At 43.2% G+C, this 121,522-nt stretch overlaps 1 protein-coding gene and 1 long non-coding RNA gene across 4 annotated transcripts; one reads left to right on the top strand and one right to left on the bottom strand.

Moving 5' to 3' along the window:
* Window positions 1–19,909: 19,909 nt before the first annotated feature.
* On the bottom strand, window positions 19,910–35,542 carry LOC142742098 (inhibitor of apoptosis protein-like). 3 transcript variants are annotated; one of them, XM_075851530.1, is made up of 9 exons: window positions 35,452–35,542; window positions 26,704–28,888; window positions 26,268–26,367; window positions 25,298–25,376; window positions 24,607–24,655; window positions 23,117–23,356; window positions 21,842–22,096; window positions 21,614–21,655; window positions 19,910–20,440 (listed from the first exon to the last, which is right to left on the bottom strand). In XM_075851530.1, exons 2-9 carry the CDS (start codon window positions 27,914–27,916, stop codon window positions 20,247–20,249), a joined length of 2,172 nt encoding a protein of 723 aa, XP_075707645.1. In that variant the 5' UTR covers window positions 27,917–28,888; window positions 35,452–35,542; the 3' UTR covers window positions 19,910–20,246. The 3 variants fall into 3 exon arrangements, with proteins under 3 accessions (XP_075707645.1, XP_075707644.1, XP_075707646.1); XM_075851529.1 differs by lacking the exon at window positions 35,452–35,542 and adding an exon at window positions 35,052–35,369; XM_075851531.1 differs by lacking the exons at window positions 21,614–21,655; window positions 35,452–35,542 and adding an exon at window positions 35,052–35,375.
* On the top strand, window positions 33,692–115,921 carry LOC142742099 (uncharacterized). The gene is made up of 6 exons (XR_012881303.1): window positions 33,692–33,763; window positions 35,838–35,904; window positions 85,734–85,868; window positions 95,230–95,417; window positions 109,099–109,171; window positions 115,037–115,921. It is a non-coding gene; the product is annotated as an uncharacterized LOC142742099 (long non-coding RNA).
* The last annotated feature ends 5,601 nt before the right edge of the window (window positions 115,922–121,522 follow it).

Here is a 121,522-nt window from a genome sequence, read left to right as displayed (position 1 = left end):
CTATGCTATACTGGTTTATTTTTGGCCCTTCTCACTTACTGCATCACTAACAGAATCACAGGAGGAACAGCCCCAAGCAGAGTTATCAGAAAAGATGCTCCAAAATTGTTATTTCATGGGGAATACAAATGTTTACTAAAATAGACAGATCAGATGTAATAATCTGGTTCCTGCAATGCCCAGGGAAAGAATCCACTGAGTGCAATGTTTCATCTATTTCACCCCCCTTCCCACGGCTTTGGTTGTGGTCAAGGTACTCGGCTGGCCTCAGGTCTTCAATGTCCCAGCTGGTCTAGGTGATTAATTAGCAGGAGTAAAACCAAGCACATAGGAAATAGTTGGTGGCAAGCGCTTTTTTTTATATGCGGCCAGCTGCTCTAGTAAATGCACCTCAGAGTTCGCATTCAGGACACCACTGATGTGCCTGATGAAGGTCGATTAAAACCGAAATGTTGCACGCACATATCCACTGGCATAAAAAAAAAAATAACTCACTCCAAATTGCCGATTACTCTTTATACTGTTCTACTGGATTGGGCCCCTACTCGTGCTCCCAATTACACCGAGTGCTGTCTGAACCACTACAGATAGTTGATGGCACAGTCGCTGTGAGCAACAATAAACATAACCGGCTTTAAAACGTTCCGGCAAGAGTATGGCAAAGCCATGAAAACAGTAGTGTTCTCAGGCAGTCCTGGAGTCAGACAATGGGAGTCAGACAGATATAGATGCAGTTTCAGTGGTAAAGCGTAAATGTAGTCAATAATGCCAAGAGTCGGTTATCAGTGGTCATGCAGAGTTGGGTATGCAGTACTGTAGAGTGTACTTTAAGAGGGTAGTCAGGCCTGCCATGGATTCGGTAATGGTTATCTTAGAGAGCCGGGTGTGCTCCTATGGATGCCCCAGTTAAAGTGGAAAACTGCATAATAAAAAAAAATATATATAGAGATAGATAGAATATATATATCTCTATCAATTGTGAATTTCCCCCAGAGGTTTTTCATGATTACTTGGAGGACATCTTATGTAAAAAATGATATATACTTACAAAATTAAGTAAAAAAAAATATATCAAATAAATACAAAACAGAAAACGAAACAAAAATGTTAAGGCCTTATGCACACGAACGTGCTTTTACGACCGCAATTTCCCTGAAAATCCACGGGAGAATTGCGGCCCCATTCATTCCTATGGGGCCATGCACACGACTGTGGTTTTCACGGTCCGTGCATGGCCCCGGAGCCCGGACCGCAGAAAGAACGGGCAAGCCTTATTACGGCCTTGTTCTGCGGTCCAGGCTCACTGAAAATCACGGCCGTGCACATGGCTACGGTCGTGTGCATGAGGCCTAAGAGGTTAATACGTTGTGTAACTATTGAACTCTCAACTATTTCACATAGTGATAAGTAAATGTTTTTCTTAAAATTATATCTGTAGATAGAGCAAAAGTCCTTCGTATGACAGGCTGCTTATTCCCAGTGGTCTGACACATTCTTCACTTTCAGCATTTGACCCAATTGCAGAAGAAGAAGTCTTCAGGCTCCTCTCCTTCTCGGCCTATTGCCTGCATTAGTGATCCCTATCAGTTTCTCGCCCCCGACTGCCACTAATCATCCAACTAAAATATAACCTATTACTTCTGGAATCCTTCCCTCCTCTTTTAACCCCTTGGCGACATGTCACATAACTGAATGTTTTTCCCTAAAGTAATGTTCAAAAAATAAAAGTTAACATGACTGCTATCGCCGCGTCCGTAAAAGTCCGAACTATTAGAATATAACGTTATTTAGCCAACTCGGTTAACGGCGTTAAAAAAAAAATAATAATTAGAACGCCCAAATTGCTGTTTTTGGGTCACCTTATCTCCCCCCAAAAAATGTAATAAAGTGCTAAAAAAAAGTCGCATGTACCCCAAAATGGTATGAATAACATCTACAGCTGACCCTGCAAAAAATAAGCCAATTCTAAACCGATAGATGTGGTGACAAAAAACTATTTTTTTTTAACAAATAGGTTTTTATAAAAGTGGTAAAACATGAAAAGGACTATATCAATTTGGCATCTCCATAATAGTTTCGAGTAGAATAAAGTTAACGTGTCTATTTTTTTACCGGTAGATGTACGTTGTAAATATGAAATCCAAAAAAGAAAGGGGGAATCAAAGGGTTTTTTTTTCCCCATTGCACCCCACAAATAATTTTTTTTTCAGTATCCCAGTACATTATATGGCAGTTTAAATGATGACGTGAAAAACTAGCCCACATACGGCTATGTCAACGGAAAAATAAAAAAGCTATGATACTTGGAACACTTTATATCTGAAATATATCAAAGGAAGAAGCGCCTCATGGTGCGGAATCCCAAAACAATGCTGAACAGAAATGCAAGTGTAAGAATTATCCTGCAGTGTCCAGGCACAACGCTGTTGAAAGGCATACAATGGATGAAGTTGCTGCTGCTTCCTAGCCAATGTATTAGGTCTGATGAAGGTGCCAGTCCGGCGTCGAAACGCGTTACCTTAATAAATACTCCTTAAATACTTAATTTAATTTCTCTCCACCTCCGGATGGAGTAGCGCTTCTTGACTTCCTCTAATATATGTATTTCATATATATATGAAAAAAAAATTTGCACTTATCTATGGTTTTTGGAAGGCAGAGAGGAAAAACGAGAATGAAAATCCAAAAAGTGGCTGCGTCTCCAAGTGGTTAAACATGCTGTTATAAGCCCATTACTGTAAAAACCATCTCTTATCCTGCGCTGCTAACTACCGAGCTGTCTCTAGTCTACCCTTCATCTCTAAACTCCTGGAACGCTTGGTCTACCATCGCCTAATCTTTTATCTCTCTGCTAACTCTCTTCTGGACCTCTTAGACCGGGTTCCCATGTAGCGTAAACGCTGCAAAAAATTTGCAGCGTTTTCAACAGCAGCAAAGTGAATGTGATTTGAACAAATCTCATCCAAACGCTGCGGAAAAAATAAGCTGTGAAAATGTTCAAAAATTGACCAGCAGAAATCTCGCTATGTCAATTTATGATGCAGAATCCTGCAACAAATAGCAAATGCGTTTTTGCAGCGGAAACACCACAAAAATCACAAATCTAAAAAAAATCCTGCAGGTTGTAGGTCGCACATGCTGCATGCTCATACGCAGTGTATCCGACCTGTGGGTACATCGGTTTACAATCTGGTTTCCACACTATAGAAACTGCTCTTACTAAAGCCACATTTACCGTTTTGGCCTACATTTAATGTTTATGTCGGGAACTTTTCCCAGTGTATACATCAAACGTAGGCTAAAAAAACTTGATGTGAACAGGGCCTTATTCTCACCCAGAAAGCTCTTCATAGTGTTGCATCTCCTTCTATCGTCCCTCTCATCTTTGTCTGCCATCCTACCCATGCTCTACATCACTCTCCCGTCTCCAAGATTTTTCTCGTGCTGCACCAGTTCTCTCGAATTCGCTACCCCAGACAATCAGAATAATTCCTAACTTCTAGGATTAAGCGTGCCCTAAAAACACATCTTTTTATACAGGACTGTCACATTTTATAAATTGACTCCTTTCCTTTTATCACTATTATTCCTCCGCACCTGACCCCCTGATTCAGCAGTATCCCCCAAACTCCTCGCACCCTAATGCACTTCATGTCCGTCATACACGGATACCGGCTGGTGACCGGCTCATGGAGCTTTATGTTACTACCCCATTTGTATAAAAGATAGCCGGACCATTGTACAGAACAAGCACGTTTTACATTTTATGTCCTCATAGATTGTAAGCTCTTGTGATCAGGGTCCTTACTCCTCTTGTTTGAATTGTGAATTCGTTTTGTCACTATGTAATGTCTGATATGGTCTGTACATGTTCCCTCTGTAAAGTGCGGCCGAATATTTTGGCGCTATATAAAGATTATTATTGATAGTAAAGCCTAGCAAGAAACAAGCAACAGATTTGACACATGACACATTTGAAAATCTACAATATAGCCTAAAATTTGCACAAAAAATGTGTGCGTGTGGGCCCAGCCTAAGGTCAATGTCCCATATTACGTCTGTATTATCTGTGCTTCGTCATTAACCATTTCACTGCCAGGGGTTTTGGGACAATTTTCACACTTTACATATACACAAAACCAAAAAGATAAATTTAAAAAAAATCATCATATACTCCCATACCCATGTTTTTTCTAACATGGCACATTGGTAAAATGCCACCTAGCACTTAACGTTACACAGAACTAGAAAGCAAAACTTTTCATCCTGCTCCCCAATGTCTAACAAGTGCTGCCCCCCAAATATTGCACCTATGGCTTTGATCCTTGTATCATTTGAAAGCTAAGATTCTGGGTGCATCTCAGAATCTCGCCCTTATATTCTAGTCAGGACAAGCATTTAAAGTCAGGAAATAATAAATATGACATTGGCAGTCAAGGGGTTACGATCTCATGATACTCTCAATTCCGGTTATTCCAGTCCTTTTCCCCAAAGGGGCCATTCAGCACCCGCCTTATAGCTTTACGGTCAATAAAACCATGAGAAACACAAACATCATTTGCTTACATAATAAGGAAAATCTGAATGTATTCATGACCAAATCCTGGATTTGTGTTTGATTTTTGGTAACATTGACCCCTTAAAGACATGGCCAAATTTGGAATTGAGGACAGAACAGTTGTTTTATTTTTTCCTCTTTGCAGCCCGGCACTCAGAACTTTTTTTTTTTTTTTTTAATGTAGCTGTATGAGACATTATTTTTCGCGGCGTGGGTTGTACTTTATGTAGGTGTTATATATTTTTTTGGTACATTTAGATTATGGTTTCATTTATATACATTTTTTATTTTGTCAAAAATGAAGAAAAAAAGCAGTTTTATATATTTTCTTACAGCATACACCAATCATCATAAATGACACTATATTTGTTATGTAGGTCGTGACAATACCAAATATGTGTATATTGTTTTGTGTTTTGGGAATATATGTAATAAAGTTTATTGAGTGTTTAAAAATTTGCATTTGTGTGTTTTCTTTTACTTATTTTTTTTATTTAACATTACATTTTTTTATTCCTAAGGGGGATTTTTAATTTTGATTTTCTAACTTTAATGTACTGGCATATACCTACAGTATTTTTAAGTAGATTAGCCTGTGTACTGATAGTACACAGGCAGTTGTTAGGACATACCTAAGCAGGCCCTACCAACAGGAAATATGGTAAGACAGCTCTGGGGTCCTTTAATGGACCCTGGTCTGTCTGCCCATAGAAGGTATGTCCCTCGATCACATCAGTGGGATTCCTTGTGACGCGATCAAACGGGGGTCCCTCTTCTCATTTGCCCTTTGAAGGCATTCAAGGTGATAACGGCGACGACAAGAGGTTTCTCCAGCCTGCACCATACACCTGTAAAAAGACAGCGTTCTAGCCTACGCCCCCTAACAGTAGATGTAAAAATTGGTGGTGTTAGGGGTTTATGAGACTTTAGAAAAACATTGCATCGTTGTGATATAAACAGCACTACTCCTCTCTATAGACAGAAGTGGTGCTGTTTCTGGAAAGAAGCAGCCATCTTTTTTGCAATTTCACACACAACCACATTAATTTAACCCCTTAGTGACCACCAATACGCATTTTCACTGCGGTCACTAAGTGGCATTAGGCTGGGCCATCGCCTTTTCACGGCGGCCCAGTCTAAGCCTTGCAAGGGTGTCCCGTGCGGGCTGGAGCCGCGGCTCGGCTGTCTAATGACAGCCGGCATGCTGCTCCAACGACCACGATCGAAGTTTACTTAGATCGCGGCCATTTAACCCTTTAAATGCCGCGGGCAATAGCGACCGCGGAATTTAACTTGTTTACAGAGGGAGAGAGCTCACTCTCTCACCCATCGGCGGCCAGCAAATACAATCGCGGACCTCCGATGGCGTGCCATGACAGCCGGGGGGCCTGATAAAAGCCCTGCACTGGGGGTATGCAAGGTCTGCACTGGGCATATGCCTATTAGGACATGCCAGGAGCACGTCCTAATTAATTGCCTGTCAGATTTACACTGACAGGCAAAAATGCTCTGGTATACGAAGTATACCAAACCATTATAGGAGCGACCTAAAGTTCACATAGTAAAGTCCCCTAGTGGGACTAATGAAATAAGTAAGTAATGTGAAATAAAAATGATCAATAAAAATGGCAGTAAAAAATAAATAAAACCAATTTTTCCATAAAAAGTAATTTTATTTAGTAAAAGTGTGAAAAAAAAGTAAATAAAAGTACACATATATGGTATCGCCGCGACCATAATGAAGCAAACAATAAAGTCAATATGTAATTTAAACCGCAAGGTGAACACCGTAAAAAAAAATGCAAAAACCAATGGCGAAATTGCTATTTTTTTTCATTGCCCCCCCAAAAAGTCATAATAAAAGTTAATCAATAAGTCCCATGTACCCCAAAACAGTACTAATCAAAACTACGTCTCGTCCCGCAAAAAATAAACCCAAAAAATCACTACATTGATGGAAAAATAAAAAAATTACGTTTCTTGGAAAGCAACGATGCAAAAACAAATAATTTTAGTAGAAAGTGTCTTTATGGTGCAAAAGTCATAAAACATAAAAAACCTCTACATATGTGGTATCGTCGTAATCGTACCGACCCATAGAATAAAGGTAACATGTTACACTGTGAACGGCAATTTAAAACGCATAGAACAATGGCGGAATTTCAGGGTTTTTTTCTATGTCCCCGAAAAAAAGTTAATCATAAAGTGATATGTACGACAAAATGGTGCCATTAAAAAGTACAAATTAACCCGCAAAAAACAAGTCCTCATACAGCTATGTTGACAGAAAAATAAAAAAGTTATAGTTCTTTGAATGCGACTAAAGAAAAACAAAAAAAATAGCTTGGTCATTAGGGCCTAAAATAGGCTGGTCACTAAGGGGTTAAAATAAACCTATTTTGCTGACACGTTGTCTCTGCAGGTATTTGGCCTTATTGCACTGGCTGACCATGATTGGTCCTGTTGCCAACAGTGACAGCTTTCACGGGACTGTCCCATGGATTGCATCTTAACAGGGAGTTTATACTAATTTGTTTAAAAAGGGATTTGTTTTTGGTCATTTAGGGACATTTCTTGGCGGAACAGGGCAGGACTTAAAATGTCCCACAATTTGGAATTCAAACGCAGGTAAGTTTACAGGAACAAGGTCCCAATAATCATCTGATCATGACTCCTAAAGTTTTGCTCTTTTTACCAACTCTAGCCAAAGAAAATAATGTAGAACAGCCTGGTCATAGTAAACCAATACATTCCTATAAAGCTAGAGAGTTTACTGGACTGTGTTCAAACCAAAAGTGAAAACCCCCCTCGAAATATTTAACCTTGTCCCAGAAATATCCCCGTATTACAGAGATACTGAAAGTATTTTATATTGGTCAAAACAGTTATTAGAACTCATGGGGTTTCCCAAATAGTCAGACTCGTGGGGTTTCCCAAATAGTCAGACACATAGGAATACATCGCTCACTTTCTGTTTCAGTGGAAGACAAAGCAACTTTTCACTTTCTAAGTGTTCTTTGTGGAAAAAAAGAAAAATCATTGGTGGACAATACAAGGCATTGATTCCATGGTCAGTGGACTGAAGGATGTGATGGAGTATAAGGCTACGTTCACATTGCCTTTGGACTTTACATTTGGCGCATATGCTGGGGAAACGTTGGGTAATGGGACTCCTAGAATACGCCAACTTTGAACATAGCCTAAACCGCAATGTTAAAAAGTGTGTCTTATACTATATGAAGAGATTACAGGAGAATAATACTGTATGGACATAAGTATTGGGACACCTGTACATTACACCCACAGGAGCTTTTATGACATCCCATTCTAAATCCATAGGTATTAATATGAAGTTGGTTCCGCCTTTGCAGCTAAAACATCTTCCACTCTTTTGGGAAGGCTTCCTACAAGATTTTGTAGTGTCTTTGGTCATTTTTGCCTATTCACCCAGAAGATCATTTGTGAGGTCAGACACTGTTGGAGGAGAGGGCCTGGCTCACAATCTAAGTTCTTGTTCACCCCAAAGGTGTTGGATGGGGTTGAGGTCAGGGTTCTATGTGGCCAGTCAAGTTCTTTCACACGACTCCCCCAATCAACCATGTCTTTATGGACCTTGAGCACTGGGGCACAGTCATGCTGGAACATAAATGTCCGAACCCAAACTGTTCCCACAAAGTTGGAAGCAACAATTGTCCAAAACTGTATTGGTATGCTGAAGCATTAAAATTTTCCTTCACTGGAATAAAGGGGCCTAGGCCAACCCCTGGAAAACAACACCATAGTATTATCCTTCCTCCACCAAACGTTACAGTTAGCACAATGTAGTCAGGCAGGTAACGTTCTCCTTGTATTCACCAAACCCAGACTAGTCAATCAGACTGCCCCAGCCATGCCTTTCCGGACCCGGCTCAATGGATTCCGGAGCCGCCGTACAGCCTCTTCCACTCCCGGATCATCGGTCTTTCCTACCCCGTCCGGTACCGCTTTTCTGGCTCATTGTTCTTTTCCGCCCCTTCCGGTATTGCTTCATGTGACGTGCAATGATTGTGAATGGGGCTCGCTGTAACAAAGATGGGATTGATGCGTACTGCGATGTGGGCAAGTTCATGCACGTAGAATGATTGTGATTGCTGCTTTTGTTCATTGACCAAAAACATGCCCTGACATGTTTGGGACGTGTCCGAACATGTTTTCTGAAATTATAAGTAGCAATGTGACAAAGCCAACCTACAGCCAATTGTATCACAAAACTAATGTCAAAACACAGTTTCTAAAAGGTAACGGTTATGAGATGCGTGAAATGTGGGAATGTGACTGGGATAGTATGTTAGAGACGGACAAAGACGTATACGTTTTTCTTTTTAAAAAAAAAAGTCTCCCGCTGCCTATGAACCCCTGTGATGCTCTTTATGGTGGCCGTACCAACACCATTAAATTATACCACAAAACTGCACCTGGCAAGCGAATACACTACTATGATTTCACCAGCTTGTACCCCTATGTCAACAAAACGAAGCAGTACCCCGTCGGCCATCCAGTTATCATTTATGATCATTTTAAGCCTTTTGACGTCTACATTGGCCTTCCTAGAGCAAAAGATTGTCCGCCGCAGGGTTTATATTTTCCGGTCCTGCCTGTTAAAATGAATAATAAACTCCAATTCAACTTGTGCTGTACTTGCACCACTAATGAACTGACAATCCTGTGCAATCACACGGTTGTTGAGCGGTCACTGACAGGTAATTGGTGTACTATTGAAATACGAAAGGTTACACGCTTTGCTAAATTTTTGAAATTTGGCACTCTGAAGCATCGACAACTAAGTTGTTTGAAGCTTACATTAACCCCTTCCTGACATTTGACGTATCCATACGCCAAAGTCGGTTAGGGGAAGTATAGAGCGGGTTCACAGAGCGAACCCGCTCCATACGATGTCGGTGTCGGCTGTTTGTTACAGCCGACACTTCAGAGTAACGAGCCCGGCATCGTACCCAAGCGCGATCCCGCTCGTTTAACTCGTTAAATGCTGAGGTCAATAGCGACCGCAGGATTTAAATTGTTATAAAGAGGGGAGCGACCCCCTCTAACAGCTCATCGCGCACTCCCCCCCCCCCCCCCCCCGGAACACAATCGCCTCTGGCAGGGTTTAATAGATGCCTGTCAGAATCACGATATACTGCAATACATTAGTCTTGCTGTATATCGTGCAAGCGATCTAACGATCGCTGGTTGAAGTCCCCTAGGGGGACAAGTAAAAAAAAAAACCTTTTCACATATTCCCCCTAGAGCATAGTACATTTTTTTATAAATAAACATAATTGGTATCGCCGCGTCCGTAAAACTCTGAACTATTACAATATATCATTATTTAACCCGCACGACGTAAAAAAAATAAAATGTAAACGGCAGATTCTCTATTTTTGGGCCACCTAATCTCCCACAAAAAAATGAAATAAAAAGTGATCAAACCGTCGCATTTACACCAAAATGGTATTATTAAGAACTATAGATTATCTCGCAAAAAATAAGCCCTCACACCACTTAGGCCTCATGCACACGACCGTATTTTTTCCCACCCGTAAATACTGGCGTAAATACGGGTCCGGTGTCACACGTATTCCACCCGTTTTGCACCAGTATTTACGAACCCGTGCCCGTAAATATGGGTCCGGTGTCACCCGTATTCCACCCGTATTTACGGGCACGTTTTTGGCGGCAAAATAGCACTGCACTAATCGGCAGCCCCTTCTCTCTATCAGTGCAGGATAGAGAGAAGGGACAGCCTTTTCTGTAATAAAAGTTAAAGAAATTCATACTTACCCGGCCGTTGTCTTGGTGACGCGTCCCTCTCTTCACATCCAGCCCGACATCTCTGGATGACGCGGCAGTCCATGTGACCGCTGCAGCCTGTGATTGACCTGTGATTGGCTGCAGCGGTCACATGGCCTGAAACGTCATCCAGGACGTCGGGCCGGATGTTGAGAGGGACGCGTCACCAAGGCAATGGGCGGGAGACCGGACTGGAGGAAGCAGGCAGTTGTCGGTAAGTATGAAAGTCTTTTATTTTTATTTTTTACAGGTTTATACTGATCGGTAGTCACTGTCCAGGGTGCTGAAAGAGTTACTGCCGATCAGTTAACTCTTTCAGCTCCCTGGACAGTGACTATTTACTGACGTCGCTTAGCAACGCTGCCGTAATGACGGGTGCACACATGTAGCCACCCGTCATTACGAGAGCTCCATAGACTTCTATGGACTGTCCGTGCCGTTATTACGGCCTGAAATAGGACATGTTCTATCTTTTTCAACGGCACGGGCACCTTCCCGTGAGAAAACGGGAAGGCACCCGTCGCCAATAGAAGTCTATGAGCCCGTTATTACGGGTCGTAATTACGACCCGTAATAACGGGAGTTTTTACGGTCGTGTGCATGAGGCCTTAATCGATGGAAAAATTAAAAAGTTGTGGCTCTCGGAATTTGGCGACACAAAATACATTTTCTTTTTTACACTTAGGTTTTTACTTGTAAAAGTAGTAAAATATAGAAAAAAACTATATATATTTGGAATCGCCGTAATCGTATTGACCCACAGAATAAAGTTAACATGTTGTTTTAATTGCACAGTGAATTCCGTAAAAACGGCGCGCAAAAAAACATTGCTTAATCGGTTTTTTTTTCATTTTCTACCCCACAAATAATTTTTCCCCGTTTCCTAGTACATTATATGGCAAAATAAATGATGCTACGAAAAACGACAACTTGTCCCGCAAAAATCAAGCCCCCATAGGACTATATCGACGGAAAAATAAAGACGTTATGGCTTTTGGAAGGTGGGGAGGAAAAAACGAAAATGAAAATCTGAAAAAGGGCTGCGGCGGGAAGGGGTTAAAGTGCATCTCAGGGATAAATGGGGCTTCAGGTTATCCCTCATGGTGTACAGATGACGCAAAAAAAGAACAATACATTAATGCATTCAAATTAAAGCAGGGCATTAGGCTGCGTAAAGAAAAAATAGGGGTTTATCCGGCCAAAAGACATTGCTAAACTTTTTGTGGGGAAAATATGGTTAGGTTGCTAATTTACAAAACACGATTATTGTGACAAATCCTGATGTGCTTTTTGCCTACACATTTTTGCAACAATATGAGGTGTCTTCTTTGGATTTTTTAGATGATGAGACAGCCATGAACAGTTGGAAGAACGCAAAAGCGCGTCCTAGCTTGGCGCGTAATACAAATGTTTTTTTCGCTTACTTTACAACCGCTTATGCTCACCTGGAGTTGGTTGTACAATGTTTTGGACTCTGCAAGAGAGATGTTGTTATGCCTTCACTTGCCTGCCTCCCGCAGATCTTCCTCTTCCTATAGTATAAACCCACGCTAGTATAGACCCAAGCTCAGTACATAAATGCAGCCCCAGAACCAAGTTCAGTACATATATACAGAACCAAGCCCAGTACATAAATACAGCACTAGAACCCAGCTCAGTACATATATACAGGACCAGATCCAACTTTAGTATATAAATACAGCACCAGGACCAAGCACAGCACATAAATACATGACCAGATCCAAGCTTAGTACATGAATACAGCAACAAGGACCAAGCTCAATACATATATACAGAACCAAGCTCATAACAAATACAGTACCAGAACCAAACTCTGTAAATAAATACAGCACCAGAACAAGGCTTAGCACATAAATACAGAACCAGAACCAAGTTCAGTACATAAATACAGGGCCAGAACCAAGCTCAGTAACAGTATCATTTGCAAATTCAGTGTAACCCCTGTTGTATAGGTTTGTATGGTGTAAAACTATAGCTCCCAGCATGGCCAGAACAATGGTAAGAATATGCTGGGAGTTTCTATTTCACAAAAGAAAATCATACCACCCGTCAACTCGCAGCAGATCATACAGTGACTACAGTACTGATTAGAACATTACAGTGAGTGACTCAAAGGTGACGTCTTCTCAGATTCGAATCATTCTTTTTCTCTTTTCTCCTCTATCCGGTCCAGACCTCTATGATGACTTCTCCCAGCCACGGCCCATTAATGCAGTTTGCCGCTCAGATGTCTTCAGCTCTCATTGTGCCACACACTACTCCCCTAAATATAATAGCGCCATACACTGCACCTCTAATTATAATAGCACCATACACTGTGTGCCTGATTATAATAGCGCTATACACCTTGTGTCTCTCTCACACACACACACACACAGTGCCCCCTGTAGATAGTGCCCATCATAGAGCCCCCTGTAGATAGTGCCCCTTATAGAACTTCCTGTAGAAAGTGCCCCACATAGAGCACCTTGTAAATAGTGCCCCCTATTGAGCCAAAGTCCCCTGTAGATAGTGCCCCTACACCTGTATAGATAGTGCCCCCCATAGAGCCTACTGTAGATACTGCTCCCCATAGACACAGTGCCCTATATAGATCCCCTTTAGATAGTGGCCACACGTACAGCCCCCTGTAGATAGAGCCACTCACTGTTAACTGGAAAATAAAACTTCACATACTCGCCTGATCTCGTGCCGTCCTCTAGCAACGCAGGCCTAGTCTCCTCTGACCAAGTGTGCGGGAGCTGAGCGATGCAAGGGCAAGGAACTAATGTTCCTTACTCTGCCATTCAGCGCCTTTCAATGACTCAAGCAGCGAGATGACATAATTATGCAAGGAACATCCTTGTCGTGCCATTCTGTGCCTTTCAATGACGCAAGTGGAGCGATGAGGTCGGCGCACCACTTTCGTCATTGAAAGTCGCTGAATGGCAGGGCAAGGAACTAATTTTCCTTGCCCTACCAGCGCTAGTGATGTTTAATTGCATCTGCATCCTATAAACGCAGATACAATTATAGTGCAGTTGGGCCCCCTTTGCAATCTTGGGCCCATAGCTCTTGCCCAAATTGCCTGTGGCAATGGAACTGAATAAAACACCTGAATTCAATAAAGATGTGTCCCAATACTTTTGCCCATATAGCATATCTTGATTGTGCAGCATGGCTTCTGATGTCATTATATGATGATTCCAGTTTATTATCTTATTTTTACTTATTCCGTCTTGAAGTAAGAGAAGCATTCAGCTTGGTGAAAAACATGATCTATTGAAGTGTATACTTTGGATACCAGGATGTAAACTTTTCTACCTTATAGTTAGGCGCATACCCAGATCAGCTAGAGGGGCTGGGAGTGACTCAATAAGGTGCTGGTAGGATGTCTCAGGTATCTGGAGCCGCTGACTGTAGTGCATCTCACATTTGCTGGAGGGTGCGTGGGGGAGGATCCATAGAGTGAACAAGACCATCGAGGTCCCACAGATGCTCAATTTGGCTCAAGTCTGGCGAATTATGGGGCCAGGGTAGTACTTGGAAGTCTTGGTCGTGCTCTTCCGACAACTGTCGGACATTTCTAATTGTGTGACACATCGCATTTTCTCGCTGGAAGATTCCATCTGCCCCAGGGTAAACAAACAACATGCATGTGTGGACGTGATCTGCAACGTTGGATTCATACATAAATCAGTTCAGAGTGTCTTCCACATAGATGAGTGGCCCAGAGAATTGCATGAAAAAACTCTCTAGACCATAACACTGCCGCCACCAGCATGTGTTCTTCCAGCAATGGTTACAGGGTGTTTGTTTTCTGATGTTTCTCGCCTGACACGCCAACATCCATCCGCTCAAAAAACGTGACTCATCAAAGGCAACCCTTTCCAATCATCGTGGTCCAATTCTGATATGTTCGTGCAAATTGAAGCCTTTTTTTCCAATGCACCTTTGTTGGCATAGGAACAGTGACCATCTGTCTCCTTCGGAGCCTCATACGCAGTTCGGCAAACTGTTGTTTTAGAGACATACATCTGATAGTCCCCTGCTTGATTTTCACGTTGAGCTGCTCCACTCTAGCGTGTCGTTCGGCCCTCGCACACCTTTGTAGCGGATGTTCACCCCTCACACCAATGGCCCGTGGTACTCCGCAGTTTCCACATCGGTTATTCCCAATGGTACCATTTCTACACTCCCGATACACTTTCACCACAGCAGCGTGCGAACAGTTCACAAACTGCGCTGTTTGAGAAATACTGCCACCCTTGGCCCGAAAGCCGACGTCGAAAGTAGGAGGTGGTCAGAATGTGACTCGACTGTGTATATTCATGTAGATTAAGCAAACTTGGTCTATGGGATTGAAGATTGCACAATTGATAGAAATTCTCTTTCAAGCAGCATGGGACTTTAACCCCTTGAGGACCAAGCTAATTTGGGAAAATCTACATTCTTTCAAAGAAAATGTAGGTTTAGCTAATTTTTTCTCATTTCCACAAGGACTAAAGGAGAAAAAGCACCGCAACATTTGTAAAGCAATTTCTTCCGAGTAAAACAATTCCCCACATGTGGTCATAAACGGCTGTTTGGAGACACGGCAGGGCTTTGAAGGGAAAGAGCGCCATTTGGCTTTTGGAGCTCAAATTTAGCAGGAATGGTTTGCGGAGGCCATGCCACATTTGTAAAACACCTGAGGGGGACAAAACAGTGGAAACCCCCAAGTTTATTGCAGAAATTATTGGAAGCCGTGAAAATGAAAATCTACATTCTTTCACAGAAAATGTAGGTTTAACTAATTTTTTCTCATTTCCACAAGGACTGAAGGAGAAATAGCAGCACAACATTTGTAAAGCAATTTCTCCCGAGTAAAACAACACCCCACGTGTGGTCATAAACGGCTGTTTGGACACACAGCAGGGCTTAGAAGAGGTCTTGTGGTGCCAAAACAGTGGAAACCCCCAAAAGTGACCCCATTTTTTTTTTAAACTACACCCCTCAGGGAATTTATCTAGGGGTATAGTTAGCATTTTGACCCAGCAGATTGTTTGCTAATTTTATTTGAATTAATCTATGAAAATCTACTTTTTTTGTGGAAAAATATAGAATTTTCTAATTTTTGCAAGGGATAAAGGAGAAAAAGCACCCCAATATTTGTAAAGCAATTTCTCCTAAATACGGAAATATGTGGTAATAAACTGCTGTTTGGACCCACGGAAGAGCTCAGAAGAGAAGGAGCACCATTTGGATTTTGGAGCGCAGATTTTACTGGAATGGTTTTTGGTGCCATGTCGCCTTTGCAATGCACTGGAGGGACCTAAACAGTGGGAAACCCCCCAAAAGTGACCCCATTTTGGAAATTACACCCTGAAGGAATTTTTCTAGTGGTATAGTTAGCATTTTGACCAACAGGTTTTTTAATGAATTTATTAGAATTAGTCTGTTAAGATGAAAATCTACTTATTTTCAGAAGAAACATAGAATTGTCTAATTATTACAAGGAATAAAAGGAGAAAAAGCACCCCAACATTTGTAATGCAATTTCTCCTGATTACGGGAATACCCCATATGTGGCTCCGGATGGAAAGAGCGCCATTTGAATTTTGCAGCGCAGATTTTGCTGAATTGGTTTCTAGGGGCCATGACGCATTTGCAGAGCCCCTGAAGAACCAGTACAGTAGAAAGTACCCAGGTGTGATTCCATTTTGGAGACTATACCACTCAAAGAATTAAATTAGAGGTGTAGTGAGCATTTTCATCCCTCAGGCGTTTTATAGATTTTATTAGAATTGAGACGTGAAAATTTTTTTTTTTCCAATAATATGTAGTTTTAGCTCATCATTTTTTATTTCCACAAGGAATACAGGAGAAAAGACACCCCAAAATGTGTTGCACAATTTCTCCTGAGTAAGGAAATACCCCATATGTGGTTGTAAACTGTTATTTGGATACACGGCAAGGTTCTAAAGGGAAAAAGCGCAATTTTGTTTTTGGATTGGAAATGACAAAATTGTCTTTTGACGCCATGTAGCATTGCGCTGAGGTACCAGTACAGTGAAAACCCCAAGAAGTTACACCATTTGGGAAACTACACCCCTTTAAGGAATTTTATCATAAGATGTACTGAGTATGTTGACCCCACAAGTTTTGCAGAAATTAGTACACGATAGATGTTGCAGATCGAAAATTGCCATTTTCCCCACAGATATGCTATTTCAGTACCCAATGTGTTGTGCCCAGCTTGTACCACTGAAGACACACCCACCCCATAAATTGTTACGTGGGTTCTCCAGAGTACAGCAATACCCCATATGTGTTCATAAACTGCTGTTTGGGCACACTGCCAGGCCCAGAAGGAGCGCCATTTGGCTTTTGTAGAGATTTTGCTTGGTAGTAGTTTTGTTTAGTGTTTTACCCGGCATTTCAGTTTATAATGAGGGGGCATATGTAAGCTGTGCGGAGTACATCAGGGTATATGTAAGCTGTGCGGAGTACATCAGGGTATATGTAAGCTGTGCGGAGTACATCAGGGTATATGTAAGCTGTGCGGCGTACATCAGGCTACATGTAAGCTGGGCGAAGTACATAAGGGTATATGCAAGCTGGGCGGAGTACATGAGGGTATATGTAAGCTGTGCGGAGTACATCAGGGTATATGTAAGCTGGGCGGAGTACATCAGGGTATATGTAAACTGGGCGGAGTACATCAGGGTATATGTAAGCTGGGCGGAGTACATCAGGGTATATGTAAGCTGGGCGGAGAACATCAGGTCATAATAGGATGATGTAATAATGGGGTAAATGAATAAAATTAATTATCCATGGATAGTGCCGTACGCTTTGAACCAATCCTTTATGCACAGGCCAGTGTTTTAGGGGCAGGAGTCGCACTTCTAAAGGGTGTCCGTGGGATTGTACAAAATATCTGCACTCTTGTACTGACTAATCTTTGACGTCTTCACTAGCCGCATATGTAGCACAGACCCCAAAATGTCATAGTTTCCGCTGCATTTACAGGGTCTACCAGTGGGGGCTGCAAATGATAAAGTGGGGTTTTAAGTGAAGAACTGCTGCACATATAAATTAGTCTGGGCCATCGTTTTGCATTATTGCTTTCCTAGAGTCATAGCTTTGTATGTTTCCGTCGACGAGCTGTGTGAGTGCATGATTGAGGAGACCAAGAGACAGAAATTCTCAGACACTTTTTCATTTTTTTTTTATAACTTTTTAACAGCGTTCTCTGTGCAGTATAAACAACATGTTTACTTCATTCTGCGGTTTGATACAATTATGACAATACCAAATTTATATGGTTTTTAAATCTTTTACACAATAAAAACACTTTACTAAATAAAAGATTCTAGTGTCCCCATATCCTGCGAGACATAACTTTTTTTATTTTTTGTTGACGGAGCGAAGTTGAAGTTGTTTTTTACGTCACAAACTGTAGTTTTTATTGGTACTATTTTGGGGTAATTGTGACTTTCTTTTTTCATTTTTTTGGTAACAACGTGACCAAAAAAGGAATTTCTGCCATTGTTTTTTACGGTGTTCACCGTGCGGGATAAATAATGTGATATTTTTATAGTTCAGACCAATATGAACACAGCGATAACTATTATGTAATTTAAAAAAAAAAAAAATCATTTTAAAGGTCTATCACAGAAACCGGTTGATTGTTTTTATTACATAGAATTTGTATTTATCGAAAACTTTTTTTTTTTACACTTACTTGGGGACTTGTACAGGGGATCAGGAGATCGGATCTTCAATACCCACTGCACTACTTATGTATTTTACAACTGACAGTCAGTCTATTAGGTCCTGCATTTGGCAGGACCTTATAGCCTTCCATACCTAGCCGACCAGGAAGGTTGTTGCTAGGCTTCCTGGTTGCCATAGCAACCATCGGCAACCCACAATTTTTTGCAGGGGGCCCAACGGGGTGCAGTGGCAGCCTACTCCTACTGCTTCAATCCCTTACATGACTGTGATAACTGGATCGCCGCCGTTGCAGTGGGATGACGGATGTATTACAGCCAACACCCGCAGAAGATGAAGCACGCACAGCTCCTGTGCCCACTTCATCGTAACGGCGTTACCATACGCCCATTTGCGGGAAGGAGTTAATTTAAAAAAAATATTTTTTTTCACTTGTAGGTCTTTCTCTGATCTCCTCTCCAATCACACAGAAATGAGATCAGAGATGGCAACAGCTTTCTCCTGTAGACTGTGATTAGTCAGTCTTTGAAGACTGACCAATCACCGGTATGCGGGCATGCTAAATGGTCCCCAGCCCGGTAACAAGGACAAGAGGCTGTCTACCGTCGCTGCGTTATCACTATGTGATCTCACATCGTGACCATTTATGCCTGCTCTGCAATAGTACGGTGCAGGTCTGCTTCAATAAGTGGCATGAGCCATACTATTGCGGAGCAGGTCCACAACAGGTTAAACACTCTTATGAGGATGTTGCTGCCCGGATTTAATAAAAATTATCATGCTGTACAAATGGGGCTTTGGGGGTGAAGTTTGACAACCTCTTTAATTTTATTTTTTTTATCACGTGCCAACGGCAAGGCTCCAGATAAAGGTATTTGAAGACTCTTTTTAGACCAATGGAGGCAAATGTCAAGGCCAACCTTTCTCTGAATTACTTTCCATCAATCAGCTCCCGCCGATTAATATCTGGATCCAAGTGAGTCAAGGTGAGGGAACGGAAGGTGAGGCTATTTCATGGATGACATTTTCACAAAGCTTTTGTCACCAAATTAGACATACATTTTTAATATTCATTATATACTGGAAGCTTTTATGGTTGATATTTAAAGAACTTTCCCTAAAATGACATTACTTTTCTCTTCACATTTTTGTTTTTCTGCATTATTTCCATCCACACCCTTTGTGGATTCCGTCTCTTTCTTAATATTCCCCTTTGGTCTTTAGCAAATACAAATGATACATTCACCATCTGTATGTAGCTGATCAGAATTTGTCAGTCTGTTCACGGGCGCCCCGATGCCTATTGTACATGACCACGTCTGTTTTAATGAAGCAAGACTTCCATGGAGACATTGTTATAGTCTATATTTAAAAACATAAGTACACATTTTGGAAAGTGTAACATTTTCACCCCTCTCGTTCAAAAGGAGTGAAATCCACGGTAGCAATCGCAACAGAAAATGTACACGCTGCAGATTTGAAAGTCCACACCGCCAAGCAATTTGTGTGTGGAAATTTTCTGCAGCTTATGAATGGGATTTGTCAGACCTCTATCCACTTTGCTGCTACTGTAATACGCTTTCGAATTTCCCCTCCGCAAAACCAGACAGAAAATCCACAGCAAACCTGCCACGTGTATACATATCATTATGAGGGTATTCCACATCAGAAGGTGTGTATTTATAGACTACTCTTACATTCTGAGTAAAAGTATAAAAAGGTTTAACGTTTCAAAAAAAACAATTCTAACAGTGTTAAGGCGGAGGGGTCATCTTTCTTTTCAAAAACATTCATGAGCCAAACTAGTTTCTCAGAGCAATGACTTTATAAATGTACTCATACAAAGTTCCTTTGAAGAGGATCAGTCATAAACCTACGCTGCCCTATTTAAACTAATAAACAACTTTTGTAAATGGGGACGAGTGAGTAAACGTGGTGACAATCACATGGTATATTTACAGACATGCGTAAGATCATTTGATGCCGGACTTCAGCCGAGTCATGTTGCATAATTCAAGAAAACCCTACTTTCAAAGACAAACTCACATTACACATAAACTAGTCACAGCTATGAAGAACACAGACTTGCCAGTTGTAGGACATGTTCAAGAGTACTATATGCAATCCATACCATCTTATTTTATGAAAGGAAGGTGCGAACTGTGCCTTTAATTATGCCTCTGCAAATTGGGCATTTCCGGAGAGATGGTGCACAGTCCTTACAAACCACTAAATGGCCACAAGGGATAAACACAATAGAAACTTCCTGGTCCATACAAATTTTACAAGTTCGTTCTTCCTGTAACCTTCTCAACTGCTCCTCCATTGGTAGATCTAGAAAACAAAATGCAGAGATTAAAAATAATAATTATATATACACACACATTATATATTTATTAGAGATATAGATATACATCTCTATCTCTCTCACACACAGGATTAAAGATGCAAAATAATTTTATGGACTATTGAAGACCGTGCACCACATAGTACTTGAATGAAAAACTGCAGGGTTCCTGTCCCAGTAGACTATAGATATTTGAAACCGTATGCAGGCAGGCCTATTTTCAAAAACGACATAACTACCAAAATACAACCGATACATGTAAATTCGCCCTTAGGCCCCATGCACACAAACGTAAAACGCCCGTAATCACGGCCCATAGACTTCTATTGGCCACGGGTACCTCCCTGTATGCTTACGGGAAGGTGCCCGTGCTATTGAAAATTATAGACCATGTCCTATTTCAGGCCGTAATTACGGCACGGGCAGGCCCATAGAAATCTATGGGGCTCCCATAATTACAGATGACTACGTGTGTGCACCCGTAATTACGGGAGCGTCTCTAGGCGACGTCAGGAGGTAGTCACTGTCCAGGATGCTGAAAGAGTTAAACGATCGGCAGTAACTTTCAGCACCCTGGACAGCGACTACTGATCACAATATAGATCAACGTGTGTAAAAAAAATAAATATAGAAGTTCATGCTTACCTAGTACTCCCTGCTTCTTCCTCCAGTCCGGCCTCCCGGGATGTTGTTTCAGCCCATGTGACCGCTGCAGCCAATCACAAACTGCAGGGATCACATGGACTGCCGCGTCATCCAGGGAGTTCGGACTGGATGTCAAGAGGGTCACGTCACCAAGACAACGGCCGGGTAAGTATGAATTTCTTTTACTTTTACTACGGAAAGGGCTGTCCCTTCTCTCTATCCTGCACTGATAGAGAGAAGGGGCTGCCGATTAGTGCAGTGCAATTTTGCAGCGAAAACATGCCCGTAAACACGGGTGGAATACGGGTGACAACGGACCCGTATTTACGGGCACGGGTTCGTAAATACTGGTCAAATACGTGTTACCAAGGACCCGTATTTACGGGAGGAAAAAAATATGTTCGTGTGCATGAGGCCTAAAAGATCAGTGGAAAATCTATCACCGTATGAATCAAATACTTGAAGCTCTAGCATTTAAGCCAAAATATGGAGGACATTAAATAAAAACTATTTACCTGAATAGCCATCTGACGTTTGACATTTCAATGACTGTTCAACTAAAATTAGGGGAGAAAAAAAAAAAAAAAAAAAAAAAAAAGCTGTATATTGATCACCACATAAGCGTCAAATATAAGAAATGCTGTAACTTTGTATTACTAAATCTTAAGGTTAAAAAAATAAAAATAATATTGGGAGAGGGGGTTCATCTGACAGCATTTTTATATTATAGTATTTCAACTTACGGAGTAACTCTCTGTGAAGACCTGGATCGTGCTTATTAAGACTGTTTTTAAATTCTTCAATTGCATTTAGTCCTTTTATTAAAACAGTTTCAATCAGTTCTTGAGCTTGTAAAGCAACCGGCATTTTCTGCTTTAGGGCATCATATTCAGTAGAGGAAAGGACCTCTGAGGTGAACAGGTCTTCTATAATTGGAAGGCAATTTGTCATGCGTTGAGACAAGGTAAGTCGACTTTTTCTGATTAACGTGATCTCATCTAAAAGATTAAAATAAAAAAAATATATATTTTTTTCAATTACAATGTGAAGAGTAAAAGTTGTTACACAAAGATCGCTATGGAACCAGCTTTGGAAAATTTGCTCTCCAAAAGCCAGTTTGCGCACCATTCATTGCTCCACCTTGTGCCCAGCGTGTATGAAACACACACATATTGGGTATCGTTAAAGACGGCAGAAGTTGCCAAATATGTATTTAGGTGTGTTTGCCCGGTGGCATGCACCAGGTGTGTAAAAAAAAAACACAACTAAAATTACATCTGCACATTTTTTTTATTTCCCTTTTACATTTTTTAAAAAGTAAAAATATATCTATTTTTTTTTTTATACAATTAGGAAGCCTAATAGGTTATGAGAAGAGTAATAGAAGGACAATTTGCACATGGCTAAAACTTGAAAATGGGCCGGGTCAGGAAGGGGGGGGGGGGGGGGTAAAGCCTCTGGTCAGAAAGTGGTTAGTGACTTCTATACTTTTACATTATGTAGTCTGGTCTACCCCTTATTTTTCGTTGCTGCCATCTCCATGACATTTTTCCTCAAGATACACCATCAATAGATGATGGGTCGGGGTCCGACCCCAACCCATCAGCTATTGATGGTCTATCCTCAGGATAGGAAATTAATTTTTATTGCCTGGAATACCCCTTTAAAAGGTATATTCACACATTTGTGGTCATAACACTTTTTTTGGCAGTTTTCACATATGTTAAATGACCGCAATAAGTGAATATACCCTTATATAGGAGCATAGTGGTGTTCACGTGTCAACTGACATCCAACACTGGTAAAGAATGCATCATAGGTCAAATCAACATACAAAAGGTATTTATATATCAAAGTTTTCCAAGCCCCATCATCAGTGGGGTTTTAGTACTATACTGCAGGGGGGGTATTCAGCGTTGTGATGGGAGTCACATAGCATTTTTGCGACAGAGTTGGAAATCTAAAGTAGCAACAACCAGACAGTGACGTCCTCATCATGAGAACGTGGGCTGCATTACCAGATGAACTCTGCTCCATCTGTCGGTCTCTCTCCTCTTCGGTCTGTTCTTTTTGAGCACATAATAAGTCATTTACCAGATCTTCTGTTTCCTTGTAATTTTCTCCAGATGTCAACATTTTACTCATTACAGTTTCTTTAACCAGTCTTCGATTAAATCCCATCTGCAGTACATTTTGAACTAGGGCAGTGTTCATGTAAAGGTCATCATCCTGGTTGTTTTCATTGCCCAACCGAATAACTGGTAGAACAAAAAGAAAACACAATAAATAGAGTAATCAAATATTCGAGCTTTGCTTTTTTTTTTATTTTTTAGTTAGTCATTTGTGTTCTAGAAACTTGTTTGATACATAGGAATGGAGTTATTTCTACAGCACGTGCATGAAGATGTACAGACCAGCCTGAGGATTGTGAACAGGGCAGTTATTTTAATTACAACAGAATCTACTTAAGTGCATCATGTTACCAGGATACAGGACTGTTCACATTCTACAGTAAGCAGGACAATACAGACTAAACAAGAATGCAAAATATGGAACTCATTTTGCTTCCGGACAGTTTGTTCCGTGGTGGCAGCTCGCTCAGGCAAGATTACCACCAACCATTCTTTATTCAGTTGTGAAGAGTTTTAATTTGATAGAAAAATCATCAGTTACCAAAATGCTTTTTAGGTCTATGGACCAATCTTTTAAGCAACACTAATTATAGCCCCAAAAAATTATCTTGATATTTCCTGCCCTAATCGCCTTTGAAAATTCTTCAGACTAAGGCCTCATGCACACGACCGTAAAAACACCAGTTATTGCGTAATTACGACCTGCAATAACGGGCTCGTAGACTTCTGTTACCCACAGGTACCTTCCCGTTTTCTCACGGGAAGGTGCCCGTGCCGTTAAAAAAAAATAGAACATGTTCTATTTTACGGGCCGTGCTGCTATACTTTATAATGACAGCACGGCTCGCAAAAGCGGCCGGCTGCCCGCGGCCGGCCGTGCCCGCCCGTGCTCGTAATTACGAGCACGGTCGTGTGCCTAACAGTGTGCCAGTCAGGGGAACCATCTACAGAAAGGAAAACTGAAACCATAGCTTTCCGATGTCATTATCATTGATTTCAATGGTAACGCTTCCATTGCTAATGGCTTCAGTTTGTCTCCGTTCTGTAAGGTTTCCTTTTTTTGAAGGAATCAATAGCGCAGTAGACTACACCAAATTTATTTATTTTAAAAATGGAACCAAACGCTGATGTGAACACACCAAGATGAAATATTAGGGTCATCTTCTCAAGTTGAAAAGCAAAGCATTAGGGAAGATTTAGTTTAATATGGCCTTTAGCAAGTGACCAACTTCCGATAGTTGGGTCTCAAAAAATAAATTAGAGTCAAAATGGCAGGTTAAAAACAGTTAGAGAACTCATGACTTGCCTGATTACGCACACAATGGTTTCTACAGTTTTTATTAAATTCTTTGGAAGGATGCCTTAAATATACTCACTAGGTGGATACTGAGCTTCATGGTTTTGAGTCTCTGAAGAGGACAGAAGCTGTAAAGGGGGAAAAAATTATAATTGTATTATACAATTGAGCATGAAAAACACGGCAGATCTACTGTCTAAGGACCGATCTAGTGGATGCGCCATAAGAAAAACGACATTGTGGTCACAGTATCCAGCAGCTTCACTTCTAAGGGTATGTGCACGCGACCAATTTTCAGGCGTAATGGAGGCGTATTACACCTCGAATCACGCCTGAAAAGACGGCTCCAATACGTCTGCAAACACCTGCCCATTGCTTGCAATGGGTCTTACGATGTTCTGTGCAGACGAGCTGTCATTTTACGCGTCGCTGTCAAAAGACGGCTCGTAAAATTAGGGCCACGTCAAAGAAGTGCAGGACACTTCTTGGGACGTAATTGACTCCAATGAAAACCAGCTCCAATTACGTCCGATTAAGACGCCACGAAAAACACGTGCACTTGTAAAAATGTCTGAAATTCAGGAGCGGTTTTCTCCTGATAACAGCTTCGTAATTTCAGACGTTTTTGGCGTTGTCGTGTGCACATACCCTTACTATCAATACACTAGGTTTACATCAGTCTGGATTCAATTTTCACATCACAAAAGTGGGAGTCTGAATTCTGCGAAAATGGAAACGTTCAAAGGTTTATGAAGTAAACTTCATTTTACCTGATCTAGAAGATGCGGATATCTGTCTTGAATATCAGTGACAAAACTCTGACCTTTCACATGCAGTAAGTATTCACATCTAAAAGGAAAGAAAATAAAGTTGAACCAATTGCAATTCATAAACTAAAAAAAAACAATAATAATATAGGCACCTGCAAAATCAAGTTTCCCTCAAGACAGTGGAAAATGTTGCACTGATTAAAACAGGAGACTCCGCTCTCTTGGGCCTGGGCTACACAATAACCTCAGGATAAGTAGGAAGCAGCTTTAGGGTAGGTTTAGACGCTTAGCAAAAAACGTCTGAAAATACGGAGCAGTTTTCAATGGAAAAGCGCTCCTGAGTTTCAGCCGTTTAAGCAAACTCGCGTTTTTTACAGCACTTTTTGGAGCAGTTTTTCTATAGTCCATGAAAAACGGATCCAAAAACGGCTCAATAAGTGACATGCACTTCTTTTGAAAGAACGGCAGCGTAAAAAACGCCCCGTCGGAACAGAATGCCATTTCTCCCATTGAAATCAATGGACAGATTCTAAGAGGCGTTCGGCTTACGATTTTTCGGCCGTTAACTCCCCGAAAATAAGCTGTGTGAACATACCCTTAATCTAATTAAAAACAGCTTTGGATAGAAGCGCGCGACCAATGTGGAGGCAAATCTGCTGTGGCTGCAATGCAATCATATCTGGCTGTTTATGAAACTGGGGAGGACCCCACATCCTTTTTTGTCAATTATTTGAAAAGATAAAACAACGCGAGTTTCCCTCCCACATTTACAGCAGCTGCAAGTCAGGTTGCTTTGCCTGCATCACCTTGCTGTAATTCTGGGAAGTGCTCCCTCTGGTGGCAAAGATAGGAATATGTAAAATTGTTTCATTTTGAATACTTCCCACCTTGTGGAAAAAAAAAAAAAATACACCGCTTACTAAATTTGCGACACATTCCATTTCAATAGTTATTTTAAAGGAAGGCATACCTGGGAAACCACTTTGCATGTTCAACCCATGGATCATCTCCAGATTCCCAGCACCTCAAACCACCATCACAACAAAAGCATTTGACATCATCATTCCGTCCTACAAGAAACAGTCTATTTAAATTTCTATAAATATATACACCAATATAATATAACGCTATGCATTGCTCTAATGCATCTAAAATACAAAATTAAGCAACTTTGTATATATCCTATGCAGACCTGTGTTTCTATGGTTAGAGACTACAAACCTGGTGTAATCCTATAGTCACAGTAAGTAAATTAGCAAGAAGGGTAATGATGCAGGAGAGTATGACTGTGGGATTACAGTTTGTAGACTGCAGAGACACAAAGGTCTGCATAGGAGCTGTAGACAAAAACTAAAAATAAAAGCTAGAGCAGGTGTACATACTATTTAGCACTGCACAATACATACCAACATAGTAAAAACCAGCTTCTGACAATTTTTTCGGGGTCACAGGGATCCTAGCAGGCCAGTTTACAAAAGTTTTCAGTCTTGACGAGGTGGTCTGCATGCTGACATTGGAAACGCTGCACCGCAAGGAGGGTCTTACAACGTTGCTCACAAATGGACAACTTGGAAAATGTCTGCGGTGCTCGGACATGGCATTATCTTTCGGTTCCCAATTATTCAATTTTCCATCGCAAGCAAAACAAGCAACCTTATCTCCAGGACCAAGGTAGTAAAATCCAGCTTTAGAGAGCTCAGTAGGAGTGAGAAAAGTTAGAGGCCAATTTGCATAAGTGCCCAGTCTAGCTTCCTCAGTGTACATAGAAGAGTTGCTGTCAGTACCTCTTTGGTGGGACAAGTCTTCAACTGCCCTTGATGAAACTAAATCATTAGGAATACTTTGAAAAGATGCCATGATGTACCCAGTTTCTTCTTCACAAGAGGCCGAATGTGTCGGATTACTTAAAGTAGGAGCAGAAAATGCAGAATACATAGAGGCTCCGAGATTTAACGATGATACATTCTGAATGAAACTACAGCTTGGATAGAGCATTTTGTGTTTTTCAATTGCATTGTCTCCTTTCTTCCAGTTATCAAGCATCAGGCCGCAGTTGAAACACTTCACCTTATCGTCTGTGCCAATGTAATAAAAGCCTGCCTTAGCAAGACTTCGCTCAGATACAGGTATATTTACTGGAAATTTGGAGAAAGTGGAAAATCGGTACAGTTCACATGAAAGCTCCATGGTAATCACATTCTTACTCGAAGTAGACTTCAGCAGATTAGCCAAAAATGGGCTACTGTTTAAATCTTGCATTTTATTAGTGGAAGGGAAAAAAAGGTCGGGGAAGTCTCTCTGGGAGACAGTTACGCACATAGTCAGGCGCATGAACAGAAAACCTAATAGGAAGCAACTAAAAGGTGTCAACTTATCTGCCATAGAAATGGAAAAGCCATTCCGCCAAACTCTTAGGGTATGTTCACACAATGAGAGGCATTTACGTGTGAAAAGACAGACTGTTAACAGCTGCCTCGTTTCACACGTAAATGCTCCTCCTCGCATTTTGCGAGCCGTCTGAGACGCCCGTAATCTTGAGCTGTGCTTCATTGAGTTCAATGAAGAATGGCTCAAATTACGTGGCAAAGTGCCCTGCACTTCTTTGCCGAGGCAGTCCATTTACGCGTCGTCGTTTGACCGCTGTCAAACGACGACGCGTAAATTACAGGTCGTCTGCACAGTACGTTGGCAAACCCATTCAAATGAATTGGAAGATGTTTGCCAACGTATTGTAGTCCTATTTTCAGATGTAAAACGAGGCATAATACGCCTCGTTTACGTCTGAAAATAGGTTGTGTGAACCCAGCCTTATAGCAAATCTTTTTCTTTACATCTGCAATTAAAAAAAGTGAAGCCACTCTCCTTATGGCTCATTCAGACGAGCGTAAAACTCACTGCACGTCTTGTATTGGTGCGTTTTTCAAACACCTATCGCCCATTGAAGTCAATGGGTGCGTAAAAACTACACACCGCACACGGATGTACATCCGTGTGCAGTGAGTGATTTGCGCATCAATTCAAATTAAAAAAATGATGTGCTTTGCGAGGGCGTAAATAACGCATGCCACTCGCAAATCACACTGATGCAGAACGGTCCAGATTCACGCGCATAAATCTAATACGCACATGTAAATGTAGCCTTATATGTCATGTTCCTGTAGGGAACATCTCCCGATATGGGCTCATCTTCTGACATCAAATCCATCCTGCATTAGCAAACCCATTTCTGTAGAAGCAGATCTGGTGATGTAGGTCATTCCTAAATGATAAAACCTGACCTGGCGTGCAGCCAATATAGCAATGCGTTAAAAAGCATCTATGACAAAGCATCAGCTAAATAAGATAGAAATATAATAATTTAGGGTGGAAAATAACGTGTCAATTTTACAGCACTAGATTTCTTGAAATATGAAAAAGTCATAACTGATAAATGGCTATTCATTGATAAATGTGCAAAAAACTGCCTCCCAGAGTGACTTCCCCTCCTTTGTTAGGGCCTTTAGCCTTGCATGATATTTGTTCTGAACACAGCGTAAAATAAAAAAATCGACGGTGCTCAATAACTGAATTTAAACTGTAGAGCTTCACAATCTGCAAAAGAAAAAGAAAAGAAAAATTGCTAAAGCATGTTTTGACAAGCAAGACTTTTTTCACAGGAGAAATACTTAAAGGGAATGTGTTGCCAGAAAAACATGTTTGTTTTTTTTTTCATTAAACAATTAGTGTGTAGGTGATTAAACATTGTTCAAATTTTTTTTATTTTTTTCACGAGTCAGGAAATATTATAAATTAGATTCTAATTTATAATATTTCCCATTGCTGGTCACTAGATGGAGCTATTCCCAAAATTGCAGCATTGCAAAATTGGGTAAAAAGCCCTCGCTCTAGTGAGCTCTCAGCATCCCCCCCTCCTTTATCCTGGCTAGTGCCGGGATAAACGAGGGGTTTGAACCGTCTAACCTCCTACACTGTGTGTCGCCATTTTTTGAGCTAACACACAGTGTAGTAGGTTTACATACAGTAGTAAACGTACACAAACACGAACATACATTGAAATCTCTTACCTGCTCCTGCCGCCGCGGCTCCCTCCGGCCCGTCCGCTCCGTCTGCTGCCGCTGGTCCAAGTGCACAAGTCCGGAAGCCGCGACCGGAAGTAGTAATCTTACTGTCCGGCCGTGACTTCCGGTCCACAGGAAAATGGCGCCGGACGGCGCCAATTTCAAATTGGACTGTGTGGGAGCGGCGCATGCGCAGTTCCCACACAGACGGCGTACACAGAAGTGGATGGGACGGGAGCCGTTCGCAGTCCCTATGGGACTGTGGCTGCCGTATTCCATGTCTGTATGTGTCGTTAATCGACACATACAGAAATGGAACAAAAAATGGCAGCCCCCATAGGGAAGAAAAAGTGTAAAAATAAGAAAAAGTAAAACACAAACACACAAATAAATATAAACGTTTTTAATAAAGCACTAACATCTTTAACATATGAAAAAAAAAATGTGTGATGACACTGTTCCTTTAAGTAAAAGGGAGCACGTCATCTACAATAGGCTGTCCTCACGGTCATTCAAAACGAGATTACGCTTGCTGTGCTTCTGTAAATCTCACACAAACGTTACCGAAGTGTCAGGATTCTGACTAGACATCCCGTCCTTTCTGGTAGTGATGTCTATTCACTGTCAGGACACTTCAGTAATGTTGGTGTCTGCGGATGTGGCTGCACATAGTGATCTAGCAAGATCGCTATCTACAGTGTAAATGAATGGGGAGAAGTGCATGACGCTGATTGGTCAGCGTCATACACTTCTCTCCACAACGCCCACTTGGTCAAAAGTAAAACACGCCCAGTTGTCTATTAAGAAAGTAATTAGCATAAGGCTAAAATAGGTCGTAACTGAATGAAAAATGATCGTTTTTTTAAATAAAAACCACTGCTGTTATCTACATTACAGCGCCGATCACATCATATACAATATAGGCAACTTATAATGTGGTGACAGACTCTTTAACAAGGTTAGATGATCACATTTAACAATTTATTTTTATTTTATTTTATTTTTTTATCAATTCCACACATACGAAGTAGGAGCCCAAAAAATAAATAATTTTAATTTGGCCATGCAGCAAAAAGAAAGCACCCTAAAGCAGTGGGGAAATTTACTAAACAAAACGAGTACATTGTGTGGTCCAAATGTATTATCATTTAGCATTTTACACATACGTTTACAGATTTGAAAAGGATCTAGAAAATTAAAGCAGTTAAAGGGGTTGTCTGGAACGCTGTAAATTTGTTAGAGGGGGTGTATACATGAAATGTGGCACAGCAATGGGGTTCATGGATCGAGACGCCAGGAATGGCACCTCAGTCGCTACTTAGAACAAGGCCTCCATGCATGCTGATAGGCTAGGGAATGGTGAGGGCCCCATGCACACAACCATAAAAATAGTCCGTAATTGCAGACCCATTCCCTTCTACGGTCCACGGACACCTTCCCGTTTATTTATGGGATGGTGTCCGGGCCGTAGAAGTGTACTGCAAAAGATAGGACATGTCCCATCTTGTTTTTTTACGGACCGTGCTCCCATACTTTGTATGGGACATGCAATAAATGTCAGATAGATGCGGGCCCCACCTATCTCTAGAACGGGGCCCCCTAAACCCAGTTCTACCTTTCGCAGTTCCCGTTGCCACTTGTTTTTTCCACCCATGTAATCAGAAAACATAGAATTGAATGGCAGTCATGGAAACAGCATAGTTGACGTGCTACGCTGTTTCCGGTCACTGCTCACACTGTAAATCGCCGACAGCAGCAGCGGCAGTTCACAGTATTACAACCTTCGCCCATTGAAGCGAGTTGTGTCAGCAATTCAGTGTGAGCAGTAAGGGAAATGAAGGCAAAGCAGCTGATCAGCATAGGTCCCGGCAGTCGGATTCCGACCGATCAAATTTCGATGGGCTATCCGGAGGATAGGCCATCAATTTTTAGGAACTCGACAACACCTTTAAATAATACATTCCTTTTTACATATTAAGAGGGAAGCTTATTAAAGGGAATGTGTTGTTAGCAAAAAATGTATTATTTTTTTTAGTTAAACAATTAGTGTATAGGTGATTAAACATTGTTCTAATTTTTTTTATTTTTTTCACGAGTCAGGAAATATTATAAATTAGATTCTAATTTATAATATTTCCCATTGCTGGTCACTAGATGGAGCAATTCCCAAAATTGCAGCATTGCATGTGGTAAAGCAACCACATTGCTTTATGCTGCAAAATTGGGAAATAAAATCCCTCGCTCTAGTGAGCTCTCAGAATCCCCCCCCCCCCTCCTTTATCCTGGCTAGTGCCGGGAGAAACGAGGGGATTGAATGGTCTAACCTCCTACACTGTGTGTCGCCATTATTTGAGCTAACACACAGTGTAGAAGGTTAACATACAGTAGTAAACACAAACATACATAGAAATCACTTACCTGCTCCAGTCGCCGCCGCTCCCTCCGCTCCGTCTGCTGCCGCTGCTCCAAGTGCACAAGTCCGGAAGCCGCGACCGGAAGTAGTAATCTTACTGTCCGGCCGCGACTTCCGATCTACAGGAAAATGGTGCCGGACGGCGCTCAGTTCAACTTGGACTGTGTGGGAGCGGCGCATGCGCCATTCCCACACAGACGGCGTACACCATAGTGGATGGAACGGGCCCGATTCGCATTCACTATGGGACTGTAGCTGCCGTATTCCATGTCTGTATGTGTCGTTAATCGACACATACAGAAATGGGAAAAAAATGGCAGCCCCCATAGGGAAGAAAAAGTAAAAAAATAAAAAAAAGTAACACACAAATAAATACAAAAGTTTTTTTATAAAACACTAACATCAAACTGATATAGAAATTTTTTTTGGGGCGACACTATTCCTTTATCAGTGAACAAACTGTATGCACCAAGCTCCCTCTAGTGGTGGCTTCAGGCAGCCAGAATTTAATAATATAATACTACAGCTGTGTAGGGTTATTTGGAGTTCTGCACCAGTAAAACATTTTAAAAGACGAGCAAAATTTTTGGGATGTTTAGATTTAAAAAAAAAAAATGGTGTTCATTCACTTAAAGTTGCTGCTCCTTTACAAGCCAAAGCGGAGAGCCAGTAACACTCTGAGGGACCCGGCCTGTCCATTTATTGGACCGTCGGCCATTTTTGAATGGCCAGCATATAATGTATACGTATGTACATATAACCAGTCGGAGCTTCTCGGTGTGATAATAATAATTGATCTCCAGGGGTGTCTTTAGGTGTACCTCAGTTATACTCTGCTGCCTGAACTGATATCGGGTGTGGGACGGTCCTGCACACGCTGGGCAGTACAGTTGCTGTGGCACAGTCTGCCTATTAAAAAGTCAAGGCACCTGAACGACAATTCTAATTAACAGGATACCCTCCAGGCGTCATGCGGGTTCCACGGCAACCGTACCGCCCAGTGTGTAGCATTTAGTCTCCACACCTAATGTCAGTACAAGCAGAGGGACACTTTAAGGGGGTTTTCCAGGCATAAGAAAATAACGGCCTATCCTCAGGATACCCCCCATCAGCTGTTTTAAAGGGGCCGTGACGCTCACATAAACGCTGCTTCCCGTTCATTACGGTCACTGCGAATCACCATTCACTTCAATGGAAGAAAGCTGTAATACTATGAACTGCCACAGTAGGAGTGAAGGGGTAGTCGTGCCCTTCAAAACAGCTGTGAGCCAAACCCTCACCAAAATTTCCTATGACTGGACAAACCCTTTAGGCCCTGTTCACACGGAGTTTTTTGACACGTTTTTGACGCGGAAAACGCGTCGGAAAACGCGCCAAAAACGACCCAAAATGACTCCCATTGATTTCAATGGGAGACGGAGGCGTTTTTTTACCGCGAGTAAAAAAAACGCCTCGCGGCAAAAAGGGACATGACCCTTCTTGATGCGGTTTCCGCGTCCAAAACCGCATTGAAAGCAATGGGGACACGTCAAAAAACACCTCGAACTAGTGAGGTTTTTTCTGACGAGTATATTGCCGAGAGTTTTGGAGGAGTTTCTTGCAGTCTCCTGCTGCTAGTCCAGCCCAGAAAGGGGCTGTCATTTCCTGTCTGCTCGTGGAGGCTGAAAAACATCGTGGACAGAACTCAGGGATACAGAAAACCGAAGTCCTGCATCCAAATACAAGTAAGTGCACTTGCTCCTATGTTCCATACATGCTATACATGTATGGAGCTGTGCATTTTTTTTTTTAGAATTTTTTTTTTTATTTTTTTTTCTGATTTTTTTTTTAGATTTTTTTTTTCAATTTTTTTATTTTTAATTTTTTAATTTTGTTATGCAGTTGTTCATGTATGTCATCTCTTTTTTATTTTTTTTTAACATTTCAGGAACAGAAATGACGACAGCAGAGGTGTACCACCGAATGGACATTGATGTTGGGAAATTGATTCAAGAAGTAAGTATACTTTTTTTTTTTTAATGTGGGCCTGTTCACATCAGCGTGGTTTCCGCTGAGGGGTTCCGTCGGTGCTTTCACTCAGGGGAACCCCTCAACGGAAAGGCAAGTGTGAAGTGGTGACAGATCCGTTGCTAATGGTTTCTGTTTGTCCCCGTTGTGCAAAGGGTTCTGTCGTTTCGACTGAACCAATACCGCAGTGTAGGGAATCCCATTAGCAACGGATCCATCAGCATTGAAGTCAATGATGATGCAAACAGAAAACAATGTTTTTTTTAATGTGGGCCTGTTCACATCAGCGTGGTTTCTGCTCAGGGGTTCCGTCGGTGCTTTCAGTCAGGGGAACCCCTCAACGGAAAGGCAAGTGTGAAGTAAGTTCCGTTTGCATCACCATTCATTTCAATGGTGACAGATCCGTTGACAGAAGGCTGTCAGGCTGGGTTCACACGACCATGTTACGTCTGTAATGTACGGAACGTATTTCAGCCGGAAGACCCGGACCGAAGACAGTGCAGGGAGCCGGGCTCCTAGCATTATAGTGATGTACGACACTAGGAGTCCCTGCCTCGCTGCAGGACAACTGTCCCGTACTGTAATCATGATTACAGTACGGGACAGTAGTTCCACGCAGAGGCAGGGACTCCTAGTGTCGTACATCACTATGATGCTAGGAGCCCGGCTCCCTGCACTGTCTTCGGTCCGGGTCTTCCGGCCGAAATACGTTCCGTACATTATGGACGTAACATGGTTGTGTGAACCCAGCCTCATGCGTGTGAAAACCTCGGCAAAAACAGCCTGAAAAACCGCCTGGAAAACCGCCTCAAAAACCACGTCAAAAACCACATCAAACATGAAAACCTCCAGGGTCAGTTTTTACAGGAGGAATTTTCCTCCTGCAAAAAACTCCGTGTGAACAGGGCCTTAGGAGTAGTTCACCAAGTGTTATCTGACGCCGATTCCGCCAAAGAAACCGCGACTGAACCAGCGCCAAGAAACGCCCCAAAACACACCCCATTGATTTTAACGTAAATCAATGAGAAACAGCTCCAAAAACAGCATGCACTTTTTCGGAGGCGTTTGTTAATCCTGTCGTTTTTCAAAACAGCTGAGTACAAAAAACACCCTGTCCGAACAAAACGCAATTTTTCCCTTTGACATCAACGGGCAGATGTTTGGAGGCATCCTGCTTCCCAGCTCTCGGCCAAAAATAAGCTGTGTGAACATGCCCGAAGAGTGAGTGAAAAAAATAATAATATATATATATATATAAACCAGACAACGAACTTACCCGCAATAACGGCGGCCAGCTCCCCCAAACCCGGGTGCGCAGTTACATGTCCGGAACATGGCGGTTGAGAGACACTCTCGGTATTTTATACTCCTGTTTTCATTTAAACAAAAAAAGCCTGCCCACTAGTTCCGGCTTCCTGAGAAACCTCCGCCCACTCCACATCAGCGTTGGTTTTCTGCCATGGTTTCCTATGTAAGGGCGTAGTGTGTTGTGTGATCCTTCAGCACAGTATTTCTATGGCTTTTATTAGAGCGGAGCTGTGCCGCACCACACTATATAGGAAACCAGAGTCTGGCGTCAGAGCCGCTGCCATGCTGAACGCAGTTCTTATTAGGAGCTTCATACAGCAGAGCGACATACAAGGAATGCATCCGCTCATAGGACACGTATTACTGACCTGCCGAATATAGTCCTGTGACTCCCGGGAACCGGCTACAGTTCACCGCTACAATGTCTGACTTTTCTCCTTCAGCTCTCTCACACCTAACACCGCGCAGCCATTTTATGCGGCGCTCCAGTGTCTGGCTGCTACGTATCTTCTCTTTCCCGCTGATCGGCCCTTCCGTTCTTTTACGTGTAATCACGGCGCCGTTTTAATCTTTTTTTGCCTCCTTCACCGGGAAGCAACATGAAGGTCGGGTAATATCGGTCTCTCCCGCCAACTTACCTCACAGCACGAAATGGCCGTTGGATTAGTCCACTTCATCATTATGCGGGGGTGTGATGCGATCGTTAACATTGTATTTTCATTTCGGTATTATTAATTTCTATTTTTTTATCTAGATACTACGGTTCTTTATCTGTTTCGAAACTGGTAACGTGTGTGCCATCTTCTGAGAGACGTTGAACGGTAAATACAGGGGAAAGTCCCGACATGACTGGAAATCCCCTGTTTTTAAATGTAACACAAGACGTTTACCTCAGGAATTTGAAATGCAGTTTGTTTGGGGGTTCTTTTTGCTACCAAAAAAAAGGCCTCGTTCACAGTTTATTGCGGGCATTAGAAATGTTAAAGAGGCTCTGTCACCAGATTTTGCAACCCCTATCTGCTATTGCAGCAGATAGGCGCTGCAATGTAGATTACAGTAACGTTTTTATTTTTAAAAAACGAGCATTTTTGGCCAAGTTATGACCATTTTTGTAGTTATGCAAATGAGGCTTGCAAAAGTCCAAGTGGGCGTGTTTACAGTAAAAGTCCAAGTGGGCGTGTATTAGGTGCGTACATCGGGGCGTTTTTACTACTTTTACTAGCTGGGCGTTCTGATGAGAAGTATCATCCTCTTCTCTTCAGAACGCCCAGCTTCTGGCAGTGCAGACCTGTGACGTCACTTCCCCAGGTCCTGCATCGTGTCGGCACCAGAGGCTACAGTTGATTCTGCAGCAGCATCGGCGTTTGCAGGTAAGTCGATATAGCTACTTACCTGCAAACGCCGGTGCTGCTGCAGAATCAACTGTAGCCTCTGGTGCCGATGTGGCCGACACGATGCAGGACCTGGGGCAGGAAGTGAGTGACGTCACAGCGTGATCTCTCGAGAACACGCTGTGTCTGCACTGCCATTAGCTGGGCGTTGTGAAGAGAAGTGGATGATACTTCTCGTCAGAACGCCCAGCTAGTAAAAGTAGTAAAAACGCCCCGATGTACGCACATAATACACGCCCACTTGGACTTTTACTTTAAACACGCCCACTTGGACTTTTGCAAGCCTCATTTGCATAACTACAAAAATGGTCATAACTTGGCCAAAAATGCTCGTTTTTTAAAAATAAAAACGTTACTGTAATCTACATTGCAGCGCCGATCTGCTGCAATAGCAGATAGGGGTTGCAAAATCTGGTGACAGAGCCTCTTTAAAGGGAATGTGTCGCTAGAAGTTTTTTATTTTTTTTTCAGTTAAACTATTATTTGAGTGATTACACATTGTTTTAATTTTTTTCAAAAGTCTGGAAATATTATAAATTAGATTCTAATTTATAACATTTCCATGTGCTGGCCACTAGAGGGAGCAGTTCCCAAAATTGCAGCATGGTCACTGTGGTAAAGCAACCGCTTTGATGTATGCTGCAAATTTGGGGTAGACACACTCTCTCTAGTGTCCTCACACAATCCCCCCTCCCTTATTCTGGCTAGTGCCAGGAGAAGGAGGGGTTTGAATGTGTTCAAACCTCCTCCACTGTGTTCTGCCATTTTCTGAGCTGCACAGTGTAGGAGGATTAGATACAGGGCTCAGCAGACAGTATCACACGAACATAATGCACACATCACATACACGAACGTAAATTACCTGCTCCTGCCGTCTACACTCCTTCTCTTCCCTGTGCCTTCGCTTCGTTGAACATATGGCCTGAAGCCGTCATCTTACTGTCCAGCAGCGGCTTCCGGTCCACATGAAAATGGCGTCGGATTTCGCTCTACGAACGAGCTTCGTTTTGGTCTATGTGGGAGCGGCGCATCCCGTTCGCATTCTCTATGGGGATGTATATGCCGTATTCCATCTCTGTATGTGTCATTAATCAACACATACAGATATGGGGAAAAAAATGGCAGCCCCCATAGACAAGTAAAAGTCAGAAAACATTAAAAAGTAAAACATGAGAGCACAATTACTTTTTTTTTTTGTTGAAAGCCCGAGCTGTGCTTTCTATCACCCAGGTGCAAAAAAAAGGGCAGGGGTGCCACACAAAAAGTGCACAAGGATGCGGTCTATCACAGCCCTTCTCTTAAAAGAGAGAGGCCCCGCATAACAATTTCCTGACCCTCCAAGCCTTAGGCCAAGAGGATCGATAATCCCCCCCCCCCCCCCCCCTTGCCGAAGCTTAGGGAGACCCAACAATACTCCAGGGCTTCTACCTGGGCTGCCACCCCAGTGTCCACCTTGGAGCCTGCGTCTACTTGCACCTCCCTTTCGAAGAAGGGAGGCCGGGTTGCAGGGGAAAAAGGAACAAGAAGGCCACACATTTTCCCCCCTAGACCTTGGAAGGGTCCCAAAAGGGCACTGCATCCGAAATCCTGTGACAAACACACAGTGAAAAAACAAAATTAAATAAGTGGATGTGCGCTGTGATACAGCCTGGACATCCGCCAGGTATAAAAATTCCTCATCTCCCAGCCAGAAGGCCGGGAGAATAAAGGTGTGTACTCATATAGTGTGAAAGGGAGTGCGTGCAAATGTGCCTACACTCCGTGGGATCCCACCCTCTGAGTTAGGGCACCCCAGGGTCACCAGCCCTGGGGCACATAGCAACTCGGGCTTCCTCGATCCGGCGTTCGCCTGGTCACCTACAAATGGTACCTTTAAACCAAATGCGTACACCAGAGCGATGACCGTTGTGGTTCCCTGCCCTCACCTTGGCGTTCTGTCATCCCCCTACGATAACCGCTGTACCACCGGCAGGGATGATTACTAACCTCAGCTTGAACAGGTACTACACTTCATCTTAGCCAAAAGGCCGAGAAGCACAATGAAATACAATTTTTGAAAATATTATATTAAAAGCAATATGATAAAAAAAATTCATGACACCTTCCCTTTTAACCCCTTCAGGACTGAGCCTGTTTTGGCCTTCAGGACGAAGCCGATTTTTCAAATCTGACATGTGTCCCTTTATGTGGTAATAACTCCGGAATGCTTTTGCCTATCCAAGTGATTCTGAGATTGTTTTCTCGTGACATATTGTACTTTATGTTAGGGAAAAAATTTGGTCGATAAATTCAATATTTATTTGTAAATAACACCAAGATTTGAAGAAAATTTGCAAAAATTTGCATTTTTCTAAATTTAAATGTATCTGCTTGTAAAATAGATCGTAATACCACACAAAATAGTCACTAGTTAACATTTCCCATATGTCTACTTTAGCATCGTTTTTTGAACATACTTTTATTTTTCTAGGACGTTACGAGGCTTAGAACTTTAGCAGCGATTTCTCATATTTTCAAGAAAATTTAAAAAGGCGATTTTTACAAGAACCAGTTCAGTTCTGAAGTGGCTTTGAGGGCCTTATATATTAGAAACTCCCCATAAATCACCCCATTTTGAAAACTGCACCCCTCAAAGTATTCAAAACAGCATTCAGAAAGTGTTTTAACCCTTTAGGCGTTTCACAGGAATTAAAGCAAAGTAGAGGTGAAAGTTACAAATTTCATTTTTTGTTTTACAAAATTCATTTGTAATAAAAAAAAATCTATACCACAGAAGGTTTTACTCGAGAAATGTAGCTTATTATTTATTGCCCAGATTCTGCAGTTTTTAGAAATATCCCACATGTGGCCCTTAGTGCGCTAATTTACTGAAATACAGGCCTCAGAAGCAAAGGAGCACCTAGTGGATTTTGGGGCCGCCTTTTTTTTAGCATATATTTTAGGTACCATGTCAGGTTTGAAGAGGTCTTGTGGGGCCAAAACAATAAAAAAAAACAAAAGTGACCTCATTTTGGAAGCTAAATTTATTTGAATTCGTATGTGAAGATGAAAATCTACTTTTTTTCTGAAAAAATGTAGAAATTTTTTATTTTTTCAAGGAATAAAAGAGAAAAAACACCCCAACATATGTAAAGCAATTTCTCCCGATTATAGCAATACTCCATATGTGGTAATAAACTGCTGTTTGGACCCACAGGAGGACTCAGAAGGGAAGGAGCACCATTTGGATTTCGAAATTCTGATTTTGCTGGAATAGTTTTCAGTGCCATGTCGCGTTTGAAATGCACTGGAGGGAACAAAATAGTGGAAACCCCCGGAAAGTGACCCCATTTTGGAAACTACACTCATCAAGGAATTTTTCTAGGGGTAAAGTTAGCATTTTGACCCCACAGTTGTTTTGCTGAATTCATTGGAATTATTCTGTAGAGGTAAAAATCTACTTTTTTTCTGAAAAAAGGTAGCCATTTTTAATTTTTACAAGGAATAAAGGAGAAAAAGCACCCCAACATTTGTAAAACAATTTCTTCCGATTACGGAAATATGCCATATGTAGTAATAAACTGCTGTTTGTACCCACAGCAGGTCTTAGAAGGGAAGGAGCGCTATTTGTCTTTTGGAGCTCACATTTAGCTGAAATGGTTTTTGGGTGCCATGTCGCATTTGCAAAGCCCCTGAGAGGCCAAAACAGCAGAAGCCCCCCAAAAGTGGAAATTACACCACTTAAAGAATCTATCTAGGGATATAGTGGGCATTTAGACCCCACAAGTCTTTTGCAGGATTTATTAGAATTAGGCCGTGAAAATTAATATTGACATTTCTTCCACTAAAATGTTGCATTTTTTCAATTTCACAAAGGATAAAGGGGGAAAAAGCTGCCCAACATTTGTAAAGCAATTTCTCCCGAGTACGGCAATACCCCACATGAGGTCATAAATGTTTTTTAATTATAAAGTAATTAACCCTTTCTGGACTGATCCATTTTTTCTTTTCCTTTTTAGTTTTTTCCTCCCCGCGTTCCAAGAGCCACAACTTTTTTATTTTTCAGTCAATAGAGCGGTATGAGGGCTTATTTATTGAGGGACGAGCGGTCGTTTTTATTGGTACCACTTTTTGGTACATACAACTTTTTGAGCACTTTTTATTACATTTTTAGGTAGAGCCAAGGTGACCAAAAAACAGCGATTTTGCCGTTTTAAATTCTTTATTTTTCACGTGAGAAGCTCCATACATCACCCCCAACACTATGTTATGCCCAGTTTGTGCCACTGAAGACAAATACCTCATAAAATATGAACCGGGTTCTCCTGGGTATGGCGATGCCATATCAGTGGACGTAGACTGGTGTTTGGGCACTCTGCAGGGCTCAGAAGGGAGGGAGCGGCATTTGGCTTTTGGGGCGCAGATGTAGCTTGGTAGTAGTTCTGTTTGGGGTTTTAATGGTGTTTCAGTTTATAATGTGGGGGCATATGTTATCTGTGCGGGGTACATCAGGGTATATGTTATCTGTGCGGGGTACATCAGAGTATATGTTATCTGTGCGGGGTACATCAGGGTATAATAAGAGGGTATAATAATGCAGTAAATAAATAATAATCCGCAGATATGTGGCCGGTGTCGCACTGATAAATGGCGCCCGATCTTATCTGCTTTTGGAACGCTCTGCACATTTTGTATCGCTATATTCTGAGAGCCAGAACTGTTTTATTTTTTCTCCACCGGAGCCGTGTGAGGGCTTATTCTTTGCGGGACAATCTGTTGTTTTCATTGGTACCATTTTGGGGTACCAGAAATTTTTTTGATTACGTTTTATTCCATTTTTTGGCAAGCCGGGTGACCAAAAACCATCAATTCTGACAATGTTTTTTATTCTTTTTTTTTATGGCGTTCACCCTGGGCTATAAATGACCATATTTTATACTGCGGGTCGGTACGATTACGGCGATACCATATGTATATCATTTTTTTATGTTTTGCAGCGTTTGTGCAATAAAATAACTTATTTATAAAATAAATTATTTTTTGTCACCATATTCTGAGAGCGATAACTTTTTTATTTTTCCGTCAAAAACGCGGTGTAAGGGCTTGTTTTTTGTGGGACGGGTTGTAGTTTGTATTGGTACCATTTTGGCGTACATGCGACTTTTTGATCACTTTTTATTGTATATTTTGGGAGGGTTGGCAACCAAAAAATTGTGATTCGGGCACTGTTTTTCGTTTATTTTTTTCGCGGTGTTCACCGTGCGGGAAAAATAATATTACAATTTTATAGTTGGGGTCGTTACGAACGCAGCGATACCAAATATGTGTACTTTTTATAACGGGTTAATTTTTTTCCTATAATAAAAGACTTATTATAGGAAAAAAAGCATTCTTTGTTTATGTCACTTATAACTTTTATTTTTACACTTTTTAAAAACATTTTTATTATCTTTTTTTTACTTTTCTTACTTGTCCCACTAGGGGACACTTAGACTTGCAGCTTTGATCGCTGCTGGAACACATTACACTACACACGGAGTGAAATGTGTTCTAACTGTCATTGTGACGTAACTGTCACACTGACAGGAAGCATCGGAGGACCGGCCGGAGGCTGCTCCTCCGAGGCTTCCGTACATGGCAACCCGGAGGTCATTGTCTGGCCTCTGGTTGCCGTGAGAAGGATCGCCAGCCCCCGCAAATGCATGTGGGGGGCTGCCGATCCGCTGTAAACCTCTTCAATGTGGTGATCGCAATCGACCACCGCATCGAAGGGGTTAATTGCCGATCCGCTGTAAACCTCTTCAATGTGGTGATCGCAATCGACAACCGCATCGAAGGGGTTAATTGCCGATTTCAGCAGCGACAGGCCGCTGATCGGCAATGGGGAGTGCAGGGCAGACACCCTGCACAGTTAACCGCCGCTGCGGTGTAGCGCCGCGCGGCGGTTAACTGTCAAAGCACTGACGTTCGTGCACGTCAAGGTGCGCGAAGTTACTGCACACATTGACGTGCATTAACGTCAAGGTGCGGGAAGGGGTTAAAGGGTTTGTCCACTACCGGAGAACTAATGACCTAGCCACCTGATAGGTCATCAGTAAATGATCAGTGCTGGTCCAGTATCCCGCACTGATCAGCTGCTCCGGCAGGTACCGGATGTGACCGGAGCATCTGCTTCTGCCATGGATGTCCGGTGCTCGGAGGCAGCTGACGAGTGTCGGGACGGCTTATCTGTATGAAAAACCGCCCCATGCCAGACGACCCCATGACTACTGAGCTTAGGAGGTCTCTGGTGTCCGGTAATTCACGACCTCTTTAAGGAATTTTGAGGCAGATCTTGAACTGCCTGAACTTTTTTTTTCCGCCCATGGCCTTGAATCTAATGCAAGGGTCAGGGGGAAAAAAAGCTCAGAAATGAGTGCCGTGCGCAGTTGTTTTTTGTTTTTTTTGCCTCCCATTTATTTTAAGGCTATGTTCACACGGGGTATTTTGCCGAGTTTTTTGACGCGGAAACCGCGTCGCAAAACTCGGCAAAAACGGCCCGAGAACGCCTCCCATTGATTTCAATGGGAGGCGTCGGCGTCTTTTTCCCGCGAGCAGTAAAACTGCCTCGCGGGAAAAAGAAGCGACATGCCCTATCTTCGGGCGCTTCCGCCTCTGACCTCCCATTGACTTCAATGGGAGGCAGGAGAAAGCGTATATCTCGCTGTTTTATGCCCGCGGCGCTCAATGGCCGCGGGCGAAAAACGGCGCGAAAATCGCCGCTAAAATCGGCGTGCAGGGAGAGGAATATCTGCCTCAAAGTTCCAAACGGAATTTTGAGGCAGATATTCCTCCCCCAAAATACTCCGTGTGAACATAGCCTAAGGGGAGGTCAGAGGCTGAAACCAGGTTAAGAAATAACACGCCACTTTTTTTTTTCCTCCGCGAGCGGCCAATATCCGCCCTGGAAAAATGTACTCTGCCTCCCATTGAAATACAACGGGGGGTAATTTGAGCCCTTTTTTGGCGCTGTTTCTGTGTCAAAATGAGTGCCAAAAAACTCCTTGTGAAGTAACCCTTTGGGTCCGCTAACGCAGTGTTTTTTTGATGCGGAAATCCGTGCCAAAAAATGCCCCAAATCACTCCTCATTGATTTCAATGGGAGGAAGAGGTGGTTTGGTTTTTTCCCCCGGGTGGACTTTGGCCGCTCACTAAAAAAAAAAAATGGCATTCTCTTTCTTTGATCGGTTTCTGCCTCTGACCTATTGAAATTCATGGGAGGTAGAAAAATCCCTGTGGCGCTCGTTTGGAGCATGTCTTTGCATTAGATTCAACAGCCGCAGGCAAAAAAAAAATACAGCACAAGGGCTGATTCAGTCGTCCGTGGCTTTTTTTCGCACGCAAAACACGCTGCGTTTTGCCTGCGCAAAAGCCTTACCTGCTCCGTAAGGCAACATCATATGATGCGCGGCTGCATGGTTTTCTCGCAGCCGCCATCATTATGACACGCCATTTGGATGTTTGTAAACAGAAAAGCACGTAGTGCTTTTCTGTTTACATTCATCCTTTTGACAGCTGTTGCGCGAATCAGGCAGTTCGCACGGAAGTTCTTCCATGCGTCCTGCGTGGTTTTCACGCACCCATTGACTTCAATGGGTGCGTGATGCGCGAAATACGCGGAGATATTGATCGTGCCGCGGTTTTTACGCAGCGGACAAACGCTGTGCAAAAAGCACGGACTGTCTGCACTGGCCCATAGACTTCTATTGGTCCATGCGTGCCGCGTGAAAACCACGCGGCCTGCACGGACGCAATTCACGGTCGTCTGAATCAGCCCTTAAAAAGACACTGGCGATTAAAAAACTGTTTCAAAAAGGGAATTTTGAACCAGATTTGTTCTACCTGTCAAAAAACTTAGTGTGAACTATACCCTCACATTTATCTTTTTTACCTGCCTCCTGCAAGATAGGGCACAACACTTATAACACCTTTTTTTTAATTATTTTTGCCCTGAGGAAAAATGCCGGTTTTTCCTAGGGGAAACAATAGAGGAATTTTTGTAATATTTTTTTGGCGCTGATTTTTACGCAGTTTAGGGCTTGCTCACACGTAACGGATTTGCTGCAGAAAATGTCTTAAGCATATTCACCAACTAGCAGATCATCCACTACGTAAAATCCGCACCATTTCATGTGTTTTTTACTGTGTTTTTTGCTGCGGTACATCAAAAAACACGGGAATTCAGTCCACATTCTGCAACAAGAATTGACGTGCTGCGGAACTACAATTACGCACCGCAGGTGAATTTCAGGACAGAATTTTTCTGCAGCGTCCGGATGACGTTTGTTCAATCGTACACTCTTTGCCTCTACTGTATTCTACTGCGTATTTTCCGTCCGCAATTCTGGATGATAAATACGCAATTCCGATACGTGTGCACAAGCCCTTATGCATCAAAAACACGCTGTGAGAACGGGGCCAGTTTTTGATCTTCAGGACCACGCAGAATATTTGGATTTTCCATCTTGCCATTTAAGAAATTACAATTTTTTTTTATTATGTTTTGCATATTAATTTATATATATATTTTTTTTTTCTTGAATTATGAGGGACAAGCATGCTTTGTCTTTTCCTTTATCGCTATTAATCGCTCACCAACAACAAACATATATTTGTAGTACAAGTTGTGACGTTTATGAGGATACCTGTATTCCCTCAGTGCATGGGGACCTTTATCTGGTCTCAATCGTGACGCCAGCCCCAGCGCTCATGACTACAATGGGGTCTTCCCTGTTGTAACGCACTGGGATCGCAGGCTTGACTGGCACTGAGGGAGTTAACTGCCGGGATCAGAGTGCGCCAGTTACATCAGGTCCTTTACGTACTCTTATTTTGTCAAGGTGTGGAAAGGGGGTGACTAACTGTTATTTTCTATGATGTGGCTCTGCATTGCTTCAGTTCTTCATCTTTGAACATGTTATGCAACTATAATCCACGTTACATTTGAGTCACTATGTAAATACATGTTAAGCTCTGCTCACACCAAATCTTTCCTTTAGGGGGAGTTCACACTTGAGTTTTTGACACAGAAACAGCGCCGCTAAACGCGCCAAAAAACGGCCAAAAATGCCTCCTATTGATTTCAATGGGAGGTGGAGGCGTTTTTTCCTCGCGAGACAAAGAATGAACATGCCCTATCTTCGGGTGTTTATGCCTCTGCCTCTGACCTCCCCATTGACATCAATGGGAGGCAGAGAAAGCGTATTTCGCGGCATTTTAGGCCCGCGGCGAAAATCAGCGTGCAGGCAGAGGAAAATTGCGTCAAAATTCCAAACGGAATTTTGAGGCAGATTTTCCTCCTGCAAAAAACTCTGTGTGAACCCAGCCTAAGGTTTGTCATAAATGCTAGGTAAATCTCCCCACTTATGCCAAACGTAAAGGGCCTGTACCTTAGCATATGTCATACAGAGGTGTACGTCATACTAGGCCCCCACCTGGCGCATAAAATGGCTATGGACGCTTTTTTGAGGATGTTATTTATTTGTGATAAATAGATGAGTCAATGTGTTTAGTGTTACGCCCCATTCTCATCGCGTTTGTGCTATCCGCCGAGCGTATCATTTTTTAATTAAAAACGTGGACCTTTGAAAACTTATACAAACGTGTATAATTTTCTGTTCTCGTCTGTTTTTTATAGCGTGTACGTTTAGCATATACTCCTACATCGGTTTACGATTGTCCGTTTTTTTTACTTAAACAAAGTATACGGTTTTTTTTGTTTTTTTTAAAGTGAACACTGATCAACTGGTGGATTTACTGTATGTAAACAGTTACACACGTATAGCATTACATTTGCATACGTCGTCCATTGAGATCAATGCAAAAAAAGCTACGTCGCGTATACCTTTTTTTTTTTAAAGTACAGAATAGCGTAGCAGACTACACTTTTCAGTGCTTTAAAAAACAATATCCCACCATTAACCCCTTAGTGACCAACAATACGCCTTTTCACGTTCGTCACTAAGGGGCCTTAGGCTAGGCTGACGCCTTTTCACGTGAGCCTAGTCTAAGTCCTGCACGGGTCTCCCGTGCAGGCTTGAGCCGGGGCTCAGCTGTCTGTTGACAGCTGAGATCCTGCTCTAAATGCCGCCGTCAATAGCGACAGCGGCATTTAACTTGTTTACAGAGGGAGTGAGCTCCCTCTGTCACCCATCGGCGGCCCGCAAATGCAATCGCGGGTCTCCAATGGGTTGTCATGGCAGCCGGGGGCTTGATAAAAGCCCCCAGGTCTGCCCTGGACATATGCCTGTTAGGGTATGTGCACACACACTAATTACGTCCGTAATTGCCGGACGTATTTCGGCCGCAAGTATCGGACCGAACACAGTGCAGGGAGCCGGGCTCCTAGCATCATAGTTATGTACGATGCTGGGAGTCCCTGCCTCGCTGCAGGACAACTGTCCCGTACTGAAAACATGATTACAGTACGGGACAGTTGTCCTGCGAGAGGCAGGGACTCCTAGCATCGTACATAAGTATGATGCTAGGAGCCCGGCTCCCTGCACTGTGTTCGGTCCGGTACTTGCGGCCGAAATACGTCCGTCAATTACGGACGTAATTAGTGTGTGTGCACATACCCTTAGGAGGCGCTGACAGGCAATCATGCTCTGGTATACGAAGTATACCAGAGCATTATAGCAGCGATCTGAAGATCGCACAGTAAAGTCCCCTAGTGGGACTAATGAAATAAATAATAAATGTGAAATAAAGATTATTAATAAAAATTACAGTAAAAAAATAAATCCATTTTTTTCCATAAAAAGTGGTTTTATTTAGTAAAAGTGTAAAAAATAAATAAAAGTACACATATATGGTATCGCCGCGACCGTAATGACTCCATTAATAAAGTTAATATGTAATTTAAACCGCAAGGTGAACACCGTAAAAAAAAAACGCAAAAAACAATGGCGAAATTGCAATTTTTTTCCATTGCCCCCAAAAAAAGTCATAATAAAAATGAATCAATAAGTCCCATGCACCCCAAAACAGTACCAATCAAAACTACGTCTCGTCCCGCAGAAAACAAGCCTAAACAAGCCTAAATTGATGGAAAAATAAAAAAGTTACGGCTCTTGGAAAGCGACGATGCAAAAACAAATAATTTTAGTTCAAAAGTGTTTTTATTGTGCAAAAGTCGTAAAACATAAAAAACCTCTACATATGTGGTATCGCCGTAATCGTACCGACCCATAGAATAAAGGTAACATGTTATTTACGCCGCACAGTGAACAGCGTCAATTTAAAAACGCATAGAACAATGGCGGAATTTCAGTTTTTTTTTATAATCCCCCCCACCAAAAAAAGTTAATAAAAAAATTATATGTACCCTAAAATGGTGCTATTAAAAAGTACAACTAATCCCGTAAAAAACAAGTCCTCATACAGCTATGTAGACGAAAAAAATAAAAAAGTTATAGTTCTTTGAATGCGACTATAGAAAAACGAATAAAATAGCTTGGTCATTAGGGCCTAAAATGGCCTGGTCACTAAGGGGTTAAACCATGACAAACATAGACCAAACGGATGCTATTTCGGTCTACGTTGGACCTATTAGGGTATGTACACACGGCAAACATGTAAAATACGGAGCTGTTCTCAAGGTTTTTAGCAGTCTTTTAATCAAACTAGTGTTTTTTTGCAGCGTTTTTTTAAGGCTGTTTTTCTGTTGTCCATAAAAAACGGCTCAAGAAGTGACATGCACTTCTTTTTACGCGCCTTTTTTTTAAAAATGTGGCGGAAAATAATGTCTCGTCGGAACAGAACTCTGTATTTCCCATTGAAATCAGTGAAAACACTGTGTGAACATACCCTCATGAAAAACAGCCTCTGATTTTCAGCCGTTTTTTATGCGTCATCCGTTTTTTTGATGCGTTTCTTACGCCCGTTTTTGGAGCTGTTTTTCTATTCAGACAATTAAAAACGGCACAAGAAGTGACATGCACTTCTTTTTTTACGGGGAGTTTTTTAAACGCCGTTTTTACAAACGGCCGCGTAAAAAAACGCCCCCTGGGAACGAAACACTGTTTTTCCCAGTGAAATCAATGGGCAGATGTTTGGAGGCGTTCAGCCCCTGTATTTTCAACTATTTTTTGAGGCGTTTATGGCTCGAAAAACTGCATCAAATAGGCCGTGTGAACATACCCTTAAAGTCTATGTATACGCCGAGCTATACGTTTCAATACTTTTTTAGTGTTTAAAAACGTATACGCTCGGCGGATAGCACAAACGCCATGTGAATGGGGCCTAACTTTGTAATTCATCTTTATCAAAGAAATAATTTTACTTTCGGAGATACAGCTGTTCTGTATTCTCTTTACGAAACAGCTGTAGCCCTCATTTTACACTGAATCCGTCAGTCTTGCAGACCTGACGAGTTCAGTGTCGGCGGGTTCTGCGTGTCTGACACGCAGGATCCACCGGTAATCGAAAAAAAAGTCTCGCTGCAAAAATTCTGTATATCACGGACCAAACACGCTCGTGTGTGGGAGGCCTAATTGGCAGTATAAATAAAATTTCAACTGTGTTCTGCGAATTAATAAAATTACAGCAATACCAAATATATATAATTTTTTCATATTTTTACAAAATAAAAACAATTTGTTAAAATAATAGTTTACCACCATATTCTGAGACCCACTACCATTACTAACGTTATATTGTAATAGGATCGTTATGGATGCGGCGATACATGTATATTTTTGTAGTTTTTTTTTTTCCCCATTTAAAAAGAAAAAAAGTTATTCACCCCTTAACGACATCCGATATACAGGTACGTCTGATGTACGCTACTCAAAGATTGCAAAGGTTTAGTAGCTGAGCCTGCACCATACGCAGCGGGTGTCGGCTGTTTAAAACAGATGAAACCCACCTGCAATGGCTGGGATCAGAGATAACTTCGATCCCAGTTTTTCAACCCCTTAGATGCCGCGGTCAATAGCGACCAGAGCATCTGAACGGTTAGGAGAAATCACGGGGTGCCGATAGGTCGCCATTGCAGCTGGAGGCCTATTGATGCCACCCAGGTTTGCCATCAGTACCCTACTATTAAGCCTTGCTAGAGGCCAGGCTTAAAAGTGGGGAACATATAAAGGCAATACATAAGTATTGCAGTGTATGGCATGAGCGATCTAACAATCGCATGGTAAAGTCTCTTAAAGGAACTAAAACAAATAGGTAAAAAATTATTCATGTTTTTTATAATATAAAAAAATTAAAACAACTAAAAGTGAAAAAAAACACCTTTTTTAATTTTTCCCAAAAAATAATGTAGGCAATAAAAAAGTTAACCTATTTGGTACCGCCGCATCCGTAAAATTCAGAATTGGTAAAATATCACATTATTTAACCCGCCAGGAGAACACAATAAGAAATACAATTCCAACGCTTACCTTTTTTGATCACCTCGCTTACCCCCAAAAATAAATTAAAAACGGATAAAAAGTTGTATGCAACCCAATATGGTACTAATAAAAACGACAGCTCTCGCCACAAAAAAAAGCCCTCTGACCGCTCTATTGACAGAAAAATTGAGTTATGACTCTCCGAATATGGCGCCACCAATTTTTTTTTATAACATAGTTTTATTCTTTGTAAAAAGTAGTACAGCATAAACTAATAAAAAAAAAAAGAATATACATTTATACACATTAAAAGGAGTGATGGTCGCGAGCCACATTCCAAATATGGAGAAACAAGTAGCGGAAGTGAAGAAAGTGGTACCAGTGATATTTCATGTTTTAAATTGTACAAACAGAAGAAAATATGTATTATACCAATCGAATTGGCACGGTTAAAAGGTTAGGAAGGGGGCGTGGCTTAGGCATGGCGGTGTGAGGACGCGTGCGACTGCAGCTCCGGACTCACTCCGCCGAAAATCGCCCGATAGGGCATACTCGCCAGCCGCCTGAACCAGTATGACAAGGGGGAAACACCGTCGGCACCTCCCGGACACATCGAGCACCCCGTCCATCGGCCGGTTCCTCCGGTCCAAGCAAGAAGGCACCCCACAGCGGTCCTCCTCGTCCCCTCCAGTAGGCCGCAACCAGCCTTCTCCGTCGCCGCGGGGACACACCCCGCCTTTTTCCCCCTCGTGCCAGCCACAGCTCGGCGCCTGCACTAGAGACCCTGGAGGAGAGATGCAGCCGGCAGACAGAGGTCAGTGTGGGGCAGAAAGCACAGGGCCACCTCCACCGGCCCAGACAGTGGCAATCCCCGTCCTCCACATTCATCACCAGCCAGTTACCAGACACGAGGCCCCTAACTTGCCACAGAGGGGCAGGGTACACGAGGCGCCGCCACCACCACCAGCCCAGAGGCCGTCAATCGTGCCAGACAGCCAGCAGAGCCAGGGGCTGCCGGTCATTTTCCGAGAGACCCCCTCCCCACCCCGCCAATGCACACGGGATCACCACGCAGGCCTGCCCCTGGGCCCCCCGCCCTCCATGGAACGGACCCTGGCAGAACTATCGGAGATGGTCAGGGTATTGCCCACTAAAACTGACTTGGACCTCCGCCTCGCATGACTAGAGGAGAAACACGACAGGGCCATCGGGGAGGTCACGCAAGATATACGTGCCCTGGCCGCGAGAGTAGACACTTTAGAGCACCAGCACTCCGTTGACTCCCTGGACATATCGGTCCTTTCCCAGTCCTTGGCTACCCAAGCTACGCAACTCCGAGACCTCTCCCTACACTTGGATGATGTTGAGAACAGGGGGCGGCGTAACAACTTGAAACTGAGGGATTTGTCTGAGTCTGTACCCCCCGATGGACTATACGATGCTGTGACCCACATTTTCAACAAGCTCCTGGAGCGCCCGCAGGATATGCCCATAGAGATGGACAGAGTTCACAGACTGGCAAGTCCCCGGAATGGAGACGGCAACCGACCCAGGGATGTTATATGTAGAGTGCATTTCTACAAGCAGAAAGAGGAGATTGCCCGAAGAGCCTGGGAAAAAGGGGCTGTACCGTTCAACGGAACCAACATCACAGTCCTGCCAGATGTATCCAGATTGACACTCTCCATGCGCAGAATTGTCCGCCCATTATTGGAAGCAACAAAGGCAGCAGGCGCAACATACACGGGACACCCCTTCCACATCATCCTCCGCAAGCAGGGAATGTCATTCGCAGTCCGCTCCCCTGACGACCTGGAGGAAGCATTCCGGTTCTTGGAGACCTCACCAGTGCGGTTACCAGACTGGACCGAACCGCCGGCACCATTCGCTCCCAGAGGAGGCCCGTACCCGGATTATGGGTCCCGTCAGCCGAATCGACCTGGAGCGGAGCCACCCGAACCTCGGAACGTCGACCTCCACGTAGAGGCCGAGGGTCAGGGCCCGTTGACCTCCATCCCCCTGGACGACACTCGCCGCAGAGGGACTGAATGTTCGCTGACGCCTTTTATGTGGACATTTTCCTGTACTGCTTTTCGCCTTTTCCTTCTCTCTTTTTCCCATAGGGTTCCTGGAGGACTGTCAGGAATGCATTGCTGGAACTGCCATATAGCTAGTTGAGCTGCTGTGGGTCTGGGGGGGGGGCGGGATGGTTCACACCTGTTGGGGGATGTTTTAAGTAATTCAGCTGCTCTACCTGTTTCACCTGCCTAATCTGTGTCATCACGTAGGGGAAGGTGGATACTGGGAATGTTAACTGTTGATAGGGTGAGTCCGGGGCTTCGAGGCACTTTAGTTAATTGAATTATCTAGTTAACACTTTACTTGCTGACACGTTGTTACCGCACTCCGGTCTTTCCTCGTTCCCTATTAGGGTTCCGTGTAGCTGTGTCGTGTTTGAAGGTTTTCTGCGGGCGACACAGCTCACGTTGAGTAGTGGAGAGGTATTGTACTCCGACTTTAGAGAGCTTGCTTTGAATACACTCATTATTTTTCTTCTTTCTCTTTTTCTTCTTCTTTCCCTCCCCTTCCCCCTCTGTCCATCCCGAAAAACTCTGCTACCATGTCTGACATTACCGTTGTCTCCCTAAATGCACAGGGTTTGAATGTTCCGGAAAAGAGGTCCTCCATTCTCCGTCTTCTGTGGAAAAGAAAAGTGCACGTGGCCTTTCTGTAGGAAACTCACTTCCGGGCAGACTGCATCCCGAAGCTCACAGACGCCAACTACCCCGATGGGTATCATAGTGCATCATCTGACTCCAAGACCAAGGGAGTCTCCATCCTGGTCTCCCGTTCCCTTCACTGGGAACACGTGGATACCTGCGCAGATGAAGCGGGACAGTACCTTTTTGTGAAGGGTAAGTTGGATAATGCACTGTACACACTGGCCTCATACTATCTCCCTAACTCTGGTCAGGTCGCCTACCTGGACAGAGTTTTGAGGGCTCTAGATGGCTTCCTGGAAGGCACCCTAGTCATGGGGGGATCTAAATGTCACCCTAGACCCCGTCTTAGACACATCACGAGGGCACTCCTCCCTACCCAGGGCAGCGCATCGTCGTATACGACGATTGCTGCATGAACATCAACTTGTTGACGCGTGGCGGGTTATGCATCCCTCAGTCAAGGACTACATGTACTACTCGGCACCACACAATTCCTACTCTAGGTTGGATTACTTTTTCCTGCGTCATGCACATCTCCCTAGCTTTACATCATCCTCAATAGATGACATAACGATATCTGACCATGCCCTTATTACCCTCACCTTAGCTCGTCCAATGGCCCATCCTCACTCCTGGCAGTGGCGACTGAACGAGTCGCTCCTACAGGATACGACAGTGGTCTCCGAAGTACGCCGAGACCTGGTGGAGTATTTTGATAAAAACGACACACCGGGGATGGATCCGTTTTGTATATGGGAGGCGCATAAATGTGTGGTGCGCGGTTTCCTTATACGAATGGGAGCCAAACTCAAGAAGGAGCGGACAGCCCACCTTAGAGACCTATTGTCCCGCATACATAGACTGGAACAGTCCCATAAGGTATCACAGGACCAGTTATTATGGGCAGAATTGGGGCAATTGAGGGAGCAGGTACGTTCATTCTGTCTTGCCAAGTCGAAGGCCACCCTAGTTAAACATAGAAGACATTTTTACGAATTCAGTAATAAACCCAGTAGGACCTTGGCCCGTGCCCTCCGCTCACGTACATACGTCCCGCACATCCTAGACACATATAATAAACGACTGCAACTCCCACATGACATTTCAGAGACCTTCCATGCCTATTATCACTCTCTCTATAACCTCCCAAAGGCACCCTCCTCACAAGATGGCGGTAGTCAACTGGAGAAGATCGAGGAGTATCTTCGATCCTCCGGGATGAAATCCATCCCAATGGACGATATTAGAGGCCCCCATCTCCCCAGAGGAGTTGTCATGGGCACTGAAAGACTCGCCCACGGGGAAGGCCCCGGGACCGGATGGCCTGTCCCTGCCGTACTATAAGACTTACTCAGACGTGCTCACACCTCATTTCATCCGGGCCTTTCATTCGCTTACCGAGGGGGGCTCCATTCCTGGGGATACGTTGAGGGCACACATCACGGTTATACCCAAGGAAGGGAAGGACCCATCCCTATGCAAGAGTTATCGTCCTATTTCTCTATTGGATGTAGATCTGAAACTCTTTGCGAAGATTCTGGCATATCGGCTGTCTCCGCTCCTTCAAACCGTGATACATACTGACCAAGTGGCTTTTATGCCCTTACGGGAAGCGAGGGATAACACCACGCGAGCAATTAACATAATGTACCAGGCGGCAGTCTCGTCACTCCCCATTTGTTTTTTGTCAACGGACGCGGAAAAGGCATTCAACATGGTCAGTTGGGACTTTATGTTGGCCACTTTACAACATATAGGAATAGGGACTCATATGATGTCCTGAATCTCTGGTCTCTACTCCTCCCCGTCAGCTCAGGTCAAAGTTAATGGGCACCTCTCATCCTCCTTTAGGATTACCAACGGTCAGGAGGCAGGGTTCAAGATTCTGCCCCGTTGGTACAGGGTGCCTTCCAGATTGCATGCAATGATCCCGGCGGCTTCGCCATTATGCTGGAGATGTGGGGACCATGTGGGTACAATCATGCATATTTTCTGGGACTGCCCACTCCTGACTAGGTTCTGGTCCGAGGTGTGGCGCATTTCCTCAAAATTTACGGATTTTCCCCTCCCGCGATCCCCGGGCCTCTTCCTGCTTCATTTGTGTGAGGTCCCCCTGTCCTCGTATAGACGCTCGGTAGTTCGACACCTGGTGAACGCAGCCAGGCCGGGTGTTCCTGCACTGTAGAGACAGTCCTGTCCTCCGACAGTGGGCATGTGGTTCGGCAAGATCCAGGAGATCAAAAGAATGGAGGACCTCATGGAATCAATGAAGGGGACCCATGCCTCCTTCCTAAAAACATGGCGTGAATGGATTAGTTTCCAAACAACCGAGGAATATAAGACCATCATGGCCTCGTGAATCCCCACCTAGATCCGGTGTGTCAGGTCAGTTCCCCCCCCCCCTTCTTTTTTTTTTTTTTCTTTCTTTTCTCACTATTTATCCTCTCCCTCTTACTGTCTCTGCTTTTCTCTCCTCCTTTTCATGTTCTCACGCTCGCTTATGGAATACCATGCACGGCTGCGGGTTCAGGGTGCATATTGGAGATTCCTTAATCATTTGTTTCCAGCGACGTGGTACTCTCAGGTGACCCCATGCACTTATGTGAGGCTGATAACTGACCTGTGATCTGTTGAATGTTTTGCACTGCCATTTTCGCACTATGTTGTGTATACTTTGAACGTTTTGTGATACAAAATAACAAAATAAAAATAAAAGAATTAAAAAAAAAAAAAAGGTTAGGAAATGTCTTCAATTTAGTAAATTTGTAAATCTTATTGTAGCCAATGCATATGGTCATAACTCAGGTATCCTATCGCGCGCCACACAATTGGAGGTCACGAGCCACATGTGTCTCCCGAGCCACTGGTTCGGAACCACTGATGTAGAACACTTGTAACTACCTGTTCTAATCTTCTATTGGATGCCTTTGAGGTTCACTTCACACTTCAGGCATAAAAAAATGCATTTTAAAACGCCAGCGTCAATAAAATGTAATATGAGTTTTTTTTTATTGTGATTTTAGTGGCGTTTTAGCTGGTGGTTTTTATTTGGTGTCTTTTGTACATGTGTTTTTTCAGGGTTTTTTGTTGAAGTCCTATAGAGAAGCCTATGGTAAAAAAAATATGCCTGAAAAAATAAGAGAGCATGCTGCGTTTGGAAAAAAAAGGCCACTGATACAGATTTAAAAAAAAAAAAGGCCACTAAAACGCCACAAACAAATACGCAGTGTTTGTAGTGCATTTTAAATTTTACTACAGATTTTAATGTAACATCTGACTGCAAAAAAAAAAAACAACCCGCTGAATAATTCTGTGTATAAAGTCAGTCTAAAGGGGTAGTGCAGGATTAGAAAAACATATGTATATGTCCTTCGTGTAAAGAATATTTTTATTATAATGAACAGCTCATTACTGGACATAGTCCTGATAACTGTACTGTAACTAATGAGCCGTGCACCTATGTGTCCATCATATAACCAAACAGATAAGCAATGAAGCTTTTTATTGAATGACAGCAAGCAGAGATCTTGAAGACCGTGAGAAATTGATATAGTAAGTATATTGGAAAGTTGTCAAACTTATGATTATACAAAGAATGAGTTTTATTGCTGAAACCGAAATACCTCTTTAAAGCAAACTTACAGAACCCCCCCCCCCCCCTTACTCTTTTCCATCTATATATGTGTTGTAATTACCCGATAATGTTTTCCTACTGGTGGTTTACTGGTCTTTAGTACACATCATTCTGTCTTTTCTGTAATAAAAAAAAATCAGCTCTTCATGCCCTGACTTCCTGGTGAGCTTGTGATGGGCTTGTGCTTAAAGAGACTCTGTCACCACATTATAAGTGCCCTGTCTCCTATATAAGGAGATTGGCGCTGTCATGTAGGTGACAGTAATGCTTTTTATTTAAAAAAACAATCTTTTTTCACAAAGTTAGGAGCGATTTAAGTTTATGCTAATGAGCTTTCTTAATGCCCAAGTGGGCGTACTTTTACTTTCGACCAAGTGGGCGTTGTACAGAGGAGTGCATGACGCTGACCAATCAGCATCATGCACTCCTCTCCATTCATTTACACTGCACTAGCGATATAGTTATATCACTATGCGCAGCCTCATACACAAACCCTAACATTACTACAGTGTCCTGATAATGAATACACATGACCATCCAGCCTGGACGTCATGTGTACTCAGAATCCTGACACTTCTGAATCTTTTTTTGTGAGATTCCGGCAAGTGAAACCAAATCTCGTTTAGCTCCGAGATCTCGCGAGATTTCGTATCCGTTGCTGGAATCTCACAAAAAAGAGTCAGAAGTGTCAGGATTCTGAGTACACATGACATCCAGGCTGGATGGTCATGTGTATTCACTATCAGGACACTGTAGTAATGTTAGGGCTTGTGTATGTGGCTGCACATAGTGATATAACTATATCGCTAGTGCAGTGTAAATGAATGGAGAGGAGTGCATGATGCCGATTGGTCAGCGTCATGCACTCCTCTGTACAACGCCCACTTGGTCGAAAGTAAAAATACGCCCACTTGGGCATTAAGAAAGCTCATTAGCATAAACCAAAATCGCTCCTAACGTTGTGAAAATAGATCGTTTTTTTAAATAAAAAGCATTACTGTCACCTACATTACAGCGCCGATCTCCTTATATAGGAGACAGGGCACTTATAATGTGGTGACAGAGTCTCTTTAAACACAGCAGCCAATCTGAAAAAGCAGAGCTGCAGTGGGGAGGGAGAGAGCAGCAGCCTGAGCCAATGATGAGAGAGGAGGTGAGTTTCTATTTTCCAGTAGGCACTGTAGCTAAACTGTAGTCACAGATCACTACTCTTGACTATTAGAGCTGAGCTAAAAAGCAGCAAGCACCAAGGAAAATAAATAGCAGATTAGCCACATCTATAGATACTGCCTTATGCCTCGTGCAACCGACCGTGTGTGCCGGCCGAGTCCCGTCTGTGATCTGTGGAAAGAGAGGACATGCCTATATTTCAACGGATCGGAAAGTCGTGTCCGTTTTCACACACCCGATTCACCTGCTAAAGTGAATTGGTCCGTGAAAACTATTGGGTGTCACTCGGATGCCGTGACAAAAGGCCCGAGTGGCACTCGGTCGTGGCAACTGCATTTATATATATAATTTTTGAGCTCTCAACTGGACATCCACTTTAAATAATTTAGTGTGGAAGTTGTCAAACGACGACGCGTAAAAATACAGCCTCGTCAAAAGAAGTGCAGGACACTTCTTTCAGACGTAATTTGAGCCGTTCTTCATTGAACTCCATGAAGCACAGCTCAAAATTTACGGCTGTCAGAGAAGCCACGCAAAATGCGAGGAGGAGCATTTACGTCTGAAACGAGGCAGCTGTTTTCTCCTGAAAACAGTCTGTCTTTTCAGACGTAAATAACAGCTAGCGTGTGCACATACCCTGACTCTTTAAGTAATAGCAGGGATCCTGTACGGGTCCCCTCTCTACACATACACTAATATGTAATATAACTGTTGCCTTTAAAGGAAACCTGTCACCAGCATTTCACCCATTAAATCAGTAACACCTGGTGGAAGTGGGTAAAAAAATAATTTTTATGTAACCTATAATTATCTTCTTAGTAGGCTCTGTACCTTTAGGCCTCATGCGCACTTCCGTCGGCCGTTGTACGGCTGATAATCAGTGGCGGATTATCATTAGGGCGGTTCGGGCGGCTGCCCGGGGCCCAAGGCTCCCAGGGGGCCCATGGCCGCTCGAACCACACAAGACCACACGGGCCCCCTTATGCCCAGTGGTGTCGCTAGCACCGGAGGGGGCCCTGGTGCTAGCGGCAGCCACACTCATTTGTATCTGAGTCCTCAGATACAAACGAATATTATAGGCTGCAGGCCACATTAGGCTTGCAGCCTATCAGGCACTGGGAAGACTCCCTGCGCAGGCCGGTGTGATGAGGTACTGCATCACGCCGGTCTGTGCATGCATCTAGTCCGGAGGCTTCACATGCGTTCAGCTTGAGCGGCCGCCACGAGAACGCAGCAAGGTAAGTGAAAGATATATTTAGTTTTTTAGGTGGGGTAGCGCTGTGCCTGTATTCAAGGAGGGGGGAGTGCTGGGTGGCCCTATATATAAGGGGGAAGGTAGCACTGTGTGGGCCTATATACATGGGGGAGGGGAGCGCTGTGTGACACTACATACAAAGGGGGGGAGTGCTCTGTGATACTATATACAAGGGGAGGAGTTCTCTGTTACACTATATGCAAGGGGGAGGGGAGCGCTGTGTGTGCACTATATACAAGAGGGAGCGCTATGTGGCCCTATATACAAGGGGGGAGCATTAAGTGGCCCTATATACAAGGGGGAGCGCTATGCGGCTCTATATACAAGGGGGAGCGCTAAGTGGCCCTATATGCAAGGGGGGAGCACTGTGTGGCACTATATACTAAGGGGGGAGCGCTGTGTGACACTATGTAGAAGGGGGGGCTGTGTGGCGCTATCCACAGCGGTATGTGTGTGGCGCTCTTTACAGGGGGGCTCTGTGGCGCTATTTACAAGAGGGGGAGGGTTGTATGGCGCTATCTAGAGGGGGCTGTGTGTAATGCTCTCTACGGGGGGATGTGTGTGGTGCTAGCTATAGGGGGGGTTTTATCTACAGGGGCTGTGTGTGGCGCTATCTATGGGGGTGTGTAATATCTACAGGGGCTGTGTGTGGCACTATGTACAGGGGGCTGTGTGTGGCACTATGTACAGGGGGCTGTGTGTATGTGGTGTTTTACAGCGTTTGGTATTATTATATTCAGGCGCACAGTGTTTGGTGCTATTATATTTAGGGGCACAGTGTGTGGCACCATGATAATTTTATTTTCGTTTATAGGTGTGGAAATTTTGAAAAAGTGAGGAGCCACAGACATCTGAGTGGCAAATTCTGCAGAAATGGGTCATGGCCGGGAGAAGTCGTCATGAGCTCCGGATCGGATGGAGAAGAAAAGAGGAAAAAAACTACTAGAATCTGAGACGTCATCACCTGTGAGTCACTAGATATATAGAGAATCTGTCACCTCTCCTGACATGTTTATTATAGGAAATCCTTGTATTTCACAAAAAGTCTTTCTGCAGTCCAGGACTGATAGACAATTCCCCTTGTCAGGAGGATGTGTCCCTGAACAGTGTGATACTGTCAGTATGTAGGGACACAGCCCTGTGACAAGGGGAATTGTAACACCCATTTGTTAATGCTTACCCAAAAAGGTAGTATTAAAAATAGTTATGGTGCGGAAGGGGGGCCCAAGTTTAGGTAACAGCCCAGGGCCTATGGTCTACTTAATCCGCCACTGCTGATAATGACGGTTCCATGAAACACAGGACGCACACGGATGGCTTCCGTCTGCAGTCCATTGTTTCATCGACCAAATAAATGAAAAGGCCGAGACCATTCCATCAAAAACTGGCAGGAGTGTCCTATTTTGACGGAATGGCTGCACGGTTCTGTTAAAACAACGGAAGTGTGCATGGCCCCATTGAAATGAATGTGTCAGTGTGCTATCAGTTAAAACAACAGATAGCGATCTCACTGTACCTCCTGATGTTATGCCTCTATGATTATTCATGCTACTGTTGTACACTGACAATTCTGTTTCATGTCAAGATGTGATGCACATTATTGATTTTCCCTTTTTTTTTGTATGTTTTTGCTTTGGTCCACTGACCTTGTTTGTTCTTTTAGTTATGGGTGGAGGCCTTCCCTCCAATATGTTTTGTAATTTTGTGTTCTAAAACTCAATAAAAATTTTTGAATAAGAAAAAAAAAACAACAGATAGCACCCTGACGGAAAAAAACTGAAGTGGGCATGAGGCCTTAGTATTCAGTTTGTTTTTTTTCCCGAGCCGAATGCTAATGAGCATAAAAGAGCCATATCTTCGTTTGAAAAGAGTCATATCTTCATTCCTCAAGCCTTTCCAAGTTAGCCCCGCCTCCTTACTTTTGATTGACAGCTCCTCACCTCCCCAAAGCACACACGAAATCCCACACTTGCGCATCGATGTCCTGTTCTGGTGAGTGCGCACAACATGACACCATAGCGCTGCATGCGCAATAACTAGATTTGAGGCCCGGATGAAGCAAGGAAGGGTGTTGGACCATATATGACTTCGGCATTCAGGGCATGCCAGTTATCGGTGGTGGGTGGGCATAAGAAGAGGAACGAACGAGACTGACGGATTATTACCATGAAAGGCGCAAAATGTTTGCAGACCATTATTTACAGTCAGAGGAGGAGTTTAGGTGCGGGGATAACCGCAATGAACTTTTGACAGCAGTGGCCAGTTTAGTTCACCGCCTGGAAGAACGATTAAAAAGTAAGTTTATTGGTTGAATTCATAAAATTGTGGCTCTACTAGCCGTTGATGCCAGACCAGGCTAAAGCAAGAGATTGCGACACGATAGGTGGTGTGGAGTGATAAATGTCTCCTTCACCCCAAAGAAACCACCTATCTATTTATTGTATAATAACGCTAAATCTTTGCCATTAATAATTGTCTATCTAAATCCTAAATCCTACGCGTTTCATCATCACATGTAAAGTGATGCTTCCTCAGGGATTGATAGATTTGGATTATTTCAAATATCGAGGTGATAACAATATAACAGCACTGGATAGCACTGTTTTTGTGCTGATTCATAGTCTCCAGACGCATGCACGGCACTGATGCATTGGCCGTACACGCGCCGGGAAAACTAAAGGCTTAAAAAGGCTAAGAGCCCGCCCTCCAAAGGTAGTCCCCTTGGAAAACCGCCAATCCGCGTATTACACGGCAACTAGTGACGTGCCGGAGGCGGGGTCCCGAGGGCCTAGCAACCGATGGAGGTTCCTGGACGACAAAAGCGTCCATGGTAACTGGGGGACGCTAGACGCGGCTCCTGAATTGTCAAATGACAAGAATACATCGTGTGGATATAATGGTAACATACGGCCCTGTAGAAAAGGGCCGTGTTAATACATGGTGAGGAACTCAAACGTAGGGGGAGTCGTCTCACTCCGAGACTGACTCCCCAAAGTACCATAATTAAACCCCATATCCGTCCAAGATCAAAAATGGGTAGTATCCCATCACACAATAAGCATGAGTAGAAGAGAGATTGCGGCCAACCCGTACTAAATAGACCTAGGGAGGGCGCAACGTAGATTCTTTTGCAGTTAGTGAAAAAATGTTCAATAGCGCACTATTGGCAACAAAGAAGAAAACCCATGTCGTATTTAAGATGTATGTATCCAATAATGTCAGTGACCCATATGAAGCCCTGTATGAAAAACGTGACACAAAAAACCGCGGTAAAACCGCATGGTGTGCATAAGGACAAAGGTATAGATAGAGAGTAGCATGTTTAGGTATGTTATAATGAAGTCTATGGTACATTGTATACGCCCAGACTGAACATAAGGTAAATAGTGCAGCTAGAGGAAACACGAATAGGAGATTTGTTCATTAATGCCTTGCGGGCTAACAGTCTGCAATCTGAATATCCATTCAGCCTCTTTTTGGAGTATTTTCCTGTCCAGGTCCCCCCCTCTAGGGAGGGGTCTCACATGTTCTATACCCTGGAAAACCAAGGATGTAGCATCCCCGTCATGACAGGACCACACATGTCTTGCTACTGGGGTATCTACTTTCCTTCTGACATCACCAATGTGGTCCCGTATCCTTCTCCTGAATTCCCTTTTGGTCTTTCCCACGTATTGTAGGCCACATTTACATGTCATGAGATAGACAATACCCTTTGTTTTACAATTTATGAATGACCTGTTGTCAAAGGTTTTGCCAGTGTGAGTACTTGTAAAATTCTTACTGCATAATATGGATTCGCAGGCCCTGCATGTTCCACATCTATATGTCCCTCTAGCACTATTCTCCAGCCATGTGCCACATTGTGTGACAGGTTGTAAGTGGCTATGGACCAATCGGTCCCTGAGATTGCGTCCCCTCCTATAGGTAATAAGCGGGGCGTCCCCAACCAGGGTCCCCACATCAGGATCTGCCTTTAGGATACCCCAAAAGCGTTTGAGGACCTCCCTCACCTCTCTATTAGCTGAGTCAAAGGTACCAATAACTCTAATGGGTTCTTCATGCATATCTTTTGGTTTAGGGTTGAGCAGGTCGTCTCTATTACAACCCAACGCATTCTGATATGCACCTCTCAGCACCTCCTTAGGATAACCCCTATGTCTGAACATATTTTCAAGGTCACGTGCAGATATCCTAAAGTCCGTGATGGTCGAACAATTTCTCCGTGCCCTGAGATATTGGCCCTTCGGTATCCCTCTCTTCAGATTAATTGGATGACAACTTTTCCATTGTAGTAAGCTATTGGTCGCCGTTTCTTTGCGATACATGTTGGTTTCTAACAGCCCTGTGTCAGTCTTGGATATCGTGATATCCAGGAAGGTAATTCTAGTATCTTGAATTTCGGATGTGAAAAAAAGACCTAGTTCATTAGCATTCAAGATCTCCACAAATTCCTTAAATTTCTCCCTGGTCCCTGTCCATAGAATGAGAACATCATCTATGAATCTCATCCAAAGCAGAATACAGTGGCCAGTTTAGTGGAATTCTATAGGTGAAATGCTGGTGACAGGTTCTCTTTAAGGGTATGTTCACACAGCAGCGACCATTACGGCTGAATTTACGGAGCTGTTTTCAGGAGATAACAGCTCCTGAATTTCAGACGTAATGGCATGTTGCCGGCGTTTTTCGCTGCGTCCATTATGGATGTAATTGGTGCCAATGGAAAACGGCTCCAATTACGTCCCAAGAAGTGACAGGCACTTCTTTGACGCGGGCGTCTTTTTTTAAAAAAAATGACCGTCGGCACAGAACATTGTAAAGCCCATTCAAATGAATGGGCAGATGTTTGCCGGCGCATTGGAGCCGTATTTTCGGACGTAATTCGAGGTTAAAACGCCCGAATTACGTCCGTAAATAGGGTGTGTGAACCCAGCCTAACACACAATCCCCTTTGCACTTGTTATCATAAATCTCCCCAATTGTAAATTTTTAAAATATTCTTATAGCATTTATAGCGTCCCTCAGCAGGTGATCCCATTGAACTCACTCAATCTGGCAGATCCTTAGAGAATAGACAGGTCGGCACATTGTGCATTGTTCCAAACTGATCTTACTATCAACAGACAGTCGGCAATCGTCAGGTCCCACTCTAACTAGAGTTCCTCTAACTAAAATAGAGTGACGTTCCCTAGAGCGCATGATGAACCTATTTTTGGATAGTGACAAACATGCTATGTGAGTATGCAAGCTTTTTCCATATTGTCAGTAGATTACATGATAATATAACCCCTGGGTGTATTCTGTGATGTACAGTAGTTATTTTGGTAATCCTACAATGTGCACCAGTTTCATAAGGCCGAATGCACATGATGTGTTTTACATGCGGCAAATTCACAGCGTAACACGGTACCAGCAAAGTAAATCAGATTTCAATAAATATTATGTACACGCTGCTTTTTTTTTTCTGTGCGTAAATTGGCCTGCGGTGCGTATTTTAATTTCCGCAGCATGTCAATTTATCTTGCGTTTCCGCTTGCGAATTGTTTATGACTAGTTTTAAAGAAAAACGCACCAAAACCCACAACATGAAAACGCACCTATTTACACATCAAAGCGTAAATACCGCATCAAAAAATGCATAGAAAAACCTCACGAAAGGTGCGATTTTTTTACCTACGAATTTCCTGCGATTGTGATGCATATGTTCTGCAGCAATTTACTTAACATGTGCATGTAGCCTAACAGATATACGTAACGTTTCTTAAAGCAAAAAAAGTAAGACCCTCTTTCTTGGGACTCAACTTCTTTGGCTTTTAATATTTGCTCCTTCTCTAAAGATGGGCAATCAGGGAATCATCTAGAACCGACCCTCTGAGCTCCTACCTGCCTATCAAAATGGTACTCATATAGACTGGCCCCACTTTTTAGAGGCTGTCATCCGTTTTCTCAGTTCTCTGAGACTACTTTACTTTAGTCCAGGACTTTTATTTTACTTCCCACGGTTCTGAGTTCATCTTGTCTACTTTAGAGCTCCATAACTTGTACCGGCCCCACTCTACCGAAGGAACACCAGAAGACCATGCATGGATGCCCTTGAGCTAGATAATTCTGCTTGATAATATTGACTTTTGTCTTGTACATTAGGTCTTGAACTTGTACTGCTCTTTACCTGTACGATATACACATATGCTCTCTACCTGCACTACAATTACTGCTATGTATTCTACATGTACTGTACTTCTCTCTACCTGTTCTACTATCTACTTGTGCCAAGACCAGCTGCGTCTGTTAATGTTTTCTCTACACCAAAAACTTGACTTTTCTATGTAAGGACTTTTTTTTTGTAATTCGCTTAATTTTCTCATTTTTTTGGGAAAAAATAGAAATTTTCCATAGAGTTAGGGTCTCAAGCTACTATATTTTCACGTAACAATGGTCATCCCAGGATGAATTATTATTGTAACTTGATGGTGTACATTAAACATTTTCAACCACGTGCGTCTCTTCGTCAATGGGGTTTTTTCTGTGACATTACGTTTCCAGGAAGTCTGCTTATATATGATAGCTTATCATGCTTACCACATGCTCTTTCTTTCCTTTTCAGTTATTTTCATGGGGGTTTTACATTTGTTGTCAATCCAAAATGCAAGTCTCATACCAGGAACTGATTCCTGGGGAATCTCTTTTGGGAACGTCCCACTCAATGAGTTTCTATCGGTAGTTTCTATCGGCATGATATCGTGTTTTCTGATTGAAGATGACCTCTTCAGTGTTCATGTTCAATGTTTTAGTTTCTACCTGATAACTTGAGCAGTTACTACATAGATGACTTTAAAATCCCTTCACACTTATAATATAGTGCCAAAAGTATTGGGACACCTACACATAACACCTACAGGAGCTTTTATGACCTCTCATTCTAAATCCATAGACATTAATTAGGAGTAGGTCCCCCCCGCTTCCACTTTTCTAGGAAGACATTCTACAAGATTTTGGAGTGTGTCTGTGAGAATTTTTGCTCATTTATTCACAAGAGCGTTTGGGAGGTCAGACACTGATGTTGGATGAGAGGGACTAGCTCACAATCTCCATTCTAGTTCATCCCTAAGTTGTTCAATGGGGTTGTGGTCAGGGCTCTATGTGACCAGTCAAGTTCTTCCACACCAAACTTGCCCAACCATGCCTTTTATGGACCCTGCTTTGTGCACTGGGGTACAGTCATGCTGTAACAGAAAATGGCCGAACCCCAAACTGTTCCCACCAAGATGGAAGCTACAAATGTCCAAAGTGTCTTGGTATGCTGAAGCATTAAGATTTCCCTTCACGGAACTAAGGGGCCTAGGCCGACCGCTGAAAAATAACCCCATAACATTATCCCTCCTCCACCAAACTTTACAGTTGGCACAGTGCAGTCAGGCAGGTAAGGTTCTCCTGGCATTCACCAAATCCAGACTCATCCATCAGACTGTCAGATAGAGAAGTGTGATTCATCACTCCACAGAACACGTTTCCACTGCTCCAGAGTCCAGTGGTGGCGGCTTTACACCCCACTTTCCAACGCTTGGCATTGTGTTTGGTGATGTAAGGCTTGTATGCATCTGCTTGGCCATGGAAACCCATGTCATGAAGCTCCCAGCGCAGTTTTTGTGCTGATATTAATGCCAGAGGTTTGGAGCTCTGCAGTTATTGAGTGAAGCAGAGCGCTGGCGACTTTTATGCACTATTCGTCTCAGCACTTGGTGATTCCGCTCTGTAACTTTACGTGGTCCGCACTTCGTGGCCGAGTTGCTGTGGTTCTTAAACGCTTCTACTTTGCAATAATATCACTCACAGTTGATCGTGGAATATCTAGGAGAGAAGAAATATCACAAACTAATTTGTTGCAATGGTGGCGTCCTTTTACAGTACCACACTCCAATTCCGTGAGCTCTTCAGAACAACCAATCCTTTCATGTTTGTAAAGGCAGACTGCATGGCGAGGTGCTGGTCACATTCAAAGATCTTTAACTTTTTTATTTTTGCGTCGACATAGCTGTATAAGGACTTTTTTTTTGCGGGACAAGTTGTATTTTATAATAGCACCATTTTGGGGTACATATAATTTTATTTATTAACTTTTTACTAACTTTTTTAGTGGGCTACCGGAAAAAACACAGAAATGTCGCCATTTCTTTGCGTCTAAATTTTACGCCGTTTACCGTGTGGTATAAATAACATAATGACTTTATTCAGCGGGTCGTTACGATTCTGGCGATACCAAATTTATATGGATTTTTTTATGTTTTCCTACTTTTACACAGTAAAAACAATTTTTTTTCAAAATTATTTGCTTTTGTGTCGCCATATTTTAAGAGCCATAACTTTTTTATTTTTTGACCGATGCAGCTGTATGAGGGGTTTATTTTTTTGCGGGACGACTTGTAGTTTTTATTGGTACCATTTTGGAGTAGATGCGACGGTTTGATCACTTTTTATCAAATTCTTTTGAAGGCAGGATGAGCAGAAAACAGCAATTCTGGCGTTTGTTTTTTATTATATTTTTTACGGCGTTCACCGTGTGGGTTAAATAATGTAATAGTTTTATAGTTGGGTTCTTTACGGACGCGGCGATACCAAATATGAGTAACTTTTTACTTTTTTTCATAATAAAGTATTTTGTAAGGGGAAAAAGTGGGGGGTTTTATTTTTTTTACTTGAGACATTTATTTATTTCAAACTTTATTTTACTTTTTTTTTAGTCCCACTAGGGGACTTCACTGTGCAAACTTTTGATTGCTATTATAATACACTGCAATACTTCTGTATTGCAGTGTATTATTGCCGGTCAGTGTAAAACTGACAGGCACCTGTTAGGTCATGCCTCTTGCATGGCCTAACAGGCAATTACTAAAGGCAGACCTGGGGGCCTTTGTTAGGCCCCCAGGCTGCCATAGAACCCATCAGCACCCCGCGATACACGCGGGGATGCCAGTGGGATGAGAGAGGGAGCCCCCTCCCTCTAAAATCACTCATATGCGGCGCTCGCTATTGAGCGCCGCATCTGAGGGGTTAAATATGTTTGGAGATAACTGCTGATGCACGATGCGGGGAAAGTTCTTCAGAAGAACTACACTGAACGGCCAACGTAAAAACACTATACGCCTGTCGTTAAGGGGTTAATGACCAGCTAAATGTTTCAGTTTTTACCTCTCTGCCTTTCAGCAGCCATAACTTCTTTATTTTTTCATTGACATGGCCATATCAGGCCTTGTTTTATGTGGGAGAATTGTTATTTTTTTTTCGCAGTTTGGGGGTAGAATTTTTTTTCTTTCTTGTTTATTTTTTATCCCATTCACTTTTCACGCTAAATAAGTGATAACCAGATTAATTCTTCAGGTTAATACGGTCGTTTAGATACCACATATGTGTAGGTTTTTTGTTTTTATTTAATGTAGGGGCAATAAAATATATTTTATAGTAAATATTACTTTTTGGGGACATTTTTGCTATTTATTTTTTTTGTCACTTTTTTTTTTTTAAAATCTCATTAAGGGATAACTTTATTTAGAACTAAATTTTTTTACTTATGTAATAGCATACTCTTGTATGTTAATACATTACACTGTGTCACTATGACACAGGCTGCTGTTAGGGCAGCACATAGTGTGCCCTAACAGCAGGCAAACTCAACAGACAGCCCTGGGGTCCTTTGTAGGTCCCCAGGGCTGACTGCAGAGGGATTCCCTGGTCTCTGATCACATCACCGGGTTCCCGATGACGAGATTAAAAAAGGGAGTTCCCCTTGATTATGCTGCGGGTCACATACCGCGGCAATCAAAGGGTTAAATAGCTGGGGTCCAAATGTTTTCCGATCCCAGCTGTATTTAGCACTCTGCTCTATGATCAGGAGCTGTAAGTTAACTTATTAGATGAGCGCTTATCAGCCTCTTCTACAGGGACGCCAAAAGACATAGTTGTAGACGAAGCATCTGCACCGCGTACAGTCAAAAGATGGTGGGTGGTCGTAAGGGGTTAAAAGGTGTGCATGAGCCCTAAGCTTTCTCTTTAACCCTATAGCAAACGCCCACTGTCTTGACGGCGCAGGTTCTAAGTCTACAGCGTCGTCTTTTGACGTCGCTGCATTAAAGCTCTTGCTCCTGCAATCTATCAGGAGCAGGTCAGGTGCCTTACTGTCAATGACAGCCGGGGACCCTGAGGAGAATATCGGAGCGGTTCATAACCGCTTCTGTCTTATTCTGTCCAACCTACCTATGGCTGGCAGGGAAATAAGATCAGATACATTTTCCAGGGCTCTTGACCACTGTACCAACTGTAGTGCCCTGATGTCGACTCTGCTTGCTTATTCATACTGGCCAGGCTAAAATAATCCAAGGAGCGCTCCTAGTGCATTTCTGGCATTCAAAGAAAGGCTTCATGTAATCTAGTCGGCAAATACTCTCACCTTTTAGTGTTGTACTATCGGTACAACAGGATATTTCAGTAATCGCAACTTGTGTGAATCCTTTATTGTGATCAAGCGATAACGCGTTTCAGGGTGCACTCACCACTTCGTCAATTTATCATGACATAGACAAACTCTGAGACATCATGGAGTATATATACTTCCTGTTAAGGTCAGAGGGCAAAGGGTAAAAGAAGGGGTTAGTATAATCAGAAAAAAAACATACAATTGTCTATAGTAAACATATTCAGATACAATTATCTTATGGTCAATTGGTGTTACGTGAAAGTCATAAAACAGAACATACTGTATAGTACAAAAAAATATATCCAAAAAAGAGAACGTGAAAATGCCTTCATAGAGGAGGTGAAACGTTGTGGTTCCATGTTGGATGAGTAAATTCACTTTATTTGAGTGCTGCTTCACGTTCTCTTTTTTGGATATCTAACACATAAGGAGAGGTCACTCCTTTATTTTTGAAGCTTTGCACCAGCCTAGTCAGGCATTTGTTCACAGTGCTGCTCCAATCCTCTGCTTTTTTATACAAAAAAATATATATATATTCCCTTAATCTTTACAAGCTGTAGAAACAATTCAAGACATAATTCAAGGTGTTTGAAGATCTACGGAAGAATACAATAAATATAAATTAAACGTTATGTACTACATTTTTTAAAAGCTTGTACCCTGAAACGCAAAAACAAGACCTCACACAGCAAAGTCAGCAAAAAAAATACAAAGTAATGGCTCCTGGAATGCAGTGACGAAAAAATTTAAAAAGTCCAAAATGACCCACAAGGGGTTGTCCAATCTCTAATAATTGATGGCCTATCCTCAGAATAGGCCATCAATATCTGATCGGTTGGGGTCCGACTCCTGGGACCTCACCGAACAGCAGTTTTGAAGGAGCCGCAGCCCCCGTACTGTGAATCGCTGACCAACTTGTGGCAGCGGTTCACAGTACTACAGCCTTCTCCCGTTGAAGTGAAAGGCAAGTGTGTCTGCGATTCACAGTATGAGCAGATAAGGAATTGCTTTTTTTCATGCAGTTTAAAGTATGGCCAGCTGTTACATTAAAGTCTAATGTAAAATATGAAATTCACTACACACAACCCCGTTTTTGTTTGTGCCGTTTTTGAGGCAAATTTGTGGTCAGTGGCGTTTTTATCCAAACGCAGCATGCTCTGGGTATAGTGGTTTTTCAGGCGTTTTCCCCACAGGCTGCTCTATAGGACTTTGAAAACGCCAGTAAAAAAAGCTTGTACAAAATTGCACCAAATGAAAAACGCCACTAAAAACGCGCGTCGCACTGCCCTATATTAGTCTATGGGGCCGTGCAGACATGTGCGTGATTTTTACGCAGCGTTGGTCCGTTGCGAAAAAGTCACGACATGTCCCTTCTTTGGGCGTTTTCCACGCATCACGCGCCCATTGAAGTCAATGGGTGCGTGAAAACAACGCACGCCACCTGGAAGCACCTCTGTACGCACAGCGTTTTCCACACAACACTTGTTAAGTCTATGTAAATGAGTTGAGCAAACTTGTCCAAACAAGCACAAACCAGGAAGTGGGTTTTCACTTGTTGGGCACATGCGCACAGTTGAAACCGACATCTGCTGCAATGCCTCGTGCGTGCGATGTAGAGAAGCTCATCTGCTTGGTCCAGTAGAGGCCACAGTTGTGGAACACATGGACAGAGGCCTACCACGACCGAACGGGCAAGGAGGTCGGCTGGGATGAGGTCGCGCAGAGCCTATTCGGACAGGAGTGGGATAAAAGCAGCACAAGAGACCGCAAGAGCATTAGTAAGTCCAGATCTTTATTTATGCCAATGCAATCGCCCATGCTGTAGTGTATATCCTTGTGTTTCACATGTTCCTACTGTGCAAGGTCGCGGGTGTGTGTCACAGCATCATTAGGCTGGTGTATAATGTTTAGTGGTGTCTAAGGAATGGCGACGTTTCGGACAAGTGCCGTTTTCAGTGATGTCACCTGGTGACCTTGTTTTTTTGTTTGGTGTTCCTATGTCCAGTTGATGATGTCAAAACCCGGTGGAGGAGCTGTCGGGATCAATTCCGGCGGGAATTTGGCGGCAGAGGGCGAAGTGGGGACGGCGCGCCCAAGAAGCGCCAATACATCTATACCAAGCAGCTAATGCTCCTGAAGGACATTATGGAGATGCGCCCGTAAGTACTGACTGTACCTTGAAGACATGTGTGTGCTCACTTGAAAATCAGCCAAAACAGGTTGTTTGACCCTTGGGCCCATGTTAAAAGGAATAACGCAAAATGTTTCTGGCAGATACAGTGATAATCTCCTCGACACTGAGGAGGAGGCTGGCCATGAGGAGTCGCAGCCGGCCCCAGAGCAACATCCCGTGCTGCCCTTGACCCCAGAGGCGATGGCACCACAAGCAGCCACCCAGTCGAGCAGCCAACCCCAGCTGGCATGGGACGTCGACAATCCCCGGACGCCACCAGCCAGGCGCCGGTGCAGCCAGGTTGCCTCAGCAGGTGCCCACGTGGAATCCAGGATACTGGAGTACCTCCGCCGCTGCTCCGAGGAGTACGCCTGTGACGCGTTTTGCCGTAGCCTTGCCCTGCTACTCAGGCGAGTACCTGACTACCGGATGGCGCGCATCCAAGGCTCCATCCTTGGGCTAATTGACCCCGCCACACCTCCTAACAATCCACGCCAGTGCTTCCAGGCAATTGAGCATTGGCGTGGATTGCCTGAGGCATCGGTGCCCTACACTGCACCTCTCCCTTCCCAGCCTGCCACCCCCTTGCCCCGGCCACAGTAACAGCGGCCAATGGTGAGCCGAATGTCACCTGGTCATGTGGGGGTGCGGGACCGGCCTTTCCCACCCTACGGCAGACCCCTGGAACCCTTTGCCCAGGGCCCACCGGCAGGGTACAACACTCTGCATCAGCACCACTATGCTGTTGAGGAACATCCTCAGCAGTCCCAGGGACACCTGAAATGCCAAGCTATCACTCCCCATCACACAGATATCAGCAGTTGTAGCGCTGTGTCGGCAGATTAGGGTGTGCTCGTTGTTGTGAGCTAAACATCTAAATTGTATGTTAATTTTGCATCATGTTGGTGCGTTTATGTGTTCATTTTTGCTGCTCGGTTATGTATAAAGTGCATTTAGCACATTACACAATAAAGTGTGTTTTTGTTTCGCAGGAAAATTGGTTGTGTTTGCCTCCATCTATGTGCTGTAACAAAGGTTACCGAACAGGTCCTTTTAGGTAACGTTGGAGCATTCTGGCAAGGGCCCTAGATAGTTGCCTGCCATTATTGAGGTATTGGTGTATCTTTTGTGGTTTTGCTCAATTCCTAAAACTCTTCTCTGCCGCCTTGCAGTGCTGTGATAAAGTCCGGGCGAATGAGTTTTTGCTTTGTATTTGTGAACATTGGATAAGCCAATGTGCCTCAAATGCAATTTCGTTTTGGACATGAAAGCAAAACCACCAAAGATATAAGCTCGCAACCCACGTCAAGGGTCCTCATGCCTTGCGAGTCCCTAATACTAAAATCCCCACCCTAAATTACTAAATTTTCAAAGAACAAATGATACATTGGCCCACTAATCTCCACGAAACCACCCTTCACAGAGCATCCTCCTGTCATGGCAGTGCTCCATCGGGGCTGGCAAAATATTGCACATATATGTCGCGTACTCGGTTACCAGATGTTTGAGCCCTTCTGAGTGGAATTTGTGGCGGAATGGTTGATGTTGTTGCATTTCTTCGAATATATTCGGCATCACAACCGGCGTCATGTATGCGGCAAAAATTATGAAGAACGACACGCTTGTATGATACGGGTCACATTTTGCGGAGTCAGTTGCATTGTGGTGAGAAAAACATGCCATTTGGTTGACATAATGCCAAATGCACATTCCACACATCTTCGTGCTTGGCTTAGCCGGTAATTGAAGATGCGCCGACGGTCATCCAAGCCCCTTCTTGCAAATGGACGCATTACTTGGCTTGTGAGGCCAAAACCCTCATCTGCCACGATTACATAAGGGACTGGTGGTCCTCGCGAGCCAGGCAGGAGGCTCGGTTCCGGCACAGAAAGTTGATTGCCCATAAGACGATGGCCCATTCTAGATTTGCGAAATATGCGGGCATTAGCAGAGCTTCCATAGGACCCAATGTGTACAATGGTAAAACAATAATTACTGTCGGCCAAGGCCAACAAGACTATGGAAAAAACTGTTTGTAATTATAGAATCTGGATCCAGAGTGGGGGGGCTTCTTGACACGAATGTGATTCCCGTCTAGGGCACCAATACAATTAGGAAATTGGGTGGTGGCGAAAAAATCATCAGAAATAGAAAGCCAGTGCTCTGTCGTGGGCTGAGGCATCACTGTGGGCTTTAATAGCTGCCGCAGCACAACACAGGTGCCTGTCACAATGCCAGAAATTGTGCTCACTCCCAGAAGGAATTCGAAATGTAACGAATGATAGCTGTTTCCTGTAGCAAGAAATCTACATGGGCGAGAAAAAAAAAACCACAAAGAAACTTTATGTAGGACATGACACCCACACACCATCCTGTAAGCTGGAATTGTATAAAACACACATACCTCAACGTCACAAGGAGTCGCTCCAGGGGGGAAATGCAGCGCCGCATGTTTGTGTCCTGGTAGGTGATTCCTGGTCGAATCTGGGCCAGCAGAATATCAAATGTCGACACAGACATGCGGCAAAACTACCTAAATTTCTCGGGGTTGCTGCGAAGGTCATCATAGAGAGTATGAAAATGCCCATTGGAGGTGCGCTGGGCCACAAGAGGATAAACCCAAATCCTCCCTCTTCTCCGGGTTCCCTCCTGAAGCATGGGTCGGCGCTCGCCAAATCGCCGAGAAACCATAAAGGAGATCAGCACACGGCCCAGCGGAGTCAACGGCATAATAATTTCGCTTTTAGAGAGGCAAACAAGCCAAGAAACACCCTACACGACCAAAAGTAGTTTGCAAGGTGCAAAAAGGATTTGAACATGTGCTCACATCAAGCAGGTGTTGGAGAAGGGTGCCTCTTTGTAGGCTGCCCTCTCCATTACTCCACCCTCCGTTTTTTTAACGCGCGTTAAAAAACGCATGCCATACGCGCATAAAAAACGCACAAATGCAGCCCTAACGCATGCCACGCGCAACTACAACGCAAGCAAAACGTCGCGTTTTTTACGCGCGCAAAAATGCCACGCTCGTTTGAATCCAGCCTAAAGCGTAGTAGAATATACCCCTTATGGCTTGTCCACGCGCAGCAGAATTGCTGCAGAAAATTTCTGCAGCAATTCCGTTGAAAAATGCAGACATTCCGCTTTGTTAAAAACACCCCGTATCCTGCGTTTTTTACGGCAGAAAATTGTGCAGAAGTTGTTGCGTTTTTCCCAATGAAGATGGTGACATCTCTGAAAAATGCAGCAATTCTGTCCACATTCCGCAGCAGGAATTGACATGCTGCAGTCCGAAAAACATGCACTGCAGGTCAATGTCGGTTCAGAATATTTACTCAGCGTGTGGATGAGATTTGTTAGATCTCATCCACTATGCTGCTACTATCTTCTGCTGCGTTTTTTCTGTCCGCAATTCCGGACGGAAAAAACGCAGCAATTCCGCTACGTGTATTCCAGTTTCTGCAAATAAATGCCAATCTTTGCATAATGAAAAGTTATAAAAATTTTCAATATACTCCCTGTATCAATTTCTTAGGGTTTTCAAGATAGCTGCTTGCTGTCATTCAATGGGAGCCTTCATTGTTCATTTCCAGTGGATAACAATCTGTAAAAGTATAATACAGGTATTGGAGCAAGCTGAGCACCTGTACATGACTGGAACAGATTTTTATCCGCTGGGAGTACCACAGCCCATGAACAAGAGTGGTATTGTTTCTGGAAAGAAAATCTCATACAACCCCTTTAACCCCTTAATGACCAGCCTATTTTAGACCTTAAAGGGGTTGTCCGAGATACCATCATATTTTCAAAAACCCTTTAATGCATGTAATTTATAAATGTAAATACATTTGTAATATACTTACACTTTCCAAAGTGGCCCCGTTTCCAGATCCTGCCGTGGGGAACTTGACTGGTGACGTCACTCTCTGCACTGGCTTTGCCGCTTTGTTGATCTTGAATTCTTTGCCGGGTATATGACACGTCACTTGTCACGTGGTGTATATCAGCTTGTTCTGCTTCATAGCCCGTAACGCGCATGCGCTGTCACTGCTGTTCTCGCATCCCTGCTGTTCTCGAGATTACAGCAGGAGCCGCGCATGCGCATTACAACAGAACAAGCCGATATACACTACGTCCCAAGTGACGTGTCGTATACCCAGCAAAGAATTCAAGATCAACAAAGCGGCAGAGCCGCAGCAGAGAGTGACGTCACCAGTCAAGTTCCCCACGGCAGAATCTGGAATTCTTTGCCGGGTATACGACACGTCACTTGTGACGTAGTGTATATCGGCTCGTTCTGTTGTAATGCGCATGCGCGGCTCCTGCTGTAATCTCGAGAACAGCAGGGACGTGAGAACAGCAGTGACAGCGCATGCGCATTACGGGCTGTGAAGCAGAACAAGCTGATATACACCGCGTGACAAGTGACGTGTCATATACCCGGCAAAGAATTCAAGATCAACAAAGCGGCAGAGCCAGTGCAGAGAGTGACGTCACCAGTCAAGTTCCCCACGGCAGGATCTGGAAACGGGGCCACTTTGGAAAATGGAAGTATATTACAAATGTATTTACATTTATAAATTACATGCATTAAAGGGGTTTTTGAAAATATGATGGTATCTCGGACAACCCCTTTAACTGGTTGCCGACACAGGACGAGTATGCTCGTCCAGAGCGGCGAGCACTTTGCGCATTAGGACGAGCATAGTCGTCCTGTGTGACAGCCGTCTCTGTGTGCGATCGAGAGCGGGGCAACGGCATTTATAATACACTGAAATACTTCTGTATTGCAGTGTATTATGCCTGTCCGTGCAAAACGGACAGGCATCTGCTAGGCCATGCCTCTAGCATGATCTAGCAGGCATTCACTACAGTCAGACCTGGGGGCCTTTATTAGGCCCCCGGCTGCCATCTCAGACGCAGACATTCGGCGATCTTATCGCCGGGTGTCGGTGGGAGAGAGAGGGAGCCCCCTCCCTCTCTCCAAAACAACTCAGATGCGGCACTCGCTATTGAGCGCCGCATCTGAGGGGTTAAACGGGTGAGATCGATACTGATGTCGATCTCACCCGTTGGAGCAGGGTTGCCCCCAGCTACCTCTGGTAGCTGAGAGCAGGGAGATTTAACGGCTCCCTGCTCTGTTTATTTATTTCGATGCAGCGCCGTAGAAAGGCTACTGCATCGGAATAAAGCCCGTTAGTGTCCGCCGTAAAAATACTATGGGGCGGTCACTAACGGGTTAAGGGTATATTCACACGCGGCAGATTTGTTGCAGAAATGTCTGGGGATTTTCCATTCATCTAAATGGAGTTTGCAGCAATAAATTCAAACGCTGCAGAAAAAAAAACATTCACAAAAAGGAATGGATTTTGCGACGACTCTGTCATGAATGACTGAACTGAGAAGAGGAAGAGTGGGTCTGCGGTGATGTAAACAGAATTCACAGACATTTTTTTCCAGTAACTTCAAGTGTTATTTATAATTAGTATAGACTATGACATTTCCAAAATCACCAATAAAATGTTGTTTTCATAAACATGTTACTAAAAAAGTGGCGCAGCTCCCAAAGACATTGATCGTCGCAGCCACCTTTCTATTCACATCTATGGGAAAACCGCTGGCGTGAATCGGGAAATGCTGGTCACATGACCCTGGTTCCCTATACCTGAGGGTCCCATAGGTAGGACCTGAAGGCATTCACGGCATATCTTCCGTTTGAAGATGGAAAAACTCAGAACTTAGAGAAGCCTTATGAGTACAGCAAAAGGATAGGCCATCAATTTTTAGCGACTGGATAACCCCTTTAAGGCCTTTTCAGGCCTCATCATTAAGGAGTTAATGCAGTTTTCTAATGTACTAGGTTAAATGACTAGAGGGTTATTTAACAGAAATGCAAAATATATCAAACCACATGCAAAAATAACATCAAAGAGTAGTTACCATTGTCATTACTGTTTCAAATGGATACTAAGGCAGGGGCGTAGCTAGGGGGGGGCAGGCAGGGCATGTGCCCTGGGCGCAACTAGGTGGTAGGGAAGGGGGGGGCGCCGTGGCAGAGCAGCTGATCGCTGCTGATAGACGCCCTGTATGTCAGACACCAGAAGCAGCGATCAGCGTTAGGAAGAGCCAGGAGTTCATGCGGTGGCATTCTGACTGGGGTCTGTGACGGCCCGGGAGTGGACAAGTCCAGTCATGACCTGTTACCTGACCTCACTGGTCCACTCCCGGGCTGTCACCGACCCTAGTCAGAAGGAACTCCACCGCTGCCTGCGCCGCATGACCTCCTCGGCTCCTTAGGTGAGTCACGTCAGGCAGAGCGGAGAGTGGTTAGTAGGCTACCGCTCTCCGCTCTGTTTACAGTGTGGCGCTATTTACAAGGGGGGGGTTGGCGGTCTGTGTGTGACACTATCTACAAGCGGGGAGTGTGACGCTATTTACAAGGGGGGGAGTGTGCCGCTATCTACAAGGGGGGCAACGGGCTGTGTGTGGCACTATCTACAAAGAGGGTTGTGTTGGTGCTGTTTACAAGTGGGGCTGTGTATGGCGCTATCTACAAGGGGCTGTGTTTGGCACTATTTACAAGGGGGGCTGTGTAGCGCTGTTTACAAGGGGGGTCAGTGTGGCGCTATTTTACAAGGGGGGGGTCAGTGTGGCGCTATTTACAAGGGGGTCAGTGTGGCACTATTTACAAGGGGGTCAGTGTGGCGCTTTTTACAAGGGGGTCAGTGTGGCGCTATTTACAAGGAGAGGCTGTGTGGCGCTATATACAAGCGGGACTGTGTGGCATTATCTACAAGTGGGGGCTGTGTGTGGCATTATCTACAAGTGGGGGCTGTGTGTGGCACCATCTACAACAGGGGGGGCTGTGAGGCACCATCTACAACAGGGGGGCTGTGTGGCACTATCTACAACAGGGGGGCTGTGTGGCACTATCTACAACAGGGACCTGTGTGGCACTATCTACAACAGGGGGGCTGTGTGGCACTATCTACAACAGGGGGGCTGTGTGGCACTATCTACAACAGGGACCTGTGTGGCACTATCTACAACAGGGGGGCTGTGTGGCACTATCTACAACAGGGGGGCTGTGTGGCACTATCTACAACAGGGGGGCTGTGTGGCACTATCTACAACAGGCGGGCTGTGTGGCACAAATTTACAAATAGTTTTATGCTCAAGTTACATCAAAAAAAATTGTGAAAAAAGAATTACACCTCATTGATTGGTAGAGCAAGCAAACACGGCGAGGGGGAAGGAAATGTCGGGAAAGAAGTGGGGGGGGGGCGCCAATCTGAATCTTTGCCCCGGATGCAGGAGAACCTAGCTACACCTCTGACTAAGGTGTATCTAAGGCTTCATTCACATCTGTGTCAGGGCTCCGTTCAGGGGTTCTATCTGAGCTTTCCATCAGGGAAACCAATGAACGGAACCCTGACTGAAACAAATGGAAACCGTAGGTTTCCATTTGCATTACCGTTGATTTCATTGGTGACGGATCCGGTGCAAATGGTTTCCGTTTATTATTGTTGTCTAACCCCTTGGAGACACAGCTAGTTTTGGCCTTGTGGACACAGATTATTTTTTCAAATCTGACATGTATCCCTTTATGTGGTAATAACTTGGGAATGCTTTTACTTATCCAAGCGATTCTGAGACTGTTTTCTCATGACATATTGTACTATTATGTTAGTGAAAAAATGTGATTGATAAATTCAATATTTATTTGTGAAAAACACCAAATTTTGTGAAAATTTGGAAAAATTTGCATTTTTCAAAGTTTAAATGTATTTGCTTGTAAGACAGAGAGTAATACTACACAAAATAGTCACTAGTTAAAGGGGTTATCCGGGGATCAAAAATTGCATTGCAATAATATATTTATGTGAAACTAAGTAACTTACTAATGTACTTTAATTAAAAATTCTGTGCTAAATGGTGCCGTTCAAACCTCATGAATTATTCAGGAAGTGCTGGAGCTTTTCTAAAAGTGATGACGCTCTGACACGGCCCCACGTGACTGAGCTCTTGCTTCATGTGCTGTTCGTGAACATGACCACAAGAGGCTGTCACATTGCCTATTGCTAGCGCTTTGCTTGGGACTCTAGCACTGCTCCCGACGTCCATATTTGGTCAATTCCTTTCTTTTCCTATCGCTGGAGTCCCCGAGAGGAGCATCAGCTGATGGGGACTCCACAACTTCTGCCCACGCCATTGTAACTGTCCATATATGGACAATGATGCTGCAAATTCGGATAAACGTCCTGGCACGGCTGGAGGCGATGTCTGTTGACTCTTCCGTCACTCCGGTGAAGGACCTGCAGGAGGAAGTCCCGTCACATGGTGATCTTGTGAGATCACGCTGTACAGTGAAATAAGCTGGGCATCAATGAAGAGAAGTGTATGATGCTGATTGGTCAGCCTAATACACTTTTCTTTACAACGCCCACTTGGTGAAAAGTAGAAAAACGCCCAGTTGGGCATTTAGAACAAATTAGCAAAAAACTATAAATAATCATGACTTGTTCAAAAATAAACGTTTTAAAAGAACACAAAAAACTGTTATCTACATTAAAGCGCATATTAGATTAAGGAAGTTATAAACTGGTGACCGAGCCTCTTTAATGTAATTTATTGTCCAATGTTATCAGCCTTTTTGTACTAGGAAGTAGTGTTCTTTGACAAGTGTCTAATGTGTTTGAGCTAAAATGAGTCGGCTGGTTTATGAAAACCCATTTCCAAATTTCCCATTAGGGCAATCTGAAATATTTTGCGGTTTCTATCAACTAGCTACGGAGTATCTTTTCTCTGGTGTACTCCGCATGTCCATCCATTACGTTCAACTGTGTAATGCTTTATTTACCCTGTGGTAGTGCTGTAGGAGAATTGAACACTTGCTGCCAGGTTCTCCTCCAGATTATAGCTGATTTCTGGGGTCCCAGCAGAAGGACAACTTCTGATCAGCATTTTTTCAGTGGAGCCTTTCAATGAATAGTAAAAAAGTGTAAAAAGCAGACAACCCCTTTACCATGCATAAGAATGTTTTCCACATTTCTGATTAGTATATGACCACGAGAATAAAGTATTGTTCAAATCAAGAAAACCTACTATTTCCTGTGGAAATTATTTCTCTACACGATAAGCCTGGGACTGTCCCTTTAAATGTCTGCAGTATGTTCATATACTTCCATTTCACCCTATACAGAGATGGTGAGAGGTATTGAACCTGTCATTATTGTACAAAATGATTTTTACTATGGCAAGTCACTTTCTATTAATTTGAGATAATTTTATATTTTCTGATATATTATAAAGTCACTAAGGATTTCCCCTCTACTATCTAAGGCCATATTCACATAAGCTAGCTAAACGATACAAGGCTATATAAGGTTACAAATTGTTGTATTACCGGAGTTGTATGAGATTAGAAAAAATGCTGCTTTCTTCCAGAAAAAGCGACACTCTTGTTCATGGACCGTGTCTGGTATTGCAGCTTAGCTCCATTCAAGTCAATAAGGCTGAGCTGCAATACATAGGATATTCTAAATGTAGAGCATCAACTGCAGGATCAAACCATTATTAGGCATTGTTCACACCATGTTCTGTGTGCACTCTCAGCGGTGCTTTACATTTGGCACATGTACTGAGAGATTTACCCAGCGTATACGCTACATGCATACCTCCTAACTGTCCCGGATTCAGCGGGACATCCTGGATTCCAGGCTGAGTCCCGCTGTCCCAGGCGGCCAGTGGCAAGTCCCGGTTTCAACTGTATCTGTGTCCTCACAATTCAGATACAGTTTAATCCAATGGTAAATCAGGGATCTCCCTACTTCACCATTCACTATGTAATGCCGGACGTGAGTGGCTCGCCACAGACAGGCACGATGCAGTAACGTCATCGCCCCTGTCTGCGCCGAACCACTCATAGCACAGACTGGAGGAGCAGAGGGATCTCCTCCACTCGTCGTGGGAGCAGGGCTAGGTGAGTATATATTTTTTATTAGGCACGATTGGGGCATTATACTGTATGGTGGCACCTAAGGGGGCATTATACTGTATAGGGCGGTTGTGGGGGCATTATACTGTAGGGGGCAGCTGTGGGGGCATTATACTGTATGGTGGCAGCTATAGGGCATTATACTGTATAGGGGCAATATACTGTATGAGTAATTGTACTGTATGGGGGCATTATACTGTGTGGGGGCAGCTATTTGACATTTATACTGTGTGGGGGGCACTATGGGTACATTATACTGTGTGGGGGCAGCTATTTGACATTATATTGTTTGGGGGGCAACAAACTGCCCTCCACACAGCACAATGCCACCCATAACTGCCCCACAGTATAATGCTCCCCATAGCTTCCCCCACAAAGCATAATGCCCCCCATATTTGACCTCCACACAGTATAATGCCCCCAATAGCTGTCCCCACTGTAAAATGCCCCCCAGAGCTGCCCCCACAGTATAATGCCACCCATAGGAGCTCCATACAGTATAATTCCCCCCATACAGTATGATGCACCCATATAGTATAATGCTCCCACACAGTATAATGCCACCCATAGCGGCCCCTGTGGGACCCCCAGGCTTAGGGGCCCAGTTGCAACTTTGACAGTTTCGACCGCTATAGCAATCTCAATGCTTATATTTACCTACCACAATTGGGTACAAGCAGCTGCAATGTGTGTATAACTTATTACTATTCCGGGTTGGTTTCATGGGGTTTATAAGCTTGGGGAATTGAATCGCCAACCACCAGAGGAAGCCGTTGGCAAAATGCACTTTGGGTGTGGTGGGTGGTAAGCAAGATGTCATACATGTTTGCAATGTTTGTAATTTCATCATTATTGTGAGCATTCTACACAATGTCATATATCCAACATGAGTCTGGTCAGGCTCATGGGCCCTGGTGCAAGAATTCAGCTTGGGCCTCGCTACCCCTCCCGAATACCACCAGACCCCTGTGCGCGCCTATCCCCAGCCGCCTTGCCCAACTACCCCCATGGATGCCCCCACACAGTATAATGCTCCCCCACACAGTATAATTCTCCCCCACACAGCCTGTGCTATGAGTGACTCGGTGCAGACAGGCGCGATGACGTCACTACATTGCGCCTGTCTACACCGAGCCACTCATGGCTCACAGCACAGTGAATGCTGGAGCAAGGAGCCGTCATCTCCTTGCTCCAGCATTAAATTCAACTGTATCTGCATCCTGAGGATGCAGATACAGTTGGAACCGGGACCAACGCAGTCAGTGCAGTGGGCCCCCCAGCATTAGGGGCCCGGTCTCAACAGCGACCATTGCGACCCCTATAGCTACGCCACTGAGTCTGGTAATGTTAATATATGTACTTGCACTTTAATTGATGTAATAATAGCATCTGTTTGGTAGATAAAAATATATATTCTTTGGAATTTCTTCACATGTACTTATATGACATTGAACTACTCAGCTTTGCTCCACCCACCTGTTCTTTAGTAGTCTATATTGTCTCTATTTTTACACATTTTTAATTAATTTTGGATAACTAAATAAAGCTTATGTATGTATCTTCTTAGCATGATATTGTGGCATAGCACTATTTTCTCATTGGTGTTTGCATTGTTTTCCTATAGTAAAGAAAGACACGAGCAAACTTTACAGCAAATATTCCATTTATAACCTGGTTTATTACATATATAAGTATGATAACACATGACATACAGTATTTCTTAAATATCCCCCACCTCCTCACATTAACCATGTGAAAGGATTTTTTTACGCGTCTATAGATTAGGTTTCAGCTTGATGTTTGTGGTGGAAATTTTTTGGAAAATATATTCTCAAAATTAATTTGAGCTTTCATCAGTCATCTGCTAAGATATATATCTTGTTTGATACTTTTATGACGCCTCTTTACTGACGATTGATGCCAAGATACAAAGCTATACACAATCCTAACAAGTACAGGCAATTCAACATGTAGATATGATATTCTTATTACATCTAATACATGTTTCATCTTTCACTATGGCATTTCCCAGGCCCTGCCCTGCTTGTGTAAAGTAAAACTATTGTGCGTAGCTATAGCTCAGCTTTCCCTATACCCGGGGCAAAAATTCATAGTGGCGTCCCAACATATATGGACAGTGATGTCAGGGGCTTTAAACTACGTATTCCCTGGCCAGGAAATCGTAAGCGCTCTAAACATGGACTTCAGGACTTTGGGAGCTCCAGACGTCACTGTCCACTACTGATGCTCTGGCCGGGGACTCTCTAGTTGAAAGTCCCTAACATCACTGCCCATACATGGACATTGATTTCAGGGGCTTCCCCAGTGCCGGAATCCCTGGGCTGAGCGCCACCTGATGCTCTTCCCAGCCCTGGGAAAGCTCCCCAAGGTACACATTTAATGTATACCTGTGACGGATGCCATACATTGGCATCTGTCACTCATGGGCTTCCATGCAAATGTAATGTATACCGCATGTTATACGTTTTTTTGCGGGATCCCTTAGGATGGAATAGCATAGTATACTACATTATTCCGTTCTCAAAAAATAAGCTATACCAATGTATACCAGCCCGATGGAGGTCAAAAGGACACTCTTTTAAAATCTGTAGGACTAATGGAGCCCTATGGACATGTTTAGCATGTACATAGGGAGCTTTGCTAACATGCACGCTAAACATAGGGCCAAAACGTGATGTGAACAAAGCCTTATTTCTCAGATATTGTTCGGATGAGTATAAAATGGATACATATGTGTTTTTATTATTTTTGTGTTGCTCATTTCTGATTGCTCAAGACGGGAAGTGTGGGAATTATGCTTAGCAGGATGGGAACATCCTGTATTTGCTTATACATATATTTTTGTTTTGTTATTTTATTTTGGGTAAGACATTTCTCTAATTTCCTTTCTACTGCTCTCTCTGCCCCCACATAGTATGATTACTGTACTCTCAGGTTGAGATATTGCTCTCTGTCCCCAGCATGGAGATCCCCAAGACGAATAAGGACGCCCAACCAGCAGAATCTTATAGACCCATTTTATTGCTTACAGTTGACGTGAGATCTTAGCTAAAGTGCTGGCCAATTGGCTTTCAGTTGTACATCCTGATCAGGCAGGTTTCATGCTCAACATGACTACAGCAGTGAATATTAGACGTCTATTCCACAATATTTAGGCTTTCCAGGTGGCCAGTGGTATGCTGCTTGTCACAACTCTTAATATGGCCAAGGCATTCAATATTGTAGAATGGGTGTTTTTCTTACTACTCTATAAAGACTGGGTTTTGGAAATGTCTTTATTTCTTAGGTTAAACTGTTATATTTCTCCCAATGGGTTGGGGTCCAGGCAAAAAGTTAGGCTGGGTTCACACGAGCACATTAACGTCCGTAATGGACGGACGTATTTCGGCCGGAAGTCCCGGACCGAACTCAGTGCAGGGAGCCGGGCTCCTAGCATCATAGTTATGTACGATGCTAGGAGTCCCTGCCTCTCTGCAGGACAACTGTCCCGTACTGTAATCATGTTTTCAGTACGGGACAGTAGTTCCACGGAGAGGCAGGGACTCCTAGCGTCGTACATAACTATGATGCTAGGAGCCCGGCTCCCTGCACTGAGTTCGGTCCGGGACTTCCGGCCGAAATACGTCCGTCCATTACGGACGTTAATGTGCTCGTGTGAACCCAGCCTTAGTGATGACTATGGATGACGGAACAGGTGGCGTGTTAAGTTAATGGGGCTCCATTCTTGTTGCGCCTTTGTTGTGTGCATTATCTCTCTTCCTTGGCATCACTTTTGCATTAATCCTGTGACATCACACCATTATCCCTATACTCTGATTTCATAGTGAGAATTAGCGTTTCTGTGTACTGTGACATCACTATGTGCATTATTACTGTACTGTGAGATCATGTGTGCATTATCCCTTCACTGGGACATCACTGTATACATTATCCCTATACTGTGACATCACTCTGTGCATTATCTCTGTACTGTAAGATCACTGCATTATTTCTGAGCTGTAATTTTCAGTGTATCTTTTTATTGTGACATAACAGTAAAATTATCTCTGTACTGTGACATCACGTTGTACGTTATCCTGATACTGTGTCATCACTGTGTGCAATATTCCTATACTGTGATATCATTGTGTGCAATAGAACTGTACAGTGACATCACTGCATTATTACTGTGTTGTAATTTCACTGCAGAGTGTATATTTATAATGTGACATAACTGGGTTTTATTATCCCTGTACTGTAGATTAGGAAGAAAAAGCTGCTCCTCTGAACGGGCGCTCAGGTGTGGATTGTACTGGTATCTTCACAAAATCGTCAGGGTTTATTTTCAACGATTTTATTATTAAAACAATATAAAATTTGATTGCTGCAACGCGTTTCAACCACGCACTGTGGTCTTCATCAGGCATATAAATTTGGTTACAATACATCATCTTATATACTTGTATCATATGCTTCACTTCCAGGTTAAACTAAAGGAGAGGAGTTCCTGATACTAATTCACCCCATGCGGTTATGGCTCCAGAGGCAAGCACAGTGTGATCGAGCGTGTACAAGCTACAAAGTCAAGTTGTGCTGGCGACATTGCACAACTCACCAAGGTGAGCTCCATTCATTAAAGGGAATGTGTTGCCAGAAAAACATGTTTTTTTTTTAAAAATTAAACATTTAGTGTGTGGGTGATTAAACATTGTTCAAATTTTTTTTATTTTTTTCGCGAGTCAGGAAATATTATAAATTTTTTCTAATTTATAATACTACCCATTTTTGGTCACTAGATGGAGCTAGTTCCCAAAATTGCAGCATTGCAACATTGGGTTAAAAGCCCTCGCTCTAGTGAGCTCTCAGCATCCCCCCCTCCTTTATCCTGGCTAGTGCCGGGATAAACGAGGGGTTTGAAAGGTTTAACCTCCTACACTGTGTGTCGCCATTTTTTGAGGTAACCCACAGTGTAGTAGGTTTACATACAGTAGTAAACACACACAAACACTAACATACATTGAAATCTCTTACCTGCTCCTGCCGCCGCGGCTCCCTCCGGCCCGTCCGCTCCCTTTGCTGCCGCTGTTCCATGTGCACAAGTCCGGAAGCCGCGACCGGAAGTAGTAATATTACTGTCCGGCCGCGACTTCCGGTCCACAGGAAAATGGCGCCGGACGGCGCCAATTTCGAATAGGACTGTGTGGGAGCGGCGCATGCGCAGTTCCCACACAGACGCCGTACACGGCAGTCAATGGGACGGGAGCCGTTCGCAGTCCCTATGGGACTGTGGCTGCCGTATTCCATGTCTGCGTGTGTCGTTAATCGACACACACAGAAATGGAACAAAAAATGGCAGCCCCCATAGGGAAGAAAAAGTGTAAAAATAAGAAACAGTAAAACACAAACACACAAATGAAAATAAACGTTTTTATTAAAGCACTAACATCTTTAACATATAAAAAAATTATTTGTGATGACACTGTTCCTTTAAGTTACTCACTATCCTACAAATACCAGAACGATATCACCTTAGAGGAGCGCCGTTTTTTCTCTTTTTTATCCCCCTTTTTTTATCTTAAGTATCCCTGTACTGTGACATCTCTGTTCGCATACTGTACTGTAACTTCATTGAGTTAATTATCCCTTTAATGTAACATCACTGTGTGTGTATTGTGCCTGTGTATTAGAAAACGGTGTAGAACAGATTAAAGGACGAGTGTCGCGAAAAAACATTTTTTTATATCAATTTGCTTTTAGTGTTTTATTTAAAAAAAAAAATTATTTGTGTGTTTGTGTTTTACTTTTTTTTATTTTTTCACTTTTTCTTGTCTATGGGGGCTGCCATTTTTTTTTCCATCTCTGTATGTGCCGATTAATGACACATACAGACATGGAATACGGCACATACAGTCCCATAGTGAATGCGAACGGGGCCCGTTCCATCCACTATGCTGTACGCCGTCTGTGTGGGAACGGCGCATGCGCCGCTCCCACACAGTCCAAATTGAAGGTCTTCAGCCGAGCGACGTCCGGCGCCATTTTCTTGTGGACCGGAAGCCGTGGCCAGACAGTACGATTACTACTTCCGATCGCGGCTTCCGGACTTGTGCACTTGGAGCGGAGGGAGTAGACGGAGCGGACGGACCGGAGGGAGCGGCGGCGGCAGGAGCAGGTAAGTTAGGTCTGTGTATGTACGTGTTTTACTGTGTGTTTACTACTGTATGTAAACCTACTACACTGTGTGTTAGCTCAAAAAATGGCGACACACAGTGTAGGAGGTTTGACCAGGATAAAGGAGGGGGGATTGTTTGAGGACACTAGAGCGAGTGAGTTTTCTCAAATTTTGCAGCATAAAGCAATGTGGTTGCTTTACCACATGCCAATGCTGCAATTTTGGGAATTGCTCCATCTAGTGACCAGCACTGGGAAATGTTATAAATTTGAATCTAATTTATAATATTTCCTGACTCGTGAAAAAAATGTAAAAAATTATAACAATGTTTAATCGCTTATACACTAACTGTTTAAAAAAAATAAAAATAATTTTTTCTAACGACACATTCCCTTTAAAGTCCAAAATAATTATAACTTTTTTATGTTCTGAACTCACTTCTGAGTGTAGTCATAAGGCCCTATTCCAAGTTGGCTACTTGTTATGCCCCCGCGAATGTTTCAGGGGTGTTATTTATCAAAGGGGCTTAGGTACGGGGATCTGCAGGGGATCTCCTTTTCCTGATGTTTGGCTACAATCTCAGATGCATTTGGATGCCTCTCAGGTTTAACTATAAACTGGGCGGTCAGTGGTCCTTTCCCTATAAACTGTCTCGGATTCTGCCTCTCTGGACACTGTCCGTTTGAAGCCTTTTACCCAAGCATTTGGGTGTACGGGTTTTGGGCAAAGTAAAAGAATATAATACCCTTAATCTGTATCATTTACTTAACTGATTTAAAAAGGACCTGTCATTTCCCCAGAAATATTAATCCATTAATAATTAATATTAATGCTATACCTGCATTGCTCCCTTCCCCCAGTTCCAGCACCATTAATTTCATGTTTATAGGTGCCTCGGTTCCTCTACAATCACCCTTCGTTCCCCGTGCATTCAGCCCGTCCAGGTCGGCGACTGATATGTTGATTCATGATTAATTTCACTTCTGGCCGGTATTCACATCCCAGCGTCAATGGGGCGTAAACCTAAGCCGCTCTTTCGAAATAAACAATTGGGGGGAAGGGAGCAATGCAGGTATGGCAGCAGATTAACATTTTTGGTGACATGACAGGTTCTCTGTAAGCAAAAAAAACCAGGTATTGGTATAAACTACCTCTTAAAGTAATTGGCCGGGCTAACCTGGTTACAATTATAATAATGCCACATTTTTTATATAGGCTTCATAATGCGCCAGTATGGCTCTCTATTGAGTTTTTTTCAGAAGGCAAATGCCATTTTTAGGCACCTAGACTTTTTTTGTGGCATTACTGATTGATTTTAGCTATTGAGTGGCAGCTGCAGTCCACAAGATTACATGCACCTCTATGTGTTCCTTTGGACTGCATCTGTCACTCAATAGTTAAAATCAATCAGTAATGCTACAAAAAAAGCCTAGGTGTAGCCTCGGCCTTAGTGATCTTGTTTGGAAAAAATCAACCTGAGGATCAGGATTGACACTCTGCAGAGATCCAAGGAGAATGGGAACTTGGCTCTCCTCTACCCATGGCTATATTATCTTGCAGCCCAGTTACAACATATAAAGAGTTGTGAAGAGGTTAATTTGTTGACCTCCGTTAGTAGGATTGTGAACCCTCTGTTACAGGATGAGCAGCTTTTGTCCACTCTTAAAACAGGATCTTTTGGATCCTCCGTTAATTGTTTCCCTTATTTAGCTGCTGTTCATAAATTGTGGTGGAAGCTCAGATGACTGCAAAGTTATACCGCAAAAATTTACATTTAGCCAAATTACCTCTATCCTGAACTTAACAAGAGCTCTAGGTTTGTTCTGCGGACAGGTAGGTAAGTTGATCGTATGTCCCACCTTATTTCTGACAGCAGTCTAAGACTATGTTCACACAGAGTCAAACGGCCCGAAAATGCCTCCCATTTTTCACTTCCGAGTTGCCCCCGTGTGGGTCCCGTTTTCAGAGATCAGCATAGACTTGATTCGATGGAGGAATCCTCGAAAATCGGACATGTTCTATGTTTCAACAGGCCCTTTACACGATCCGTTGTTTTAACGGCCGTGTGAACGGCCCCATTGAAATACATGCGTCCGTGTGACAGCCATTGTTTTAACGGCCGTCACATGGACATATTCTACGTTTGTCTGAATAAGGCCTTATTCACACGATCGTGTTCGGTCCGTGATATATGGACCGCATGTCGGCCGCATTGCCCGGACAGAACACAGTTCAGGGAGCCGGGCTCATAGCATCATAGTTATGTTGACGCTAGGTGTCCCTGCCTCATTATAACTATGATGCTAGGAGCCAGGCTCCCTGAACTGTGTTTGGTCCGGTAAATGCGGCCGACATGCGGTCCGTATATCACAGGCCAAACACGGTCGTGCAAATAAAGCCTAAGGCCCCATGCACATGAACGGATTTTTGCGGCCGCAATTCACCCGGAAATCTGCGGGTAAATTACGGCCCCAGTAATTTCGATGGGCCCATTCACATGAGGGTGGTTTTCACAGTCCGTGCATTGCCCAGGAGCCTGGACCACAAAAAGATAGGACATGTCTTATTACGGCCGTATTTTGCGGTCCAGGCTCATAGAAATGAATGCACGCGGCCATGTGCACGGCTCGCGATTTGTGGGCGGCCCGCGGTTGATACTCCACAGCCATCCGAGCCGCAAATCACGGCTGTGCACACCACTACGGTCGTGTGCATGAGGCCTAAGTCTGCATTCCGTGTTTTTAGCTAGTTCAGGAGCCTTAGAACTCGTACATTGCACAGTCCAAGTGAAATTACACCTTTTTTACATATGTACTGTGCACTCCTTATCTCACAGTACATAGGGACACTACAGTTACTGTAATTTCACTTGGATCATGCACTCAGCGCAATGTACGAGTTCCTGGACGAGCTAAAGACACGGAATGCAGACTAACTGTGAGTGACTGAGGCTGGAGGGAAGGGGGCTCACATCAAATAGCCATATCTCGGGCTGTGGACCAGCTAGAACAGTGATTCTAGTGGCAGATGAGATTCTTATCTTGCCACCAGGCTCGCAGTTCTAGCTGTGACATTACGGGAGATATGGCTATTTGAAGTGTGTCCCCTTCCCTGGAGCTGAAGACGGAATAGTCGTAGCAACAGACGGTGGAGGACAAATGTGAGGGGCTCTGAAATAGAACAAACAGGTAACTTCAAATAGATTTGTAACAATAAAAAAATCGACTGATAAAGCTATTTAATAAAGATTAGTAATTTTCAAATACAATGCATATCTGTCATAAAAAAAAAAAAAGTGCAGTTACTCTTTAACCCCTTCCCGCCCCTGGAAGTACTATTAGGTCATGATGAGCGCATCATTCGCGCTCGATGACCTAATAGTACGTCACGGGTCTAACGGCCATTCTAGCCCCCCTTCCAGCACATAAAGAAGCTGTGACAACTGCTGTCTCGTACAGCATTTGCCGCAGCTCCTTCAGCAAGGACCAATCGCGGTGGTCCCCGCTGACTAACCCCTTAGAAGCCGCGATCAATAGCGATCGCGGTTTATTAGGGGTTAAAACACGAACGACGTCCCGCAACATGATCACGGGCGCCGATGGTTGCTATGGCAACTGGAGGCCTAACAGTGGCCTCCGGCTATGCCATCTACGGAAGCCTACCCACTATGCTTGCTGTCCGTGAGTATCTGACAGCTCTAATACACTGCACTACGCATGTAGTGCAGTATATTAGAATTGCGATCAGGGCCTCCTGCCTTCAAGTCCTCTAGTGGGACAGAAAAAAAAAAAATTACAAAAATTGTCACTTCACAGCCCAAAAAATGGAATAGCATGTATCCAAAAATTGTACAAATCGAAACTACAGTTTGTTACGCAAAAAAAAAGCCCTCACACAGCCTTCATGATGGAAACATAAAAAAGTTATGGCTCTTAGGGTATGTGCACACGTAGTGTTTTCAGGCATATTTCAGGGCATTTACACATCGAAAAACGCCTGAAAAACGGAAGCAGAGCGCCTACAAACATCTGCCCATTGATTTCAATGGGTAATACGGCGTCCTGTTCTGACGGGGCATTTTTGTACGCCTCATTTTCAAAAAACGGCACGTAAAAAGACCCCTGCGAAAAAAAAGTGCATGTCACTTCTTGAGCCGTTTTTGGAGCCGTTTTTCATTGACTCTATAGAAAAACAGCTCCAAAAACGTCTGAAAATCAGGAGCTGTTTTCCCTTGAAAACAGCACCGTATTTTCAGACGTTTTTGATTTTGTGTGTGCAGATACACTTAGAATAAGGGAACACAAAAAGTAAATGATTTTTTATAAAAAGTATTTTATTGTGCAAACGCCATAAAACATAAAAAAAATAGATACATCTGGTATCGCTGTAATCGTATCGCCTCGCAGAATAAAGTGAATATGTCATGTATAGCGCACAGTGAATGCTGTAAAAAAAAGGGATAAAAAAACTATAGTAGAATTGCTGTTTTTTTTTGTTACAATGCCATTAAAAATGGATGCAAAAGGGGCGTGGCCAGCTTACCTGCAATTGGCTACCATCCAGAATTTCCAATGGGGAAGGCGTCCAAAAAGCCCAAGGCAACCATCATCGGGATGTTTTTCGGGAGGCGGACCGCGATGCAACTCCGGGCTCCGCTCCGGTCTGAAGCACGTGAGCAAGATGGCCGACCGCCACCTCCATCTGTGCTGCCCCAGGGATCTGGGGGCACTACTCATCTGTCTGCTGACTTCTCCCTGTCTCCTCCTTATTCGCACCCGCCACCTGCTGGGGGTCGCCCTCCGAGGGGTCCCAGAAGACGGTCTGGTCGTGGCCGCGATAGAGAGCCTACACCGCCTAGAGATCCTGTCCATTCAGCCTGATAGTTTGGGACGTGCGCAGTCCTGTTTATATATTCCGGGACTTAAATAATAATAATCTTTATATAGCGCCAACATATTACGCCAACATATTACGCAGAACTTTATAATTTAGAGGGAACATGAAACAAACAAACAATGTCAGACATTACATACTGCCAAAGCTAATTTACAATTCAAACAGAGGAGTGAGGACCCTGCTCGCAAGAGCTTACAATCTATGAGGAAATAAGGGAGACACAAAGTGTAACAGTCTGTTCTGTACAATGTTTTTTTTTTGTTTTGTTTTTATACACATGGGGTGGTACACATAAAGTGCTCTAGCATTGAATTGAACTGTATCTCTGTTAACACAATCATGGGCCAAAATATATTCGACTGAAATTTGTAATGGGTATGTCAACCGATACCCGCCCTCCAGTGATTTATCCAGTTTCCAAATCATAGGTGATAGATATATATATCTGAGAGAAAAGACGACACAAGAGACCATGCTTGTATGCTCAAAATCCTTCTCTGCGGTTTATTGATCCAAACAAGTATATAAGTATAATGACAGGAAAGGTGTAGGCTTTGGTTTCAGCCAATCATCTACTATATGATAATGACTCTGATTCAGCCAATGAGAATATTTCAATGCATTATAATAATTCTTCACCCTTAAAGCCCCAGGTGGCCTGAACCTTGTCCCATGGGAAGACACACATTTCAGATACACAAGTTAATTTGTCTCTACTTCTTATCTCACTAGAGAATGGAGACTGCAGATAAGTTTAAATCATTTAAACAGAGGGCTGAATCCCCTTCCCTCATGGTAAACAATGTCATTGTTCATTCGGCGAAGGCTATTTGATCTGCTCCTTACAAGAGTAATAAAACATTCAATTCAAGAACACAACATAGAATTGCTTCAAAGACATCTGCTGACATATTACTTTTTACTTATTAATCTCAAGATGGCTCCTTCAGGCCAAAAGATGGATTCCAATGATCTAAAATGGACGCCTACCATACAAGATGGAGTCCATGCCAAATGTTATCTTTTAAACATATTCTAATCACTTTCACAATCTGTGTCACAAGGACGCAGATACAGTTGGAAGCGGGACCAGCGCGGTCAGCGCTGCGCGGCAACTGGGGCCTTGAGGGCCCCCCAGGCTTAGGGGCACGGTCGCAACTTTGACCGTTGCGACCCCTATAGCTACGCCACTGTCTGCATCCTCAGGACGCAGGGACACTTAAATCAGTAGAGTCAGATTAGGGAAAGTTATAGGCCTGTCTAAAAAGATGTGTTTTCAGGGCACGTTTAAAACTGTGGACATTGGGAATTAATCTGATTGTCCAGGGTAGCACATTCCAGAGGACTGGTGCAGCGCGAGAAAAATCTTGGAGACGGGAGTGGGAGGTTCGGATTATGGAGGATTTTAATCTAAGGTCGTTGGCAGAACGTAGAGCCCGAGTAGGGTGGTAGACAGAGATGAGGGAGGAGATGTAAGGAGGTGCAGCACTGTGGAGAGCTTTGTGGGTGAGTGTAAGGGTATGTGCACACGACCTCTTTTCAGACGTAATGGAGGCATATTACGCCTCGAATTACGCCTGAAAAGACGGCTCCAATACGTCGGTAAACATCTGCCCATTGCTTGCAATGGGTCTTACGATGTTCTGTGCAGACGAGCTGTCATTTTACGCGTCGCTGTCAAAATACGACGCGTAAAATGACGGCTCATCAAAAGAAGTGCAGGACACTTCTTGGGACGTTTTTGGAGCCGTTTTCTCATAGACTTTATTGAAAACAGCTCCAAAAACAGCCGTGAAAAACGCAGCGAAAAACGCGAGTTGCTCAAAAACTTCTGAAAATCAGGAGCTGTTTTCCCTTGAAAACAGCTCCGTATTTTCAGACGTTTTTGGTCACTACATGTGAACATACCCTAATAAGTTTGAATTTTATTCTGAACGGGATGGGCAACCAGTGCAGTGACTGGCACAGGGTAGAGGCATTGGTGTAACGGTTGGTCAAAAAGATGAGCCTGACTACTGAATTAACGATAGATTGGAGAGGGAAAAGTTTAGTGAGGGGAAGACCAACTAGTAATGAGTAAGGGTATGTGCACACACACTAATTACGTCCGTAATTGACGGACGTATTTCGGCCGCAAGTCCCGGACCGAACACAGTGCAAGGAGCCGGGCTCCTAGCATCATACTTATGTACGATGCTAGAAGTCCCTGCCTCGCTGCAGGACAACTGTCCCGTACTGTAAACATGATTATACTACGGGACAGTTGTCCTGCAGCAAGGCAGGGACTCCTAGCGTCGTACATAAGTATGATGCTAGGAGCCCGGCTCCTTGCACTGTGTTCGGTCCGGGACTTGCGGCCGAAATACGTCCGTCAATTACGGACGTAATTAGTGTGTGTGCACATACCCTAACAGAGGAGAGTGAATCAGAGCAACAATGAGAGTTTTGGCTGTTTTCTAAGTAAAAAAAGGGTGGATTCTGGAGATGTTTTTGAGATGAAAATGACAGGAGCGTGAAAGTGATTGTATGTGAGGAGTAAAGATGCTACCTGCCAGTGATTTGCTAGGTTCTGGAAGTCATCTTTTGTTTCCGATTATTGTAGGATTTCTAAATTGTTTTCTGCTTTGGGTATTGTTTTTCCTGATGTATTAACATGCCTTTACCTCTATTTTCCACATATCTATAATAATAGCTGTTTATAGTTATATTTCTGTTATTATACGCTGGGGAGCACGGATTGCTCTTATGCATAGCTGTCACCTTCCCCATGTAGGTACTGGACCAACATGGCGTGCAGTTGACGCTTCCTGGTCCTTCACAATTTTTTGCTTAGTCTGTGCGGCAGTCTCCATTTTGCTGCCTTTTTTGTTGATGCTTTTGTTTTTCTTTAATGCTGTGATTTATCTCCCTAGACTGTCCCTTCCTCTTCTCTTCCCTGTGGTGGTTCTGGACTCCTGCTTGTCCTGTACTTTCTGGAACGTTTCAGAGAGCGGTTTTGCCTGCGTCTATGGCTGACCTCACGGTAGCCTTCTTCAATGCGAAGGGGTTGAATACGCCTGAAAAGAGAGAGCACATCCTGCATCACCTGCATAAGCGTAAGGTACATATTGCATGCTTCCAGGAAACAAACTGTTTAGACTATTAGACTATTAGACATACATTTTACACATACTGGCATTTTAGTAATAATTCCCTTTCCAGATCCTGTGGAGTAGCCATAGCTCTTCATAAATCCCTTACTCATCAGGTCGTCAATGTTGTCACTGACTCTGATGTTCGATATATAATCTTAGTACTAAATATTGGTGTGCGTGAGTTCACTGTGATTAATGCCTACGCCCCTAATACTGGTCAGGTCCCTTTGCTCCTTCATCTCATAGACATTGCCCTTCCGGTTGTACGGGGGACAGTGATGTTATGCGGAGACTTTAATCTCACTTTAGATCCGACATTGGATAATTCTACTGGTCGTTCCAGTATTGCATATGGTTCTCTCAAACGGGTGAAACGCGCTCTTGCACAGCTTCAACTCTGTGATGCTTGGCGTATACAACACCCTTCTGACAGAGATTATAGTTTTTACTCTCATCTGCATGGCACCTACAGTCGCTTGGACTACATCCTACTTCAACACCATGCCTTCCCATGGGCCAATTCCACGTCCATTGGCAACATATTATTGTCTGATCATGCCCCAGTGTACTGTACCCTACACCTTCCTTTCCTCACTAAATGTCCCTGGTCCTGGAAGCTTAACAAGTCCCTGCTCCTTGATGGGCTTTGCAGTGCCGAACTGTTGCAAACGGTAGAGCACTTCACATCCGATCACACACATGACACCACATCTCCGATGATGCAGTGGGAGGCCCTTAAATGTGTGCTCCGAGGTGTCCTTATAAAACATGGAGCGCGCCTTAAAAGAGAAAGGGCCCATTCCTTGAAACTTGCTCTCCAAAAAATGTGTTCCTTTGAACTGGCTCACAAGCGTGTGCTTTCTCTTCCGCTCTTACGGCAGTTACAGAGTGCCTGACAAGATGCCCGTTGTCTATAAGACTCGGCTCAAAAGCGGGCCCTCCAGGTGTGCCAGAGCAAGTTTTATGAATTTGGTAACAAAAGCGGACGCATGTTAGCCAGAGCTTTAAAGGCTCAATTGGCCCAATCCCATATACCCAGTATTAAATCTTCCTCTGGCCATGTGGTCCATACGACCCCTGAGATTGTGGACTGTTTTCATACATTTTATTCTGACCTCTATAACCTTAGGCCCTCCACTGACTCTTCACCCCCGGATTGGGCCTCTTTCCCTTCTCCTTTCACGCCTTTGTCCAGGGAGATGTCGGAGGAGATGAAGGCTGACTTTACCTCACCGGAGATCCTTGCGGTTATAAGGGACCTCCCAGGGGGAAAGAGTCCCGGGCCGGATGGATATACTGCCAAATTTTATAAATCATTGACTCACTGTTTAACGCCACTTCTGCTCCAGGCCTTTAATTAGATCTCCCCTGAAGTCTTGTTCTCCCCTGGTCCACCTTGGCCCATGTAAAGATCCCCAGCTCTGCTCCAGTTATCGCCCCATCTCCTTGCTCAACGTAGACCTAAAAATTTATTCCAAGTTGTTAGCTAACAGGTTCAATAAACATGTCTCTAAATTAGTCCATCCAGATCAGATGGAGTTTGTGCCGGGTCGGGAGGCGGGCGATAATTCTCTTAAAACCTTTGATATTATCCATCATGCCCAGACTTCCCACATCCCCCTCATGATCCTGTCCCTAGATGCCGAAAAGGCGTTTGACAGGATATCCTGGCCTGCCCTTCACTAAACTCTTAAACATAAAGGACTGGGACCTTCCCTTATGAGTAAAATAATGGCCCTCTATCATTCTCCATCCGCCCAACTAAAAATAAACGTCTCCCTTTCTTTCTGCTCCATTTGCTATTCATAATGGTACCAGACAGGGTTGCCCTCTATCCCCATTGTTGTATGTCCTCGTTATGGAACATCTTATGGCCTCCATTCGGAACAGCGTGGATATTAATGGCATTCTCATAGGCGGGACTGAATATAAATGTTCTGCCTTTGCTGATGACCTATTGGTTTATTTCACGAACCCGCATCTATCACTTCCCTCGTTGATGTCCGAGCTGTCCCGCTTTGCAATATGGTCCAATTTTAAGATTAAGTTCTCCAAGTCTGAGGCGTTAAATGTATCCCTTCCATCCTCGACATGATCGCTCCTCAAAAGTAATTTCCCCTTCTCCTGGCCTGCTAGGGGTATAAAATATTTGGGTGCACGTATAAGCTCTGATCTCTCCCAACTGTTCACCAATAACTTTGTCCCTTTACTAGCCTTATTTCACACAGACCTCGCCTCTTGGCATAAAAAGGAATGCTCCTGGTTTGGCCGTATTAATATTATTAAGATGTCACTTCTCCCCAGACTGCTCTACCTTCTGCAGACGATCCCTATCTCCATCCCATCCTCTTATTGGCTACGTATTCAACAATGTTTTGGTTCCTTCATATGGCCAGCGGGTCATCCCCGTCTGAGTAGGACGATTCTTACTCGTTCCAGGGGTGCAGGTGGGGTTGGTCTGCCGGACTGTCGCCTTTACTATTTGGCATCAACTCATGCTCGTGTCCTAGACTTTTTTCACAATCATGATTCTATACTCTGGGTCCGTTTAGCCCAACAACTTTGTACTCGTACCCTTTCTACTCTGCCTTGGACCCTGCCTGGGAATAGACCAACTTCCGCCTCCTTTGTCATTTTCCATACCCTCTTGGCACTGCGGTCCTCTGGGATGATGGGCTCACTCGTTTACCCACTGGGTCCTTGACCCCTGTCACTGACAACCCTGCCTTTCCGGCTGGGGAGGCGCGTCTCTCCTTCCTGGGTAGGTCTTCCACCAGCCCCATGTACTTCACTCAGGTTCTCTCTGATGTCTGTCTGCTCCCACTGGCCACGATTTGTCCAGCTGATACTCCTTCGCCACGTCACATATTTGAATACTCCCAGTTAACACATTTTTATAGTGTCACTAAGCGTCGGGCTCATCTTCAGACCTCAAATCGGTTGTCCCTCGTAGGTGGAAAACGGCAGTCCCTCCACTGTTGGATGAGTGGTTTCAGGAGGTCGCTTTGATACAGCGAATGGAGCACCTTCTGGCTCATTCCCCGGCCGCTTCTATACAGTACAAGGACACTTGGTCTCACTGGCTTATGTTCCTCTCTTCTTCCACCTATCGCACTGCAGTGACCTGAAACAATGTCCATCCTTTCCCATGAGACTTCATCAACGTAGGGACTACAGGCCAGTGTATGAGGGCTTGTTTGCTCCAACCACATCTTTGACATGCGCATGGCTGCTTCTTTTTATTTTATCTATGATGTTCCGGAGCTGGAGTCCAGGTTCACCACGACCTCCCTTTCTTTTTCCTCTGCCCTTGTTTGTTTCCCTTATTGTGTCTATTGCGAGTGGTCATTGCGCTTACGTTCTATTGCCAATGCATTTTAGGATGTCTGGGTAGCTGGATTGGTGTATTTTATTTTATTTTTGTTGCTATGCTCACTTCCTTTAACCCCTTAATGACCGGCCTATTTTGGACCTTAATGACCAAGCTATTTTTTACGTTTTTCAATCGTCGCATTCCAAGAGCTATAACCTTCTTATTTTTGCGTTGACATAGCTGTATAAGATCTTGTTTTTTGCGGGACAAGTTGCACTTTTTAATAGCACCATTTTTAGGTACATATTATTTATTGATTAACTTTTATTAACTTTTTTTTGGGGGGGAATAGAAAAAAATCAGAAATTTCGCCACTCTTTTTTGCGTCCTAAATCTACGCCGTTTACCGTGTGGTATAAATAACACAATAACTTTATTCAGCGGATTGTTACGATTGCAACGATATCAAATTTGTATCGTTTTTGTATGTTTTACTACTTTTACACAGTAAAAACGCTTTTTTTTCAAAATTATTTGTTTTTGTGTCTCCATATTTGAAGAGCCGTAACGTTTTTATTTTTTCGCCGATGCGGTCATATGAGGGCTTTTTTTTTGCGGGACGACTTGTAGTTTTTATTGGTACCATTTTGGAGTAGATGCGACTTTTTGATCACTTTTTATTACATTTTTTTAAAGTCAGTATTCACAGAAAACAGCAATTTTTCCATAGTTTTTTATTATTTTTTTTACGGCGTTCACCGTGCGGGTTAAATAATGTAATAGATTTATAGTCGGGGTCGTTACGGACGCGGCGATACCAAATATGTGTAACTTTTTAACTTTATTTTGTTTTTTTAATAGTAAAGCATTTTGTAAGGGGAAAAGCTGGGTTTTTAATTTTTTTTCACATTTTTTTTTAAATTAACTTTATTAAACTTTTTTTTCACTTTTTTACTAGTCCCACTAGGGGACTATAATATGCGATTCTGCGATCGCATTTATAATACACTGCAATACTTTTGTATTGCAGTGTATTACTGCCTGTCCGTTTAACACGGACAGGCATCTGCTAGGTCATGCCTGCGGCATGATCTAGCAGGCATTCACTCCAGGCAACCTGGGGGCCTTTATTAGACCCCCGGCTGCCATTAGAGACACAGACACTCGGCGATCTTATCGCCGGGTGTCGGTGGGAGAGAGAGGGAGCTCCCTCCCTCTCTCCAAAACCACTCAGATGCGGTGCTCGCTATTGAGCACCGCATCTGAGGGGTTAAACGGGTGAGATCGATACTAATATCGATCTCACACGGCAGAGCAGGGACGCTCCCAGCCCTCAGCTGCCTCTAGCAGCTGAGAGCAGGGAGATCTGACAGTTCCCTGCTCTGTAAACTTATTCCGATGCCGCGACGTAAAAAGTCTATGGCATCGGAATAAGGCCCGTTAGTGACCGACGTAGAAACACGATGGGCCGGTCACTAACGGGTTAAGCTTCCTCAGACTGCTGTTGTATTTTGGGCTTGTTATGGCTTGGGATGTTCACTCTCCTGTTTGGGCTGTGCCCTTATTCTCATGTTCTTTTTATTATGGGGACACATTTTCTCCGATTGTGTGTGTACTTGTTTGTATTAAAATCAATAAAAATTTTAAATATAAAAAATAAACTGATGAAAAAGTTGCATACATGAAAACTACATTGAATTCCTGGAGGGATCTTTTGAGGGGGTTTCCCCTGTACTGGTACCCCAGAAGCTCTGAAAATGCGATATGTTGCCCGGAAACCAATCCAGCAAAATCTGCCTGCAAGATAACACTCCTGCCATTCTGAGCCCTGCTGTTTGTCCAACCAGCAGTTTAAGACCACGTATGGGGTATTGCCGTAATCGGGAGAAATTGATTTTCAAATGTTGGGGTGTTTTTTCTCCTTTATTCCTTGTAAAAATTAAAAATGCATACCTATTATCGGTGTGATTTTCAATTGCACAGCCTACTTCCACAAAGTGCCGCAAAAAAAACTGCGGGTCTAAATGTTCACTATACCCCTAGATAAATTCTTTGAGGTGTGTAGTCTGCCAATTGGGGTAACTTTTGGGTCGTTTCCACTGTTTTGGCACCACAATACCTCTTCAAACCTGACATGGTCCCTAAAATATATTCTAATAAAAAGAAGGCCTCAAAATCCTCTGGGTGCTTCTTTGCTTCTAAAGACCTGTGTTTCAGTCCATTAGCACACTAGGGCCAAATGTTGGATATTTCTAAAAACTGCAGAATCTTGGCAAAAAATATTGAGTTGCATTTCTCTTGTAAAACCTTCTGTTCTCCAGGAAAAAATTGAATAAAAAGGATTTTCTGAAAATGTCAATTCTACTTTGCTCTAAATTCCTGTGAAACGCCTAAAGGGTTAAGAAACTTTCTAAATGCTGTTTTGAATAATTTGAGGGGTCTAGCTTTTAAAATGGAGTGTTTTATTGGGGGTTTTAATATATAAGGCCCTTCAAAGCCACTTCAGAACTGAACTGGTACCTAAAAAAAGAGGCTTTTGAAATATACTTAAAAATATGAGAAATTGCTGCTTATGTTCTAAGCCTTGTAACATCCTAGAAAAATAAAAGAATGTTCAAAAAATTATGCCAACATAAAGTAGACATATGGGGAATGTGAACTAGTAACTATTTTGTGTATAATTACTTTCTGTCTTACAAGCAGATACATTTAAAATAAGAAAAATGCTATTTTTTCCAAATTTTATCAAAATGTTGCTATTTTTCACAAATAAACACTGAATATATCGACCAAATTTTACCACTAACATAAAGTCCAATGTGTCTCAGAATCGCTTGGATAGGTATAAGCAGTCCAGAGTTATTACCACATAAAGTGACACGTCAGATTTGAAAAATTGGCTCTGAGCCTTAAGGCCAAAACTAGGCTGCGTCATTAAGGGGTTAAAATTCAAAATCATCAATAAAACAAAGTTCAAAAAAGTTACAAAAAAAAGTTAAATGCTACCTTTATATGTTCCTGAAAATGGTACAATTAAAAACTAGATATAAGTCCTAAAAAAAAAACAAGCTTACATACAGCTACGTCAATGGAAAAACTGTAGCATAAGTTACATAGTCTGGAAACTACTCATATTGTATTCTGTGGTTGGTGGGAGACAGATCATACAATCAACCCCTCAAGTACCTTTTTTTTTTTTATCGCCAGATTTAACACCCACATAATAAACATTCGAAAACATTGAAAATATTAGAGGTAATAAAGCCAAGCACTCAAGCAGGAAAAAATACATATAGAAATATTTTGCTTTATTATAAAAAAAAATCATATTAAATATCAAACCTCAGTCCAAAATTATCAAAAAAATAAATAAGTTTATGCATTATTCCCACAAACTCACCCCTGAAACTCACTGGCCAGTTAGTCTATGATTGATAATACACATGATATATAAACTCCTCAATATTGAAATTGCAACACCAAGAGGGAAAAGTTCTGGAATTGTGGAAATCACAGATTCGATAGACATGTTAATGATATAATAGAATGTTAATGATAGAAAAATGGAAACAAAATATTCCAAATATCTTGATTTATTCAGTATCTAGTATGAGCACCACATGCAGAAATAAACGCACTTACACGCCTTGGAATGCTATCAATGAGGTTATTAATCGTCTGAGGAATGTTATGCCACGCTGAATGCATTTGTGCACGCAAATCATCAAGATTGGCTGCTGGCAGCTCCCTTTCAATTGCCAGCCAATGACCAACCAGATGTGCTTGATGGGAGAGAAGTCCGGAGACGCTGCAGGTCAGGGTAGCATGTTTAGGCCACGCCGGCTTTTCACAGTAGCACGAGCGGCCTGGCGTTGTCCTCTTGAAAACGACTTTTGGGACACTTTGGAGAAATGGCTGCACCACTGGTTCCACGACCAAACCAATGTAACACCGAGCTGTTAGCTCCTCTGAAATGAAGACTAGAGGGGTCTGACTACCGTACATTATACCACCCTACACCATAATCCTGGGAGTAGGACCGGTGTGACGTTCCCTTGTGAAGGCCTCATTACTGAAGAGGATAGACCTCCATTCCAGCCTCATTTGCCGTCTTCCTGTGCACCATGATAGCCTTTGGGAGCGGTGGCATGTGGTGAATGGAACACCTGTAGCTGGACGTCTGGCTCATAGCCCAATGTCGTAGAAACGCCTTCTGATAGTTTGTGTTGACACTGGTTGCCGCCCTAGGTTTGGTATGTGACGTCCAATTTCACTTGCAGTACAGAATGGATCCCTACGCGCCATTCTTCCAATCAGACGATCCGTCCGTGCTGGGGTTCGCCTCTGCGCACCTTTTGCTGTCATTCCCGATCGTTGTTGTTCACCCAACCTCCGGGACATGCAACGTTGAACAGTTCTATCATCTTGGCCTAGGCGCGTAGCGATCTGCTGGAGTGATAAACCAAGGTCTCTTGGTTCAAGTATTCTGTCCCTCTGAGTTTGTGACAAGTATGGCGTCGATGAACAGGAGCCATCGCTCAATCGTCCCACACCACTTTATCCGATTTTGGAGGTTTCATGTGGCTAAAAAACTATACTTTCAATCTGGATTTTATGCCTCCCACATGCCACAGATTGGAGCTAGGTGTTTGAACATTTGACAATTTGCAGATCTTAGCGACACCTGCTGCTTCCTTGATTTGCATTACCTTACATAGTTACATAGTTACATAGTTACATAGTTTGTACGGTTGAAAAAAGACACATGTCCATCAAGTTCAACCAAGGGAAGGGAAGGGGGAAGTAAAAAATTTCTACACATAGCAGTTAATATTTTTTTGTTCTAGGAAATTATCTAAGCCTTTTTTAAAGCCATCTACTGTCCCTGCTGTGACCAGCTCCTGCGGTAGGCTATTCCATAGATTCACAGTTCTCACAGTAAAGAAGGCTTGTCGCCTCTGCAGGTTGAACCTTTTTTTCTCCAGACGGAGGGAGTGCCCCCTTGTTTTTTGAGGGGCTTTTACATGGAACAGGATTTCACTATATTTTTTGTATGCGCCATTCATATATTTATATAAGTTAATCATGTCCCCCCTTAGTCGTCTTTTCTCAAGGCTAAATAGGTTTAGTTCTTTTAATCTTTCTTCATAACTTAGATTCTCCATGCCCCTTATTAGCTTCGTTGCTCTTCTTTGTATTTTTTCCAACTCCAGGGCATCCTTTCTATGAACTGGAGCCCAGAACTGGACTGCATATTCTAGATGAGGCCTCACTAATGCTTTGTAAAGTGGTAATATTACCTCCCTGTCCCGCGAGTCCATGCCTCTTTTGATACACGACAATATTTTGCTGGCCTTTGAAGCAGCTGATTGACACTGCATGCTGAAATTTAGTTTATGATTTACAAGTACACCCAGATCCTTCTCAACAATTGACTCCCCCAGTGTAGCTCCCCCTAGGACATATGATGCATGCAGGTTGTTGGTACCCAGATGCATAACTTTACATTTATCTACATTAAACTTCATTTGCCAAGTGGACGCCCAAACACTTAGTTTGTTTAAATCTGCCTGCAATTCACAAACATCTTCCATAGTCTGAACTATATTACATAGCTTGGTGTCATCTGCAAAAATAGAAATAGTGCTATTAATCCCATCCTCTATATCATTAATAAATAAGTTGAATAATAGTGGTCCCAGCACTGAACCCTGGGGTACACCACTTATAACTGGGGACCATTCAGAGTAGGAATCATTGACCACAACTCTCTGGATACGGTCCTTGAGCCAATTCTCAATCCAATTACAAACTATACTTTCTAAACCTATAGTCCTTAATTTACCCATTAGATGTCTATGAGGGACAGTGTCAAATGCCTTTGCAAAGTCCAAAAACACTATATCCACAGCGGCCCCTCGGTCTAGACTTCTGCTTACCTCTTCATAAAAACAAATCAGGTTGGTTTGACAGCTTCTGTCCTTTGTAAAACCATGCTGGCTGTCACTTATAATACTATTTATTGTCACATAATTCTGTATATAGTCCCTCAATAGCCCCTCAAACATTTTCCCCACAATTGATGTTAAGCTTACTGGTCTATAATTACCCGGCGAAGACCTAGTGCCCTTTTTGAAAATAGGCACCACATTTGCCCTGCGCCAGTCCATTGGCACTATACCACTCATGAGAGACTCTCTAAATATTATGAAGAGGGGGACAGAAATAACTGAACTAAGCTCTTTAAGAACTCTAGGGTGTAACCCATCTGGTCCCGGGGCCTTGTGGACATTTATTTTATTTAATTTAGCTTGGACCATATCTACATTCATCCAATTCAGTATATCAACTGATATATTAACAGCACTGGCACCGGCTACATCAGCTGCTCCTTCTTCTGTTGTATATACAGAGCGGAAGAACCCATTTAGTAACTCTGCCTTCTCTTGATCCCCTGTGACCAACTCCCCATTACCATTATCTAGGGGTCCTACATGTTCAGACCTTGGCTTTTTTGCATTTATATGCTTGAAGAATTTTTTAGGATTTGTTTTACTATCCTTGGCCACCTGCCTTTCATTTTGTATTTTTGCTGATTTTATTACATTTTTACAGATTTTATTAAGCTCTTTATATTTTACAAAGGCTACAGCTGTACCCTCAGATTTGTATTTTTTAAATGCCCTTTTTTTGTCATGTATTGCCACTTTCACAGAAGGTGTAAGCCATGTGGGGTTTAATTTTAGTCGTTTATACTTGTTACCTGTAGGAATACATTTTGCACTATAATTACCCAAGGTAGATTTGAAAATCTCCCATTTATCATTTGTCCCATTATTTGACATTAGTTCTTCCCAATCTATATCCTGAATTGCAGCCCTCATCCTGGGGAAATTGGCTTTCTTAAAATTAAATGTTTTTGCCCTCCCAGCCTGCGTTTGTTTTTTACAGTATAGGTAAAATGTAACTATATTATGATCACTGTTACCGAGGTTTTCACGAACATTGACATTCCCAACAAGCTCTGCATTATTAGAAATGACCAGATGCAACAGAGCTTCACCTCTAGTCGGGTCTTCCACAAACTGGCCCATAAAATTTTCCTGTAACAGGTTGAGGAAATGTCTCCCCTTTGCAGTTGAAGCCGAAACATGACACCAATTAATATCCCGGAAATTAAAATCTCCCATTATCACAACAGTACCCGCCTGTGCAGCCCGCTCCATCTGTTTATATATTTGACCTTCCATCTCCTCAGTTATATTGGGGGGTCTATAGATTACACCAAAAGTAATTTTTTCAGTGTTTACTTCCCTTTGTAATTCCACCCACAAGGTTTCAACCTCCTCACAGTATTCACCCTCTAATGTCTCATTTACACTCACCTTCATATCGCTTCTCACATACAGACATACACCACCACCTTTCCTATTTGCCCTGTCTTTCCGAAACAGTGTAAAACCCTGTAGATTTACAGCCCAGTCATGTGAAGAGTCCAGCCATGTTTCAGCAACACCAACTATATCTATATCTTCTTCCAGTATTAAGGCCTCCAGCTCCCCCATTTTGCTTGCTAGACTTCTGGCATTTGTGAACATACACTTTAACTTGCCTTTAACTGTTTCAATTTCACTATCAGAAATGTGATTATTTGACATTTGGGCCTTTTTATTTTCACTGCTGTTTTGTAACGAAAGGATCTCCTTATCTTGTTGCATAGTTCTCTCCCCACCGTCTGTCTCTCCCCCCACCAATATAGTCTGACCCCTCTCTAACCTAACTACCCCTTTATTTCCTACATTGGCCTCCCTCCTCAGCCCTAGTTTAAACACTCCGCCACCCCAGCTAGAATTCTCTCCCCCAGCACAGCGGACCCCCTTCCATTTAGGTGCAAATCATCTGCAGAATACAGTTTGTACCCCAATGAAAAGTCAGCCCAGTGCTCTAGGAACCCAAATCCTTCTCCTCTACACCAAGACTTAAGCCATGCATTTAACTCCCTGAGCTCCCGCTGTCTTTCCTGTGATGCGCATGGCACAGGCAGTATTCCTGAGAATACAACCTTGGAGGTCCTTCCCTTCAGCTTGTAGCCTAGTTCTTTAAAATTATTCTTAAGGCTCCTCCACCTACCATTTATTCTGTCATTGGTACCGACATGGACCACAACAGCTGGATCATCACCAGCCCCTCCCAGCAATTTGTCCACCCGTTCCACCACATGCCGAACCCTGGCACCAGGGAGACAGCAAACCATTCGGTTGAGGTGGTCTTGGCGACAAATTATTCTATCCGTCTTCCTGATTATAGAATCCCCTACAACTATCAATTGTCTTGGCTTACCTGCATTACCATCCCGCCGACTACTAGCTGGGCTGTTCTCCCGGCTGTTAGGGAGATCAGTATCCACTAGGGCTGCCATTTCTGAGACTGACACCCTCGCATCATCACCCAACCTGGCAATTTTGCTTGGAATGCCAGAAACCGGATCGGCCTTCCTTGTCTTTGACCCCATTCTACTGCCCCTAACTACATTAACCCAGCAACTTACCTGATCCTGCTCACCCATGTCTTCACCCTCCAGTTCTAACCCACTAACTGCATGCTCTGTGAGCAGCAAGCTCCGCTCAAAATTGTCTATCTTCCTCAGTGTTGCATTCTGCTCCTCCAGATCTCTAATGCGAGCTTCCAGGTGAACAACATGCTCACATCTGCCACAGAGATATTCACCCTGGAACTCCGGCTCCAGTCGTGTATACATATGACAAACTGTGCACTGAAGAAAACCTCCAATCTTGCTGGCCATTATCCCAGTTACAAAAAAAAAACAGCGAACAATTGTCAAAGTAAAAGAAAAGAAGAGTACTTACTGGGGCTTCAACTCCTCTTTTCAACTCCGGTTTTAGAACTCCACTTAGTTCACAAGCCACTTAAACCACCAAGCTCAGAAAGAGTTTGTCTTTCTTGGTGTTGTAATTTTAATGTTAGTGTATGTAGTATAAATTATTAAATAACGAAAGATATTATATATAATCCAAAATACAAGACATGAATTAATCTATATATAGTTCTGCAAAAATTTCGTAGTCTAAAATTCATACAATAAATATGGTATTAAATAATCAAAACTATTAAAAATTGCCAGGCCAATTGATATATAGAACAAGGAGCAAACTAGGAGAATCGGCCTTAATATAATTGTAGTGCTATCATAGCAAATTTACAGTACATATATATCTCATGCCCAGGGGTGTAACTAGGATACACTAGGCCCCATAGCAAACTTTTGACTGGAGCTCCTTCCCCTGGGTGCCACACACAGCCCGCCCTTGTAGATAGTGCCTCCCTATAAATAGTGCCATATGGCCCCCTCCTGTAGACAGTGCTATACAGCCCCCCCTGTAGACAGTACTATGCAGCCCCCCCTATAGACAGTGCTATACAGCACCCCCTGTAGACAGGGCTATACAGCCTCCCCATACAGTGCTCTACATCCCCTCCCTGTAGACTGTGCTATACAGGACCCCCTGTAGACAGGGCTATACAGCCTCCCCATACAGTGCTATACTTCCCCCCACCTGCAGATAGTGCTATACTTTCAAGTATGACAAAGAGGGACAATCGATACGGCACGCAGCGGCACATTTTTTTCTTTTAAACCATGCCCCTAATCTCACCCAATCCCCGTCCATACACACCCAGTTCAGCCCACACAGTATCATGCTCCCATAGTGCCCCCCACAGAGTGTAATTCCCCCATAGCTGCCCCCATACAGTATAATACCCAAGATATTGTAAGTGGGGAAGAGGGCGGGGGGGGGAGGACCTCCAGCTCACCATTCGTTGTGTCTGGGAACAGACAGCGTCCGGATTCCCGCACGGCCAGCGGCATACAACAGGAGAAAAAAGTGAACCACAATCCAGCGCTGGGTGAAAGTAAAAAGGAACTCCTGTTCCAATTTTATTGATATACCAGTAAAAAGAACTAAATAGAATAGTTCTGCGACGTGGAGAGTACAGGGATGAGTGATGGGTAAAGGATCAAAATTTTCCTTGTTGGAATGTGCCTACGCGTTTCTGACACGTCTCGTGTCCTTATTCATGGCATGCATGAATACTCTGTGTTCACTCCTGACCTTTATTTCCGGTATTGTGTGTTCAAAGAGACAATTATTCATCAGCTGTGTCTCCAGAGGTCAAAGACTCAGAAAATCCAGTAAATTTTCCAGTGATTGTTATTTATGTATTGTATGTAATTATAAGGTTTAACTGTTTTAGAGCTTAATAACAGTGAAAAATGTAATAATAATATTTGTTCTAACGAAATTCGTTCAAAGGTTTAAATTGAATCTTCAGAGAGAAAATTACTAATCAGCTGTTCCTCCAGAGGTCAAAGACTCAGAAAAGCCGGTAAAAGTACCAGTGATTGTTATTTGTTTATTGTATATAATTGTGAGAGTAAAGTGATTTGAAACTTGAAAGTAGTATGAGGTGTGAGAATAGTATTATTACTAACGAAATTCGTTTGGATATTTAAATTAAATCATGCTTTCACTAACTATAAATTAAATGTGTGAACTGATAATTGTTTTTGTCAAAAAAAAAGTATTTTTTTATTTTTTAATATACTCCCTAGTTTTTAAGAGATTAGATATGGGTTGTCTTATATGTATTATTGGTTGTTGATTAGGAAATTAGTAATTGAGATATATACTGTAGGAAAAGGGAGCAAGATGTGAACTCAGAGTACCTGCAGAAATAGGCTGGGAAAATTAACAATAAAATAGAAGAGAAACAAAGATTAAAAAACACAGAAGTAAAAACATGAAGTATGTTACAGAGAAAAATGATTATTAGACTCAAGCAGCAAACGTAAGGGTATGTGCACACACACTAATTACGTCCGTAATTTACGGACGTATTTCGGCCGCAAGTTCCGGACCGAACTCAGTGCAGGGAGCCGGGCTCCTAGCATCATAGTGATGTACGATGCTAGGAGTCCCTGCCTCGCTACAGGACAACTGTCACGTACTGAAAACATGATTACAGTACGGGACAGTAGTTCCACGGAGAGGCAGGGACTCCTAGCGTCGTACATAACTATGATGCTAGGAGCCCGGCTCCCTGCACTGAGTTCGGTCCGGAACTTGCGGCCGAAATACGTCCGTATATTACGGACGTAATTAGTGTGTGTGCACATACCCTCAAGGATAAAATAGTTCATGAACAAATACGTCTCAGTTATTACATAGGCAGTAAAATGAATGAAGTAGTAAACCTACATGAAGAACACCACGAAAAATATCCCCCGGATACATTTATTGTAGTCACAAATCTGACTTAATACATAATAGTTTATGGGGAATGAGGCATGGTAATAACGGTGAACCCGCTGAATAAATGACAAGACCTAAAGTTCGGAGTCTGACACACCAAAATAGTTTAAAACAAAAGTTTCTTTATTAAATACATCTAAAAAATAACATGAATTAAAAACAGAGATGAATTCCACAGTGCAGAAAGACAACCAGATCACAAGTATGTAATATATCCAAATATATGGGTAATGGGCGACACTGTTAAGACACAGAAATGCAAAGATACATCAGTGGTATGTTACATTTATATGATGTGCATATTCTGTTACATAGCCAGCATGAAAAAATAAATAGCAGCAGAAAAAAGGGGGCTATTCAGCAGCAGGACAGCTCTGTATATCTATCTACACCAAAAAAGGTAGAATTAGAATAAATGTAAATTACAGCGTGTATTGCAATGTAAGTACCCCTGATAAGAGCCAGACAAAGAAAACAGTATTCATACTATGCACACAAAATACGCACACAAAATATATGGCTCAGCTTGACCCCATAAATAAAGAGCACAAAGCAAAATCAGAGCTGTGGCTGTATTGTCAGCCACAAATGCAAACAGCCACTGCCCATTGGGTTATTCTAAATGCAAGACTCATAATGCTGAAAATTGACATATGCTGGAAACGGAGCTCATACCCATTTGAACAGGTCACCGTCACTGGCGTCACCCCGACGCGCGTTTCGGCCCGGGAGCCTTTGTCGGGGTGACGCCAGTGACGGTGACCTGTTCAAATGGGTATGAGCTCCGTTTCCAGAATATGTACATTTTCTGCATTATGAGTCTTGCATTTAGAATAACCCAATGGGCAGTGGCTGTTTGCATTTGTGGCTGACAATACAGCCACAGCTCTGATTTTGCTTTGTGCTCTTTATTTATGGGGTCAAGCTGAGCCATATATTTTGTGTGCGTATTTTGTGTGCATAGTATGAATACTGTTTTAAATGTGTGATTCGAAACGGGCATACATTAGTTATAGACAAAAAAGGGAAATATATTAAAAGTTTTCAAAGACTGTGTACTGTAATTAATGTATTTAAATTAATAGTGGAACATGAGTTCTCTTCTTAAATTTAGACCATTTGGGAATCTAGTTTTTAACCTAAAGATCCAAAATGCTTCTCTGTCTAATAAAAGTTGTTTCTGGTTTCCACCTCGTATGGGACATGTCACCTTTTCGATGGCATATATTTTGAATGTTTTGATGGACCAATTATGATTTGTAAAAAAATGTCTGGCCGCATTCGAAATTCCGATAATATTTGGGTTCCTAATGTACCCTAGGTGTTCCAAGACCCTAATTTTTAATTTTCTCATTGTGCAGCCCACGTACTTAAGGTTACACTCTGTGCATTCAATGATGTATGTGACGTGGTCAGTGTTGCAATTGATGTAAGATTTAATTGGGAAACTATTAGCTCCTTCTGAATCCTGGAAATTTTTAGTAGGTTGTGCAAAACAGCATGTCCTGCAGGGGTGTGAACCACATTAAAAAAAAAACCTTATGTTTTAGCCAGGTAGGCTTAATTGTATGTGATGAGAATAAGGAGGGAGATAGTGTATTCCCTAATGTAGGTGCCCTCCGTGAGACTTTGCGGCACCCATCCTTTAAGATTTTATTTAGCTTATCATCTTCATAGAGGATGGGAAGGTATCTCTGTATGATGTTTTTGATCTTTGTAAATTGTTTGCTGTATTCTAGCACTAGAGTTGGCTTGTCAGAATTGTCACCCTGTTATGATTCAGTTCGGTTGTTGAAATTTTCATTTTTATGGTTGTTTTTATTCCTATTTTTATAGAGTAACTGGTCCCTTGGTTTGGTATCCACTATTGCCACAGCCCTATCTAGGGTCCACTGTTGGTATCCCCTGTTACGTGATCTCTGACAAATCTGTGTTTGTTCTTTTTGGAAGTTGTGTGTTTGACTGCAGTTCCTTTTTGCCCTAACCATTTCTCCTACAGGTATAGATGAAATGGTGTGCCTTGGGTGACTGCTTTTGGCATGTAAGATAGTGTTTCCTTAGGTAGGTTTTCGGTATGTTTTAGTTTGAATGGTATTTCTTGGTGTGGCTAGTAATTCCAGATCTAAAAAGCAAATGGTATCAGCTTCAATTGAATAGGTGAATTTGAGATTACAAATATTGTTATTTAAATATTTAATGAAGTCTGGTATAACTGACACGTCACCCTTCCAGATCATAAGGAGGTCATCAATGTACCTTCCGTACCATTCTAAATAACTTCCAAATGGATTATCAATAGTAAAAATGGTGAATTCCTCCCACCAGCTCATCACAAGCTTGGCTAGAGAGGGTGAGAACTTTGCACCCATTGACACTCCTTTTAGTTGCAGGTAAAATGTTCCATCAAACTGAAAATAGTTATGTGTCATTAACAATTCTAGTACCTGGACACAGAAAGATTGTAATTTTGGTGTGTCTGTGCTGTACTTTTGTAGGTGAAAAATGAGAGCTCTGGATGCAATACTGTGGGGTATACAGGTGTAGAGTGATACGACATCATAACTTAACCATGTGTGGTCATGGTCCCAAACCCTGTTATTGAGGGCACGTAGTACATCAGTTGTGTCCCTTAAGTAACCTGGAACTCTGGATACTAGTGGCTGAAGGAGTGAATCTCTCAGTAAGAGATCCAATCCCCGATACAATGGGACGCATGGGGGAGGGGGGGATGTACCTGTTTATGGATCTTTGGGAGAACGTGCATAATTGGACTAATTGGGAACTTTACAATCAAATAATCGTATTTTTTTTGGTGATTATGCCTTCTTGGAAGCTTTCATCCAATAATTTTAGGTAATTTATTTGAAAGATTTTTAGGGGATTCCCTTCTAATTTTCTATAGGTGTCTACATCTGATAGAAGCTCTTGAATTTGAGATTTGTACATACTTGTATCCATAATTGTGATACTACCCCCCTTGTTAGCCATTTTAATGATAATCTCTGGGTTATCTTTTAGAGATTTAACTGCATTAAATTGAGCTGGGGACATGTTTATTTTATTCATATTGTGAGTACTAGCATCATACAGGCTCTGTAGATCTTGCTCTATGGCAATAGAGTCCGTTCTTGATTGTAGAGGGTAGAATCGTGGATTGGATGTGGAAAAAGCCCCCTTGTAGACAGTGCTACACAGCACGCCCTGTAGACAGTGCTACACAGCACCCCCTGTAGACAGTGCTACACAGCACCCCCTGTAGACAGTGCTACACAGCGCCCCTTGTAGACAGGGCTATACAGTCTCCCCATACAGTGCTATACAGCCCTCCCTGTAGACAGTGCTATACTTTCAAGTATCACAAAGAGGGACAATCGATGCAGCGCATCGCGTCAATTTTTTTTATTTTAAGCCATGCCTCTAATCTTACGCAATCCCCGCCCATACACACCTGGTTCAACCCACACAGTATCATGCTCCCATAGTGCCTCCCACACGGTATAATACTAAATAGCTGCCCCAACCTCATAGCTGCCACCAAACAGTATACTAACCCATAGATGCCCCCATACAGTATAATGCCAGCATAGTTGCTCCATACAGTATAATACCCACACAGATGCCCCATACAGTATAATGCCCACACAGATGCCCCATACAGTATAATGCCCCATACAGTATAATGCCCACACAGATCCCCCCATGCAGTACAATGCCCAAACAAATTCCCCCATACAGCATAATGCCCCATAGCTGCCCCATGCAGCATAATACCCCCATAGCTACCCCCACAGTATAATGCTCCCCATATCTGCCCCCACACAGTATAATTCCTCCCATAGCTGCCCCAACAGAATATTGCCCCCTATTGCAGCCCCCACAGTATAATGCCCCACACAGTATAATGCCCCCATAGCTGCCCCCACAGTATAATGCCCCCTCATAGCTGCCCCCATAATATAATGCCCCCCATAGCTGCCCCCACAGTATAATGCCCCCCATAGCTGTTCCCACAGTATAATGCCCCCCATAGCATCCCTCCACAGTATAATGCCCCCATAGCTGCTCCCACAATATAATGCCCCCCATAGCTGCCCCCACAACATAATTCCCCCCATAGCTGCCCCCGCAATATATATATCCCCCCATAGCTGTTCCCACAGTATAATGCCCCCATACAGTATAATGCCCCCATAGCTGCCCCCACAGTATAATGCCCCCATAGCTGCCCCCACAGTATAATGCCCCTCATACAGTATATAATGCCCCTCATACAGTAAAATGCTCCTATAGCTGCCACCATATTAGCCCCCCTCCCATACCCAGTATAATGCCCCATAGTGGCTATAGAAAAATAATAACATAATTACTTACCTATCCCCGTTCCCACGACGGGTGGCGGATCTTTCTCCTGTCTGTGCTGTGAGTGACTCGGCGCAGAAAGGTGCGATGACGTCAATACATCGCGCCTGCCTGCGCCGAGCCGCTCACGGCAGAGTGAATGCTAGAGCAAGGAAACACCTCCTTGCTCCAGGATTCAGGAAGCGGGATCAGCGAGGTAAGCGCTGTGTGGCTACGGGGTATCACAAAATACTGTGCATTTAGGGAGCAAAGAAGCCAACATATTTATGCAGTATGACAATTTGACTAGAGTTCCCCAAGTGAGCAGTTCATACTGGTATACATATGAGTGCATATAATTATTTCACACGAATAGAGCCTTTCCAAAAAACGGAAAACCTTTGTAACAAAGACGAATGACTCATCAATGATTTCACTTCCAATGTGTGAAAGAAATCATGAAACGAAACAATGATGAGGAGGAAATGGCAAAAAAAATTCTGTAACTGGTGTAATATGTAATGTGTCAGCGTCAGTAATATCCTGCATTATGTAATAAGGAAATAGTCCAAATTACAGATATTCTTGTCTATCCATACAGGCTACAGCAGCACATACATATAGATCCTCCACCACGTGCTATGAACAAATGACATCAGGGGGTTAATTCAATTCTAACCAACCCTATGAAAACGACCTTTGCTCCTTCCCCACCTTGTGGATTTTTAAAAGATTTTAAAAGAAGATAAAATGAAAGAAAAAATACTACTTTATTAGGCGAAATTCACATGAATGTTCCGTGTGTCATAAGTGTTTGGTGCGTGGCTGTGTGATTTTCGCACCTATGGCATCATTATGACAATCTGTTTTCATGTTTAGAAACAGAAATGATGGAGGTGCTTTTATTTTTGCCTTCATTTTTTAAACAACTGTTGCACGAATCACGCGCAACACACGGAAGTGCGTCTGTGTGCCGCGCGTGATTTTCACGCACCCATTGACTTCAATGGGTGCGTGATGTGTGAAAACCGCTCAAGTATAGGACAGGTCGTGAGTTTTACGCAGCGGACACATGCTGCGTGAAAATCATGGACTGTCTGAACAGCCCCATTGAGTTACATAGGTCCCTGCGACGCGCGTGAAAATCACGGACAGGAAACACGTTTGTGTATATAAGTCCTTAGGATGGAATTTATGCGCTGATGTTTGGACTACAGGAAAGAAGAATGGACGTCCTGCACAGCAGCACATACATATGGAAATATAGCAAGTTGAAGGTGTGGTTTATCCCATGAATTATTTTCATGCCAAAAAGTCCTAAAATGCTGTTATTAGCTGTTTTTTTTAATTTATTTATTTTTAGCAATTTGCAATGTTTCCAGCATAAAAATCATATTTTTGCTTCCATGTATCCTTCTTGGTACTGCTGATAATTTTTGCTGTTTAAGGCTGGGTTCACACGTGGCGGAATTTCACTTAAATTCCGCTGCGGACACTCCGCAGCGTTAATCCGCAGCGGAGCCGTTTGTCCATTGACTTACACTTTAATTTAGCAGTGTTCGTTTAGACGATGCGTAAAATTCCGCTGCGGAGCATAGGCTGCGGAGCGGAATTTGGTGTCCGCAGCATGCTCTGTCTGTTGCGGAGCAGTGGCGGACTCATGGCGGAATTTCTCCATTGACTTCAATGGAGATTCTAATTTCCGCAATGAAGTCCGCAGCTGTCATGCACATGTTATGTTTGCTGCGGATCCGTCTTGCTTTTTTAACTTGACATTTCTTCATTCTGGCTGGACCTATGTATTTCTAGGTCTACAGCCAGACTGAGGAAGTCAATGGGGCTCCCGTAATGACGGGAGCGTTGCTAGGAGACGTCAGTAAATAGTCACTGTCCAGGGTGCTGAAAGAGTTAAGCGATCGGCAGTAACTGTTTCTGCACCCGGGACAGTGACTACCGATCCCAATATACATGTATCTGTAAAAAAAAATGAAGTTCATACTTACCGAGAACTCCCTGCTTCTGTCTCCAGTCCGGCCTCCCAGGATGACGTTTCAGTCTAAGTGACGGCTGCAGCCAATCACAGGCTAATAACAGGCTGCAGCGGTCACATGGACTGCCGCGTCATCCAGGGAGGTCGGGCTGGATGCCGAAGGAGGGACGCGTCACCAAGACAACGGGCGGTAAGTATGAATTTCTTTGACTTTCGCAAGGGAAAGTGCTGTCCCTTCTCTCTATCCTGCACTGATAGGGAGAAGGGAAGCACTTTTACCGCAGTCCGCAGCAGCTAGTCCGCATCAATTTACTGCACATTTTGTGCAGATCCGCAGCAGAATATCCTTTATTTATAAAGCATGGTCTTTGTTTTGGGTGCAACTTGGAGCTCTAGCTGTATACTTTTATATGCATGCACAATTGTGTGCTCTTCTGTCAGGTGCTAAATATATTTATGTGCTTCTGTTGTCCAAATACTTGATCTATATGATCATCTTTTCTATAGATATCTGCATTTGTTACCACATCACAGGATGTTTATAGTATGGTAGCATATATATTGGATTATTCATGCAGCTCCTCCATACTCTCCTTTTTAACTGTGTGCTATATTGTTTTTATATTTTGATGGCCAATATGTTATGTATATTTCAATAAAGTTTATTTTATATTGTCATGGTACATGACTTGTGCTATATGTGTTTCATTTTCTGGATATACTAGTAGTCTTCACAGTCTGGTATAGGTATTGATGAATGTAAATAACAGCAGTGGTTTTTATTTTGAAAAACGATCATTTTTTAGCAAGTTATGAGCAATTTTAGATTTATGCTAATGAGTTTCTTAAAGACCAACTGGGCGTGTTTTTACTTTTGACCAAGTGGGTGTTGTAAAGAAGTGTATGAGGCTGACCAATCAGTGACTAATCAGCCTCATACACTTCTCATTATTCCAGCCACCTTGCTCCCGATTGAGATTTAAAAAAAATTATTCACTGCAAATTTTTACACCTTCTTTGGTAGTATAAGGGCTTGTCCACACATAACGGAATTGCTGCGTATTTTCCGTCCACAATTGCGGATGGAAAATACGCAGCAGGATACAGTAGGAGCAAAGTGGTGATATTTAACAAATCTCATCCACATGCTGCGTAAAATTTCCAACCATAAATTCACCTGCGATGCGTATTTTTCGTACTGCAACATGTCAATTCCTTCTGTGGAAAGTGGACTGAATTGCAGCATTTAAAAAAAACACAGCAAATCTGCACCATTTTCTGCAGTAAAAAAACGCAGGAAATGGTGCGCTTTTTCCGCAGTGGAATTTGTGGTAGTTTCTTCTGAATTGCTGCAGAAATTTTCTGCAGCAATTCCGTTACGTGTGGATAAGCCCTAAAAGGTATGCAGCATACAAAAGCTGCAGTAAAAATGAATTATATAAATATACACCTTAACCCTTTAGGAACTGAAGGCTTGTTGTTTTTTTTGCTGGACGACTTTATATATTTTATTGGCACCATATTGTGGTACATATAACTTATTGAACTTTTATTAACTTTGTTTTTAAGGGGGAATGGAAAAAAACAAGCAAGTCCGCCATTGTTTATTTATGTCGTTCACCTTGTTACTCTATTATCATGTTACCGGTGACAGAGGAAACCTCCTCCTTCTCTCTAACCACTTATATGCCGCGGTCACTAATGTCCACAGCATCTAAGGCAGGGGTCAGCAACCTGTGGCACCGGTGCAACAGCCAGCACATGGGGCATGATTTGCTGGCATACTTATCTCTCCCAGTGTCCAGCACTGTTGTGTGCTTAGCGGTGCTGATCACAGGAAGAAAGAACGGCGCTTCATTGCACACAATGTGGCACTACTCTCTGTCCTGGTGTTCAGCGTCACCAAGCGCATAATGAAGCACTGCTCTCTCCTGGTTATCAGCGCCGTGAGGACGGAGTTCAGTAACTCCTCTGTAGAAGAAAAAGTTAGCAAAAGTTGGCATCTCTACTATGTGCACCCCCCCAAGCTTGTGTTCAGTAGCCACGGTCTCTCCCATGTGCATCCCCCAGATCTGATGTCTAGTAGTCGCTCTCTCCATGGGGAAACCTCTCCCCAGCCGGTGTTCAGTACTAACGGTCTCTCCTCTGTGCAGGGCCCCAATCTGCTGTTCTGTAGTTGTTGTCTCTCCTTTGTGTAGTGACCCCAAGCTGGTATTCAGTAGTCGTGGTCTCTCCTATGTGCACCTCTCCCAAGCTGGTGTTCAGTAGTAGTGGTCTCAACTATGTGCAGGCCCCCAATCTGGTGTTCTGTAGTTGCTGTCTCTCCGGGGTGTAGTGACCCCAAACCGGTGTTCAGTTGCCGCGGTCTCTCCTATGTGCACCTCTCCCCAGCTGGTGTTCAGTAGTCATGTTCTTCCTATGTGCACCTCTCCCCAGCCGGTGTTCAGTAGTCGCTCTCTCTCCTATGTGCAGGCCCCCAAGCTGGTGTTCAGTAGTCGCTATCTCTTTTGTGTGTAGCGACTCCAAACTGGTATTTAGTAGCCGTAGTCTCTCCTATGTGAACCCCCCAGGCTGGTGTTCAGTAGTCACTATCTCCTGTGTGCAGCGCCCCCAAGCTGATATTCAGTAGCTGCGGGCTCTCCTGTGTGCACCCTTCCCGAGTTGGTGTTCTGCAGCCTTGTATGTGCCACAGATTAATCATCTTTGCAAGTAAACTCAGGGACAAGGGTCACACTGAAATTAAATGACATTAAAGTTTTATTACCTGATTGTTTTATATCACATACGCGATAACAGTTTGCCTTATTTGACTTTCATGTTTGCGTGGCACACTGAGTACTTTTTTTTTTCATTGGCACGCCATAAAAAAAAGGTTGCCTACCCCTGATCTATTATTCACTGTATAACTGATAAAGAATGACGTTCAATTTAAATTATTAAATATAAATTCACCGCCTGAAAGAACGATTAAAAGAACACTTTATTATTTGATTATATAAAACATGGCTCAAAAGGGCCAATTTATCCAGAAACAGGCAAAAGCAAGTGGTCAGAGATGTAGAAGCGTCGGCGGGTGATAGTACGTGTTTTACACCCAGAGCCCGCTATCCCTTATTGTATTATAGATATTCACTGAACCCTTGCCATAAATTTCCAACAAATCCTACGCGTTTCAGTATCACCAAACAGTGTGATACGTCATCAGGGATTTATAGAAACATTCATTAATTGTGTTTTTGTGCTGATTGAGCCTCCTGGCTCGTGTACGACTCGGAGGTGCTGCCATTACATCCGAGTCATACACACGCCAGGAGGCTCAATCAGCACAAAAACAGTGGTATCCGGCTGTTTAATGAATGTTTCTATAAATGTTTATATAAAAATTGTCTGCACCAATTCTTGTAATCCACTAAACAATACCTACGCGTAGAGACACTTTGGCACAGGTCAATAAGAGAAATGGGCACACACACTATACCAGCACCGTTCTAACATGTCTAACAATATTCTCGTTATTTCCCTTGATTGGTTTTGAGAGTAAGGCCTTATTCAGATGAACGTGAATACTGCAGTTTTTCACGTCCGTGTTGACCCAGTGCGGGTCCCGTTTTCACGGATCCCCATAGACTTGAGTCTATGGAGGGATCCATGAAAACTGAAGAAAATAGGACAGGTTCTATTTTTCAATGGACCCTTCACACGGTTCGTTGAAACAACGTGGATGGCCTCATTGAAATACATGCGTCTGTGTGACGGCCGTTGTTTTAACGGCTGTCACACGGACGTATTCAACGTTCGTCTGAATAAGCCCTAAAGGTACTTTTACACCAGCCAAGTCTTGCCGATGCAACGAGCGCTGATCAATGAGACAGCTAGTTGATCAGCGCTCCTTTGCTCCTTTCACAAGGAGCTAGTATGGGGACGAGAGGTTGTTACGCCGATCACTCGTCCCCATACATTATTATCATGTCAGCAGCACGTCTCCCTGTTTACACAGGGAGATGTGCTGCCGACAACGATAATATTTTCAGTATTTAAAGAGATACAATCAGCCGATGAAGGAGTATTTTCTCAATCATCGGCTGATCGTTGCCCTGCTTGCACAGGGCAATTATCTGGAACGAGCATTCTGTGAACGCTCATTTGCCCGATAATTGCCCAGTGTAAAAGGGCCTTTACCTTTTATAATAAAGTCAAGTGTACAATAAGGTAGGAGATTGCAGCATTTCATCAACCATGTGGCTATATGGATCCCCCTAATGGTTTTATCTTCTATAGATAATACATTTTTTGTTAGAAGGGTCCCCTGACGATAAAGTGATCACATAAACTGTTACGGGACCAGTGATCCGAGGGGGAACCTGACAGCCAGTGATCAAGGGTAATCTTTATTTATTAACTTTAGTGCAGAACCAAAACTAAACAAGGAGTGTTCACATTTCTAGAATTTCAATGATATAATAAAACAATGATTCTCTCAAAATGAATGTTTGGCATTTGTCCGCATGAATTGTATCGAATGGACTGCAGGCAGTTTCGTTGTTAAATTTATTACTTCCACCCTTTATCGACACTTAGGGTTACATAGTTACATAGTTACATAGTTTGTACAGTTGAAAAAAGACACATGTCCATCAAGTTCAACCAAGGGATGGGAAAGGGGAAGTGGGATGGAAAAGGGGAAGTAAAAAATTTCTACACATAGGAGTTAATATTTTTTTGTTCTAGGAAATTATCTAAGCCTTTTTTGAAGCCATCTACTGTCCCTGCTGTGACCAGCTCCTGCGGTAGGCTATTCCATAAATTCACAGTTCTCACAGTAAAGAAGGCTTGTCGCCTCTGCAGCTTGAACCTTTTTTTCTCCAGACGGAGGGAGTGCCCCCTTGTTTTTTGAGGGGGTTTTACATGGAACAGGATTTCACCATATTTTTTGTATTTGCCATTCATATATTTATATAAGTTAATCATGTCCCCCCTTAGTCGTCTTTTCTCAATGCTAAATAGGTTTAGTTCTTTTAATCTTTCCTCATAACTTAGATTCTCCATGCCCCTTATTAGCTTCGTTGCTCTTCTTTGTATTTTTTCCAACTCCAGGGC

Source organism: Rhinoderma darwinii, chromosome 2, assembly GCF_050947455.1.
Source record: "Rhinoderma darwinii isolate aRhiDar2 chromosome 2, aRhiDar2.hap1, whole genome shotgun sequence".
NCBI lineage: Eukaryota > Metazoa > Chordata > Amphibia > Anura > Rhinodermatidae > Rhinoderma > Rhinoderma darwinii.
The sequence above is the reverse complement of the archived record's forward strand: the minus strand, read 5'-3'. Positions and strand labels throughout refer to the sequence as shown.

Excerpts from the sequence above, each read along its gene's own strand:
- LOC142742098 (XM_075851530.1), bottom strand. The coding sequence starts at position 27,916 with ATGGACTGCCTCGGCAAAGAAGTGCAGGGCACTTTGCCACGTAATTTG. Across the intron at positions 22,097-23,116 it reads GATGGAGCAGAGTTCATCTG|ATGAGATCACGTTAATCAGA; the intron begins GTAATGCAGCCC and ends TTAATCTTTTAG. Across the intron at positions 21,656-21,841 it reads TCTTCACAGAGAGTTACTCC|TTGAACAGTCATTGAAATGT; the intron begins GTAAGTTGAAAT and ends CCCTAATTTTAG.